This window comes from Molossus molossus, unplaced genomic scaffold (assembly GCF_014108415.1).
Source record: "Molossus molossus isolate mMolMol1 unplaced genomic scaffold, mMolMol1.p scaffold_m16_p_6, whole genome shotgun sequence".
Lineage (NCBI taxonomy): Eukaryota > Metazoa > Chordata > Mammalia > Chiroptera > Molossidae > Molossus > Molossus molossus.
In genome coordinates, this window is record NW_023425399.1 from 18,381,910 (window position 1) to 18,519,171 (window position 137,262).

The window sequence follows — 137,262 nt, forward strand, 5'->3', positions numbered from 1 at the left end:
ATAGATGCATTGCTTTTGGATCAGAAAAAAAACATGTGCCTTGAAAAAAAGAAGAAAAATGGTACAGAGAGTGCATGGAGATGAAGCCAGAGAGCAAGCGAGAGGAGGTGCTCGGCACACTTGCACACACGCTTGCGCGCACACACCGTGGACCCTGGGGCTGCGGGGAGACTAGAGGGGGAGGAGGGCAGGGGAAGCAGGCAGCCTCGGGCACAGAGCCTTAGACCTGTAAACACACCACACTCACACAGGTAGCATGAACTCCTGAAGGAGCCTGAGGTGCTTTTATTGGTCACCTACTGTGTACAGGCTCCTGGCGCTAGGTTGGGGCTCCAGCCTGGTCCCCTGGAGCCGACTGCAATCTCGAGTGACAAGTCTGGGCTGACCCAGAGGCCCCGGCAGCGGTGGGGTGTTCCAGAGGAGAGTCCCAGAGCCCAAGAGCCGTGGGTGGATGGAGAGCTGCCTGGGACAGTCTAGGGACCTTCTTGGCAGTTCACTATGGAGAGCAGGGGTTGGCCAGGCTCACCTGGGCAACCAGGGGAAGGATATAGACCCCCAACTCAGGAACCTGGGGGCCAGGTCTCAGGTGGGGTCTGCCAGGTGTGGGGATGTGAGGATCCTTCAGCACAATACCCAGGAGGGGGTGAGGCCACAGCTGGGGTACCCGTGGGAGAGAAGGCCCCGATAGTGCCCCTGGGAGCCCCAGCAGGTTAGGGGCAGGTGGAGGGAGCGAAAGAGACCCAGATGTGGAGACACACAGAGACACAAAGACACCACAGAGACATGCTGGAGGCCAGGAGAGGGGAGAGAAGACAGCGCGAGAGAGGAGGGGGGAGGGCGGGAATACGTGGCATGGGACACAGAGTCAGACGTGGGCGCATCTGGAAAAATCGAGGAGGAAGGAGAGGGAGGCCAAGAGAAGGAGAAAGAGGAAGAGAGTGGCGGGAGCAGAGAGATGGAGGCAGAATGATGGGGAGAGAAGAGTGGAGACCGAGAGTCAGAGACAGAGACCACAAGAAGGAAGGGGAGCAGGGAGCAGCAGGGTCACCCCACGTCCCCCTCTCTGTCTCTCTCAGAGCCAGGGCAGATTTCAGTTCTGCCTTAGAGACAGGGAACGGGCTAGAGGAAGGGGAGGGGGAGAGAGTGTCTCTCTCACACACACACACACACACACACACACGCACAGCCCAGCACAGGAGAGTCTCCAGGGCGCTGACTGCATAGAGGGACGAATGCTGGTGACTCAGAATGAGCACAAAAGCAAGAACCCACAGCGAGGAGGCTCCTGCTCTCTCATTGTGTGTGTGTGTGTGTGTGTGCGCGCGCACGTGCATGCACACGTGCATCTGTGTGTGTGTGTGCGTGCGTGCACGTGTGCATCTGTGTGTGTGTGTGCATGCAAGCGTGCATCTGTGTGTGTGTATGTGTGACACACTAGGAGAATGGCAATGACCCCCAGGGTTGGAGCAGAGAGAAAGCAAAGATAACAGTGTGTGGGACAGTCAGATGGACAGACAGACACAGACACATACAGGGCAAAGAATTTAATGCTCAAAAGGAGCGTAAAGCCACCTCGTGCTCCAGAGAGCAGGTGTGATGGACAGAGGTGGACAAAAGCCACCCTCACAGAGAGTGAGAGGAAACCAGGGCAGGAGATCCTCAGAGGAGAAGGAGGAGACAGGGAGAGAAGGAGGGGACTGAGGGGCTAGGCCACAGGCCCCTCGCCTACAAGCCCCTCTCCATACCTGCCTGGAGGGAGGCACCATCCTGGAAGGGGGACCAGGCTTGAGAGGTGATGGGGCTGAGGCCTGGAGGGAGCAGGGAGCAAGGGGCGTGACTACAGCAAGAAGGACAGATGTGGTCAGACATGTTTGGAGATTTTGATCTGACCTTCTGGGGAGGAAGCAGGGATGGCCGGCCAGCTAGCCAAGGGGCAGCAGGAGGAGGCTGGCAAAGGGGAAAACATCAGTAAGACTGAAGAGGTGGCCATGGTAGGCAGCTTAGCAGGGAGGGAGAGAGACACAGCTTTGGGCATAAAGGGCATGCAGCCAGCCCAGGGTGGCCTGGATTATCCCAGAAACAGAGGCCCAAGGAAAGTCCAGCCTTCCCAAGATGGGAAAGCGTGGTCCAGCCATACAATGGAATATTACTCAGCCATGAAGAGGAATGAGGTCCTGACGTGTGCTCCACGGGAGCGAACCTCAGAAACGTTATGCTGAGTGAAAGAAGCCAGACTCAACAGGCCACACATGCTAGGACACATCTGTCTGAAATACCTGGAAGAGAGAACTCCACAGAGACAGGAAGCAGGTTGGTGGTTGTCAGGGACAGGAAGTGGGCAGGGGAAACGGGAGTAACTACTTAAGAAGTATGGGGTTTGGGCCTGGCCGGTTTGGCTCAACGGTTAGAGCATCGACCCGTGGACCAAAGAGTCTCGGGTTCGATTCCGGTCAAGGGCACATACCTTGGTTGCGGTTCATCCACAGCCCTGGTCAGGGTCGTGTGGGAGTCAACTAGTCGATGTTTCTCTCTCTCTCTCTCTCTCTCTCTCTCTCTCTCTCTCTCTCTCTCTCCCCCTCTCTCTCTCCCACTCTATCTGAAGATAAATGGAAAAAATATCCTCAGGTGAGCATTAAAAAAAAAAAAAAAGTATGGGATTTTATTTTGGGGTGATAAAAAAAGTTTTAGAACTAAATAGAGGTTGCATAGCATCATGACTGTACTAAATACCACTAAATTATTTACTTTAAAATAGGTAATTTTATGATATAAGACCTTCACCTCAATAAAAACATGTGTTTAATTAAAAATAAAAGTAGGAATTCATCAAGTAGGCAAGTGAAGAAAGGGATTTCCAAGCGGAGGGGCCAGTACATGCAAAGGCGTGGAGGTTTGAAGGCAGGTGGTGAGGGAGGGAGGGGGCGGGGGGCGCTGGGAAGCATCGGAAAGGAGGCCAGAGGAAGGTGGATTTGAACTCTTCCTGGAGGTGGGAGCCTGGGCGCTGGGGGGTGGGGGGTGGGGGAGGGTATGACCAGCGCTGCCCCGCAGAGCCCGCACTGGTGCCGTGGAGAAGGGTCCATAGGGTGAGATCAGAGACAGGGGGACCAGGAGGAGGCAGGTATCTGAGCCACTCAAGTGGGGCTGGTGAGGTGGAAGGAACCAGCTGGCCAAGGGGGCGGGCAGATGGGAAAGGGCAGGAGGAAACTAGGGGCACAAGTGTAGAGAACAGCTTGTTCACTGGGTCAGCGAGCATGGCTGCGGCCTTCCCCCTGCCAGGCAGTTCTAGAAGCTGGAGACAGCAGAGCAGACAGACTCGCCCTGCCCTCCTGGGGCCGACAGCACAGGGGCAGAGAGGGGGCCTGAGAGACTGAAAATACACCAATAAATCAATATATAAGATGATGGCCAAGAGCAAGTACGCCGCAAGTACAACAGTGGAGCTGCCAGGGGGCGCTGTTTTAGAGGTCAGGAAGGCCTCTCTGAGGAGGACACTGGAGCATAGACCTGAGGGAGCTGCGCAAGCGCACAGATCTCTGGAAAGAGCACACCAGGCAGAGGGGGCGGCAAGTGCAAAGGCCCTGAGGTGAGGGCAGCATGTCACATTTAAGGAAAGACTGAGGGCAGGTGGCTGGGCAGAGGAAGGGGCAGGAGGGGCTGGAGATGAGGGTCTTCTGTGGCGGTGCCCCTGGAGGGAGACGGACCCTGTGGGGACAGGGGAATGGAAGGAAAAGAGGAGGCGTGTCAAGCCCCCAGCCCTGCCTTGGCCCCCTTCAGGTTTGTTGATCAAAGACTGAGCAGACCCCGAAGGTTTCTCCAGCAGACCCCCCAGCCGTGAGGAGCTTTGACAGGCACAGGCAGACGCAGGCAGGCCTGACGCAGGAAGGAAGGAGAAGGAAGCTCGAGAAAGCTCAGAGGGAGAGAGGGAGGGGGCCAGGGAGAGCGGGAGCAGCGAGGCGAGACCCCCACTCTGCCGATGACGCACAGCCCATGCAGGGAGAGGGGTCCCAGGCAGGGCGAGGTGTGACGCATGCCACCTGATCACAGAGGCCGCCAGGCACAGGCAGTGACGTGAGGACCAGCAAAGCCCCCAGGAAAGGGGATGCAGAGACGGAAGGGGGGAGAAGAGAGACGTGAGCTGGGTAGCAAGGGGGAAGGTGATCTGTGGCCAGACAGACAGGGAGCCCTTGACACCTCCAGAGCCCCCGGAAAGAGACGGACACTCAGACAAAATAACCCAGACAAATCCCTACACCCAGGGAGACACAGCCAGACATCGTGATCTTCACAACACATGGAGACCCAGCCAGGACACCCCCTGACATCCCTGCACAGTCATCACTGTGCACCGACAGACAAACATCTAGACAGGTGGCTGCCACACAGCAAGACACGCACAGAGACCAGCAGACACTCCCATCACACGGGCAGAACAGTTAGAAACCCAGGTAAGGACATACACATTGTCAGACACAAACACCCTGGACACAAAGAGAGAAAAAGACACACACACAAATACAAACACCGGACGCCTGGCCAAGCGTGCGTGCACACGCACACACACACGTCCACAGACACACAGAGACAGGAAGACCAGAGACTCACACACAGGTGCACAGGGACAGAAAAACAAACCTCACACCACCTGACAGTGACAGGGACACACAGACACTCACCCCGAGGCAAATGGAAACACACGCACTGCCACGTGGAGAGACGAACAGGACAGAAGGGTGAGCGGAAGGGAGAACGTGAAGGTGAGGAAGAGCGTGTGAGGTCATGCGTGACACCCGGCCCACCTGGCTCGGGGTCGCCCCTCCATGCCAGGCCACAGAAACGCTGGTGTCCCTGGAGCCTGCCCCACAGGGGGTGCTTGGTCACCGTTTACTGCCAGCGCGCACAAGCACCTGATGCAGGAGGGTCACTCTGAGAGGCCACATGCAGGCTGGAGTGCTGCAGCAGGTGACAAGTGACAGGGAGGCCAGTGAGGGGTCTGCAGCGTGGCCCAGGAGGGAGACAAGGCCCACAGCAGGCAAGTTGCTGGGACACAGGATGTGGGCCGAGCGGAGGTCCTGCTGGTGCCTGCAGGCAGTGGGTCCAGGAGGTGGGTGGACAGGGAGATCTGCAGAACGGGGTGTCTACCCAGCGGGGAGGGAGGCCCAGAGTGGGTGAAGCCTGCAGGCTTGGTGGGAAGGGAGAAGGGAGAAAAACACGGTGAAGGGCCATGGGGAGGGGAGGGAAGATTCGGGGACAGTGTCAGAGGCTCAGGGGACAGACACATCTCAGAATCAGATCCTGGCTTCTCCAAAAGGTGGGAGGGCCGCGGTCAGAGCCCTTTCCGCGGGAGGGGACCAAATGCAGCCAGACAGGGAGCAAGAGGGAGGTTCGGATGTGAAGACAGCCTGGGAGGAAGAGGACCTGCGGGGCTGGAGTGGGGTGTGTCTCTGCAGTGTGGGAGATGCACCTGGGTGGGCGGCTGGGTCTGGGACTCAGCTCCAAGATCCCAGCTGGCTGTCTATGGAGCAAAGTTCGCTAGATAAGGGGGACAGGAGAGGAGGGGCACGGGGCAAGGGGCACACTTCACACAGCACGGCTGGCCAGCTCACACCACCTCTCCGAGGCGGCCCCCTCTGAGGCTGGAGGAGGGAAGCAGGAGAGGGACAGGAAGGAAGATGTAGAGCCAGGCTAACCTGGAAACATCTAGATGGAGCCCCCAGGAGTGGGAGGGAGGGAGGGAGGGAGAGGTGGGGGACGCAGAGTGGGGGAAGCGGTGGGCGAGCTCACTCCACGGTGACGCACAGATAGAGGCAGAATTCAATAATGACTTGGAGCCGGAGCGGAGGGAGCGGAGGAGCGGCTGGGGGAGGGAGTGGGGCGGGGGGAGACACACATCTCGCCCATCTTAGGAGGTGTTCAGTCATTGTTGATTGAATGAGGGGACGAAGACAAGAAATTCCCAGAAGGGAAGCAACAACTGAGAAAGTTCTGAGACAGACAGACAGTCACATGTATACACAGTGGAGGGGAAAACATGTCAAGTTTGGGGTTTAAAACAATGGAGGGAAGCAGTAATAGTGAGAACACCTGGGGGTGGGGTGGTCGTGCCAGGGAGGAGGTGGGTGGGGGTGGGATGGTCTGTTTCTTGCTCCGGAGGTCGATCCACAGGTGTCGAGTTGTGCTTTCTAAGGAGTGTAAGCGATATCTCCATTTTTTAAGCGAGAGGAAGAGGATAAAGGAGGGAAGAGCCCTGGCCCAGTGGCTCAGTTGGTTGGAGTGTCATCCTATACACCAAAAGGTTGAGGGTTTGATTCTCTGTCAGGGCACATACCTAAGTTGCAAGTTCTGTCCCCTGTTGGGTCCTAGGCTGGAGGCAGCCCATCGATGTTCCTCCCTCTCTCTCTCTCTTAAATCAATTTTGTTTTTTTAAGAGAGAAAGGAGCCCTGGCCAGTTTGGCTCAGCGGTGAGAGCATTGGCCCGCGGACCAGAGAGTCTCAGGTTTAATTCCGATCAAGGGCATGTACCTCAGTTTCGATTTGTCCCCCCACCCTGGTCTGGGTCATGTAGGAGGCAACCACTCGATGTGTCTCTCTCACATTGATGTTTCTCTCTCTCTCTCCCCCCTCCCTCCCACTCTATCTGAAGATAAATGGAAAAATATCCTCGGGTGAGGATTAAAAATAATAAGAATAATAAAAGAGAGGAAAAGAAAAATGTATGTGACAGAGGGAGACAGGAAGGGACACACACACACACACACACACACACACACACACGATGCCCAGGTAAGAACCCTGACAAAGTCTGCCAAAAAAGGAAATAAAAAGGTAATTGGACCCAAGAGAGAAAGACTGAGGCCTAAACCCTCACATGGAAAAGGAGAGAGACCCAGGAACGATCCGAATTAGGAGGGAGTCCACTGGGCAGGAAGGAAATCTCCAGCACCAGCCCCTCGATCTGGAGGTACAGGCTGGTGGGGCCCCGGGCCGGTGTCCCAGCCAGGATGACCTGTTGGAGGGGTGGCGCAGGCACATGGGGGAGGAGCGGGTAGGGAAGGACTGAGTCTGGGTGGGCCCAGAGGGGTGCAGGGCTTGGTGGTGGGCGAGGGGCCCAGGGGCAGCCGGGTGCGGGGCCAGAGATGGAGGCTGGATGTGAGCACCGAGGGGGCGCAGCTGCCTACAGGGGGAGGACACCGTGGGCCCAGGAACAGGGGTGAGGAGAGGGCCCAGAAATGACTCGTACAGACAGATGCCTGCGTGGACGGATGGGTGGACAGGCCGCCATGTGCTCATCAGAGTGAACGCAAATGCTGGACAGAGCCTCAGAGATGGATGTGGAAGGAGAAACGGAGAGACTGGGGGATGTGGGGAGAGAGACTGATAACCAGTGTGTGGAAAAATCAAGATGGAGCAGAGAGCACAGGGTGAGCGGAGTCCTGTCTCTATGTGTCACACACACACACACTCACACTCTCACACCCGGGGTTCAGTCTGGGCTGCCCGGAAGGAAAAGGCCCCTCTCGGGAGCAGTCCGTGCAGTGCAGAGACGACACTCACCGCTGGCCGCACGCGGCTCTCACGCAGCCACCTCTGTGAAGGCCGCGCAGAGCGGGTTTCAGAACTGCGTGGAGACCGGCCACAGGCAGGAAGGAAGAGTCGCACACACTCACACCCCAGCACCCAGGAGAGGCTGAAGGGTGTTGATTGAATGGAGGGACAAATGCAAGTGACTCAGAATAAATATAAGAGCCTCCAACTCCGCAGAGAAGGGGCCGGGCAGGAGGCTACTGTCTCTGTCTGTGTGTCACACACACACACACACACACACACACCACAGCCGGCAGGAGCAGCTGCTCCTTGGATGGCTGTTCTAGGAAAAGCCAAGGGAGTGAAAGGAAACAAAACCTCCAGCCCGTGGCAGTGACCCCGAAGTGGAGCAAGGGGGGTGGAAATCCAACCAGCAGGCCGAGGCTCGGGCCAGGTCAGGAGCCAGACCCTGGCTCAGCCACACGGGCACAGGCACACACACGCCTGACGCCTGGACAAGTGTTGGGGCCAGGGTTGGGGGGAGGACACACACACACACACACACACACAGCACACGTATGACTGTGTGGTCACATCTTGATAGACTAAGTAATGCCGGGTAACATTAAGCTAAAATTGAGAGGCAGAGACAGAGAGAAACAAAGAAAGAACAAAAGAGAAAGAAACAGAGACAAAGAAAATCAGAACAAAGAGGGAGGAGAAAGTGGGGGTGGGGGGCAGAGAGGTGACAGACAGACACAAAGGCAGGAGGCACAGCCGGCTAAGCACAGCCGGCTAAGCAAGAGTGACCTGAGAGAGGGTGAGAGAGAAACCGGGGCAGAGGCTGCACGGAGGAGGAAGGAGCTGTGCACCGGCCGCCCCAGGCTGCCTCGGAAAAGCAGCGCAGTTGGGGTTTCAGACGGAACAAGCAAATGAAAGAAAGATGCCTGAATGGGTGGGAGGGACCCTCAGCGCAGCCCACGCTGGATTCAGGCAACAGCCAGGGAGTTGGCAAGGGACCACATGCCGTACACACAGCACACACAAGTACACACCACTACACAGCACACTCACCACCACACACACCTAACACACACATGTACACACCACACACACCTAACATGCGCATGTACACACCACACATACCACACACACCTAACACACACATGTACACACCACACATACCACTACACAGCAACTCACCACCCCACACACCTAACACACATCACCACACACAGACAACATGCCACACCACACACACCATACACACCACCACACACACCACTCAGCACACACACAACACACACTATACTACATGCACACCACACATACCACAGCCACACCATACACGCCCCGTACACACATACACACATGAACAAATGCAGCAAGGCCAGAAAAAGACAGCCCCAGCAAGGGGGGAGGGGGACGCGGGAGGTAAACAGGCAAAGTGGGAGCCTTCCGCGTGCCTCTCTCGCCCTCTCCCGGTGTCTGTCTGTCTCCCTCTCCCTGCCTCCCTCACACACACACAGTCAGCCCCCAGAAAGGGAGGAAGGAAGAGGCAGAGGAAGAGAGGATGTAATGACTCAGCGGCAGTCCCAGCCCGGCTCTGCCCAGCTCCTTGCGCAGCTGTTCTGCTGTCTGGGGTGCCCTCTTTCCCCCCTTCTTCTCCTTTTACTCCTACTCACTCTCAGGCCTCCCTCAGCTCCTCATTAGGGGAGACCTCCCGACCCAAGTTCAAGCTCGGGACCCCGTCTCTATGCTCCTGGTACCGTGGGTCTTTCTGCATCTGTTCTGTTCATCTATCCTTCTAGACAGTTAAGTGCGTGTCCAGGGCTGCTCTTGAGCAAATTTTCCTCACCCCTGAGCCTGCAGCCCCCAACGAGGGTCAGTGTACAGCAAGAGCTCAATGGAAGCCTAATAAGGAAGGAAAAAACGAGCTGGTGAGTGGGTGTGTGCTTGTACACTGAATGGAAGCAAAGGTGCAGAGCATCGAGGACGAGCGCCGCACGAAAAAGCAGAGGGTGAAAGAGGGGGGCAGAGGGAGGAAGGGAGAGACCCAGGGAGGATGGAAAGATGGGGCAGGCACATCTGGAATAATCACAATGGAGGCCCGGGGTTGGGGGAGAACATATAGATACACACACACACACACACACACACACACACACACAGCCAAGCAGGAGCAGCTGCTCCACAGAGAGTGTTTTATGAAGAGTCTGAAGAGCTGAGGGACTGAAGGAAACACACACACACGCACACACACACACGCACACACCAGCCATGGCAAGGGGAGGGGGCTGCAAGGAGCACAACCTATTCTAGAAATTCAACAAGCCTGCAGAAGGCCTAAGGGACAGATCCCTGTTCCCTGGCAGACACCGACAACAGGTGTTTGTTGGGAGTATGAATGAACGACCCCAGAGAAGAAACAAACCTGCTAGGGTGGGGGAGATGGACAGGGAGACAGAGATGACGGGGGAGGGGGGAGGGTGCTGGCACACACATCACCTGGCTTTGATTCACTCACAGAGTCAGGGGCAAACTGCAGGGGGCAGAATGGAGCAGAAGGAAACACAGGTAGAAGGCACAGAGGACACACAGCCCTCCCGGAAACAGCATTTGCCCAGGCCTGGCACAGAGCGGGAGCTCAGTAAATCAACAGTCCATAACACTTTTAGGGGACCACGAAAATGTTTTGTTTTTTGAATCAAAAGAAAAATGAGCCCTGGCTCAACTGGTTGGGCACTGTCCCGTGCACTGGAGGGTCACTGGTTCAGCTCCCAGTCAGGGCACATGCCCAGGCTGTGGGCTCGATCCCCGGTGGGGGGCTTGCAGGAGGCGGCCAATCGATGGTCCACTCTTGCATCAATGTTTCTCTCCCTCTCCCTCTCCCCACGCCTCTAAAAATCAATTTTTTAAAAATCTTAAAATGAAAAATAAGCTTTTAGCTCAAAGAAAACGTTTTAACATATAATATTAAATATACCAATATTGCCAAAAAATACAATTTTTAAAATTGTTTATGGAGGAAGGGGCCTACAAAGACAAAACTAACTAGGGCCCACAGAAGTCATAATTGGACCCTAGTTGGGTGCCCAGCCTGGGACTGGGAAACTCAAGGCCAAGTTCAGGACAGACCCTAATGCTGGGAGTGCCAGAGCCCAGGGAACCAGGGAAGGGGCAATCAGGGAGCCTTCCCAGAGGAGGGGGATTTCCTAGGCTGAAGGAAAGGCAGGGGAGCAGTGTGGGCAAGGCCTGCAGCCAGGGATTAGGGTGCCCTGGGCGGTTGGATCCCGCCAGAAAGGCCTGGAACGGCCGGTGAGGCTGATGAGCTTCCTCTGCCAGAGGCAAAGGTTGTGAGCAGGGGTGAGGTGGGAAAGGAAATGAACGGCCACCGAAGAGTGTGGGTGCGTGATGGCTGAGCCTTCCGAGGACGGTGGCCCAGCGCTGGAGGCTAAATGGTGGGTGGGAACACAGGAGGTGAGCTGAGCTTGGGGGGCTGAGGGCAAGGTGTCCAGGGAATGGTCATCAGAGAAACCATCCAGGAGGGAGGGCTTGAGGCCAAGGCTGGAGGGAGCATGGGGACCAGCATAGGGGCCAAGAGAGGGAGTGAGCAGAAAAATCACCCCATAGGGCCCTGGGAAGGGAAAAGGTGGTGGAAGAGAGGTTCATGGGTAGACACACACACACACACACACACCAAGAGGCAGGAAAGGTGAGAAGAAGGGGAAGGAGGATATTTAAAAGAGCTTCAGGGAGGTGGACGTGGGACAGACCCACTGGCACTGAGATCCAGCCACAGACAGACACACACACACTCCACCCTGGGGACAGGACAATCAAAGAAAGAGATGGAGACTTCCGGTCGAGACAGTGGCATAGGTAAATGCCGTCCTCACCTCCTCTTACCACATCAAAATTACAACTAGACTACAGAACCACCACCCTTCAGAACCGCTTGAAATCAAGCTGAAAGTCCTACAACTATGAAATTAAAGAAGCCACACAGAGACTGGTAGGAGGGGTGGACGGGCTGGTCCCACACCCACGTGTGGGGATAAAAATCAGGAGGGACACCTCGGCCATTAAGGTCCTCCCTGAGGAGTGAGGGGTCCTCATCCCACACCAGACCCCCCCAACTCAGGGTTCCAGTGCCAGTAAGAGAAGTCCCCTTAACTTCTAGCTGTAAAAAATAGTGAAAATTGAGGCTGAGGAAGGCTGAAGGAGGCTGAGGCTTCTAGAGTCCCAGGCAGTTCCTCTTAAAGAGCCCTCGCATGGACTTACTCAGACTCACACCCTCTGGGCTCCAGTGCAGGGGAGGCAGCTTGAAAGGCACCAGAGACATACGGAGCATTGTTTGGCATCGGGCAAGGGCTAGAGAGTCAGCTTTCTCCCAGACAGATGTGTTGTTCCTTTGGTGAGCCCTTCCCTAGGGCGGCAGACAGTCCCCATATCTGGGACTCCAGTACCTGGCTCACACTGTTTGCCCCGCCCTGGTGATTCCCTGAGGCCCCGCCCCACCCAACTTTCAGGCCCACCCAAGCTTGTTCCAGTGGCTTTACCATATTATTGGCCTGTCTTGGCTCCTGCTTCAGATTTTCCCAAAGTCTCTCAAACAAGCAGCATCTGGTCTCAATGAGCCCCATACCTCTTGCTAAGTGGCCCCAGGCCTGGCACTAGAAGCAATCAGCCTTGGTTTACAACTTGGTTTTGCCTGCGCACCTCCAAGCCCAGCAAAAGAGGCAGTCATCTGCAGACTGCTTTGTAGCTTATTCCTGGTGGCCCCCAGTAGAACACAGGCAGTGGCTGACCTTGCCCCAGAGCCAGCACACCCAGTGGATAGCTTCAGACCACATCAAAGCACCACCACCCAACCACCTCCACAAGTGACACTCTCAAGGAGTGTACTCAGTGGGTACCAGATCCCTTTGGAAGTAAGTCTTGCTCTGTGTGGTGGGCCCTGCACAGCTGATCCTCCAAGGCAGTCAGAGGTCGGTGGTCAGTGAGCACAGCCAGTACTTGCAGCTGATGAGCCTGAGTAAATCCCTCCCATTGACGTGCCAACAGCAATCAAGATTCAATTACAACAAAAGGGTGTACAGTCCACATGAGGGGTACACCTCAAAGGCCTAGCTGGGGTAATCAGGGAGGCTGTGCCACTGGATCCTACAGGACACTTATTATAATAGGCCACCCTATGAAATATAGGAGACATAGCAACTCTACCTAATACATAGAAACAAACACAGGGAGGCAGCCAAAATAAGGAGACAAAGAAACAGGTCCCAAATGAAAGAACAGAACAAAACTCCAGGAAAGAACTAAACTAAATGGAGACAAACAATCTAACAGATGCAGAGTTCAAAACACTTATTATAAGGATGCTCAAGGAACTTAGTGAGGACCCCAAGAGCATAAAAAAGGACCAGGCAGAAATGAAGGATGCACTAACTGAAATAAAGAATAATTGACAGGGAATCAATAGTAGAGTAGGTGAAGCTGAGAAGCAAACCATGGATTTGGAATATAAGGAAGCAAAAAACACCCAATCAGAACAGCAAAGGGGAAAAGAAATCCAAAAATAATGAAGGTAGAGTAAGGAGCCTCTGGGATGACTTCAAGTGTACCAATATTCACATCATGGAGGTGCCAGAAGGAGAAGAGAGAGAGCAAGAGATTGAAAAAATACTTCCCTAACTTCGTGAAGGAAACAGACATACAAGTCCAGGAAGCACAGAGAGTCCCAAACAAGATGAACCCAGAGAGGCCCACACAAGACACATCATAAGCAAAATGCAAAAGGTTAAAGACAGAGAATCTTAAAAGCAACAAGAGAAAAGCAGTTAGTTACCTACAAGGGAGCTTCCATAAGACTGTCAAAGAAACTGCAGGCCAGAAGGGAGTGGCAAGAAATAGTCAAAGTGATGAAAAGCAAGGACCTACAACCAAGATAACTCTATCCTTCAAAGCTATCATTTAGAATCGATGGATATATAAAGAGCTTCCCAGACAAAAAAAAAAAAGCTAAAGGAGTTCATCACCACCAAACCAGTATTATATGAAACATCGAAGGGTCTTCTTGAAGAAGAATATAAGAAATATGAACAACAAAATGGCAATAAATACATATCTATCAACAATTGAATCTACAAATCAAATGAACAAGCAGAACAGAAAGAGACTCATAGATACAGAGAACTTTTTGTTGGTTGCCAGATGGGAGGGCGGTTGGGGGGATGGGTGAAAAAGGTAAAGGGATTAAGAAGTACAAATTGGTTGTTAGACTGAAGAGGGGAGGAGGGGAAGAGATAAAACAAAAAACTTCTAGCCCTGGCTGGTTTGGCTCAGGGGTTAGAGCGTCGACCTGCGGTCCTGAGAGACCGGGGTTCGGTTCCCGCTAAGGGCATGTACCTAGGTTGCAGTTTGTCCCCGGCCCTGGTCGGTCGTGCGGGTGGCAGCCACTTGATGTGTTCCTTTCGCATTGATGTTTCTCTCTCTCTCTCTGTTCCTCTCTCTCCCTCCCACTCTACCTGAACAAAAAAATGGGAAAATGTCCTCGGGTGAGGATAAAAAAAAGAACTTCTATGCATATATGCATAACCAATGGGCACAGACAATAGTATGGGGAAGGCAGAAGGGGGATGGGAGCGGGAAGGAGGGGTCAATGGGGGAAAAAGGGGAGGAGATCTGTAATACATTCAACAATAAAAATAGTTTTAAAAAATAAAGAGATAGAGCCCTTGCCGGTGTGGTTCGTGGTTGGAGCGTCAGCCCATGCACCAAAGGGTCACGGGTTTAATCCCCTATCAAGGGCACGTGCTTGGGTTGCAAGTTAGATCCCAGGCCCCAGCTTCCCAGTTGGAGTGGGTCCAGGAGGCAACCAATCAATGTCTCTCTCTCTCTCTCTCTCTCTCTCTCTCTCCCCCCCTCTCTCCCCCCCTCCTTCCCTCCCTTCCACTCTCTCTAAAATCAATGGAAAAACATATCCTCAGGTGAGGATTAACAAAAATAAAGAAAGAGATGGATGTTTAATAAGACCACAGCAAAGGGGAAACAAGGGGGGGGGGCAGGCAAAGACAGACAGACAGATGGATGCACAGGCAGACCCTGGCAGGGCACACAGCCCCAGGGTCCCACTGGGCACATTCCGAAGGAAGCACAGCTCTGGGCACTGGGTAGGAAGAGCCCACAGAGGGGAAGTCTGGGAAAGCAAGAGCGGGATAGATGACAGACAGACAGATGCACAAAGCTTCATCTTCAGGCCCCGTCCCTGCCCCCACACACCCCCATCTGTGCCCCTTTCCCTGGCTGTTGTCTCTATCTCTGTGTGTTGTGTTTCTGTTTTCGCTCTACAAACCACAGCTTTTTGGAGCCCCCAAGAGAAAAATGGGAAAAGACAGAGATGAAAGAAAATGCAGACCACGAACCATGTGTATGGCTGTGTGTGTGTGTGTGTGTGCACGTGCGAGTGAGCTTGAATGCACCTCCAGCACAAGGTCTGCGGTAGAATTTTATGAGAAAGAGAGGAAGAGGATGAAAGGAACCGAGGATAAAGGAAGAGGTGGAGGGAGCAGGGGGTTAAAGCGTGGAAGGCAGGGGGAAGCAGGGACATGCACATGCCACACATATGACCTAAGGCACACACCATACACACAGCACAGTGCACACCACGCACACTGCACACCACAGACACCACACACATGAAACACACACACACGTGACACACACACACTGGAAGTACAACAGTGGGAGGGAGCGCAAAGAATCCAGGGAGAAAGGGAGGCAATGAGGGGGCTGGCACAGAGGGCCAGGCAGACAGACAGACCTGGCACAGAGGGCCTGATACAGACACACAGGCAAACATGCGCCCTCACACATCCATACGGACCCATGGCAGGACTGGGCCCAGGGGGAATCTTCAACACGAGTTTTACCTTTGAGTGCATGAAAGAATGAACAGGCCGGCAGCCCCGAGTGAGAGCCAATAAACGTGGACCAGAGAGCAGAGAGACAGACACAGAGACACATTCAGAGACAGAGAGACAAGGAGGCACAGAGGCGGATGGGCAGAGAACAGGTGAGGACCAGATGGACACACACCCAGAAACATGCCCCATGTTTCCAGGTGGAGGGATGGGGTAGAGAAAATAAATTATGATTTTGTGTGTGTGTGCTTTTCTGTATTTCCTACTCTTCTGTCAAGATTTATTTTTTCAAGGAGGAAAACATTTACCGCAAAAAGAAAAAAATGGCCCTGGCTGGTTTGGTTCAGCGGTTAGAGCGTCGGCCTGCGGTCCTGAGAGACCCGGTTCGGTTCCCGCTAAGGGCACGTACCTCGGTTGCAGTTCGTCCCCGGCCCTGGTCGGTTGTGTGGGTGGCAGCCACTCGATGTGTCCCTTCACGTCGATGTTTCTCTCTCTCTCTGTTCCTCTCTCTCCCTCCCACTCTACCTGAACAAAAAATGGAAAAATGTCCTCGGGTGAGGATGAAAAAAGAAAGAAAAAAATGCACGCAGAATAAGAGCAAACCACTGAAATCAGGAAGAGAGGCGGGGTGGCCACAGGGTTGGTTCCAGGGGGTCCAGTCCTCTGAAGTGGGCTGGAAACTGGACAGGGCTGCATATGGGGGGGGGGCGCAGAGGGACTGTGAGACGGCGGTCCCAGCAGAGTGGGCATCTCTCGCCTCTCTACCCTCCGTCTCTCTCATTAAGAGTCAAACAAAAGCAAACTGAACAGAGGCCCAGACTGAGAGGGTCAGAACCAGAGGTGGGCCAGATCTGGGGGCATCAGCGAGAATTGCCCCATTCCTTCAAGTTCCTGTTCTAGACAACCCTGCAAGTTCCAGGGGGTCAGGGAAGGCTCCCAGAGGCCGTCCATGGCCTCCGAGATGTGTTTTGAAGGATGAATAGGAGTTTGCCAGGTTGCAGAGAGGAAAGAAAGGGCATTCCCAGTAGCAGAAACAGCCTGGGCAAAGGCATGGAGGTGTGAAGCCTGGGGAAGAGTCAGGGGCATCAAGATATTGATAAGGAAGAAAATCGGAAAGAGAGGGAGAGGGAGAGAGAATGAAGGAAGAGAACACAGGGAGGCAGAGAAAAAAAGAAACAAACAACAGTGAGAAACAGAGAGACACATGTAGAAACAATGGCAGCAAATCAGAAGCACAGAGACACACAAAGAAAGACCAAGAAGTGTGGGGGAAGGGAATAGAAAGAAACACAAAATATGGTCAAGACAGGGAGCTGGAGCCACACTGAAGAGAGGGCAGGAGAAAACTGGAGAGACAGAGAGGCAGGGAGGGAAAGGCATACAGAGAGACACGCAGAAACACACAGCGAGATGGGACAGAAAGGGGGTGCAGGCAGGACCTCTCCCGGGGGCACCTGGGGAACACGCAGGCCGGCTAGGCTGGGACCGCCACCCAGCGCTGAGCAGGCGCATTCTGACCCGCCAGGCAGTGCAGCCTAGGGCTTTGTCCCTGCAGGGGCTGGGGCGCATCCCCAGCCTGCACATGTTCCTGAGTCCCAGGGTACACGTGGGTCCTGCTGGCAGCTTGGTGGTGCGCTCCAGAGCCTACATGGATCCGCGCGGACCCACACTGCCCCATGCTTGTCCACAGAACCCAGTTACACACATTGATGCCCACAGCCCAGGAGCCTGCATGTTCAAGCTGGAAGGACCTGGATTTGTGTCCAAGCAATACACACAAACTCATGTACACACAGCTCTAAAAAACAGACCCACTGGCTTCATACCCCATTATACCTAGGTACACACACACCCCAGGAGCCCACAGGCTAGCACACTACCTGAACACTTGTGTGTAGAGATACACAGAGCCATGGATGAACAGGCCCTCCAGACATACCCACATGAACATAAAGGCACACACACACAAACATACACACACACCGCCATGAACACAGACTATACCACAAACTCACATCCATGCTACTTGGGAGATCCTATTCATGCTCCTAAGTCATGAGCACACCCTTAGGGTCTCAGGTTTATGAAAATAATACTGAAAAGAGTAATATCCCGATTTTGACATTTGTTTTTAATTAAAGTGTTATTACGACCGGAGGTGACTCATGGATAGGTGTGTGATCCGATGTATAATAAATTTCTTCGTATAGACTGTTGCAAATGAACTTCCCAGTTGTGTCTACTGGTGGCGGCAGAGAAGGGAAGAGAGGAAGAGTTTTGGGATGTCTCTCCAGAGAGCTCAGGACTTTGGTTGACCCAGCCCCACCTCACACCCTGCCCAGCACTCCTAGGAAACACACAGATAGCACCCACAAGCCACATCTCCCGGGGAGCACACCCACAACCCGACAACCCCACCAGAGCCGAGTGCCACCCGCCACCATCTACCAAGGGCATCAGCATTCCGAACTGCTGAGACTGGGAGTCCTGGGTTTCATCTGTTGCAGCTTAGACACAACCAGCGAGCCTTCTGCCGAATGTGCTCACTCCCCAAACGCAAGTACAGGTGTGCACACGTGGTCACATGCCACAGTGACTGTTGTCTCCAATCTGATCATGTCACGCCGAGGCCTGAACCCTCCAGGCACCAATGCTGCCCGCACAAAGACCCCTCTGACGGCGGTCTGTCTTCACCTCCCACCCCGTCACCCTCCAGCACACAGTAGATGCTCAATAAATCACTGGTTGAACTCTGAGGTCTGTTTGTGTTTAATCAGACAATATGCAAAGTATTTACAACCAATTCTGGGTTCCCTCTCCCTCCCCCCAAGCCTGGGCCATGGAATGTGGGAACCGTAGGCCCTGCCCAGAGCCAGGGGTCCCCTAGGCCTCTGCATAGTCATCTGGAATCTACAAAACACTGTTTGTTTGTTTGTTTGTTGTTTTCTTGCTTTAAAAAAAGGACAGTATCCGGACACCTTATACAAAGGGCCTTGGGCATTTAGAAGGGGATTTGGGAGCACGCTGTTGTATGCGAGCCCAGATTTGGGACTGGGACAGACAGAAGACTTGGGTAATAAACATGTATGAAAGGAAAAGTTGAAATTTCATAGGCAGGCACCGCTTGGCCTCCTTCCCCGCTGGCTGGCTCAAGAATCCCTGGCAGCAGGAATGTTATTGCTATGAGGGGGGGCTGTGGGTGAAATGTACAATGTGTCTGGGGGACAGAGTAAGGGGCATTTTTACATGTTAAATATGGACACACATGGAGGAACACACACGTGCACACACACACATACACACACACACAGAGGCCCTTGGCAAGCTGCCCACAAACTGTCAGCCACCCCCTTTAAGAGGAGCACACTGAGGCCCAGGAAGATGCCACCCACACCCTCAGCCTGAACAGCAGAGCTAGGGCCAAAACAGTCTCCTGACACCCAGCCTGTGCTCTCTGTGGGATGCCAGGCCACGGCGTCTGGACAGGAGTGGAGCAATGGCAGAGGCCGTGGCCACCGATGGAGGCAGACACTGCAACGCAGAGAAGCAGCACGGTCCACCCCAGGTCCACAGCCAGTCCTGGTGCACGGCAGCGGACACCCTCGTCCTCTCACCCAGCCTAGGCATTCCCGTCCCTACTCATGAGTTTAGAGGTGCCAACTTGGGGAGGAGAGCAGGGACCAGGAGTTGAAATGACACAGGACAAACTGGGCAGACAACCTAGGGTTCCCTCCTAAGGCCAGGGCCAAAGCTTCCCAACCACTTGGAACTTCTATTTCTGCTTGATTGCCTCCAGAGCCTGGGAGCTCACTCCCTTTCATGGTTGGCTAGCCCTGAAGGTCAAGATCTACCCACATTCTGATTCAAGTCTGCCTCTCTAGACCTGCACCTCCACCCCTCATTCCTAGTTCAGCCCCACATCCACCTCTACTCTCTGCCCACAACAGTCCCGCTAAGCGGGAAACAGCAGCAGGACTCTCTGCTGTCTCTAACCCACCCTCAGGCCCCTTGTCCCTTGGGCTGCCACAGTCTGTCCATGATGCCTCTGAGGACAAGCGTGTTGGTTCCTGAGGAAGACAGAGGGAGCACCGGGTTCTGATCCCACCTCAACCCTGACTGCTCTGTGGCCTTGGGTAAGTCAACCTCTCTGGACTGTTTCCCCATTGGTAACAGGGGACAAGGAAGTGACGATCTCTAAGGGTCTCTTGGGTCTAAGAAGGGCAGGGTTTGAGAGGGTGCCCACCCCACCCACCATCATCAAGTCAGTCTAGGCCTCCTGCTTGGGAGCCATGGCAGAGGGGTCTGGACCCAGTGGCCTCCACAAAAAAGTGTTTCTGAAATGGACCGCAAGGGGCAGGTATCAGGCAGGCTGACGGCCGAGGGCCTATCACTTTTCTTTGGAAAGGCTCTTTGGCCAGCTCAGCAGGCAGACCTGGGTGGCACGGAAGTGGGAAGGAGCCAATGTGTAAAGTCGGTTGAGGCCGGGAAAGGGAGCCCTCAGCCCCAGCCCTTCTTCCCAGGTCCTCCTGCCATAACACAGAGCTCCGGAAGGTGCACGAGGAGGCACGTGGCTGGAGCCGGAACCAGAGCCGGGACACAGTCACTGTGCCAGCCTCGGAGCCTGCCCTCGGGGCTGCGCCCAGCCCTAGGCCCTTCCATGCCACAAAAGGAGAGGCCTCATCACTGGCAACTCAGCCTCACAGAGGATCTACAGCGGGCAGGCAGAAGGAGGCAGGACCCACGGGGTCACCCAGCCCCAGATCCAAGCCGAGAAGCCAGTCTGGCCCTGTAGCCTGCTCCCTATAGGTTCTCTCCAGGCTGATACTGGGGCTCCGTGGACGTGAAATAGTCCTCCAGGAAGGCCTGCAGGTACTCGAAGGTGGGCCGTTCCTCCGGCTCCTTCCGCCAGCACTGGCACATGAGGTCGTGCAGGGACTCGGGGCACTCAGGCGGGCAGGGCATCCGGTAGCCTCGCTCCACCTGGTCCAGCACCTCACGGTTTACCATCCCTGTGGGCAGAGGGAGGAGTGAGGAGGCTGGCTTTGGGGAGGGAAGTGGGGTGGAGGGAAGCTGCCGAGAATATCAGAGAGGGCTTCCTGCCAGGACAGGTGGGTGTGACCAAGGGAAAGCCCCTCCCCAAGCTGGAGGCCCGGACCAGAGAGAGCTACGATCGGATGCTCGACTTCTTTCTTATACAGAGGGGGAAACTGAGGCTGGGAGGGGGGCTGGCTTGTCTCAGGTCACCAGGGCAGAGGGGTGGGGGACCGACGATGGGCTGTGGGGAGCTCTCTTACCAGGGTAGGGCACCCGCCCCTTTGTCGTGAGCTCTGTCAGCAGGATCCCAAAGGACCACACGTCTGACTTGATGGTGAACCGGCCGTAGAGGGCGGCTTCCGGAGCTGTCCACTTGATGGGGAACTTGGCACCTACAGGAGCAAGAAAGGTCAGACAGGTACCATTCCCACCCCCATTTGACAGGTGAGGAAACTGAGGCTCAGAGAAGGGGCATGACTTTCCATGGACTATGGTACCCACCCAGACCCTGCCCACCTTGCCGGGCTGTGTACTCGTTGTCTTCGATGAGCCGAGCCAGGCCGAAGTCAGCCACTTTGCACACGAGGTTCTCCCCAACCAGGATGTTGGCAGCACGGAGGTCCCGGTGGACATAGTTCATCCGCTCCACGTACGCCATGCCTGAGGCGATCTGCCGGCAAAGCCCGGGGCTGGCTCAGGGGCCACCCACGCCCTCCCCACCTCGCAGGGCATGCACTCGGGGCTGGGTCGTCCCCAGGATAGAGAGCCAACCGAACGCCCTGCCCTTCCCAGTTCTTCGGCACGTGAAGTTGGGTTACACTAAATGCTGTTCGCACAAAAGCAGGACCAGTGCTCAGCAGAACCACCACTTGCAGCATTATAAGTGGTCCCAGTAACACACAAGGCGAGAGCAGTGAGTGTGAAGGCAATCAAAGCAAGATTCCCGGAGCGGGCACCCAAGAGGCCAGAACTGGCTGAACCAGGTGAGTCTGAGTGCCCGAAGCCAAGGGTGGAAGAGGGGCGGACTCACCTGAGCAGCCATGTCCACCAGCTGAGGCAGCCGCAGGTACTTGCCCGTCTCCCCCTTGAGAAAGTCCAGCAAACTCCCTGGGCAGAGAGATAGCAGCTCTAGCACCCACCCTGTCCTCCCTGAGCCAGGAAGCAGGGGTTCCCAGGTCCTATCCAACGGGGTGGCTGGTCTCACTGCAGCCGGCGCTGCAGATTGTATGTAAACGCACTCGGAATGTAGTCTCACTCAGTGTCTGTTACTCAAAGGCAAGCAGGATGGGAAACAACCCAATGTTCACCTCCAGCTGAACAGAAACGATGGTCCATCCATCGATGGAACACTGCTCAGCAATAAAACCAAGGAACAAACTGCCGATAACACACAACAAGGAAGAACCTCAGATGTAAAAGGTTATATAAATGGTCCGGCTGGTGTGGCTCAGTGGTTGAGCGCTTACTCATGGACCTGGTGGTGCCATCGCTGGTTTGATTCTCAGTCAGAGCATATGCCCAGGTTGTGGGCCCGATCCCCAGTGGGGGGCATGCAGGAGGCGGCCAATTGATGTTCTCTCTCATCTATGCTTCTATCTCTCTCTCCCTCCCTCTCCCTTCCTCTCTCTCTAAAATCAATAAAGAAAAAAAAATTCTTTTTAAAGATTATATAAATGAAGCTCTAGAATAAACAAATCTAGGATGCAAAAAACGTGTCAGTGGCTGCCTGAGTTTGGGGCTGGAGGGTACTGTCTGCACAGAGGGGCAAGGGAACTTTCTGGAGTGATGAAGATCTTCTATATCCTGATTGTGATAAGGAATACACAGAGTATCCACGTGTTAAAACTCATGAAACTGGACACTTAAAATGGGTGTATTTTATAACATATAAATTATGCCTACGAATAGTTGAATTTTTCAAAATAATTCACTAATTTTAAAATTAAGTAAAGGTCAAGCCAGGGGCTTGATGTGGCTCGGCTTGGATGGCTGGGCAGCGGTCTCCTGCCCCAACATGGCAAATGGCTTTAGAAAACCAGCAAACTCGGGTAGACAAGATGCATTGTGGGAAATCATTAAAAACAAAATGAAACGAGAAAGGTGATCTTTGTTTTAACTTTCCATCGACAGGAGAAGTTAGCTCTCTTCCATTCCACCTTTAAAGAGGTACACTCTAAATCTGGGGGGCAGTAAAGCACTCCCCACCTGCTCCTTGGTGAGCACCTGATTCCGAGGTAGCCTCGCCAGAGGCTGCCCGCATCTTGGTGCTGGTCCCCAGGTCTCACCCTTGCTCATGTACTCTGTGACGATGTAGATGGGCTCCTCAGAGACCACGGCATACAGCTGCACCAGCTTCTCATGCCTCAGTTTCTTCATGACCTGGGCCTCCTGCAGGAAGGCTTCTGGAGACATCGTGCCTGGCTTCAGGGTCTTGATGGCCACCCTGGTGGTGCCGTTCCAGGTGCCTGTGTGGGGAGGGGTGCAGGCTACCTCAGTTCCCATCCCACAGAGACCCAGGATCTGCCCGGGTACCAATTTTAGCTCTTGCCTCCCTTGCCATTTTGAGCCTCAGAGTAGCCACCTGTAAAATGGGCACAAGAACAGGATGCTTCCATCCCAGGACTATTACAGGGAATAAATGAGTCTCTGGTACATGCTCAAGAAATAGCAGCTGTTGTTACGACTATGATTTTTAGACAAGTCCCAAAAAGCACCACATTAGCCTGGGATGGGAGACCATGATCCCAACTCAATTGCTCTTTTCTGGGTGATCATGTTCCTTCACAGCAGCACAAAGAAGGTGCCTTGGGTGTTAGCAAATGAATGGGGCCAAGGCTGAGAGGTCTGGGGCTCATTCCTCCCAGTCTGGGCCCCCATCTGAGGGTTGGGGCTCAAGTCCATCTGGGGATATGCACCTGGCGCTTCACAAGTCTACCTGGAGCAACAGGGAAGAAGGAAAACCTCCCCCACTGGTCACTGCACAGCAAGCCAGGTATGAGTGGCTGCCGGGGACCTCTCCAGGGTTTGCTCACATCCTCAATTTGCATATGTGCTTAGGAGCTGGCTTCTCATCCCTCTACCCTCGCCCTAGCTCGAAGCCAACACCTCTCTTTTCCCGACTTGGCCTGAACTCCGGCCTCCAGGCCTGTGCGCCCACAGTGCCCTCCGCCCAGGAACCCTCTGCTCCTCCGTCGTCTCTTCCTCTAAGGGAGGAAAGGGAGACGCCGATGCCAAGTGAATACAGTGGCTCAGAAGAACACCTTTGGAGACAGGACATTGGGACGCCTCCGCTGAAGCCACAGGCTCAGCCTACCTCACCCCAACCTCCAAGATTCCTGTGTCAGCAGCAACCAGTCAGCGGAAGGGGCCTGGGTTTTGTCAGGGCTGCAGGGTGTTTGTTTGCAAGGACGGTTTGCAATCTCTCCAGGGTCAGAGAGGAGATTGTTAACAGGCCCAGAGCACTCCCTCCATGAGCTGCGGCTTCTCTTCCCAGGGCTCTCGTGTGGATGCATGCCGGGCCGGAGTTCTCACACTACCCCACTGCGGGGCCTACTCTACCAGCCCCATTTTACAGCCTGGAAGATCAAGGCTCAGAGTGAAGCCACCTGGCCCAGACCGCCTGGCAGATCATCGGAGAGACGCAACGCCCAATCCCTCTGCAGGGGCCTGAGAGGCCAGAGTCCGCCTGGGTGCCAGCCACCACTGGGGGAGCCTCATACTTAAAATAGGGCCTACTGCTCAAAAGAGCGAATGAGACTCTGGGAAGTAAAGGGAAGGGGGATGAAGGGGACCTTGAGCTGCCAGACAGGATGGACATCTGCTTGGTTCTCAGGTGGGGACACCAAAGCCCCCCCACCCCCCCCGGGAGCCTGTGTTCTCCTCTGAACAGGTAGGAGCAAGGACTTACCCATCCACACCTCTCCAAAGCAGCCCTGGCCCAGCTTGACCTCCAGCCGCAGCGACTCCCGGGGGATCTCCCAGGCGTCCTTGGCCAGGCCCTGAGTCTGTGGCTTGGATGTGGGGCACACAGTGGTGAGTCGGTGGCACAAGCCATCGGCATATTCTGAAGATGGAGACACGGAAGTGGAGTCCAGGCCTGGCACCTGCCCTGGGGCCTCCCGGTCCCACAGTGTATGTGTACAGACCTACACGTCGTATGCACACAGGCTTCGGGGACACCCAGGACGCCTGTGAGGCCAAGCATCCACACCTGTGTGTATACGCCCTCACCTCACACTGGCTCACACTGCCCCATGCATCTGCTCACTGAGTCATTCATCCATCAGACTGTAAGGGGTGGCCAGCTAGGTGGGTACCAGGGACCCACTAGGGACAAGTCCAGTGGGACCCTAGCCTCTGGGAGCTCACAGTCCAGGGAGAGCCCAACGTCCCTTACTCGACTACCAGGACCACATGTGCGACAGAGGACAGCGGTGCGTGCAACAGCAGGTGGGCGGAGGGAGTCCTGCAAGGCTTCCCGGAGGAAGTGGTGCTTGGGCCCGCATGGGCCGGAGGGTGACTGGTTAACTGGGGACAGCACTCCAGCAGAGGACACAGTGCCTCCTGCCTGTGTAAGGCCCTTCGGGAAGAACGGCTGCTGGTTGGAGCAGCTTCAAGGAGGCCTGGGGGCGGCAGGGAGGTGAACCGGGGAGGGCAGCCCAGGGTTAGACTGCCCAAGGCCTCAGAGACCACATCAGGGTCCTTATTCTAAGCCTCCAAGGTAGCCCTGGAGGGTTTGATCAGGGGGAATAGGGTGCAGAATATGTGGCAAAGATGGCCGAGGGGACCGAGAAGTCACAGCTGCTGGAGGGAGTCAGGAGGCCCGGGTAACAGAGGGGATTGTGGGGTGGGGGTAGCAGGCACTCCCAGGACAGGCCACACCTGCACAAGGAGGCCAGAGCTACACGCCACGACCTCTCGGCCCCCAGATGGGTTCACACAGGCCCGTGACTCTTCAACTCCAGCCACCTGGGCAGCCCGACACCCAAAGGGAACAGCCACTCATGACACACATGGGCTGTGCACGTGGGCATCCTCCCTCTGCTTCCCTCTCCGCCCTCTGCCTCCCTCTGCCTCCGTCTCCTCCCTCAGCCTCCCTCAGCCTCCGTCTCCTCCCTCAGCCTCCGTCTCCTCCCTCAGTCTCCCTCAGCCTCCCTCAGCCTCCGTCTCCTCCCTCAGCCTCCGTCTCCTCCCTCAGCCTCCGTCTCCTCCCTCAGCCTCCATCTTCTCCCTCAGCCTCCCTCTGCCTCCGTTTCCTCCCTCAGCCTCCATCTTCTCCCTCAGCCTCCCTCTGCCTCCGTCTCCTCCCTCAGCCTCCGTCTTCTCCCTCAGCCTCCCTCTGCCTCCGTCTCCTCCCTCAGCCTCCGTCTCCTCCCTCTGCTTCCCTCTCCGCCCTCTGCCTCCCTCTGCCTCCGTCTCCTCCCTCAGCCTCCCTCAGCCTCCGTCTCCTCCCTCAGCCTCCGTCTCCTCCCTCAGTCTCCCTCAGCCTCCCTCAGCCTCCGTCTCCTCCCTCAGCCTCCGTCTCCTCCCTCAGCCTCCATCTTCTCCCTCAGCCTCCCTCTGCCTCCGTCTCCTCCCTCAGCCTCCATCTCCTCCCTCAGTCTCCCTCTGCCTCTGTCTCCTCCCTCTGCCTCCGTCTCCTCCCTCAGCCTCCATCTTCTCCCTCAGCCTCCCTCTGCCTCCGTCTCCTCCCTCAGCCTCCATCTTCTCCCTCAGCCTCCCTCTGCCTCCGTCTCCTCCCTCTGCCTCCGTCTTCTCCCTCAGCCTCCCTCTGCCTCCGTCTTCTCCCTCAGCCTCCCTCTGCCTCCGTCTCCTCCCTCTGCCTCCATCTCCTCCCTCAGCCTCCGTCTCCTCCCTCAGCCTCCCTCAGCCTCCATCTCCTCCCTCAGTCTCCCTCTGCCTCCGTCTCCTCCCTCAGTCTCCCTCTGCCTCCGTCTCCTCCCTCAGCCTCCGTCTCCTCCCTCTGCCTCCGTCTCCTCCCTCAGCCTCCCTCAGCCTCCATCTCCTCCCTCAGTCTCCCTCTGCCTCCGTCTCCTCCCTCAGCCTCCGTCTCCTCCCTCTGCCTCCGTCTCCTCCCTCAGCCTCCATCTCCTCCCTCAGTCTCCCTCTGCCTCCGTCTCCTCCCTCAGCCTCCCTCTGCCTCCGTCTTCTCCCTCAGCCTCCCTCTGCCTCCGTCTCCTCCCTCTGCCTCCATCTCCTCCCTCAGCCTCCGTCTCCTCCCTCAGCCTCCCTCTGCCTCCGTCTCCTCCCTCAGCCTCCCTCTGCCTCCGTCTTCTCCCTCAGCCTCCCTCTGCCTCCGTCTCCTCCCTCTGCCTCCATCTCCTCCCTCAGTCTCCCTCTGCCTCCGTCTCCCTCCCTCAGCCTCCGTCTCCTCCCTCAGTCTACTCTGCTCCGTCGCCTCCCGCTGCCTCCGTCTCCTCCCTCAGCCTCCTCTGCCTCCGTCTCCTGCCCTCTGCCTCCGTCTCCTCCCTCAGCCTCCTCTGCTCCCTCCTCCCAGTCTCCCTCTGCCTCCGTCTCCTCCCTCAGCCTCCGTCTCCTCCCTCAGCCTCCGTCTCCTCCCTCAGTCTCCCTCTGCCTCCGTCTCCTCCCTCAGCCTCCGTCTCCTCCCTCTGCCTCCGTCTCCTCCCTCAGTCTCCCTCTGCCTCCGTCTCCTCCCTCTGCCTCCGTCTCCTCCCTCAGTCTCCCTCTGCCTCCGTCTCCTCCCTCAGCCTCCATCTCCTCCCTCAGTCTCCCTCAGCCTCCATCTCCTCCCTCAGTCTCCCTCTGCCTCCGTCTCCTCCCTCAGCCTCCGTCTCCTCCCTCAGTCTCCCTCTGCCTCCGTCTCCTCCCTCTGCCTCCGTCTCCTCCCTCAGCCTCCATCTTCTCCCTCAGCCTCCCTCTGCCTCCGTCTCCTCCCTCTGCCTCCGTCTTCTCCCTCAGCCTCCCTCTGCCTCCGTCTCTCCCTCAGCCTCACCTCTGCCTCCGTCTCCTCCCTCTGCCTCCATCTCCTCCCTCAGCCTCCGTCTCCTCCCTCAGCCTCCCTCAGCCTCCATCTCCTCCCTCAGTCTCCCTCTGCCTCCGGTCTCCTCCCTCAGCATCCGTCTCCTCCTCTGCCTCCGTCTCCTCCCTCAGCCTCCATCTCCTCCCTCAGTCTCCCTCTGCCTCCGTCTCCTCCCTCAGCCTCCGTCTCCTCCCTCAGCCTCCGTCTCCTCCCTCTGCCTCCGTCTCCTCCCTCAGCCTCCCTCAGCCTCCATCTCCTCCCTCAGTCTCCCTCTGCCTCCGTCTCCTCCCTCAGCCTCCGTCTCCTCCCTCGGCCTCCCTCAGCCTCCATCTCCTCCCTCAGTCTCCCTCTGCCTCCGTCTCCTCCCTCAGCCTCCATCTTCTCCCTCAGCCTCCCTCTGCCTCCGTCTCCTCCCTCTGCCTCCATCTCCTCCCTCAGCCTCCGTCTCCTCCCTCAGCCTCCCTCTGCCTCCGTCTCCTCCCTCAGCCTCCCTCTGCCTCCGTCTTCTCCCTCAGCCTCCCTCTGCCTCCGTCTCCTCCCTCTGCCTCCATCTCCTCCCTCAGTCTCCCTCTGCCTCCGTCTCCTCCCTCAGCCTCCGTCTCCTCCCTCTGCCTCCGTCTCCTCCCTCAGTCTCCCTCTGCCTCCGTCTCCTCCCTCTGCCTCCCTCTCCTCCCTCAGTCTCCCTCAGCCTCCGTCTCCTCCCTCAGCCTCCGTCTCCTCCCTCAGCCTCCGTCTCCTCCTCTGCCCTCCCTCTCCTCCCTATCCTCCCTCAGCCTCCGTCTCCTCCCTCGCCTCCATCTCCTCCTCATCGCTCCAGTCTCCCCCTCAGCCTCCCTCAGCCTCCATCTCCTCCCTCAGTCTCCCTCTGCCTCCGTCTCCTCCCTCAGCCTCCGTCTCCTCCCTCTGCCTCCGTCTCCTCCCTCAGCCTCCGTCTCCTCCCTCTGCCTCCATCTCCTCCCTCAGCCTCCGTCTCCTCCCTCAGCCTCCCTCAGCCTCCATCTCCTCCCTCAGTCTCCCTCTGCCTCCGTCTCCTCCCTCAGCCTCCGTCTCCTCCCTCTGCCTCCATCTCCTCCCTCTGCCTCCGTCTTCTCCCTCAGCCTCCCTCTGCCTCCGTCTCCTCCCTCTGCCTCCATCTCCTCCCTCAGCCTCCGTCTCCTCCCTCAGCCTCCCTCAGCCTCCATCTCCTCCCTCAGTCTCCCTCTGCCTCCGTCTCCTCCCTCAGCCTCCGTCTCCTCCCTCTGCCTCCGTCTCCTCCCTCAGTCTCCCTCTGCCTCTGTCTCCTCCCTCTGCCTCCGTCTCCTCCCTCAGCCTCTGTCTCCTCCCTCTGCCTCCATCTCCTCCCTTAGCCTCCCTCTGCCTCCCTCCCTCTCCCCCTCTCTCGCTCTCTGCTGCAATGTGGCAGCCCCCTCCCCGGGTCTGCAGCTGAGGCTGAGATGCACGCCCCAGTGCCCGCAGAGGCCTAGCTCCAGGCCAGGCGCCTGGCTCTCCCCTGCCCAGCTGCCCGCACCCCGGGGGGGCACTCACTGGAGTAGTAGGCTACCAGCTGCTGCAGGCTATTGAACTGGGTGCGAGAGGTGATGTAGAAGCCGCCGCTGTCCAGCTTGCGGATCTTGTAGTGCTTCACATTGAGGCCCTTGGCGTTGTCGAAGTCGGACACTGAGAGGCAGTAGGCGCCTGCAGGAAAGGGCCGGAGAGCGGCTGTGACCCCCGCCTGTCACGCCCACAGGGCACTAAGCACAGTTCTGTGCCCGTCTGACACAGGAGGGGAGAGGGAAGCCAGGTCGGCAGCTCCAGGGCACAGCCAGGTCTGCTTCAACCCACCTCTGAGGCGGCCACCGAGACGGGCCAAGGCAGCAAAGGGGCACCTGGCCAGAAAGCTGTGCCACGCACCCTTGGCCTTGGCAAGACTTCTGAGGCCTGCGTAAGCATCCCAACTTGTGACCTGAACAAGTCGCTTGCCCTCTCTGGGCCTCAGTTTCCTCCTCTGCATAACGGGCCTACTCACAGGGCTGCTGGGAAGATTCAATAAGACTACATATAAGAGGGCCTAGCACATAGTAGGTGCTCAATTAAATGTCTTCTGGGAGTGTAGAAAGGGCCCCAAGTGGCTGTGTGTCCCCAGACTAACTGCTTCCCCTCTCCAGGTCTGCCCTCAGGAGCACTGTCTGTGTCCCACCACTTCCTGAAGGCTCCAGGCTCAGGTAGGAGCCGGTGGTGGGCTGAGGCTGCGGCGGGCGAGGGCAGGAGCCCATGTGATGAGCATGGCCTGATGCTCAGCTGAGTCAGCCATACTGGCCTACTCCTTGCTTTCCTTGAGCCTGGAAAAGCTTTGGGCTGGACAAACTTCCTCCCGCCCAGCAGGCCTTGCTAGGAACCTCTGTTAACCTGAGCCCAAGAGGCGGAGGCATCAGGGACCAAGGCTGAGCCCCAGAGGCGGGGGCGGCGGGAGCAGAAGCGCCAGAGGCCAGAGAAAGCCCTCCTTGGAGGCAGTGTACAGGTATCGTGCTAGAAGCCCAGCCCCCATGGCCACAGACTCTCTGGACAGTCCTCCGGTAGGGGTTAAAATCTGTGTAAAGAAGGGAAAATGGGGTCCAGAGAGGAAAAGCAGCTGGGCATTAGGTCACACAGCAAGTCAGGTGCCGAGCTGGGACTTGAATGAGGTCCCTTCAGCCTGCATGGGACAACAGTGACTTCCTGCTGATGGCCCAGGCCCTGTGCACATGAAAGCCACAGGCCTGAGCCTGAAGCCAGGCCCTGACCACATGTGCACACACACAGGCAAGCCTGTGCCCAGTGGCTGCCTGCTCACGAAGGTACACACTCCCCAGGCCCACAGGCCTGAAGACAAACCCACAGCAATTCCTCCCACGCAGCAACACGCACAATTCCACTCCCACGTGCACACACATGGCATGCACAGCTACACGATCGCTCCTGAATGCACATGTGTGTCATGGATGATCTGCTTTCCCATCTCCTGCTGAGCCCCAGGCCCATAGGAAGTGGCTCAGCTTCGTTGCCATAGTGATGGGGTGCCTGCAACCCACGTGCAGAGGGGCTGGAGAGAAAGCAGTGATATGGGTGATACATACCTGCATTCTCTTGCTGGGGGAAGGGACAAAAGAACAGGGGCCAGGACTGCAGAGGGAAGGGAAAAGCCAGGTCCCAGGACCCAGTCCAGCCCCAGAGGCCCCCCAAGAAGGGGAAGAAGAGGGGCCCATTGTATTAGCACCCACGCTGGGAACAAGCCTTTAGCTGTGTGACCTCCAGTTCTCCTGACAATCTGCCCATTCCTCATCTGAGGAAACTGAGGCCAGAGAGGCTAAATGTCCTCTTTTACTGCACCTCTGGCCACCCAAGATAACTTAGTGTTCCTCAAATGTACCTCTCTGCCTTCGATCCTGAGATTTCCTCCACCTGGAGGGTTCTTACCACTTCACTCCATACACCAAACTCCTATTCATTCTGCAACACCCAGCTCAAACGACCACAAAGACTCAGTTCCCACTGGCCAGCAGGAATACACATACCTTTCGTGGTCTCACTTTCTCGCACTAGGAAGGTCCCTCTCGGGTTCTCCGTATTGAGCAGTAACCGTTCTGACTCCCGTCTGGTGATCTTGCCGAAGTACCACCTGGCACGGTAGGGAGGAGGGATGGTATTGGTGGTCCGAGCTTCTGCCCACCCACAGGGCCTCCGCCTGGGAGGTGGCTGCAGCCCTAGCAGCCAGGCCTCCCACCCCAGCCCAGGACCGGCAGCAACGGTGAGCAGGCAGGAACCAGAGTCCATACTCACTCCTCAGCCTGGATGGAGTCGGAGGGTGCCACGTAGTTGCTGGGGATGTAGCCCGTCTGCCCCGTGCTGAGCGAGTGGGCCAGCCACCAGTCTCCCTCTCTGAGCGGGGGAGGGAGAGAACAAAGGAGAAGGGAGTCGTCAGCAGTGGCCGGTGCCTGCTATGGTCAGGGGCACTGTGCTGGAGCCCTTGAGGCCAAGGACAGCACAGGGAGCAGTGGGCCAGGCCCCGCAACCTGCCAGGCAAAGCTGGCCTGGAGCCCTTCCTCTCTCTGGCCCAGATGCCTCTTGGCCAGAGCTCACTCAGGCGGGCTTTGTCCAGGGCCACGGTAAGGCTGCCCTTGGTCAGCCGGAAGCCTGAATTCCCAGAGGCAGAGTCCTGGATTGGGAAGTGATCCCGCTGCCCTCGGATAGACCAAGCCATCTCAAGCTGCCAAGAGCTGCCTTGGAAGTGAGGTAGGGAGCTCCTGGTCTCTGGGAAGCAAGCAAGTTATAGCAGGAGAGAAGATTCCTGTCCGAGATGGTGTCAAATCAGACCATGAAAGCCTCCCCAAGCCCTGAGATTTGGAAGTCCAATCCTGGGAGCTGGTGAGACCTGGGTGGAGGCAAGGGGTGGCCCTTTTGGGGCTTGATGACAATCCAGGTGCCAACCCTGCCAACTAGAGCAACGCTTGCCTTTGTCACAAATCACAGGTCACACCTAAAGGGCTCCTTGGCTAAAAACTACAGGCAGGCGTCCTCTTGCAACCTGCCCACCCACAGGGGAAACTGAGGCCAGAGAGGGCTGGGACTTGCCCGAAATCACACAGCGAGTCATGTCAGAGGGGGCTGGTGGCGGAGCCCCAACGCCCAGGGCACTCCTACACTAACTGCCCCACGAGGAGGAAGAGGTGCTGGGGACCGGGGCAGGAGGAGCTCCCCACATGGTCGGGTCCCCTGGGCCTGGGAGGGCGTAGGGAGGGGCGAAGTACCTTTGCAGCCATCTGAATGTGAACCAGGTCTGGCTGGAGCGGGGGTCCAGAGACACAGAGGAGAGAGGAGAAAGCGAGAGCCCAACAGGAAAGAAGAGGCAGAGATGGGGGTGGTGAGAGAGAGAGGCAGGAGCGAGGGAGAGAGCAGGACAGCCAGGCGGGGCTGGGGATGGGAGACGAGGGGGCAGCCACAGAGGCCTCGCATCCAAAGCAAACCAAGGGGCTGGGGAGAGGGTCCATGAGGAATGTAGGGGCGATGGACAGGATGCCTGGGAAATAGGGTCCGGCTCCCCCCTGCCCCCACTGTGCAGATGGGAAGATTGACGCCAGAGAAGCAGAGGCCTGTGCTCAAAGCCACAGCAGGCCCAGGCTCCTGACTGCCGGATAAGAAGGCCTCTGCCCTACGAGGCCTGAGAGCTGCTGGACTCCGGCCCGGAAGGACGCCTCTGGGCCTCGCCACGACCCGAGGAGACACACAGCGAGCCGAGGGTGCTCCCTCCCCATCGCAGGGCCCAGAGAGAGGAAGGCCCTTGCCAACAGTCACACAGGCTGCATCTGAACCCACATCCCTGGTTCACCTGAGTTTCTTCAACCCATTTTGAAGACAGAGAAGTTGAGGCCAGGAGAGTACGGGGCTGGGGGACCTCTCCAAGGACCTGGGGGAGTATGATCACCCAGACGGGGGCTCAGCCGTGGGGGAGGGGATGCGGCTGAACCGGAGGGGGCAGGGTCCCTTCTGGGTGGACTGAGGTGAAGGCAACATGACGAGGGCTGTGCAGGCCGACCGCTGTGCCATGGCTGACGCACACTCAGGCGTGAACACCGTCCACGTGGGAGCTTCCGCAGGAGAGGGGGGCCCCGGAGTAAGGGGGCAAGGCCCACCTCAAGGAAAGGAGTCACTGGACGCCCAGGACCTCCGTCCACCACCTGTTGTGCACCCGCCCAGGGGTGCCCACTCTTGTCTGCCCCACTTGACCCTCAAGGCCACCCTGAGAGGGAGGAAGGCTGGGATCAGCCTCCAGACCAGGAAACCAGCCCCAGGGACACCCAGCACCCAGGCTGGGGTAACCTAGCACTGTCTTTGTAGAGTTGGGGAAACCGAGGCACAGAGAGGCACCGAGACTTGCCCAAAGCTCCAATGCAAGGATTCAAGTCACAGGGAACAGCTAAGATGTTCCAGTCCAAAGCCTTCATTTCACCAGTGGGGAAAATAAGGCACAGAGAAAGGTGGTGATTTTCCCAAAGCCATAGAGCAACTTAGTGGCAGAGCCAGCGTGAGAACCAGGCCCCCGAGTGCCCGCAGCCAGACCCAGCAGGCCTCCAGGACACCTGCAGCCTCCCTCCTCAGGCCCCCCAAGGCTCAGAGCCCCTCAGGGAAGCCAGGGGAAAGTGGAGGAGGAGGCAGCGGGGCTGGGGGCAGGGCACTGGGCCAAGGTCTAGGTCACAGGCTACATGAGGCAGATTGACAGAACCAGAGCCTGAAAGCTGACCAGCCTCTGGGGAGCCCCCAGCCACCAACTCAGAATGGAAGGCCGGCAGAGCATGTACCCAGAGGCCAAGCAAGTAGAAACCCCAGAAGCAACGGGGGTCCAGTTCTGCTGACATTAACCAGACTTCAGCACACAGAGCCTTTAGCTCCCCGACATCAGCCCACAGGTGAGTCTGGGCTCCCAGCCCAGTGTGAGTTTTAGTTCACAAGGGCAGGAAGGGTGGCGCAGAGGAATCTCACTAAAGGGCCTGGCCCCAGCTCGACAGGTGTCAGAGCCTGAGCACCAGAGTCAACCAACCTGGGTACCATCCCAGCTCACCACTTGCAGGCTGCGTGACCTTGTCCCTGCCTCAGTTTCCTCATCTGTAGGATGGGGATACTCATGCATCCCTCCGAAGATGTAAAATACCAGCACAAAGCCTGGCACACAGTAGATGCTCATTGTGCATAAACTGTTAATATCTTGATTTGGCTAAAAAAAAAAACAAAAAAAGAATCTGTATCTCAATGGTGCCCCTTTCCCCACGCTCCAAAACAGTTTTTTAAAACCAAAGAAGCTCAGTCCATTTCCAATAAGGATTTGCTGTGTGACCTTGGGCAAGTACCCTGCCCTCTCTGGGTCTCAGTTTCCTCATCTTTAAAAAGGAAATAAGACTTTTTATTTCCTTTTCCACAGAATCTCCCTTGCAGCAAAGTGTGTCAATCAGTCAGTATCAAGCCAGCTTCAGCTTCAATAAGACAATTACTGTGATTATCATCTGAGCTTCAGTTTACCTACCTGGGAAATGGAGCCATCAAGCCCCATCCTCCCAAATCTATGGTCTGGGAGACTCAAACCTGCCGCAGGTGGCTGCCAAGGGCCTGCGGCTGCTCCTACAGGAGATGCCCCACAGATTCCCAGACCACTCCAGTCCTGCAGGGACACCAACCCAGGCCCCACCTCGGAAGTAACAGCTGGTTAATCTATCAGGATGAGCAGATTCATGCAATCTGGCACCTTCCCTGGGACCTAGTCCCAGGAAAGAAGGAAGGGAATAAGACATTCCCTGCCAGACCCCTCACCTTGCCACCTGTGGCCAGAAGAGAAGGACCAGAAGACCCTGGGATATGATTCCAACTGCTGCTCACCAGCTGTGTGACCTCAGGCTACTGTCCTCACCTGTCTGAGCCCCAGGACCCTCTTTTTGGATCCTAATCTTTGCCCTGGCCGGGCTGGTATGTGAATCAGGCTGGTGGCAGCTTCGGAACCTAAGAAGTTATGCCCATTCGGGAGCTTCTATACTGGCCAGAGAAGCACTCGGGGGCCTGCAGGCAAGTTTGGCACCTGGGCATGGCCCAAGCAGGCAAGTTTCCTGAGGCCTGGGCACATGGCACATGGGAGAGGGCAGGGTGAGGCGAGGGCAGATATAGGAGGAGGGCTGGAAGGTGTACCTTGCCTCATGGTGGGGAGTGCCCAGGGCAGGCTGGCAGAGGTTAGTGCCTGCTGGAGAGCTCCCCCAAAGAAGCTGCTAGAATCTGGGTGGGAGGAAGGGGCAGTTCAGGGAGCAGCCCAGAGTCAGACCCAGAGGGGCCCTGACTCCTGAGACTCAGACACCAGGGCTGGGAAGTCAGACCTCAGACCCCAGCGGGCGTCCTCAGACCCAGGGCCACAGAGCACCCAGGGTCTAGGACTCGGGGCCATATGGCATGAAGATCTGGGAGCAGGAGCTCCAGGCCACCCCAACCAGCCAGCCCTGGCCAAACCTCAGCGGCAAATGGGCTCATCCTTACGCTCTCCATCTCCCCTGACACCCAGCCCAGGGTAGACTGGAAAAGTCCCTCACTTATATGGGGAGGTGGGGGGTAGTGCAGGGGGCAGGGAGATTAAACAATAATGGACCCTAAGCAATAACGATGGAAGGACGTGGAGGGTGAGAGATGAGACCTGAACACCTCAAACTTGGGTGGCCCACCTTCCAATAAGCACCCCCAATCCCTTTATCCCTCCTCTTTCTCCAATGCAGGGGTGGGGAACCTTTTCTCTGCCAAGGGCCATTTGGGTATTTTTAACATCATTCACGGGCCATACAAAATTATCAAGTTAAACAAAATTATCAACTTAAAAATTAGCCTGCTAGCCCTGGCCAGTTTGGCTCAGCGGTTAGAGCGTCGGCCTGCGGTCCTGAGAGACCCGGGTTCGGTTCCCGCTAAGGGCACGTACCTCGGTTGCAGTTTGTCCCCGGCCCTGGTCGGTCGTGCGGGTGGCAGCCACTCAATGTGTCCCTTTCACGTCGATGTTTCTCTCTCTCTCTCTCTGTTCCTCTCTCTCCCTCCCGCTCTACCTGAACAAAAAATGGAAAAATGTCCTCAGGTGAGGATAAAAAAAAAAAAAGTAGCCTGCTATATTTGGTCAGGCTCCTTCGATGAGGTGTGTGATGTGAACTGGCATTGATTTTGTAGGTCTTAGACGGCCGGAGGTTCCCCACCGGGAACCTGCCCAGCTCTGCCTCCTCCAGGCTGGTCAGGGGAGGGGGCGGCTGAGCACTGTGTGTGAGGGAGGACTGTGGACTCACCCCCACCCCAGTCAGGGCTTCCCATGGCCAGGGCTCCATCACTGCTGTCCTGAGAGCACCAGGCTGGGCGAACCCACTCAGCCCGCCCCAGAGGCGGGGCAGGGCAGGGAAGGAGTGGACAGAGCAGCGGCGAGGGCTGCGCTGGGCCTCTGGGTGAAGATGCAGAATCAAACTTTCCAAAGCCTTTCCTCCCGCGGCAGCTCTGCTCAAGCCTGGCCCAAGATGCCCTCCCCATTGAGATTTCCCCAGTTCTTCAAAGCCTCCAACCAGATGCACCCTCCCCTGCACGGCCTTTCCCTCCCCTGGCTCCTCTGCACCTCCACAGAACCCCACCAAGGGCCACGGGTCACACCTGCCCCTCGCAGCTCTGCCACCGCTAACCGTGTGACCTCTCTGGGCCTCAGTTTCCTCATCTGTAAAATGGAGCAAATATGCATTTCCACTTCCCAGGGCAGTGGTGATGTATAAATAAAACAATGCACTCACAGCGCTCAGCATGAAACCTGGCTCACACACAAAGCACAACAGACGGTGCTAGTCCATTCCTGTTCATTCATCTGGTCCACCTGCACCAGGGGACACCCCCAGCGTGCCGAGCCACGATGACAGGAAGACCCAGAAACGTGGCGGACCGGAGAGCAGCCCTCCAGGTGCTCCCAGTTTGGGGGCAGGCAGATGCAAACAGCGGGAACCATGAGAGACCTGCAGTGACCCTAGGACTTGGACGAACAAGGGGGCAGAAGGTGGGAAAACTCCCTCCCTCAGGGAGAGCAGCTTGAGTCAGGGAGAGAGCCGCTGCCCAGGTTCCAATCCTGGCTTTGCTATTTGGAAGCTGTGTGACCTTGGACAAGGGCCTCCACATCTCTGAGCCTCAGTTTCCTCCTTTGCAAAATAGACACATCCCCTCCCCCCATCACTACAGCCCTGGCAGGATTATAGCTGAGTGAATTTAGGGACACAGGTTAAAAATGCCCGGAACGGCACCTGGCACCTCTTTTCCCTTTTGCCTCACAGAGAGGGCAGTCCTCATCTGGACCCTGAGGGGTGAATAGGAGTTTGCCAGGCAGAGATGGGACAGGGGCATTTCAGGCAGAGGGAACAGCATGCACAAGGGCAGGGAGGCATGAACAAGCAAGACTCGCTGGGAGAGGGTGGAGATATCCAACCTCCTTAGCCAGGCCTTCGAGGACACTCATGGATCAACTCTACTCTGTCTTCTAGAACCTTCTTACCCTTCCACAGCCCCAAAGCTATCAGCCCCTCTAGCGCTGCCCCTCCCACCAGCTGCCCCTCTGCCAGGGCTGCCTTCCACTGCCTCCACCTGCCACGTGACTCTGTTCCTCCTCCAAGGACCTGCTTGGAACTCCCAGTCCCTGTGGTCACCTCCAGGCGGGGCACACAGCAGAGGCCCAAACGCCTGGGCTGACCCTGGGCCCACCCTCTGCCTGCTGCTTGGCCTGGACTGGGCTGGCTCCTGGCCACACTCTGGCCCCAGGAAGGCGTGGACGAGGCCTCTCCACCCAGGCCCCAGCGGGCCCCGCTGGCCATGCGTGCAGCGGGCACTCAGTGTGGGCTGATGGGTCAGAATGAGGAGCGGGTGAGTTAGGAGGGTGGATGGGAGCAACAGGGGAGATGGGAGGACCCTCCCCATTCTCAGCCTGGGGTTCAAGTAGGGACCTGGTCAAACTGGCTGGGGGTGAGGACATAAGCCGGGGAGCTGGTGGCAGGCAGCCCAGGGAGCCAGGACCACAGGCAGGGACGCAGCCACATGCAGACAGCAGCCCCACCCCCACCAGCAAAGTGCCCCCACCCAGCCCGCCCACAACGTATGTACACACCTGACATCCACCTTCCTCCTAAGGCCAGCGAGAGAAAAGCAGAGAGAGGGAGAAGCTGAGAGAGGGTTGGAGGAAGCAAGCGCGGGCCAGGAATGGGGGGCCCCAGGCTGCAGGGGTTGGGGGGCACAGCCAGCGCTGCCAAGGGCAGCAACGCAGCGGGGACAGGCTCTGCCCTGCCCTGCCAGCACTCCTGTGAGAGCAAACCCCACCCCACCCCACCCCGTAGCCTTCCACCACCCCCGCCCCTGGGCACATGGCCCAGAGGCGGCACCGCGCCCCAGGACAGGCGCTGCACCCCCTCCCACAGCACCCTAGGCAGGGAAAGAAGAGGGGGGACAGGAGGAGGACCCCCACCCACCCCTGCTCCCCTGTCCACAGAGGCCCCAGAGTCTGGCATGGGCCATAGGCCAGCTTGGCTCTAGGATGCCCTACCCCAAGGCGGAGTCCCTGGAGGTGAACCAGACGCCTGCCAGGGAGTCCTGCCCTCCATACCCTATCCCGCCATTGTGTCCACATGCCCAAACTTGACTTTCTCATACTGGGTGCCCAATATGGGTTCCCCAACCCTCCCAATGTGGGCTCCTCCCCCTACACTGGACATCCTGGCTTAACCGGCTACCCCAGGCCCTCCAGCCCCAGGTCACTAATGAGGGCACCTCTGTGGGCATAGCCTCCAGCTCAGGCCCTGTTTCTTTGTAGCCCTGGGTTCTGGCCCTGTTCTGCCCTGACCACATGCCCCTCTGCAGAGTCTGGGATCTGGGGTGCTATGCCCTGTTGACCAGTTACTGAACCCAGATCCCTGTCCCAGGGGCCCTCCCGGAGCCCCAGCCGCCACCACTTGCCTCCTTATCACTCGTGTAGGCCCCAGGACAGTTTCCTGGCCCTCAGCCAGCCTTGGCGCTCGGCTCTGCCTGTTACCCGTCACGCTGCCCCCTGGGTCCAGGATGCTCAGAAGTGGTTCTGGCCCAAGACTGGGCCCAAGGAATGGGGTCTCCAGAGACAATGGGGAAGGGGGGCACTCACGTGTTGTTGACAATCTGGAGCCGTTCCCCTTTCTTGAAGGATAGGTCAGTCTCTGTCCGTGACTCATAGTCATAGAGGGCCACAAAGGTGGTCACTCCACCTGAAGAGAGGGGTGGGGCGTATCAGAATGGCAGAGGCCATGCCCAGAGAGAGGGGTGGACAAAAAGGCCCTGGACCCTGACCAGCCAGTGTGGCTCAGTGGATTGAGCATCGTCCCATGGACTGAGAGATCCTAGTTCAATTCCTGGTCAGGGCACATGCCAGGTTATGGGCTCAGTCCCCAGTGGGGAGCGTGCAGGAAGCAGCTGATCGGTGTGTCTCTCTCACATATATGTTTCTCTCTCTCTCTCCCTTCCTTTGTCTCTAAAAAAAATCAATAAAAATTAAAAATAAATAAATAAATAAAGGGCCCTGTACCCTGAAGGGAGTGGGGTTGGTCTCCCAAATGCCATCAGAGCCCAGCCCAGAGGCATGGTCACACTCAGAGGGGGTGGGCCTCTATGCATGTCTGACTGTCCGTGTGTCTGGCACCCCTGTGAGGACATGCAGAAGGCATGTGCATCTCTTCATGTCTGAGTGTCCCACTGGGCTCTGGGTGATGCTGGGTGTTGGCTGTTTGGTGTCTGTCTTCTCCGTAGAACCACTAACAGGCATCTTTGTTTCATTCCCAGAGCCCTACATAGTAGGTGCTCAAGAAATAACTGCGGAATGAATGAGCCAGTGAATAAAGGAAATTGCACCAGGGGACGTTGCTCTATTTCTCTGTCTGGGTGCTTCTGTGTGTCTGGAGAGAGCTTGGCAACACGGAACTGTCCCCTCAAAGAGGCCCTCTCTGTCCCCCATTGGTTTTATTAATTGATGTATTTATTTTTGTTACAGATGTGTCTCCTTTTTCCCCCATTGACATCCTCCTCCCCGCTCCCGCCTCCCTTTCACAGTATTGTTGTCTATGTCCATTGGTTATGCACACATGCATATAAGTTCTTCGGTTTATCTCTTCCCGCCCTCCCCTCCCCCTTCCTCTGAGGATTGTCAGTCTGATCTCTACTTCCATGTCTCTATTTTGTTCATCATATTCCACAAATAAATGAGATCATGTGGTAGTTGTCTTTCTCTGACTGGTTTATTTTGCTTAGCATAACACTCTCCAGGTCCCTCCATTTCATCTCAAAGGATAAGAGACATTTCTTCCTTACAGCTGCATAGTATTCCATTGTCTCTGTCCCCCATTTGAATTATAACCTCCTCCCCCCATCCATCTCTGCTCCTTCTCACCAGTTACCACCTTCTGACACGCAGCACAGTTTACCTGCCTTGCTTTGCTTCTCTCCCCCATGAGGGCTTCTGTCTGCTTTACACACTGCTGTGTCTCCAGGCCAGAAGAATCCTGGCACTCAGTAGAGGTGCCACAAATATTTCTCGATCTAATGAATGAGTGTGTTTGTGGGTCTGTCTCACTTGGATCTGTGTCCGTGTCTGAGGGGTCCATGAGCATCCGTGTGTCTCTGTGTATTTGTGTCCTCACTGCATGTATGTGCATTTGTGCCTCTGTGAGTCTGTGGGTATCCATGAATCCATTTCATAAGCATGTCCGTGTCCTGTGTGTGTCTTTGAAGGGCTTTTGACTACACGTGTGTGTCTTCATCTGGGAGCATGAAGCTATTTGTGTGTGTGCATCTGCACTGGATGTGTGTCTGTGACTAGGGAATGCACACCCACGTGTCCCTGAGCGTGTCTCTATGTGTGAGGTGTGTGCGTGTCTATGATGGAGTCTCCAGCTCAGCACATGTACATGTCTTGCATGGGTGTCTCTGAATGAGTTGCTGACTCTGTGTGTGTAACCATGAGTGTGTGGCTCCATGTGAGTGTACAAGTGCTTATGTGTCATGTCTGTGTGTCTCCAGGACCACATCTGCCTCTTTCTGAGCATCCCTGTCTGGGCTGCTATTCCCCACAATGCCAGCAGAGGGCGAAGGGGCGCATCTCAGCATCAGGTGGGCCTCTGAAGAGGAGCTTCCATTCTTCCTCCCAACCGGCCTAGTGCCTTTTGCCACGCACCAGCCACCTGTTCCGCCCATCTCTGGACTGACCAGAGCAAAGAGCAAAGCCTCAGACCTACTCCCTATGCTGCCCTGCGCAGCACCCTGGCTCTCTGGGCCTCAGTTCCCCCTACAGTCCTATATCTCTAGACGCCTTTACACTCTGCATCTGACGGGCTATGCACCACACGTCCCCTTCCCCACCCACAGCCTCTAGGAAACTCCCCAGAGTCCCCAAGGCCAAGTACCCCATAGACTCTTCCCCTTTAGTGAGCAAAAGAAACATCAGCCCAGAGGGGCGCCGCTCCCCCGGGTCACAGCTCTCCTAGCAGAGCAAGTCGACTGACCGGCCAGCGGCCCCGCCCTCTGCGGGGAAGTGACTGTGTCCGAGGAGTTGAAGCCGCCAAACAGCTTGGGCTCCGCAGCAGCGGGGGAGAAGGCCGTGTTGGGGCCCCGGTGGCCATCAGTGGAGGCTGGCTTGCTGGGCGTCTGTGAGGTGGGGAAGGCACCCCCACCGCCACCACCATGGGCGTTCTCAGCAGGCTCCAGGCTGCGGCGCCGCTGGCTGGCATCCTTGGGCTTGCTCTTGTTGCTGCCCATGGTCCTGGCTGGAGGAGAGAGGACGCTGGAGTGAGGAGGGGCTCTGGAAGCAAGCAGGGCTGCCTGGGCCCCTTAGACAGCCTCTACCCTAACCCTTTCTCCAGATGGGGAATCTGAGGCCCAAGAAGGGTACTAGTCTCTTTGGGTAAGTTAAGCTTTCAGAGACTCAGTTTCTTCATCTGTAAAATGGGAAAAATGATGTCACCCATAAAGGGCTTCCTTGGTACAGGATCAAGCACCAAAGAAACCTCATAATCAGAAGCCCTAAGCTCTCCCACATTCCCCTGAGTCACACCGTTTCTGTCCCTCGTGGGCAGGGACAGTATCTGAGTCATGTCTATGTCCCACGCACTCAACACATAGGAGAGGGCTCACTGAGGGTTTGTTGAGTGAATAAATGACAGACTGAAATTGTCTAATACCAAGGGGAAAGGTGCTAAAAATTGCAACCAAATCAGGGATACAGCAGGCCGCTAAAAAAGGAGAAGTGGCTGGGAATTCCCTCCAGCCACAGGGCCTTTGTATGTACTGTTCCCTCTGCCTGAATGCTCTTCTCTGACCCCCTTCACCAGGATAACTCATGCATCCCTCAGTTCTCAGTTCATAAGTCACTTCCTTGGGAAGTGTTCCCCAAATTCTCTCACTGGTTTAAATTCCTGTGACTTTTGTGCCTCTCCTAGGTAACATGTAGCCCAGTATTCATTAAACTTTTATTCATGTGATTATATTATTCATGTCATGGGCTACAGCCTGTCTAATTCACTGCTATGCTCCCAGTACCTAGCACAGAGTATGGTACAAAGTAGGTGCTCAATAAACAGCTAAATAAAAAAAATTTTCTGAGCCAGAAATTTGGCAGGTCTAGAAATCGGAAACACAGAGAACCAAGCTGAAAACCCCCCAGTGATATCCATTGCCCTGCCACACCCTTTTGCCTCATACTTCTCCATTCTCGGGTCCTGGCTAGCCCTGGCTCCCACCAAGCCCAGCCTGGGTCTCCCCACCCATCATGGCCACCCTTCCCTGCTCCCTCATCTTGGCAGCCCTGACGGGTCCTCACCTCACCTGGTGGAAGGCAGGGGCTGCCCCAGAGGACCTGGGAAGCAGCCTGGGGTCTCAGCAAACACCAGGTGTGGAGTTGGGGGTCGTGGACCAAAGGCCCTGCTCCACCTCTTCCTACTCTGTGATCCTAGGCAAGTCACTTCCCCTCTCTGGGCCTCAGCATCCTCATCTGCAACACAGAGATAAAGCAAACTCTCAGGGTTGTTGTAAGAATGTAGTAAGAAAGAGAAATCACCATGACTGTGACTTGTGGGTCGTGATTTATCAGGCTCTGGCTCTGGTAGACCCGAAGCTAAGAGTTTTGCAGACCTGAAATTTCTTCTACCCCCCAGAAGCATTTTATGAACGAGAGCAAGGCTGAGTGGGGCACAGCGGTTAAGGGTGGGCTCTGAAGCCAGACTCCCCCGCTCAGATCCTGGCTCTGCCACTGATCAGCTGCGTGACCTCAGGCAAGTGACTTAACTTCTCTCTGTGCCCTGTTCCTTCACCTGGAAACGACTGGGTTATTGTGATCACTGAATGAGGCAAGGTAGAGTGCTGGGAACACAGCAGGTCACCCTGCCATGTCAGCTTTCATTGATCTGTGTGGCTCTGGACACACTAGCTGGGTGGGTTCCATTGTTCTCCAGGGGATGCTGCAGGCCCTGGAATTAGTCCAGAATTTCCTCTGGATGGAGAAAAGTCCCCTTGACGGTTGGGACCTAAGCTCCAAGTGCAGTTGTGACCCCGCTCCTTATGTGAACCTCAGCTGGTCTCTACCCTCTGGGCCTCAGCCTGCTTGGCTGCACAGTGGGGGTGTGGCCTGCATGCTCCCTGGGGTCCATCCAGCTCAGAAAATGTGAGGCTGGGGAGGCCCTGGGGAGACCTGCTCAATAGCCCAAAGGATCACCAGGGCCTCCTGAGGGACCAATGGGCCTGGGGATAGGAATGGCCAATTTCTATGGCAACCCAATCCATTGAGGTCACAGTGCCCATCAGCACCCGTGGGACCTACTGACCTGGTTACCCGCATTCCCAGGCTTGATGAAGGCTGAGCCCCAACCACCATACCCCCAAACCACTTGCTCCCTGGTACAGCGTTCACAGCACCAACTGTGCAGCAGGCCTTCTGTTAATCACTACAGGGGGACAAAAAGATGAATTGGCCAGGTCCTGCCTCAGAGGGTGCATGCCCTAACAGGGGACTTTGTTTGTGGGACTTTGAGAGAAAATGAAAATTATAAAAATACATTTTTTAAAAAATGTTTAAATGAAGAACTTTCTAAGATCCCAAACTTTCTTTACAACTAACTAAATGATTAAGAGTGAGCCCCCTGTCACTGGAGGTAACCAAGAACAAGAGATAGGGTACTTGGCTAATGTACTGTGGAGTGAGGAGAGCCAGAGCTGGACATTAGAGGTTCTTCTAGCACCAAGAGGATATATGTGCCCTCTGGGGAGGGGGTGAAGAAAAAAAGACAGCTCCAAGCCCCTAAACTCTTACACTAACCAAGAAGACCACTCCCCACTGGGACACTCAGAAAAAGCATAAGAGAGCCTTCAAGACCAGACCAAGGTGGCTCAGGACCTCTGACTGCAATATTTCCAATTTATAGGGTTTGCTCTTTTATGGGGGGTGGGGGGTCCTTGTGGTTGATTCTAATTATACAAGTAACACGTTTGTGGAGAGGAGGCAGGTTGAGGTTAAGAGCTACCTATGTTTGAATCCCAGCCCTGCCACCCTGGCATGGGACCCTGCGCCTCAGCTTCCTCCCGTCTCCTGGGGATGACAACAGTACCACACCACAGGGCTGCTGGGAGAACGTGAGAAAAGTGCATGGAACACGCATTTCCTTCTGGCATCCTATGAATGCAGGATGTAAACTGGGAGCCATGAAGTGCCCTGGGCCATAAGCTCCCTGCGGGCAGGACCAGGGTGGATCCACCTCCACATCCCCAGCGACCGGGACAGGCCTGGCACCTAAAAGGTGTTCTGGAAATATTTACAGAATAGACAAGAGACTAAAAAGCACTGATGTATGATTTGCATCCTGCTCTGTTCCTGCAGTTTCATGTAGAGATCAAGTATCATTCTGCGCTGGTCAAACCCTCCCAGAGCCCGGACCTTGTACTGGGCCCTGCTCTAAGCACCTGGCAAGTATGGACTCATCGAATCGCCATGACAAGCTAGGAGGGAGATACTAATAGTGTCCCTATTTTACTGATGAGGAAACAGGCACAGAGAGGTTGAGGAACTTGCCAGAGATCACACAGTTAGGGTGAGACAGCAAAGAAGTGGGAGCAGGAAAACACTGGGAAGGCAGGAACTGGGGTGCTCACAGGGTCCAGTGGAGGACCTCAGGGGACCCGCCTCCTGCTCTCGGGACCTCTCTCTTGGAACAGCCAGACGCCCTTGGCAGAAAGCTGGAAGCTTCAGGCTTCTGACAAAGCACAGTGCACTGGAGGGAGGACAGGCACATCTAGGGCGGGGTCTCGGCCCTGCGGGGCTGCACCTGCTGTGTCACCTAGAGAGAGACTGCCCTCTTGGCCTCGGTCTCCTTTCCTGAGGCAGGACCCAAGTGCAAGTCACCATGAGTTGCCCGTTTGAGAATGGCCAACCCCCCACATCTCTTAACCACTTGCACACTCCAAGGCAGAAATAGATCCTGGGGACCCCAGGGGAAGTGGTAGGGGCTCTGTACTGGGGTGTCTGAGGTTCCCAGAGGAAGATGGCCCCTTTCCTCTGGGGAGCTGCTCCCGACCACAGGCTCCAGACAGAGGGCCTGAGCTATGACGCCCGGATGTGGCCCTACGGCACTGCCCACTCAGTGCCCCCAACACCATGCTCAGCCGGTCCCAACCTGACCTGACCTGACATCTCCGCCCTGCCCCATGTCGTTATCAGGGCTGGTTTCCCATCGCCCCTCATCCCGCCCACCCCTCTCCCCCGTCTGTCTTTCTCAAATACATCCGGTCCCCACCCCATCTCTGTTCCCGCAGACCGGGCCGTCATCCTGGCCTGGGCAGGAGGGGTAGGCCCTCCAGTGCACCCTCCTCCCAGCATAGGCATCTCGGTTAACCACAGACAACTTCACAAAGCTGGTGTTGTCACCCTCTCCCTCAGCGCCCCTAGAGGGCACCACTCTAGCTCTCACCTCCTGGCCTTTGCATACGCTGGCCCCCCACCCCCCAGGTACAAAGATGCTCACAACGTCCAGAAGAGTCCAGAAAAGTCTGCTATTCAGTCATGACATAGCCACCCCTTCCCTCTCGACTCTGAAGAACATCACCTCCACCTCTTCTAAGGGTGGAGGGAAGACCAGAAGCTTAGGAGTTGAGAATAAGGACCCCAGTCAGGCCTGAGTTCAAATCCTCGCTCCACTACTTACTAGCTAAATATTCTTGGGCAAGTCACTTCACCTCTTAGCTTCCTTACCTTTAAAATGGAGGTAATAAGAAACCTAACATCTAAGAATCAAGTGAGAGAGTCCATGTGCAGGGCACAAAATAAGTGCTCGATTAACAGCGCACCGTGTTGTTTTTATCATCAGTGCTCGATTAACAGCGCACCGTGTTGTTTTTATCATCAGTGCTCGATTAACAGCGCACCGTGTTGTTTTCATCATCACAGGCAATAAGAGGAGCCACGCAAGAGGAAGCAGGCGTTAGGTGGCAGGGCCTTGAATGCCGAGGACAGAGCTGAGAGCTTTACCAGCAGCTGATACTCAATTGTCCTGCCACTACAATGAAGTAGGGACTATCACTGTACCCACTTTATAGATGGGACTAAGGTTCAGAGAAGCCAGAACTTTGGCAGAAGCCACACAGCAAGTGAGTAGAGCAGAGCTGGGATGTTCAAGAGAGTGGTGTCAGAACGCACCTCTGGTGGCCCTGCCACTGTGCTGAGAGCCCCCACTGCCCCAGGCACCTCCACCACCCGCCAGCCTCTGACAAGATACATCCACATCTCTGGACGCTCCAAGGAGGATGAAGCATCATAGAGGACTCAAAAATATAGGCCTGGGGCCAGAATTCCAGGTTCGGATGCCAGCTTGCCAGTTCCTAGCCATGCAGCCTCAAGGGGGCCTCAGTTTACCCCTTATGAAAAATGGGGATCAGCCCAGCCGGTATGGCTCAGTGGATTGAGCATTGCCCCATGAACTGAGCGGTTCCAGTTTGATTCACAGTCAGGGCACATGCCCAGGTTGTGGGCTCGATCCCCAGTACCGGTGTGCAGGAGACAACTGATCAATGTATCTCACACCGATGTTCCTATCTCTCTCCCTTCCTCTTTCTGTAAAAAAAATCAATAAAAACAAAAATAAATAAAATGAGACTCAAGCCCTGGCTGGTTTGGCTCAGCGGCTGGAGCGCTGGCCTGCGGGCCAGAGAGACCCAGGTTTGGTTCCTACTAAGGGCACATATTTCGGTTACGGTTTGTCCCCGGCCCTGGTTGGGTTGTGCGGGTGGCGGCCACTTGATGTGTCCCTTTCACATCGATGTTTCTCTCTCTCCCTCTTCCTCTCTCTCCCTCTTCCTCTCTCTCCCTCCCACTCCATGTGAACAAAAAATGAAAAAATGTCCTTGGGTGAGGATAAAAAAAAAGAGAGAATCAGTGTAATTGTTCCTGGGTAACTGGGCTTGTTGTGGGGAAAACATGAGATAATACTTCTAAAGTGCCTTGTACATAAAAAGTGCTCAGCCCTGGCCGGTTTGGTTCAGCGGTTAGAGCGTTGGCCTGCGGTCCAGAGAGACCCGGGTTCAGTTCCCGCTAAGGGCACGTATCTTGGTTGCAGTCTGTCCCCGGCCCTAGTTGGGTCGTGTGGGTGGCAACCACTTGATGTGTCCCTTTCACATCGATGTTTCTCTCTCTCCCTCTTCCTCTCTCTCCCTCTTCCTCTCTCTCCCTCCCACTCCATGTGAACAAAAAATGAAAAAATGTCCTTGGGTGAGGATAAAAAAAAAAGAGAGAATCAGTGTAATTGTTCCTGGGTAACTGGGCTTGTTGTGGGGAAAACATGAGATAATACTTCTAAAGTGCCTTGTACATAAAAAGTGCTCAGCCCTGGCCGGTTTGGTTCAGCGGTTAGAGCGTTGGCCTGCGGTCCAGAGAGACCCGGGTTCAGTTCCCGCTAAGGGCACGTATCTTGGTTGCAGTCTGTCCCCGGCCCTAGTTGGGTCGTGTGGGTGGCAGCCACTCGATGTGTACCTTTCAAGTCGATGTTTCTCTCTCTCTCTCTTCCTCTCTCTCCCTCCCACTCCATGTGAACAAAAAATGAAAAAATGTCCTTGGGTGAGGATTAAAAAAAAAAAGAAAAGTGCTCATTAATATTAGCTATTATCATCATTACTGTGGGAAACTTGCTCTCTTTTCTGATCACTCTTACAATTAGAAAAAGGCTTCCAAAATTCCTACCGGAATTTTGTGTCTGGCCCTAGAAGGCTTATCTGCTGGCATTGATTAGGAGCCCATGCCTACAAAAGCTAACTCACAGGGGAAGAGTCCGGAAAAGAGAAGCATATCCATTAGTTAACCTTACTCTAAGACACTTGCCAATGTAATGAGCTAAGAAAAAGGAATGTAAGAAATGAAAGGGAATTAGAAAAGACAAGATGAGCATCATCATTTGCATGTTATCAATGTAGAGCTGGGAAATCCAAGAGAATCTTCTGCAAAACTATCAAACAAAAAGCAAATTAAGTAAACTGGTAGAAAATTAAAAGGTAATAGCAAAAATCAACAATGTATCTACATACCAACAGCAATCAGAAAATAAAACCAAAAAAAAAAAAAAAAGCCTAGCATTATAAAAAGATCTTCCTAAATTAATCTAAAAATGTAATGTGATACCAATAAAAACCCCAATTTTAAAGTTTATAAGTAAATGCATGTGAGTAGCTAGAAAAATCCTAAAACGAAGAGTAATGAGAGGGGAAATAGCCCAACCAGATAATAAAAGTTACTATAAAATCATGGTACTTAAAACTGTGTAACACCAGAACAAAAACAGACAAAACACTGGAACTGAAGAGAGTCCAAAAATTGTCCCCAACATACAGGAATTTAATATGTAATGAAAGTGACATTTCATACCAGTGAGAAAAAATCTATATTGAACATAGAATTGGGACCAAAGACTTCCCATCAGGAAACAAAGTTGGATCAGTCTCACTCCATATGCTTATAAATTCCAGATCAATCAGCTATGAATCCCATACAAACAAAACCATAAAACTCCAAAAAGAGGAGGGGAGAATACATTTTCTAATCTCCAAATTGGAAAAGTGTTTCTAAACATGACACAAAACCTAAGAATCGTTCTTAAAATGAAAAATCAACCCACATAAAAGTCTAAAATGTCTGTATAGCCCCATGGACCGAGAGGTCCCGGTTCAATTCCCGGTCAGGGCACACGGGTCGCGGGCTTGATGGGCGTGCAGGAGGCAGCCGATCGATGTATCCCTCTCACATAGATGTTTCTATCTCGCTCTCCCTTCCTCTCTCTCTAAAAAATCAATAAAAACACATTTTAAAATGTCAGTATAGCCTTGGCTGGTGTGGCTCAGTTAGATGAACATTGTCCATGCACCGAAAGGTTGCCAGTTCGATTCCTGGTCAGGGCACATGCCCGGGTTTTGGGCTCCAACCCCAGTAGGAAGCAGCCAATCGATGTTTCTCTCTCATTGATGTTTCTGTCTCTCTCTCCCTCTCCCTTCCTCTCTCTGAAATCAATAAAAACATATTTTCTTTTTAAAAATCTTTTAAAAACCTGGCGAGTGTTGCTCAGTGGATTGAGCATCATCCCATGGACTGAGAGGTCCCGGTTCGATTCCTGGTCAGGGCACATGCCCGGGTTGCAGACTCGATTCCCAGCAGGGGGCATGCAGGAGGCAGCAGATAGATCACATTGATGTTTCTATCTCTCTCTCTAAAAAATCAATAAAAGCATATAAAAATAAAAATAATAAAAATATTTTTTAAAATGAGACTTTGTGAGATGTCTCTTAAAGTAAAATAGAATGTCGGCATAACTCAATAAATATCACAAAGAAATTCAAAAGACAAACGACAAACTAGGAAAAGTATTTGTAACTTATATGATAGACAAGGGTTTTTTTCCCTTAATATATAATAAGTTCCCACAAAATAAGAAAAGTAACCACAGACAGCAAACCAAATGGCTCTTAAACATCTGGCAAGGTATTCAACCAATCTTATAAGACTAATGCAAATTCAAACTACACAGCTGTGCCCTGGACAGTTTAGCTCAGCGGTTAGAGCATCAGCCTGTGGACCAATGAGTCGCGGGCTCAGTTCCAGCCAAGGACACATACCTCGGTTGTGATTCATCCCCAGCTGGGGTTGGGGTCGTGCAGGAGGCAGCCACTTGACATGTCCCTTTCTTCACATCAATGTTCTCTCTCTCTCTCTCTCTCTCTCTCTCTCTCTCTCTCTCTCTCTTCCTCTCTCTCCCTCCCACTCTATCTGAACAAAAATGGAAAAATGTCCTCGGAGAAGGATTTAAAAAAAAATAAACTACACAAGCTACCCAACCACTGCAGACTATACACTCTTCTCAAGTGTACATGGAACATTCTTCAAGATAGACCATATGTCAAGCCATAAAACAAATCTTAATAAATTCAGGAGTGAAATAATACAAAGTATGTTTCTGACCACAATGAAAGGAATTATGAAATCAATACAGAAGAAATTTGGGAAGTTACAAATGTGTAAAAATTAATATATTCCTCAATAACTCATGAGTCAAATGAGAAACCACCAAAAAAAGTAGAAAACACTTTGAGGCGAATGAGAATAAAGACAAAACATACCAAAATGTATGGGCTGCAGTAAAGGAGAACTTGAAGGGAAACTTACAGCTGTGAAAGCTTATATTAAAAAGGGAGAAAGATCTCAAATCAGTAACCTAACCTTCCACCGTAAGACACAGGCAGAAGAGCAAATGAATCTTAAAGCAAGTAAAAGGAAGGAAATAAAGATTACAGCAGAAATTAATGAAATAGAAAATTAAAAAACAATAGAGAAAATCAACAAAACCAGAAGTTGGTTCTTTGAAAAGATAAACAAAATTAACAAACCTTTATCTAGACTGATCAAGAGAAAAAGAGAGAAGACTCAAAGGACTAAAATCAGGAGTGAAGGAGCAGACAATACTACCAACCTTACAGAAATAAAAACTATAGGAGAATGCTATGCCAACAAATCAGGTAACTTGAATAAAATGGACAAATTCCTAGAAAAACACGAACTGCCGGAAACTAAGACGAAATAGGAAATCTGAATAAAACCAAAGATTGAAGTAGTCATTTTAGAACTTCTCACAAACAAAAATTCAGGCCCAGATGGATTCACTGGTGAATTCTACCAAACATTTAAAAATATGATATCCAAAAATAAATAAATAAATAAATTTTTAAAAAGCCCTGGCCAGTTTGGCTCGGCGGTTAGAGCGTTGGTCCGAGGACCAGAGAGTCCCGGGTTTGGTTCCTGCTAAGGGCATGTAACTCGGTTGCAGTTTGTCCCCAGCCCTCGTTGGGGTCCTGTGGATGGCAACCAGTCGAAGTGTCTCTCTCACATCCATGTTTCTTTCTCTCTCTTCCCCGCTCTCTCCCTCTCCTCTATCTGAAGATAAATGCAAAAATGTCCTCAAGTGAGGAGAAAGAAAAGAAGAGAAGAGGGGAGGGGAAGGCAGGGGAGGGGAGGGCTGGGGAGGGGAGAGGAGGGCTGGGAAGGGGAGGGGAGGGCAGGGGAGGGGAGGGGAGGGTTGGGGAGGGGAGTGGAGGGGAGGGCTGGGAAGGGGAGGGCAGGAGAGAAAAAGAAAACAAAGAATACCAATTCTTCACTAGGGAATGCTTCCCAATCAGTCCTATGAAGCCAGTCATACCCTAGTACCCAAACAGACAAAGACACCGGAAGAAAAGAAAACTAGAGGCCACTACCTCTCAGGATATAAGCTGTAAAAATCTTCAACAAAATACTAGCAAACTGGATCCAGCAATGTATAAAAAGAATTATACATCATAACCAACTGAAATTGACCCCAAGAATGAAAGGTTTAACTTCTGAAAATCAATTAATATAATATACCATACCAACAGAATAAAGGACAAAAAACACATAATAATCTCAATATATGCAGAAACGTATCTGACAAAATCCAACAGCTTTTCATGAAAAAAACCACTCAACAAAATAGAAATAAAAATGGAATTTCTTCAACCTGATAATAGGCATCTATGAAAAACCCATATCTAACATCATACTCAAGAGCGAAAGATTGAATGCATACCCCTAAGATCAGGAACAAGATGAGGATGTCCACTTTCACCACTTTTATTCAACACTGTACTGGAGTCCCATCCAGGGAAGAAGATGAAGTAAAAGGTGTCTTAACTGGAAAGAAAGAAGTAAAACTATCTCTATTTGCGGACGACATGATCTTGTATACAGAAATTTCTAGGGATTCCACTAAAAAAAAATTATTAGAACTAATAAACAAGTTTAGCAAGGTTGCAAATTACAAGATCACTGTATAAAAATAAACTGCATTTCTATATACCAGCAATGAATAATCCAAAATTAAGAAAATAACTTACACTATTAAAAGAATACTTGGGAATAAGATTAACCAAAAAAAAAAAAGTAAAAAAAAGTAAACTCTGCAAACTATAAAACTTGTTGAAAGAAATTAAAAATCTAAATAAATAAAAAGATATCCCATGTTCATGAATTGGAAGACTAAACACTGCTAAAATGGTAAGAATCCCCAAACTGATCCACAGATTCCACAAAATCCCAGCTAGGTACTTTGCAAAAATGAAAAAACAGATCCTAAAATCTGTATGGAAAGCCAAAGGGCTTGGAATAGCCTAAACAATCTTGAATAAGAAATACAAAGTTTGAGGGTTTACGCTTCTCAATCACAAAACTTGTTGCAAAGCTCTAGTAATCAAGACTATGTGTTACTGGTATGACTTATAAATCGATGGACAGAATTTAGAGTCCAGAAATAAACCATCACATTTACACTTCATTGATTTTTGGCAAGGGCACCTATACAATTCAGTGGAGAAAGAATAGTCTTTTCAACAAATGGTGTAGGAACAACAGAATATTCACATGCAAAACAAAGAAGCTGGACTCCTTCTTCAAACCCTACACGAATATGAACTCAAAATGGATCACAAAGCTAAATATACAGGATAAAACTTTAAAAATTCGTATAAGAACATATAGGCATCAATTTTACAACTTTGAATCACAATGGTTTCTTAGAGCACAAGTAACAAAAGAAAAGTTAAACTGGACTTTATCAACAATAAAAACGTTTGTGTGCCACAGGAAGCCATCAAGAAAATAACAAGAGTCCTGGCCAGTTTGGCTCAGCCATTAGAGCATTGGCCTGTGGTCCAGAGAGACCCAGGTTCGGTTCCCGCTAAGGGCACGTACCTCGGTTGCAATTTGTCCCCAGCCCCGGTAGGGGTCGTGCAGGAGACAGCCACTCAATGTGTCCCTTTCACATCGATGTTTTTCTCTCTCTCTTCCTCCCACTCTATCTGAACAAAAATGGAAAAATGTCTTCGGGTGAGGATAAAAAATAAAAAATTTAAAAAAAAAAAAGAAAATAACAAGAATCCATAGAATGGGAGAAAATATTGGCAGGCCATATATCTGATAAGGAACTTGTATCCAGAATATATAAAGAACTCTTACAACTCAACAACAGAAGACAAATGACCAAATTTAAAAAAATGGGCAACAAATTTGAATTAGACATGTCTTCAGAAAAGATATACCAACAGTTAACAACTGCATGAAAAGATGTTCAACATCATTTGTCATTAGGGAAATGCCGATCAAAATCACCATGAGCCCTGGCCAGTTTGGCTCAGCGGTTAGAGCGTCGGCCTGTGGTCCAGAGAGACCCGGGTTCAGTTCCCACTAAGGGCATGTACCTCGGTTGCAGTTCATCCCCCCCCCCCTGGTTGGGGCATGCAGGAGGCAACCACTCGATGTGTCCCTTTCACGTGGATGTTTCTCTCTCTCTCTCTTCCTCTCTCCCTCCCACACTATCTGAACAAAAAACAAAGAAATGTCAAGTGAGGATAAAGGGAAAAAAAAAAAAAAAAAAAAACCACATGAGATACTGTTGCACACCCACTAGGATGGCTACAATTAAGACAGGTAACAAGCTGTTGGCAATGTTGCTGGTGGGAATGTAAAATGATGTAGCCATTTTGGAAAACAGTCTGGCATTTCCTCAAAAGGTTAAACACAGAGTTACCACATGCACCCAAGAGAAAGGGAAAACATATCCACATAAAAACATGTACATGAATGTTCATAGCAGCATTATTCATTATAACCAAGAAGTAGAAACAACCCATATATCCACCAATTGAGGAATGGATAAGTAAAATGTGGTATATCCATACAATAGAATATTATTTGGCAAGAAAAAGGAATGAAGCACTGATATATGCCACAGCATAAATTAACCTTGAAAATACGATGCTAAGTGAAAAAAGCCAGACACAAAACACCGCATCTTGTATGATTCCATAGAAATGTCCAGAATAGGCAAATCTATAGAAACAGAAACTAGATTAGATGTTGCCTGGTGCTGAGGAAGAAGGTTTGAGGGAAACTGGAGAGTGACTAATGGGTATGCAGTTTCTTTTTTGGGTAATGTTCTAAAATTGATTGTGGTGATGGTTGCAAAATTCTGTGAATATACTGAAAACCATCAACTTGTACACTTCATTTTATTTTTTAATATGTTTTTATTGATTTTCAGAGAGAGAGAGAGAAATATCAATGTGAGAGAGAAACATCGATCGGCTGCCTCCTGCACGCCCCCCACTGGGGATCGAGCCCGCAACCTGGGCATGTGCCCTGACTGGGAATTGAACCAGCACCTCTCAGTCCATGGAATGACGCTCAACCCACTGAGCCACACCAGCAGGGCTAAATTATACACTTTAAATGGGTGAGTTGGATGGTATGTGAATTATTTCTTAGTAAAGATGTAATATTGAAAAAAAGCCCTGGCCGGTTTGGCTCAGCCGTTAGAGCGTCGGCCTGTGGTCCTGAGAGACCCGGGTTCGGTTCCCGCTAAGGGCACGTACCTCGGTTGCAGTTTGTCCCCGGCCCTGGTCGGTCGTGCGGGTGGCAGCCACTCAATGTGTCCCTTCACGTCGATGTTTCCCTCTCTCTCTTCCTCTCTCTCCCTCCCACTCTGTCTGTACAAAAAAATGGAAAAATGTCCTCGGATGAGGAAAAAAAAACCAAAAAAAAAACCTGGGTGGTGAGTGCCCAATGCAGTAGGTAAATGATGTGTTATAAAATTGTATACTTAAAACCTGTATGGTATTTTGTTGTTGTTAATCCTCACTCGAGGGTATTTTTTTCATTGATTTTTTTTTTTAGGGAGAGTGGAAGGGAGGGAGAAGAGGAGGGGGAGAGAGAGAAAAACATCAAAGTGAGAGAGACACATCGATTGGTTGCCTCCAGCTCCGGCACACACCCCGACAGGGGCTGGGGATCAAACCTGCAACCCAGGTATGAGCCTTTGACGGGGAATCGGAGCTGGGACCCTTTGGTCTGAGGGCCAACATTCTAACCAGTGAGCCACTCCGGCCAGGGCAAAACCTGTATGGTTTTATTAATCAATGTCACCCCAATAAATTCAATTAAAAAATTTTAAATAAATAAAGTTCACGGAAAAACTACACCAGAGGCCACTGTTCATCTATTAGACTGGCAAAGATCCCAAATGTTATAGCGACCTATGTCAGTGAGTGAGGAGAACCGGGCAGTATGGTGTGAGGGTTTATCAACGCAGCCTCCCTGAAGGATAATCTGGCAACATGCATCAAAACTACAACTGCAGCCCTGGCCGGTTCGGCTCAGCGGTTAGAGCGTCGGCCCACGGACCGGAGAGTCCCGGGTTCGGTCCTGCTAAGGGCACATACACGGTTGCAGTTTGTCCCCGGCCCCGGTGGGGTCATGTGGGTGGCAACCAGTCAATGTGTCTCTCTTACATCGATGTTTCTTTCTCTCTCTGATCTTCCCTCTCTTCCTCCCACTCTACCTGAAGATAGATGCAAAAATGTCCTCGAGTGAGGATAAAAAAAAAAAAAAACCCTATAACTGCACACACCCTGTGACCCTGCCGCTTGGGATTAATCCTAAAGACACTGTCATACAGGAATGCTAAGCATATGATTGGGGATATTCGGCACAGAATTGTCTATAATAAACAAAGACTGGAAACAACCAAAGTATTCCTCGCTAACTGAATATAGCACGGTCTCCATCCACACGATGAATTCTACGCAACCATGGAAGAGGGAGGAGCAGCACTAAGTGATCTCCAAGGTGCACCGTCGAGAGAACATAGGTGTAGAACAGGGTATACCACGTGCTGCCTTTTTTTTTTTTTTTTTTCGTTTTTCTGACAGATACACTCATATACGCCGGGATCTCCCTAGAAAGACACACCAGAAACTCCTCTCAGTAGATGCCTCTGGCAAGGAGACCTGGGTGCATGAGAGATTGTTCCTTGTTTAAATTATTTTTTACTGTGTGTATTAATGTTTCTTCTTTCCTTTTTAAGAAAGTGTGTAGGTTTACCTGGTTTCAAATCCTGGCTTGCTCTCTCACAGCTGAGCAATTACTTCCCTTCTCTGAGCCTCAGTTCTGCAAAGGGAAGGATCTCTACCCCTGCAGGGTTGTTGTGGAGGATCGAATAAGACACCACAGACACAGAGCTCCCCACCATGTGTGGCCTAGTAAGTGCGCGGTTCTGACTGATTATTCACATGGTGCTATGTACACCAAGGTGGACTGTAGCAGGTGCCTCCAGGGATCCTCAGACCAAGTGCTCAGAGCACCAGCCATTCCCTCCGACTGGGAGAAACCAGGAAAGGCTTCCAAGAAGAGGCAGCATTTGAGAAGGGCTTCAAGGACAAGGACTTCCTCCAGTAGAGATGACAGATGGTGCTCCTGGCAAAGGGCCTGGACGTAAGAAAAGCCTGGGTATTCACTCGATCATTGTGCATTGATTGGCTTCTTCAACAAAGCTTAGCTGAGCACCTACTATGTGCCAGGCACAATAGTGGGAAAAACAAACAAAAGACAAAGTGGCTGGATCAGACAAGGGAGGAATAACAGACAGTGCAGTGATGGGGACAATGAGGGCCTAAGGCCTTACTCAGGTCCAAACGTTCACAGAGCAGACCAGAAAAAAAAGGCTCAGAGAGGAAGAGGTGTTGCCTAAGGTCACACAGGAGGTTCTAAAAACAGCCTCTCTCAGCTCTGCCCTCTCCTTGTCCCATAGGCCTGGAGAAGAGAAAGCCCACAGGGACCCTCCTGACGTGCCCTCAGCGGAAGGTGGATACAGACGCCATCTAAACTGGGGGCCCACAGGGAGAAACGACAATTGGTTCTCAGATGATAGCTACGGTTAGTTGATGGGTAGAGATTCCTATGTGCCAAGCACCATGCTAAGAAGTGCACAACGTGCCAGCCCAGGTGACCCACTGCAGCCCTGTGTGGACAGCTCCACTGCACAGATGAGGAAACTGAGGCCCAGAGAGGTCCAGTAGCTCGCCTCAGGTGACACAGTTCATCAGGGACAGCATCAGCAGGCAGGCTCAGGCTGTCTGGGCTTCGCAGCCTCGTGCCCAGGGCCCACCCCCAAGGGAGCCACCGCCAAGGCCGACAGTGATCGCACCCCCTCTCAGAGGGGCCAAGGTGGAAGCTGTTCGCAGGCAGGCCAGGAATGTCTCCTGATAACAATGGCCCGACAAGGCTGGGAAGAGTGGGTGGTGGAGGTTGTGGCAGGAATGTGTGGGTGTAGGGGAGGGAGGAGGCGGTGGGGATGGACACAGCCCATTGGCAGCCATCATCCGGCCTCTGGAGACAGGGGAGCAGAAAGGCCACATCAGGCACCTGCCTAAGCCCGGTGAGGTATAGCATCGTGGCTGGAAGGCCCCTGCTGTGACCTATGGGAGGACTCTGGGAAAATCTACCAAAACCTCCCTCAGTCCTGACCGGTGTGGCTCAGATGGTTGGAGCATTGTCCGTACACTAAGGGTTGGTGGGTTTGATTCCCAGTCAGGGTGCAGACCCAGGTTATAGGTTTTGTGGGTTTGACATACGGGAGGCAGCTGATCAGTGCTTCTCTCTCTCCCTTCTTCTCGCTTAAAAAACAAAGAAGAAAAAGAAACTCCTTCGCCCAGCCGGTGTGGCTCAGTGGTTGAGCGTCAACCCATGCACCAAGAGATCGCTGGTTCAATCCCCAGTCAGGACACATGCCCAGATTGTGGGCCTTTTCCCCAGTGGGGGGGCATGCAGGAGGCGGCCAATCGATGTTTTCTCTCATAGATGTTTCTCTCTCCCTCTCCCTTCCTCTCTAAAATCAATAAAGAAAAAATATTAAAAAATAAATAAAATTTATAAAACTCCTTCAGTACCATGGAGATGCCCGGTCATCCCTAGACAGCTGCAAAGGCCAACAGACTCACCCATGCCAACCCTGGGCATCCAGGCCACGCTTGATAAATGGGCCCTTACCATTCCTGCTAACATTATTTCCATTGTCACCGTTCAGCTTTCCAGTTCGCACCAGGACCTGCTACACAGGGACAATCAGCACCATCTTTCAGGGGAGGGGACAGAAAGAGGCTCAGGAAAGCCAAGTCAGGTGTCCAGGCCACCATCCAAGACCACAGAGGGCCAGCGGGGAATCCTGGGCCCCCTGGCCCCAGACCACTGTCAGCCCCTCTCCCCAAGGCCACTCACTGGTCCCAGCAGGCTTTCGCGGGGTGTCCTCATACCAGGGACTACACAGGGCCCCAATCCATTTTCCATACAGGGATATGGAGGCCAGAGCAAGGGGAGTGACTGGGCCAAAGCCACAGTCCAAGAAGGACCAGTACAGAGTGAACACGTGACCCCCAGTGATGCCCATCCGTCCTCACCACAGCCTGTGGAGCAGGGACACCAGCACCGGCCGTGCCCACAGAGGAAGCTGTGGCCGGAGCAGCATGGGAGAGGGTGCCCCAACGTGCCATTTCACAGATCGGGGCTGCATCCCGACACCTCCCATACTAGAAGGGAAGCTTTTCCCTGGGCAGGGATCTTTACCTGAGTCCCATTTTTCCCTCAGACTCTCAAAAGAATGACCTACTCAACTGGGGTGTTTTTTCTACAGGTGGCTTTTTAATATAGAAAGGACTCCTGCCTCAAATTGAGGGTCATGAATAATGAGAGTAGTAATGGTATTTGTTTAGCACCTACTATGTGCTCTATATGAAGATACATGCAAAAATGCTCTCGGGTGAGGATTAAAAAAAAAAAATCCCACCTCTTAGCAGCTGAGAGACAAGCCCCTCCCACTCTGAGCTTCTCTCTAAAAAGGCTGCTACCCAGGGCCCAAGAAAGAAGTCAGCAACTGGGTTCTTCTGGGTAGGGTCCAGGGCCAACTCAGGCCCCTCCCCAGAATTCAGTGCTGTCTGCTGCTCCAGTGCAGGCTGGTGGTGTGGAATGGGGCATGCTGATGAGGTGCTGAGACCCACACTTTCCCCCTCACACCCTCCTTCCTTGGGTTCATGCCACTCCCTCAGTGTTCCCAGCAACCTGGAACAAACTGTGGCCTCGCTCATTTTACACAGGAGGACGTGGGGGCTCCAGGAAGCTGCCCCAGTCAGGAAGTAGAGAGATAGGAAGCCGACCCGGATCTCAGTGATGCCAAAGCCCATCCTCTCTCCACCGCAGCCCAGGAGGTAGGCACAGCACGTGCAAAGGCCCTGAGGTGGGAAAGTCAGATGTGCAGGGAATTATCAACTGAAAGATCTGGATTGAGTGGGTCGCAGCCTAAGTGAATCATTGCTGGCCTTTGGACAGGTGTGAGGACGTCTGAGAGGGGTGTGCCCAGCCCCAGGTCACACAGCAAGGTGGAGGCCAGCCCTCGAATAAGGGTGTGGGCACTGGGACTAAAGATAAGATTCTTGAAGCACCAGGCCCAGGAGTGCTGGGCTGAGATGGAGCTAGAAAAGGAGACGCTGGCCCCAAACCCACCAGGCAGGTCTCAGGGACACAGCCAGGTCCAGGTGGCCTGCCTGATGAGGGCTGCCGCCGCACGGCTGAGTGGAAGGCCTCCATCAGAGTCACTGTGTGACCTTGGGCAGGTCATGCTTCCTCTCAGGTCTCAGCATCTGCACCTGGACAGAGCCCTGTCATGCCAAGGACTCCTTAGCAGACCCCAGTATCAAGGGGTGACCATAGGGAACTCTGAGGTGACAAGTTTTGTTCTCTCCCAACCTCTCCAAGGTCATCGTTCCCAGGGCCTCCCAGCTGCCGCATCCCCCCTGGCTGATGGGCCTTGTGGGGACAGTCACCAGCCAGTCCCTGCCCACGGTGCCCGCTATTTCCTGCCAGCAGCTCTGGCTGCTTCTCTGCTCTGAGAACACACAGTGCCCCCTCCTCCCCACCCACACGCATACAGTAACTCTTTCAGGGACACTGGTGGGCAGGAGCACCTGGTGGCCAGGCCTCTCCACACAGTCAGCCAGGGTTCAGCTCCCTTCCCCCATACTTAAAGCCCACAGGTGGCCGATCCTGGATGTGTGCCCTTGAGAAGTCCCATCCCTCCCCATCTTGTCAGCAAGATGGTCAAAACCCGTCAAGCTCCTGCCTGCTGCTCACAAGGTCAAGGCCCAGGATGGAGAGGGGCCTGCTGCATGCTCTCTCCTCTCTACCCCTTGACCTTCCCTTCAATGCATGATTACCTTCTAGCCTCCAGATCTTTGCACATGCTAATCCCTCCCCTGAAGCCTCGCCACCTGCCTCCCCTGCCCCTGTGCCCACCCCATGAACTCCAGTGTACCTACTGTCTGACCGCAGGCAGTACCTGACCTTGCCGGCCCCCCAACTGAGAAAGGCACCCCTCTTTCTCTCGGTTCACACAGCCCTCATCACATGGGGATTAAGAGCCAACTGCCTAGGTTCAAAAGCCGGGGCTGGCCCATTCTAGCTGTGTGACCTTGGAAAAGTTACTCCACCTCTCTGTGCCTCCATTTCCTCATCTAGAGAATAGGAATAAAAATAATAAACTACCTCCAAGGATTGTTGCAAGGATTAAATGAATTCATATTCGTGAAATACTTATAACAGAGCCCAGACCCTAGCAAATATTCCACAAGTGTGTGCCGCTGACCCACAATAGTGGCAGCTGTTAATTGTTGGGTACCTACTGTATGCCAGACCCTGTGCCCGGCAGCCTCCCTGGATTCTCTCACAACAGCCTGGGAGGAGGGGGCCGCTGTGAACCTGGCTTTACGGTAAGGCGAGGAACGCCCAGATGCATCAGCCTCACTGCAAACTATATCTGGGGGAGAAAGGGGTATCTGGCGACATTAAGGAATTTCTGCTCATTTCTTTTAGACGGATTATGGCTTTGTGACCACTTTCTTAACGTGAGCCCTTATCTTTTAGAGATTCTACTGAAAGATTTATACATGAAATATGACATGAGGGATTTGCTTTAAAATGACACCGGATGGGACAGATGGGTGTGGAGGGGGCAGGGCAGGCTGTCGGTTGGTGGTGTTTGGGGCTCAGGGATGGGTTCATTATACTAATGTGCCCCCATAATAAGGAGCTTTATAAAGGAGATTACGTGAAATAATGCAAAAACAATGTTTGGCCCCTGCCCCCTCTCACCAACACCCCTGGGCCGACCACGACCACCTCCTCCCCTGGCTGAACTAACGCAGTGGCCCACCTGCCCCGCCCTCACCCCATCTGTTCTCCACACCGCAGCCAGATGCACTCAGAACCCTCCCAGGGCCCCTCGCACTCGGAATTAAAAGCCAACATTAGAAGTGTCCAGAGGTCCTCCCTAATTGGCTCCTCAATCTTTTGCCCCTTTCTCCTCCATCTCCCCCTCACTCATTTGGTTCCCCGGTCTCCTTGCTGTTCCGCCCACACCCCTACACGCCAGTACCCTCCACCTTAGGGTCTTGGCACCGGTGGTTCCCTCTCTCCGCATTCCCTTCCCCCAGGGAACAAGACGAGGTCTCCCCTCCTCGGATGTGAGCTTCTGAGCTTCTCCATTCTTTCTTCCCAGGGCGCCCCATCTAATTTCATGCATTCTCCACACCCCAGCCAGCACGCCAACCCTTCCTGCTTTGCACTGCTCCACGGCACTCCTCACCCTCTTACAGACCTGCGCGTAGTTTCCGTATTTGTTGTATCTGTGTCTCCTCACCTAGCGCGTCAGCTCTGCAAGAGCGGGGATTTTGTCTGGGAGGTTCTCTGCGGTATCTCCAGCCTCTAGAGCAGTCTGGCACACAGTAGGGCTCAGTGAACATTTGTGGAAATGAGGGATGGATGCATGGGTCCCGCCCCAGGCCTCAGCTCTGGCCTGTCCAGCCCCACCACAAATGTCCTGACCACTGTGCTTTCTTGCCACTGCCTGGCATGTCCAGGTGAGCCTCTGACCACGCTGACATACCCAGAGCTGTGTGCAAGTCTGAGACAACTCCAGGCCCTGAGTCCCACCTGGCAGGAGCTTGGACACGGACCAGGACCAGGGGATGTTTGCTGAATGAGCAAGGAGTGAGTGACGAGTCAGCCAGGGGCCGTCTGTGGGCCAGGGCAGCCAGACGTGTCTGGTCCCATGTTCATGATGCAAACACACCAGGGGCTGACAGGCCTCAAACCGGCTCTGCCAGTGTGGCTGGGGCGGGGTGGGACGCTGCAGGCTCGAGCTGGCAGGGGCAGAGAGATGGAGGGATGCTGCCAGGGACGAGACCCACAGCCCGGGGAGGGCAAAGGCTAAGCAAGTGGAGCGCGGAGCTCCCACCAATCCGGTTCTGCAAAGACCGGACTGTTCCAGCCCTGAAAGCTCTCGGGTTTCTTCCTGGGCAGGAAGGGGCCCCTTTCCAGCCCCCGGGCACCGACCTGCCCTGCAGAGGGCAGGATCCTTTCCCGCCAGGACCCACAGTCTGGAAGCCTTAGAGGGAAGAGCCAGGCCTGGCAGTGGGGGCACTGGAGCAGGACACTGGCCGGAGACGGGGTGCAAAACCCTGCTCTGCCCCAAGTCACTGCGTAGTCTCGAGCCAATCCTCGGCCCTTCTGGACTCAGTTTCCCCATGCGGAAAGTGGTGTTGGGCACGGATTCCAGGTGCCTTCAATCACAAGAATTATCTAGAATAGGCCACTCAGCAACTCCAGCCCTACCCCAAGCCCAACTCTGGGGGTGGATATGGCCAGAGCCCAGACTTGCACACCAGTCCTTACTCCCCTGCTCATTACTGAATAAAAATACCTGCTGATGACTGAATGCTTACTGTATGCCTGGCCTCAGGCTCGGCATTCACATGCACTGTTTCATCTGGTCCTCCCTGCAGCACTGTGAGGTAGGGACCGTTACTCAGTGTTTTCATCCGTGAAATGGGTAGGATCCCGCCAATTCCATTGAGGGCACAGCATTGTTTAAAGCCACAGGAACTGGAGGACTCGGCCGAGCCCTCAGGGCCAAGTGGAGAGAAGCTGCTGGGCCCTGTGCCTCCAGAGAGATTAGGGAGAGGGGGAGCGAGCCTGAACAGGAACTCCACAGCGGTCTGTGGCAGGGCCTCAGCTCCTCACCGCCCGCAGCCCAGGATAGGAAGGATGGTCCCGCCCATGCCCCACGTAACCCAGTCCCAAGTCCTGTCACATCCCGAATCCTCTCTTCCCTCCCACCACAGCCCCCTCTAGTCTAGGCCCAGCCTCTTCCACCAGGCTGGTCAGTAGGGGCAGAGAGCCTTTCTGAAATGTCTGTCTGAACAGGTCACTCCTGCTAATGTACCTCACAGCCCCTGAACTCTAAGACCAGGACAAAGTCCTCTCAGATGCCTCCAAGGCCTTACAGTGGGCTCTACCAGCCCCACCCCTTCACTCATTCTGCTTCCATTGGCTGCTTCCCCTTTTCCTGAGAATCCAGTATACCCTGGCCTCAGGGCCTTTGTACTTCCTCCATCCACTTCCCCCGGATATCTACACCTAATTCCCTCACTTCTCTCAGGTGCTTTACTAAAATGTCCCCTACTCAGAGAGGCCTTTCCTGACCACCTGTTCATTTATTTATTTACTTATTTATTTATTTTAATTTTCTTTTTCCTTTATTGATTTTAGAGAGAGAGGGAGAGAAAGAGAGAAATATCGATGAGAGAGAACATCAATTGGCCACCTCCTGCATGCCCCCGACTGGTGATCTGACCCACAACCTGGGCATGTGCCCTGATTAGGAATCGAACCGGCGACCTCTTGGTGCATGGATCGATGTTCAACCACTGAGCCACACCGGCAGGGCCTGACCACCCGTTTAAATGGCAACACACCGCCCTGGCCAATGTAGCTTTAGAGTAGTGGCCCGCAGACCAAAAGTGGGTATGATTCCCAGTCAAGGGTATATACCTGGGTTGCGGGTTCGATCCCCAGCCCTGGTCAGGGCGTGGACAGGAGGCAACCAATCGATGGGTCTCTCACATATTGTTGTTTCTCTCTCTCTCCCCCTCCATTCCTCCTTCCCACTCTCTCTAAAAATCAATGGGAAAAAAATTTCGAGTAAGGATTAAAAATAAAAATTAGCCTGGCTAGTGTGGCTCAGTGGTTGAGCGTTGACCCATGCACCAAGATGTCCTAGTTTGATATCCAGTCAGGGCACATGCCCGGGTTGCTGGCTCAATCCCCAGTGGAAGGCATGCAGGAGGCAGCCAATCAACATTTCTCTCTCACCGATGTTTCTATCTCTCTCTCCTTCTCCCTTCCTCTCACTATAAAAGTCAATAAAAATATATTTAGCCCTGACTGGTTTGGCTCATCAGTTGGAGCGTTGGCCCACGGAACAAAGAGTTGCAGGTTCGACTTGGGTCAAGGGCACATACCTTGATTGCAGTTCAGTCCCCCTGGCCCTGATCAGGGTCATGCAGAAGGCAACCAATCGATGTGTCTCTCTCACATAGATGTTCCTCTCTCTCTCTCTCTCCAAATCTGTCTGAAGATAAATGGAAAAATATCCTCAGGGGAAGATTTTTTTAAATTTTTTTTTAATTTGAAAATGTTTCAAAATGACTTTAAATATTTTTTAATTAGAAAAATAATAATAAAATAAATGGCAACAAACCCAGACAACTCTGCTCTCTGAGTCTCGTTTCAAAAGCTACCTCCTCACAGAAGTCTTCTTGGACCTCCCCCAGCCCAAGTGAGAACCTGCAACTTCTCCTTCCTAGCACAGACCACAGCTCTGATACATAACTCACTGTATGAGTACATGTCTGATGAGGACAGGGGCCACTTCTGTCGCACTCACAGCTGAATATTTTGTAGTGGGTGTAATATTCAAATAGTTAACAGCTGGGACGCTTGGGTACCATCTGGTCAGAATAGCATGGAGTGCGTACTTGGTAACTAATGAATGAATGAACAAATGAACTAATGGATGGGTGGATGGGTGGATGGGTGGACAGATGGATGGACAGGGCGCACACAGTGGGCCTGAGACTTGCCAGACATGCCCGGTGCCCTGAGAAGGTGGCCCAGAGAAGGGAATGGCCTCCCCAAGTTCCCAGCCAGGCTCCGGCCTGAGCAGCTGCAGCCCGCCTAGCCGCTCCTCCTGCACAACTCAACTTTCATTTCCCATCCTCTGTCTGAGGAAGCTCCTTCCCCGTGGGAACTGGGTGAGGAGGAGGGGCAGGTGGCCCTCTAGACCCCAAAGAGTGGGGGGCTCCCAGGCTCCATCTGTCCCACCACAAAGGGGCTTTGTCCTCCATGCTGAGAGCCTGGGGCAGACCGGAAGCCGCCCTCTGCTGCCCAGCAAGTCCCAGAACCCCGCTAAGCTGGACCTACGGCTCCAGAGCCCAATCACAGGAGCTGGCGTGGTGCTAGGCACAGCCCTCTAAAATCCCATCAGTCCTCCCTAGGAGGCCTAGGAGGGAGGCTGTGGGGTGACCCCATTTCTGCAGATGGGGAAACCGAGGCTCAGAAGGGCAAAGTTACTTGGCCAAGATCTCCCAGCCAGCAAAGAACAAAGCTGGGATTCAAATTCAGGTGCATCTGGAGCCAGTCTTCAGCTACAACTCTCAACCCACCCTGTCTGGAATACGAACCCGCTGAGTTCAGGAGGGTGCAGGGGCCTTTCTGGAGGCACGAGTGGGCAACCATACCTAGCCCTTCACTATAACAAGAAGACCTTTGAAATGGAGACGTTACCTAACAAGGAAGGGCGGCTGGGCCCTGAACCCAGAGCCCTTGCCCCATGCCCAGCCCTTATCCCAGGCACTTTTGGAATCTGCCGGCCAGGTCCCAACAAGTCCCCATCACTTCCTGCCAGACAGGGCATCTGCAGGGAAAGGATATACGGGCAGGCAGACAAGGGGGAAGAGGCCCCCCACCCCTCACCCCGCTGTTCCCCTTATAATCCCAGACCTGCCATATGCCCGGCTGGCCAGCACCCACCTTCTTTCCAGGTCCATCTGCTCTCAGTGCAGCCACCAGGACCACATCACCAAAGCCACAATGCCAATGGGGCAGCTACGCCGAGCTGGGCACTACCCACGGAAGAGGATAACTCAGTCCTACCCGGCAGTCGCTCCTCACTGCCCCAGGCAGCATGTAGACTCCCTGAGCAGGTACTCGGGCCCTCCACTGCCTGGCACCAGTCACCTCTCAGGTCAAATCTCTACCACTCCTCTGAGCTCCAGCAAAAGGAACTGCTCCTGCCGTGCATCAGGCCCTTGCTCAGGCTCCACCTCCCCCAGAGAATCATCCTATCCTTCCAGGTATGTCACATGTACCACTTCCTCCAGGAAGTCTTCCCTGACCACTCCCCCAGACCAGCCTCAACTTTCTGCCCCAAGTCGGGGCTCTTGATCCCCATCTGGAGCCCCAGCCTCTGAGGACTGCCTTCACTTGACAATAGTAATTGAGCACCTGAGCCCAGTCTGATCCTTTTCTTTGCCCTCTCTTCACACCTTCAGCAGGAGGCCCTGGCAAGGGCTTGAGGTCTTACCTGGTCAAACTAGTCATTTTCTAACAACCAGCTACCTGGTACATGACCTGCTGCGCCCCACCTCCCCAGGCTATGCCTGCACACACCAGACTATTTCCCGCCTCCGGACCGTTGCCCCTGCTGCCCCTTCTCCCCAGCAAGCCCTGGGCCTTCTCTTTTCCCACTAGCTCCTGCTCACCCTGTATGCCTCAGGCCAGATATCGCCTCCTCTGGGAAGCTCTTCTGGCATTGTAAGGGACTGCCACAGCTCATGGGGCACCTACCCCACGGCAGGATAACGCTCAGGGTCTGGGTCTGGCTCCCCCACGGTGCAGGCTGCTCCCAAAGTGTACATTTGGGGTCCCCAGCATCCAGCACAAGGACCAGACATCACCAGCAGGTAATCAAGAGTCCAGCTGCCAACTCCCTGCCCAGAGAACCTAGGGGCAGAGGCCAGGGCCAACTGCCCATGGCAATACTGAGTCCCGCTTTGCCCACGCTGCCCACAGACCTAAGGTATGGGTGGAGCTGCGGGGGGGCCTCTCCACAAATGGCCAAATGGTAACCAAACCCACGTCGTTTCTAAAACTAGGGCACAGGAGAGAAACGAGAACAGCAGAATTGTCCCCAAATAGAACTGTGGCTCATCTGGTTCCAGGGCCTCCGGGAACACCTGGCAGGGGTGGGGGTGGGGAGGGCAGGGGGCCGCTCTGAGGATGGAGAGGCGATCTGAAGTTTGGAGAGCAGGGGTTAGGAGAGCAGGGGGGTCAACATCACCACGATCAGCGCCGATCCCTGACCACTGCCCTCAGGGTCAGTCCATCGAAGGTGGAGGGTCCTCTCCCACATACCCCCACCCAGCTACAGTGCTCCCTAAACGGTCCCACCTCAGAGCTTTTGCTCACCTGGGTCCTGCACCTGGAATGCAGTTCCCCTTCTGCCAGTCAAAATCCTGCCATCCTGCCCTGGCCAGTCTGGCTCAGCGGTTAGAGCGTTGGCCCGCCATCCAGAGAGACCCGGGTTCGGTTCCTGCTCAGGGCACGTACCTCAGTTGCAGTTTGTCCCCGTCCCCAGTTAGGGCCGTGTGGGTGGCAGCCCCTCCATGCGTCTCTTTCACATCGATGTTTCTCTCTCCCTCTCTTCCTTCTGCTCTATCTGAAGATAAATGCAAACATGTCCTCGGGTGAGGATAAAAAAAAAAAAGCCTGCCATCCTTATACCCCTGACCACTGACTGGGCACTTTCTATAAGCCTGGCATGGGCAGGTATGAAACAGAATAAGCTTATCAAGTCTTCCTAACACCCCTGTGAGAAAAAGACTCCTGCACCTGTCTCATAGATGAGGAAACTGAGGCTCAAAAAGAGAAGCCATTTGCCCAAGGCACACAGCTGAGGAGGCAGGTGGGCCAGATGATATGGTGGATCCTGGGTGCCAGCAGCCACAGGGCACCCAGAAGGCCTGGTGGGGCCTGGTTCAGCCTCATAACTCAGGGACAAACTACACAGGGCACAACCCCCCCACCCAGGCAGAACAGGAGCCCCTGACTCCCTCGACTCCCACCCTAGGGTGGCTGCTGAGTGGGGAGCCACGCCGGTGCAACGTGACGGAACTGTCCTCCACAGTACGCACAGACCTCGTGCACAGATGAGGCCTGGAAGGGGCCCGTTTCCCCCTCTGGAAAGTGGGCTGGGCCCCAGGAACCTCTGCTGTGCCATCCTAAGGTGGCCTGGTGGACCTTATTTCCTTTCCCCGAGTCTCAGTTTCCCTAGAGAACGGGGTTGTCATTCCATTCCTCTTTAGGTTGATACAAATTATAATAAAATAACAACTAACATGTATTGAGAGCTTACTATGTGCTGGTATTGCACAATACCTCATCTGATTCTTAAAACAAGCCCAGGATGTGGAGATGCCACTAGGCCCGTCTTTCAGATGGGGAAACTGAGGCACAGAAACCACACAGCTAGTGGGGACGGCAGTGAGACAGAGGAGAGCCTCCAGGCCTTCGCCCCGCCCTGAGGGAGGGACTGGGAGGGGCTGGAAGAGTGTCAGGGGCAGGCGGCACAGAAGGACTCAGCCCAGATGAGAGGGGGCACTGGGTGACCTTGGGTAGGTCGCTTTGCTTCTCTGAGCCTCAGCTTCCTCTGGTGAAATGGAGCCAGAAGTGCTGCCTCGCAGGGATGCTGTAAGGATCAGGCCCCGGCGCTCACTGGGCCCTGAGCGAGGGCTCGACCAGGTGCTGAAGGAATGAAGGACCATGAAGGACTCCAGGGCTGGTCCAGCAGCTCACTGTTCCTTCAGGACCGCGGCTGTATCCGATTCTGCATTCGGAAGCGGTGGGAATGTGGACACCACCTGCCTTTTTAATTTCTACAAGGACCCCTCCCCGCTCTGCCAGCCTTCTGGGCTGTGACTGCAGGCAAGTCGCTCACGTCTCTGAACCTCCAGATCCTCCGATGGACAATAAGTGGAGGCTTCATGGACGATGAGAGAGGGGTTCCCGCCTGGGAGGCTGGGGCTCATGGGGGTAGGGGTGGAAGGTTCAGTTCCATCTGCCCAAGCACAGAGAACACCTGGCATGACCCGGAACTGGGGCCTCAGGTTCCTCATCTGCCAAATGAAGATTATTATGAAGGTTCCGTCTCCCTCCCTCCCCTCGGGATACTGGACTGCTTCGGGGTACTCAGAGGCGACTGTGGACACTGCTTTGGTAACTGTCAAGTGTGGCCCCTCCGGAACAATGAGCGTCACCGCACTCCCACAGGAGCTCACAGCGTCCCCTGGCTTGCCCAGCACAGGGGCTCAGTTGGCCGAGTGGCGTCCTGTGCACCAAAGAGTTGCCAGCTTGATGCCCGGTCAGAGCACGTACTGCAACTCTCTCCCTCCCTCCCAGCCTCTACGCATGTCCTCGGGTGAGGATTACAAAAAGAAAAAAGGATCTATGGCTTGCCATCTAAGGCAGAACATGTCAGAGCCATGAGGGAGGCAGAGCGGGAACAACGGGGTGCAGAGGAGGGAAGTACAGACTCCTGTTGGGGCAGAGGGTGGTCACTAAAAGCTTTCTGGCAGCAGAGGCGGTTTAGCCACTAGAAGGGTATTGAGAGGAAGGGCACAGAGGCTGGGGGACCCCCAGAGGCAAAGGTATGGAGGCTAGACATCCCAGGGCAAGCAGGAAGACAGCCAGTGGTTCCGAAAGGCTAAAGGGTCACCTGAGTAAAAAGGAAACGTGGGAGATGATGGAGGGACACGGCAGAGGGCAGAGCTCTGGCCCAGACCAACGGCACCTCCAGGAGCCCTTGCTATGGAGCCTGGGCCCTTCCTGGCCTATCCCTGAGCCTCAGCTGCCTCCCAGGCCAAGAGGGTAAAGACACAAAGTACCCAATGCTCGCTCAGCCAGTGGTTGAGGGTCAACCCATGCACCAAGAGGTCGCCAGTTCGATTCCCAGTCAGGCACATGCCCAGGTTGTGGGCCCGATCCCCAGTGAGGAGCATAAAGGAGGCAGCTAATCGATGTCCTCTCTCATCGATGTTTCTATTTCTTTCTCCCTCTCCCTTCCTTTCTCTCTAAAAAGCAATAAAGGAAAAAAAAATTCCAAGTACCCTATGCTCAATCAGCATTCAGTCCTCGGGACCGACTGGCCTGCAGAAGCCCAGCACTCCGACCTCGCCAGGGACGCCCCTTCATCGCCACAGGCACTCGGAAACACCAAGCACTTACTCGCACAGGCCCTGCACCAGAGCAGACACACATTAGCTCCCTGATCTCACACCACCTCGTCAAAGCTGGTACTGCTGCCCCCCCATTTCACAAATGGGAAACTAAGGCTCAGAGCAATCATTTCCCCACAATCACACACAGCGAACAAGTGGCAAGGATTCTAACCCAGACCCAGCCAGCTCCAAAGGCCTTGCTACTGCCAGTCCCTTTCTGCCAGGCCACCCACCGAGCACCCTGAAGTGCCAATCCTGAGACCTGAGGGTTCCCCCCAAGATCGGAGTACTGCGGATCCACGTGGAGATCCGTTAGCCAGAGCTGGAAGCCCAGTCAGGATGCTGCTCCCAGCAACACACCCACCCTTACCTGGGGCAAGATTTCAGCCAAGCTGGTGTGCACTCGGCGGGACTTAGGTGCCACCAATCACCCAGAAGCCAGAAGTCTGTGCCGGGTGACACTGGCCCCAGCCCTTGGCCTCTCTGAGCCTCAGTTTCCTCTTCTATGTAATAGGAACAAAAGTTCTACCAACCCCATGTTGGGGTGAGAGATAAATGGGTCACCTTGCAATGGCCTGGCTGGGGAGAGCACAATGCAAACACACTGACATCAAACAGAGTAAGTCAAGGCCACAAACTTGGACAAAGCAGCCCAGAAGATAATCGACCTTTTGTTGTTGTTGTTGTTGTTATTGTTGTTGTTATTCCTCACCCAAGGACATTTTCCATTGATTTTTAGATAGAATTAAGGGAGAGGGAGAGAGAAACATCAATGTGAGAGAGACATTGATTGGTTGCCTCCTGCATGACCCCCAACAGGGTCAGGGATCAAACCTGCAACCCACGCATGTGCCCTTGACCAGGAATCAAACCCATGACTCTTCAGTCTACAGGCCGACGCTCTAACTGCTGAGTCAAACCGGCCAGGGCAAGATAACCAACCTTTAAGGAGGAAGCCAAGCTTCCCAACACCACCCAGCCCCAACTTTCATCCCCCAGCACTGGGAGTTTGAGGGTTCAAAGGACCCAGTCCCACAGTTTCTCAACAGCCCCACAATAGGCATCAAAGAAGAGGACTCAGCTGGGCCCACCCCTGGAGAACCCCTGGCTAGGACCCCACCAGAGCCTCAGTGAGGGACAAGCCCTCACCATATAGGTGAGGAAACTGAGGACCACAAAGCAGGAAGGGACTTGGCCAAGATCATCAGCTCTCTTTTCCTCTGGCTTCTCATTTCATTCTAGAATTTCTCTGGGTAGTTCCAGGGGGAGGGGAGGGGCTGGGGCCCAGGTTGGAGGGAAGGCACTTGCTCCCCACAGCAAGGAGGGGGGAAAGGCAGTCTGGCTTCCAGTCTAGGATCCTCCCCAATCACTGACCCCTTGACTCAGCTCCACCCAGGCTGTCCTGGGGGAAGACGCAGGCTGGCTGGGTGGAGAGAGCCCTGGATCAAAAGACAAGAGATATGCATTTCACTCCCAGCTTGGATAATGTGTCCTGGGTCTTTCTGGCCTCATTTCCCCATCTGTGCAGAGAAGGTCAGAGTAAATCAGGAATAACAAACTCACGGCACACAGAGGATGCTCTTGAATCCTCTGCCCATGGCAGACATTACTAATCTATCACAGCACTCTTTCCCTTAAAGCCAAGACTGGGCCTAAGAATGCTTCTCAACATAGCAATACAGCTCTGGAGAATTTGAGCTCCAGGCTATCCCAAGACTGGATAATATCTGAGTCCCCATGAGGGAGGGGAAGGGAAAAGAAAGACATAACATTTCCTGAGTATCCAGTGGAATCAAGCTGCTGGGAGGCATACGCTGATTTAATCTTCATAAGGGAGAAGTGCAGAGGCTGAGACTCAGTGAGGCTACTTGACTTACCTGTGGGCACAGAGCTGGGACAGGGCCCTGGACACAGGGGAGGCATCTCCTGGACCACCTGCCCCCAGAACAGTGATACAGAGCCAGCCATCAGCCACCAGGAAAGCCACTAAGGTACCGCCTCACTCCAGTCTCCTCTTGGCTCTACTAGGTGCAAGCCTCATGCCCATTCTACAGATTCAGAAACTGAGTCACAGGAAGGGAGTGTCAGCGACCAGAGGAAGAAGGACTTAAGTCCATGTCTGGCTCTTCCCCACCCCTACTTATCAAGTTAATGCACTAAATGTTTTGTGTCAGTCCTCTTGGGACATTGTGGGAGCCATGACTCATATTATCCCACTTCAGAGATGAGGAAACTGAGGCACCCCAGAGGAAGTGCCTCCCCCAAGGGCTCAAGTGGAAACCAGAATGGTTTACCATGGAGATAAGGGGGTGGGGACCATGGTAGGGAAACAATGGGGTATGGAAACTCAAAGGGAGATAAAGGTGTAGGGACCACAAGACAGAGGCAGGAAATGAGGCTCTAGTCAAGGCCCAGAGCAGGGGGTGGGGCCCTTGAAAGTGGCTCCAAAGCCTGTTCCAGGGACCTGGGAGGCTCCTGGCAGCTCCCAGCACTGGACTCGGAGTCCAGAGCCCTACAGCCTGGGACCAGCCCTGTCACTTGGAAACTGGGAGATCCTAGTCAAGTGGCTTCTCCTCTCTGGGTCTTACTACTTACATCTGGAAAATGGACCAACCTCACCTAAGGCAGGTTTTCAAGAAGCTGGGATGAGCTAGACCCACTTCCCCAGGGCAGCCTCCTCACACAGAAAGGGCAGAGCAGAACTGAAGTCACCCAGCACAGAGGTGGCCTCGGCTGCCCACATCCCTTCCCAGGCCAGTCCTGCGCAGACCAGTACCTTCAGACTCAATGAGATCACCCACTCAAACCTTTACCACACAACCAACCTGCCCAATGTAATGCCACACAAAGCAGGTCCCATTTCTTTTTTCTTTTTTTTTGCTTTAATCCCAGGTCCCATTTCTTAAGCACCTACTGGTGCCAGGCACTGGGCATACAGCCCTCCTTTAACCCTTACCTAATAGGGAGATATTTATTGTCCCCATTTTCAAGACAAGAAAACTAAGTCTCAGACAGACACAACGAATGGCCAAAGACATACAACATGTGAAGACAGTCAGAACTTGAACCCAGATCTGACTCCTGAGTCCGTACCATACCTTTGGTCTCCAGCTGACCCCTCCCTACTCTCCACTTCACTCCCAGCCTCCAGCCACCCTGCATCACACTCCCCCTACCCCTGGCTCTCACCCTCTCCTGCCTTCCTGCTAGTGAACTCCTACTCCACTTTCAAAGCCCAGCCTCAAAGGGCTCCTCCTCTTGAGACCTGATCAAGGCCCCCACGGAATACTCAAAGTCCAGCCCACAGACCTAGTTCTACCAGATGCCTTCGCCAGCTCTGTACCCCTGGCCTCCAGCATGGACGTGTTCACACAGAGGAAACCAATCAGCCCCCTCTGTGAAATGAAGGCCAAACTCTTCCTCAAGGCCCATGTGGCCCCACAGGGTCCAGCCCTGCTGCTAACCCCTCTCACTCAATCCCCCTAATTTTCTGTGCTCCAGACTCACAAGCATTCCCGTTGTTTCTCCACAACAGCACATACTCCTCCACCTCAGGGCCTTAGCACATGCAGTTCCCTCTGCCTGATAAACCCTTCCCCTAGCTCCATGCCTGGCCAACTCCTCCGTGCTTCCTTCAAGATTCCTCCACATCCCACGCCTCTTTCTCTGAGCCCTTATCACATCTGTGATTATATATTCATTTATTTGGCAACTTGTTTACTATTTGGCTCACCCTCTAGACCCAAATTTATGGGAGGCCAGCAAGGACCCACCCAGGCTAACTCCTCCCCACAACCCCAGGGGCCCTGGGAAGTATCTGAGCAGAGGGAAGAAAGAGCACCCTGTCCCCTACCTTGTCCCCCACCTCCTGCAGCCTCCCTACAGCTCCCACTGCTAACCCCATCACCACGCTGCTCAGCCTGCAAAGCTTCTAGCACATAGTAGGTGTTCAGTGGTCATGGATGCGTGTATCTAGGTGGGGTGGGGAAAACAGGGTTCAGTGAGGACCAGGTCACTGAGCCATCTCCTCCCTGGTTCCCAGGGCACAATCAGGGAAGAAGCAAAAGCAGGAACTGGCTTGAGCTAGGGATAATTCCCACTCCAGGAAGAGGCTAGGGGAGAGGAGCAGAAAGCCTGGGGGGGAGGGGCTTCCTGAGAGAGGTGGGCCTTAAACTAAGCCTTAAAGGGCAGGAGCAGATGAGCAACATAGAGAGGGCACCCCCGGCAGGGACACCTTCAGGAGCAAAGGCCCAGAGGCCACACAGGAGGCAGTCAACTGACAGAGGTGACACACTATAAATCATTACCCTGGTGGAAAGATCACATCACATCACCAAAAAGGCCTCGTGTCTTCCATGCACTCGCCCATCTGTGCAGTCTTTTCCGACTCTCCCCCACGCCTGGTCGCGTGCTGAGAAACCCCTGCTCCCCCAACACTGGAGGGGTGCCAGGGCAGCCAGACTGGGGTCCCTGAGGTCTAGGTTCTAATTCCAGCTTCAAATTGTGTGGCCTTGGTCAAGTCACTTCTCCTCTCTGCACCTCAGTGTCTCCATCAGCAAAATGAGGATAAACAACAGTCCCTGCCTCACAGGAGGTGCTCAGTAGCTGGGAGCAGCTATCCTCTGGTGCATTAAAACTGAGGCCAGAGGGCACAGTGAGTTGCCTCAGGTCACACAGCTGCTGGGTGACAGGGCTGTGCTGGAGCCGTTTCTTTCTCATGGGTTGTGAGGTGGCTTTTCCAGCATCAATCCATCCTCTTCTGGAGATGAGTCCCAGTAGGGCCAGGAACCTCACTTCCCACCCAGTGTAGGTAATTCATCCAGTGAAGCGCTCATTTATTAAGCACCTACTACATGCCAAGCCCCTACATGCAGAAACGCAGAGATTCTTCCCCTGAGGACTCCCATTCCACATATAGGAACTCAGAGGACAGTCCCTTGGCCCAGGTCACCCAGGTGTCTTGTCTCCCCAGCCAGGATACTGAGAAAGGGGTCAGCAACAGGACCACCCTGTCCCATTCTTGAAAACAAGTCTGAACTCCACTTACTGTGGCTGGGCCTGGACCCACCGCCAGCCACCCAGGGACCACTGCTCCGTTGTACAGAGTCCCTGAAGCTCAGAAAGCCTCACCCAGGGCCACACACGCTCTGCCCACACTCAAGTTGGCCTGAAAGCCCCAGAGGCTGAACTGATACCCCACAAGTGAGCTCCTTTTGTTCACCCCCATCCTTCCACCAGCCCAGTAATCCCAGCCAGGCCCACCTGGCACTGATGAAGACCCCCAGCTCCAAAAGAGAAGGTAGTTGTCTGCAGACACACAGCAGGGACACCCACCCCCAACCCCAGCCTAAGCAGGCAGGTGGACCCAGCCTGGTGGTGAAAACCCAGAACTTTTGTCAACTTCTGAGCAGGTAGGTATCCGGGCCTACCCAGGGGTAAGTCTGGGGGATGTGGGCAGGAGGGGCCAAGTAGTCTGGCCCAGTTCTTCCAGGCCAGTGGCACCAGGCCCTACCCAAAGCCCCGTGAGGACAGAGGTTCTGGTGCCCAGCTGGTCGTCCCCAGCCCGGTGCCCCTAGGCCTGGGTCCTGCGGGACTCCTCTTCACCTCCCCTCCCGGGCGGGGGGCACCAGGCCGGGCTGCCTCAGCCAGAGGTGGCGCCGACTGGCTCAGATTTCAGATTTGGCCTAGACCTGGCCTGAGGGCTTGGGCTGGGCTGGCTACTCTCAGGGGGCTCTCAGGGGCAGGGTGAGGCGGAGGAGGTCCCCGCGCGGACAGGACCCCGGAGCCCCCCCCCCAGCCCCCTCCCCCCGCAGCATCACAACAAAAGGCCGAGCTGGGCAAAACCCCGTGCGCCCGCCGGCGCTCAGGGATCGCGGCTCGGCCCGGGGTTGGGGGCTGGAGGGGTGGGCGGGGGACCCCACGGCCCGGCGATCCGACGCCAGGGTAGTCCCCGGGCGGGGGCTCCCCAAAGCCGGCCGGGTCGGGGCCCACGGAGGGGCGGGGGGCGCTCACCTGGGCCGGCGGGCAGGAGGGCGCACCAGCAGGCACACTCACGGGAGGGCGGACCGCCGGGCGGCCAGGGGTCGGGCAGACGGCGGCCAGGCCGCTCCGGCTCCCAGGCCGGAATGGATTCCGGGCCGGGAGAGACAGATCGAGAGAGAAAGGGAGGAGGAGGCGGCGGCGGCGGCCCGGGGAGGGAGGGTGCAGGAGGGAGGGAGGGAGCGCGCGAGCGGGGAGGAGGGGCCGGCAGGCAGCCGGGAGGAGGAGGAGGAAGGAGGAAGCGCGCGGGGACGGATTCCCCGCCGGTGACTCGGGAGGGACCCATGCGCGGCCCCAGACGCTCGAGCCAGGGGTCCGGGCGAGGCGGGGGGTTGGGGGACAGAGGCACCGGGCGCAGGAGACCCGCCCCCCCACCCCGCCCGGTAGGAACGCCCCACCCCGGGCGACCCCGTTCCTCCTGTGGAAATGCCCTCCCTCACTCTCCCCAGCCCACTCACCCTATTTACCCCAAATCTAGCTCTCCTGCAGTTATGAGACCAGCACTAGTGGAGCGCTCACTTCTTTCCAGGGGCCATGCTAAATGGCTCTGGTAGACCGTAGGGTCTGTTCCTCACAACCAGCTGGACTGGGGGATGATTATCTCCATTTTACAGATGAGCAAACTGAGGCACGAAAAAGCGTGTCACCGACAAGAACCTTGGCCTTGGACCCTGGCCTTGACCTTAGTCTTCTAAAGTGGGGACTGGGGCCTGAGGGACAGTGTGGGGAAAAGAAACCTCTATCTTATAGATACATGTTTATTTTAATGTGCTTTTTTTAAAAAAAGTAACTAAAGCAGCCCATCAGAGTCATCAAGTTCTGGATATTATTGATGAGAAGTGGGCTGAAGCAGGTATTTAGTGGCAATTACCCTTTTAAACTATCTTATTTTTCTTTTATCTTTATTGATGACAGAGAGAGAACACATCGATGAGAGAGAACATCGGCTCGCCACCTCCTGCATGCCCCCCAATTGGGTATTGGGTCCACAACCTGGGCTGGCCACCTCCTGCATGCCCCCCAATTGGGTATTGGGTCCACAACCTGGGCATGTGCCCTGACTGGGAATCGAACCCACGACCTCTTGGTCCATGGGTGGACGCTCAACCACTGAGCCACACCGGCCAGGCCCTTTTAAATAAGTAAAGAGAAGTACCTTTGGATGCAGGGGACAGGCAATAAAGCAGAGAAAGTGGATGCTGAGGAATCTACTTTAGCCACAAAGCCTCCCACCTCCACTATTTGACCCCACCCTACCCCCACCACCTCCTGGCCCAGGCTGCCCCACTGGGGGTCAGCACCCCACCCTTAGTTCTTCACCTGTCCTGGAATCATGGCCCTGGGGAAGGCTGGCCTGAATCCAGCTTTAAATCCACCAGCTGCCTGCGCTTACCTTCTCTGAAAGTTTTCCCATCTCACTGGGAAACTAAGGCCCAGCCAGGTCAATGGCACCCGGCCTGGACGCCTCCTGAGAAGAGCTGGGAGGAGAACCCTAGCATATGGGAGGCAAAGCCCTCAGGGTATAAAAACAGCACCCAGGAGACCAGGAATGAGTGAGTCCTTGAGCCAGACCAGTCTGGGTTCAAGTGCAGGCCAGTTGCCCTTCTGCTGTACCTAGCACAAGTCACAGGAGTGAACATGGTCACAGAGGACTCCTGAGAAGGTTAAAACTGACAAGTATGAGGGTGTTTGAGGTTGTGCCCAACAAATGGTAGCTTTTATGCTTGGTAAACTGAGACTTGAGGGGGAGGGGCTGCTGGAAGTCACATAGCTTGTCTGCAGCAGAGCCAGGACCAGAGGCCATCCTCGGCTGGTGACACGGCTTCACTTGTTTGCAAGGCTGGCTTAAAGATTAACCTCAGCTTCCCAGGATTCTGAGTGGGCCCCTGGGTGGAGGAGCAGGTTTCTCAACCCTCATTCATTCTTCAGACATGTCTAAAGGTCTTTACTGGCCACGCTGGGCTAGGGATGGGATATTCATCCAGTGGTGTGCTGGAAGAGCAAATTGTGTCCATCTTTTCCCAACTTCAACTTCAATGATTGGTAGCTTGATATCAGCCACCGTGGGAGTATTTACACCTTGGAAATTGGCAAACACGACAAATCAAGGCTATTTTTTTCCTTTCTGAGAGCTTGTTGTTAAAGATTTACCAGCACATCACTAGATTTATCCCCAAAAGTTCAACTAAAAGTCCTGGGCTCCTGGAGCAAATGACAGAGGGCTTAAAAGCAGAGACTTTGGGCCCACAGACCTAAGTTCAAGTCCCAACTCTGCCACTTCTTGGATATGTGACCTCAAGTCTACCATTTCTCTGAGCCTCGGTATGCCAGCCTGCAAAATGGGCTACACACGGTGCTTCCCTCAGAAGACTCACATTAGGATGAAATGAGGTGCTGTAAGCTCAGTATGTGTGAGCCCTTGTCACTCACACCCCTCCCCCTCTTGGAGCAGCGGGGGTCGTCTACAAGTCTCGGCTGTGCAAGCACAGATGCAGCCTTCTCTCTGGAACCACTACTGGCTCCGAGGGCTTGTCTCAGCTGCTGAGGCTCTCAGGAGGCACTTCAAGAGGATGGAGCCAGCACAATGGTTTTATTATTGAGCTTTGGAAATATTCATTATTTTCAACCATCCCTCTGGGCCTTTGCCCTTCCAGGAATGCTCACCCCATATCGTTAGCTTCCCAACCCTCCCTATCCATCAAGATCCTAACTAAATGCTGCATCCTCCAGGAAATGCTTCCTGAAAACTCCCTGATGGAGGCACACCTTATCCATCAGGGTATCCCCATCCATTCAGGGTGTGTCTGTCCTTACCCTGAAGGCGGGGACTGTGGCCTGGCCCATGCCCAGCACGGAGCAGATGCCAGCCAGTTGGCTGGGGAGAACATACTGACTAGGGATCCACACAGAGAGTTCAAGTTCCAACTCTTTCATTCATTGACTGTGTAACACTGCCCTCTCTGGGCCTCTCTGAGCCTCAGTTTACTCATCAATGAAGTGGGGCAACAACTCCACGAACTCCCAGGATTATGCAGAGGCAAGAGTTGGTGGTCTGGCTTGATGGATAAGTGACTTTCTGCATTATTTTGCTTAAAACATTGTTATTAAAATAGCAATTCATTGCTTAGTACCTGCAAATCACTCATCATCATTAATGGACAGTAAACATTTATTGACTGCCAATGTTATACACAGCCCTGGGCCAGGTCTGGAACACCAAGAAGGACAATTTTCCAACCCAAAGCACCCAACAGATGACAGATATTAATGTCAGCATTGTTGAGTTGGTGAACACCTGTCGTACAGTTGTCTGTCTCTAAAAACTTCTTCCCTCCTTCCTCCCACCTGGGTCAAAGTCACACCTGAGGGCAGGATGGAGACTGTGGAATGAGGCCGGGCTCCACACAACCGGCAGCAGACCCTTTGGCAAGAGCTTTCTCATGACACTGGATCGAGGGCGCTGTCCGCATCTCACCCAGGGCCCTGGTGGCTCTGGCTTAATGGTGGTCTATTTGCTGTGCCCACCCTAAGCCCTTGGAGCAGTGACCAGGAGGTTGGACCCATGACAGGCAGGGTGTGGCAGATTCCAGCCCAACCCTGTCATTCCCCAGGTGATTTGCTCTGAGTAGTCTATCCAAAGCCACCTGGCTCAGAGCTATAGGTCAGGGTGGAAAAATGTGCAGGCTCTAGACTGAGCCTGTGGAATGATCTTGCCCCCTCCATAGGCCTGCACTGCACAGTCTACACACAGATGTCTGGTCCGTCAGTGCATCTGCCCAGCGGGCCCTTGCCAGCCGCTCAGGCCTCCCCTGCAGGCCCTAGTCCCCTTCCCAGCTCTGCCAAGCCTGCCATCCCTCCGTCAGAGCAGCTCCTCCCTCCCTGAGTCCTCTACACTTGCTGGTCCCTCTGCCTGAAACTCTCCCCACCCCCTGGCCTCTGACTAAGCCTCGCTCTTCCTTCTTCTGGTCTATGGGTATCTACTGAGCACCTACTATGTGCTGGTGTCTGTGCCGGGTGCTATGGATACAGTGGTGAACAAACCAGATCTGGTTCCAGGGAATGAGGACAAACTCGCTCAAAGGCCTAAAACACGGGACACTAGAGAAGCATCCCTCGCCCCGTGAGTCAGAAGGAGCCAAGAGCAGATAAGCATATTCTCCCTCAGAGTCGGCCACTGGGGGGGTGCCAGCTGCCAGCAGGTTGCTCCAGCATCCACCCACCCTCCAGGGAAGGGATGGAGACAGTGAGCACCTGAGCAGGAGAAGCCCAAGTGAAGACACACAAATAACAGTGTTAGCCCTACCAGCGTGGCTCAGTGGTTGAGCGTCGACCCATGCACCAAGAGGTCACCAGTTCAATTCCTGGTCAGGGCACGTGCCCAGGTTGTGGGCTAAACAGTGGGGGTCATGCAGGAGGCAGCCAATCGATGTTCTCTCATCGATGTTTCTATCTCTCTCTCTCCCTCTCCCTTCCTCTCGCTCTAAAAAAGTCAGTAAAGAAAAAGACATTAAAGAAATTTTACAAATAACAGTGTTACCCACTGAGCACAGCCACACATAGAAATCCTCACAGCCTCACCTGGGGCTGTATGGCCAATTTGCAGATGGGAAGCTTGAGGCTCAAACCCTTCTCTACTCACCCCAGATTCTGGAGACAAAGCAGGGATGGCATACACACAGAAGACCGGCCCATGTGATAATGGGTGAGATGCCTGGCCTCTCCAATGTTCTGTCAAGGTCAAGTGCAGGGCAAGCCAGCCAGCCATCACATCACTCCCCTCAGGCGACAGTGGAGGCCCAAAGAGGGGCAGACACTCTCCCAAGGTCACAGAGTCGCTGGCAGGCAGAGCCAGGCCCCCTCCAGCCCGAGCCTCCTTCCGCCATAGCTCAGAAGGTCTGTGAGAGAAGATAACAGCCGGGCCTGGCAGGAGGGCAGAGGGCAGGGCGGAAATCTGTAGCCAGGGCTGTGACCCCGCAGATCAGAGGGGTTAGAAACCTGCTGAGCAGAGAGGAGACAGCCTGCAACAGGAGAACTTCAAAGAATAATTGTAACAATAAGCATCATAGCAACAGCTCACAGGCCCGAAGTGCGGAGTTTCCTGGGCAGTGCCCTGCTCCAGGGGCTCTGTGTGGAACGTCACACGTGTTCTTCACAGCACTGCATGTCAGAGCTGTTGTTATCCCCATTGCACAGATAGGGAAACAGAGGCGAGGCAAGGTGACACGCCACGGGGAGGGAGGGCGGGCGGGCGGGACCTCAGATCCAAACCCAGGAAGAATTCAAGCCCTCCTGGGTCTGAAACTCGGGCTCCATAGTTCTGTCCTGCCCAACCTCCCATGAGCCTGGCTCCTCATAGCGGACACCCAGGAGGGACAGGCGGGCCCCAGAGCCCCACCCAGTCCCAGACCTCCCACTCCAGCCTTGCCTTCCACCTCGCGGAATGTCTCCATCTCCCACCTGGCCCAGGCCGGTTGGGGAGACGGAATGTAGCAATGTTCTGTAGGAGTACTTCAAAAAGCAGATATGAGAGAAGAAAAAAATGCTAATCCTGTACTCTGCCCTCAGGAAGGAGAGCTTAACTCCCTACTGGTTAGGTAGGGACTGTGCTCACAGCGACTTCCTTCCAGAGAGGACAGCATGGAAAAGGGGCGGAGGGAGTAGCTTCACAGAGTGGAGAAACCTGGTGATCACGGTCAGCAGCAACAGGGGAAGGACACCGTGAATATCTGTCCCGTCGATGTGATGTGAGGAAATTAGCCCTTCACCTCTGTGGTCTTCCTCCCCAGGACCCATTATCCCACTGTAGTCATGAGAAAAGCCAACAAATGGCAATAGAGAGACATTGTAGAAAGGCACCCACGTTCTCAGAATGGCCAAGGTCATCAGAAACAAGGCAAGTCTGAGAAACGGCCACCGCCAAGAGGAGCCGAAGGAGACACGGTGAGTACGTGCGATGTGGCATCCTGAGTGGGGTCCCGGAACAGAAAAAGGATATTAGGGGAAAACGGAGGAACTCCCAGTGTGCTTTAGTTCATGATGATGTATCAGTGTTGGTTCATCAGCTGTAATAAAAGATGCTAGAAACAGTGGAAACTGCCCTCGCTGGTTAGGCTCAGCGGCAGAGCGGCAGCTCTCAGACCAATGAGTCTCGGGTTCGATTCCAGTCAGGGGCACGTACCTTGGTTGTGGATCGTCCCCGGCCCTGGTTGGGGTGGTGCAGGAGGCAACGAGTCTATGTGTCCCTCTCCCGTCTATGTTTCTCTCTCTCTCCCACTCTGAAGAAAAATATCTTCAGGTGAAGATTTAAAAAGAAAAATAGCAGAAACTGGTTGTGGGGTATATGCCACGTTATGTTCTAGAGCAAAAGACAGAATTTTAGGGCAGGCAAGAAGCCAAGAGAGCTGTCTCGAAACATTTCCTTCTAAAGTTGGGGGAACTGAAGACCAGAGGAATGGAAATGACTTGCCCAAGGTCATACTGAAAGTTTATGGCAGCCTGGACTAGGATAAAGGTTCCTCTATGTCACAAGAATTCATTTACTGCATCAGTAGATGAGTGGATAAAAAAGCTGTGGTACCAACCCAACAAAAGGAAGACAAAGAACCCAATTAAAAAATGGGCAGAGGAGCTGAATAGACACCTCTCCAAACAGGACATACAAATGGCCAAGAGACATATGAAGAAATGCTCAACATCACTAATCATCAGAGAGATGCAAATTAAAACAACTATGAGGTATCACCTCACACCTGGCAGAATGGCCGCCATCAACAAATCATCAAACAACAAGTGTTGGCGAGGGTGTGGAGGAAATGGGACTCTAGTTCACTGCTGGTGGGAATGCAGACTGGTGCAGCCACTGTGGAAAACAGTATGGTGTTACCTCAAAACATTAAAAATTGAACTTCCATTTGACCCAGTGATCCCGCTTCTAGGAATGTACCCTAAGAAACCTGAAACACCAATCAGGAAGAATATATGTACCCCCATGTTCATAGCAGCACTATTTACAATAGCTAAGATCTGGAAACAGCCCAAGTGTCCATCAGTAGACGAATGGATAAAAAAGCAGTGGTACATATATACAATGGAGTACTATGCAGCTGTAAGAAAGAAAGATCTCTTATCCTTTGAGACAACATCGAGGGACCTGGAAAGTATTATCCTAAGTGAAACAAGCCAAGCAGAAAAAGACAAATACCACATGATCTCACTTATATACAGAATATAATGAACATAACAGTCTGAGGAATACGGTAGAAGAAACATGGAAGTAGGGTACAGACTGACATCCCTCAGAAGAGGGGGTGGTGGGGGTGGGAAGAGATAAACCACAGAACTTATATGCATGTACACATAACCAGTGGACATGGACATCAAAGCCGGGGATGGGGAGGAGGGTGCCAAGGGGTAAAAAAGGAGAAATATCTGTAACTAAAATAAAAAAATAAAAAAAAGCTGTGGTACATGTACACAATGGAACACTATGCAGCTGTAAGAAAGAAAGATCTCTTATCCTTTGAGACAACATGGAGGGACCTGGAGAGTATTATCCTAAGTGAAACAAGCCAAGCAGAGAAAGACAAATATCACATGATCTCATTTATTTGTGGAATATAATGAACTAAACAAACTGATGATCAAAACAGACCCAGACACTGGAAGAAGGGTACAGACTGACAAAACTCAGTAGAGGGGGTGGTAGGGGGAGGATAAACCACAGAACTTATATGCATGTATGCATAACCAATGGAGATGGACAACAAAGCTGGGGATGGGGTGGGGAGAAGGGGGTCAATGGGGGAAAAAGGAGAAACATCTGTAACAAAAATAAATTAATAAAAATAATTTTTTTTAAAAAAAGAGTTTATTTACTGTATACAAGGCACCAAGCCTGGGTCATTGTCATGATGAAGGCAGATGGAGAGGTTCAAAGATTTATCCGGGGACCAGTTGTCCAGGGACACAGACCCTGCCCACTGGAGGCTTTCAAGCCAGAAGCAGAAGCAGATGCTGAAACACCCTGAGCAGGGGGGACAGAGAGTTACAAGCTTCAGTATCTGGAAGACACAGTCCCACCATCTGCCACCCATGAGAACGTGCTCTGCCTCACGATGCTGCTGAAATGGAGCTGGGGTCAGAACCGACCAGATGACACCAAGAGGATCCAGTAAGGGGTCGCGGCTGCGGGCCGCCTAGCACAGCGCCTGGTTCACTGCACGTGCAGTCTGAGTGCCGGAGGAGCTCAGCGAGGGAGCGGTTCGTGAGTTTGCTCTGGTAGGGACTTCTTGGGGAGTTTCCTAGACCAGGGACATTGAGCTTGGGTCTTAATGGCTGGGAAGGAGTCTGCCAGGCAGGAAGGGCGTGGAAGCTGCAGCCCCAGCCTCCAGAGTTCACAAGCTGGTCTGGCAGAAGAGACATGTCAGGCCTCTCTCCCTGGATGTCCCCACTTCCTGGCCTTGATGCCTGCTTCCTGGTCTTTGGGTTTACCGTCCCCTGAGCCAAGGGCCAAGGCAGCAGGGCATGGGCAGGAGTGGGGGTGGGTGGCCGAACCCAACAACTCCATGGCTCTTCTGGAAATGAAACCAAGCCCTGCTGCCCACTCACCGGCTGGCTGAGTGTCACTTAAACAACTTCCTCCTTCTGTTCCTGTTCAGGAATTACCCAGGCAGGGCTCTGTGGTGGTTAGGGGACTGCCCCAAAGGCTGGCACCGGAGCCTCCATGGACCTACTCTGGCTGCTCAAAGCCTCCCAGACCCTTTGTCTGGTCAATGTTCTCATGGAGCCAATCCCGCCCCCGACCTACCCTTTCTCCTTCCTGCTTCCTCACGTCTGCCGTGCGGTCTGCCCACCGGCTCCTCTCTCTGCTTCCCCAAACCCACTCGCCCTCAGCCCATCTGGGCTCTGTTCAGAAGCCTTACACAGGGACCCTCTGCCCTCTGCCAGGCCTCCTTATCCTCTGTATCCCTTCCTGCCTCCTGCACGCAGGCCCGGGCCTGGACTGGAGACAGGCACAGCAGTGAGCACACTGGCACAGCCCCGTCCTTGGGAGCTGGGCCTCTAACCCGACGTCCTGTGCATCTGCGTGCCTTGTCCACGGCCCGGGTAGGGACTCAGAAGCCAGGACTCCTGTCCGGCGCAGCCCCCGTGCAGTGGGGCCCTGGCAAGTCCCTTCCCCTCTCGGGCCAGCGTTTCCATGGACAGAAGGCACGGTGAGGACTGCCCCATCCCATCCCGCCAACCCCAGGAGAACGTTTCCTTCTACAAGGAGCTGGTAAAATGCCTCCACAGAATCATCAGAATTTCTGGGTGGAAACACATATAGGGTCCCAGGAAGAGACCCCACCAGGCGGCCCAACATCATGGTTACGAGCGGCCGTGGAGACCTGGCTTCGAATCCTGCCTCGATAGTTCTGTGGCCTCGGGCAAGTCACTTGACCCCTGTCACTCGCTTCTCTCATCCGTGAACTGGGATGACTGTATGTACCTCACATGACTGGTGATTAGCATGACACACACATGCTAGATGTTCAGTAAGTGGATGTTATTATTATTTTTTCTGGTGTCGCCAACCTAAGATTCCATTAATAAAGTGGACAACTATGGCAGCCTTAAAATTGACAATGTAGATCTATACGTTTTGCAATGAAAAGAATTTATTATTAAGCAATTAAAATGCTCTAGGACTACCCAAATAATCCCATTTCTGTTTTTTGTTTTTTAAGTGGGCAAAGTGAAAAGATAACACTGCCATGTTTCTAGCAGCTGTCCTGGGGACAGAGGGGTCACAAATGACCTTAATACTTTTTCCTTTTGTGCTTGTCTTTATTCATTAAGTTCTCTACAGTGAGCTCATATTACTGGGGCAATAGAAAGCCATATAGATTATTTGTGACTTGGGTCACAGTGGGTCTTTGTTCCCCAACTGCTCTGGACGCCCAGTACAAGGCCTGGTCACACAGCCCCGCCGCTCAGGGCTCCTGGAGGCCAGAGTGCTCAAGGATGAGCTGGCCATGCACTTGACCTCTCCCTTGAGGCGCATCTGCCTGGGATCCTGTTGTTCATGTTGCTTCTGGCTCCACCTGATGAGGAAGAGAGACTCGCAGGGAAAGTGCCCAGTTCCCTCCCACGAAGTCCTGGGACCCTGCCTGTCCCCTTCCCCTCAGCCTTGGTTCTCCCTGTTTACATCCACAAACCCCCCAGGCGGGCAGGGGCAGGCATGGGGAGGGGGCCCTCGGCCCTGGGCCGGGTTTGTTTGGGGCTGAGACACAGCCAGTGCCCGCCCGGGAGGAGCCCACAGTCTCGCGGCTTCCTCTAGACTCTCTAAGTCAGGTCCTCCGAAGCAGAGCCTGAGACAGTCTCACGTGGGAGTGACCCCTTGCCTCAGTGAGGGAACTAGGAGGAACAGGGAAGGAGAGAAGCCAATAGGAGTGTCGTCTGGGTCACTGCTACAGGCAACCTGAGCTCTGTTCCCCTGAGACCTCAAGTAAGTCCCAGCTCGCCTCCCAGAGCAGGGAGGCTGGAGCCCTGTCCCCCACACCTGTCCTCCTTGGGCGCCAGGATGCCCCCAGGGCCATTTACTCCCTCACCCTTCTAACCAAGCCTGCTCCCTGACTCCAGAAAGCCAGAGGGCAAAGACCTGAGAAAGGACCACCCATCCAGATTCACCGCCACCCCAGCCCTGGCCTCTCTCCAGAGCTCTGGGCCCGTCTATCTCTCATCTTCCAGACCAAACCCCCAGCCTCCACCCCGACACCCAGGATATCCCGCTTCTCCTGAGCCGAACACAACCTCTGCCTCCTGAAACTGGACCCCCTCCTAGGTCCCCAGCTTGGAAAGAGTTACTCCCTTCTCTTAGTTATGTCAGCCAGAAAGCGGGCATCCCCAGCCTCCCCCACATTCCCACACCCAAGACCCACTACCTCTACCAGCCCCACCACCCCTTGCTGCTGTCCCCTCCTCCACACGCAAGTGAGGCCTGGCTCAGCTAGACACCACCCAGCCTCCTCATGACCTCCTGGCCTCTGGTTTTCCGTCCCTGATTCATCCTATAACGGCCCTCTTGTTCCTCTTTCCAAAACACATCGCTGGTCCTTCAGTGGCTCCCCTGCGGCCTCAGACTGAAGCCCACGCTCAGGAGGCGGCCACACAAGGCTCTCAGTCCCTCCGTTCCCACGTGCGTCCCCCCAGAGCGTGACTGCTGCTCACTCCCCACCTCCAGGCCTTTGCTCCTGCCTCTCCTCCCCTTGGCTTGTCCTTCTCCCTGGTTAATCCTGTTCATTCTCTGGCCCCTGCCTTGACCCTCAGCCTGGGTCAAGGCTCCAAGGACCCAATCTGCCTTTCTCAGAAGGGCTGCTCATGGTAACCCATCCATTCCCGCCACAGGCTTCAGCGGGTAGCTTGTCCCCGGGTCATTCCTGTGCCCCAGCGCTGCCCAGACCGGGCTTGACGCTGACGGGCCCCATGCTTGTTGGGGCAGGAATCTCAGGCCTGAATTCCCCAGGTTCCCTGGAACAGGGCCAAGCCTCTCCCAGACCCTGCCGGAGGCTAGTACATGAGCTCAGGTGTCCAGACCAAGGACTGGGCGAGTCATCCTGCCCCAGGTCACACCCTGAGTCTGGCCTCACCTCCCCGCCCCACCCCCCGCTCCCCACCCCCGAACCTCCTTGCCCCCGACAGCTCAGGTAGGTGCTTGCTCAGGGTGTGGGGATCCCCAGAAGAGCCAGGAAGGAGCCCAGCCTCAGCCACCTGTGCCACAGTCCCTGGCTGAGGCCTCTCCCAGCCAGATGGCAGGGTCTGGGAGAGGCCCCGGCTGGCAGGGACGCTCCTCCCCACAGCCTGCATGTGAGCCAGGCCTCTCGCCGCTCAGGGTCTGTGCTTGACTTCCCACCACAGCTACCTCCCAACCATTAAACATATTTAATCATCCACTTGTTAAATTCGCTCCCTGGGTCTTGAACTGGCTCCCCTGCGCCTTCTCATTCCTGGAGGTGCTGGCATCTGTGTTTCCAGGGCGCGGGGCAGGGCAGCCTGACCCCCTCTAACTCGTCAAACACTTGAGGATCACTACCTGTGTCAACAAGAGAAAACATGCCCTGAGAAGTCCGCTGCGGAGGAAAGGCCAGTCTGGCCAGCCTCCCCTCCCCGCCGCGCCCTGGGCCAGGGCGAGGAGGAGCCCATCACCAGCCAGACCCTCTGCCTGCCGGGCACTGGAAACTCAGGGCCCGAGAAGGCGAGAAACTTCCCCCAGGTATAGAGCCCGGGGCTGGCGGTCTGGTTGAGGCCTGGGAGTTGAAACACTCACTGTCTGGTGGGTGCACACTGGTTGAGAAAACACACGCAGCTCCTGCCTTGAAGTTCACAGGCTGGTGTGAGAGGTGGTCGATAAACCAGAGAACAAAGCTGCTGATGCAGAAATACAGATGGTGCTACAGGCTAGGCTGGGGGCGGATGAGGGAAGGGGAAGAACCAAGGACAGGAGGTGAGGGAGAACTTCTCAGGGGAGATGAACCTTCTTCGCTAAAGCTTGGAGGATGAAAGAGTGGGGGGTGGGGAGCATTCAGGCAAAGGCCCTGAGGCGAGAACTGGCTTGCACTGGTCTGGGTGGCACAGTGGGTAGGAGGAGGCAGTGGGAGACGAAACTAGAGCCCGTAAGAGGGCCTGGAGCCTCCTGGGCAGCAGCGAGGGATGTGATCTGTATGGAAGTGCACCGGAGGCTTCTGTGGGCATTAAGCAAGGAGGGTGACACGATCCAATGTAGGGTTTTGGAAGCTCCCATGGCAGTTGAATGGATTAAGGGGAGCAGGGGAGGCAAGGAGGCTGCGAAGTCCTCCAGGTGAGAGAGGCTCAGCCCCGGCAGGGGAGGTGGTGAGATGTGCATGGTTCAAGTGCATTTGGAGGAAGCGCCCACAGTCTCTGCTTGGATCAGGAGTCTGGGTGTGCGTAGAGGGTGAAATCAAGATGGACTCCCAGGCTTTTGGTTTGTGTGGAAGGAGTTGTCATTTACTGAGATGGGGAAGCCTGGGTAGGAGCCCACTGTGGGGAAAGAGTCAAGAGTTCAGTTTGGGCCAAATTCTGTTGGAGAAACCTATTATGTATCCATGGAGATGTTGGGAAAACTGGTAACACTCAGCCAACACTCTGCATCAGGCACCAATACCTTATGTATATTAACTCATTTAATCCCCTCATCAACCCCTTGGAAAAGAAACTATTATTATGCCCATTTCACTGAGGAGAAAACTGGGGCTCACGGTAGGATGTTGTGTATAGGATGAGAAGAAAGCCATGGAGAGCCCCAAGGGGCTCCCAGATCTATAAAGCTACAGGACGAGGACCCCAAAGAGGTTCTCCAGACTGCAGGCCGATGCTCTAACCGCTGAGCCAAACCGGCCAGGGCCCAAACAGGTTCTGAGCTTCCCAGAAGGGCATTCTCCTAGGTCAGCCTGATGTTGCCAGGAGGCAAGGGGACAGAAGTCAGGGATAAGAAAGTGACCCCAGGCAGTGTGGTTAGGACCCTCTGTGCATTCCCAAAGCCCCTCAGGCATGGTATCACCAGGCTTGCCATGGTTTCTTATAATTGTCTGTGTGTCCATCTGGCCCTACAGATTGAAGGAAGGGTCCACTTCTGATCCACCTTGGTGTCCCCAGTGCCCAGCTCAGGCTCTGGACAGAGCGGGGACTTGGGTGGGTCTGTTGAACCAGCCTCAACGGAACCAAATGGCACGGTGCCTGGTGAAGGGCCATAGGCCTTGATGCTTCTCTGGCTTGGGAGGCAAAGTACCCCATTTCAGACTCAGTATTTCTACCAGGCAGCCATATGGATGCACAGAGCCCCTAAATGATTGAAAACCAACAGGTACATCATTTCCTGCCCTCACTTTCCAGAGGAAGCTGAAGCTCGGCGCAGCGAAGGCACAGCCCACCAGCCCACGATCGGTGTGGATGAATCGCACTCACGTACACCGCCTTAACCTGTCCCACAGCTCCCCTTCCATAAAGGTTGAAGTCTAGGTCTCCTCATCTGCAAAACCGGGTTGGACCCAGCGGTCTCAGAAGGCTCAGCCGCGGTCCCTTTCTATGAACTCATAGGCCACAGGCCTCACGGTGGCGGGAGAGAGATCACTCAAGAAGCTGTTTATCATCTTGTTGCCCCCCTACCCCCACCCCTTGAGCTCTTGGAGCAAAACATTCCCAGAAGTGGGGTGATTCATTCACAGCACTACTTGCCAGTTCCAGAGAAAAGGCAGGCTATGAAATACACTCTGCAACTTCTAAAGAGGAGACAAAGAAATTTCAAGATGAAGTTTCCCTTGAGTGGACAGAGGCTGAAGGAGCTGGGACAGAGTTTTCCTTCCAGAGAGCCAAGATTTCGGGGGAGGAAAAGATCATGGTTTGAGCCAACGTCTCCCAAAACACAACGTGGTACCCTCTAAGGACAGCAAAGACAACAGTGCTTTTTAAAACGTGATGGCCTGAACCTGACCACCGCAGTTCATGTTGTTGACTGATTGGATGTGAGTTCAAACCAAACTAAACGGGCTGTTTGTGTTATTTTTGATGCAAATCCATGTTAAAATTCCAACTGTCAAGGGGAGGATGAGAACCGCATGCTAGCTCCTCTTAAATCAGGCAGAGAGAAACTGCTGGGTGTCAGAGGGTTTGGACATCTGACAGTCCAAGAAGGCATGGAGAGAGGTTAGCAGGTGGGTCTGGCAGAGTCTTGCAGGTAGCATGCTTTAATGACAGGGAGAGCGAACAGTAAAGGTCCATGATTCACAGAAAGCCAACCTGGAAAGACTCCAGCAGCACAGAGATGGAAAGCTGTCTCTCATTTTGAAGTCTCGGGATATCTGTGCCCCGAGTTTGGTCTCCCGCAACATAAATATTGTATTCAACTCTTTAAAAATTGTACTTTTAGCTCCCACTCCCCAACTGGGCAGAAAGTAGGAGCGAGCTTGACCTCTTTGCCCAAGAGAGAACGTGTGATATAAGAAAGCTCAAGATATCTCGGTTCTAGTTCGATTCTGATTCCAAAGAGCTAAGTGGCCTTGAGCATGTCTCCAGCCCTCTCTGGGACTCTATTTTCCCAACTCTAAAATCTTGGAAGAGAATATGTTGAGGAAGAATAAGGGACCTTTGAAGCATAGGCTTTGGAGTCTTACCACCTGGGTTCTAATCTGAATTCTCTAGCTGTGTGACCTGAGGCAAGTTGATTAACCTTTCTGAGTTTTCTCATCTCTAAAACTGAGACCATAATATCTACCTCATGGGACTTGCTGACAAGTTAAATAACATAATGTGTACAAAGAACATAGCTTAGTACCTGGCCCACAGGAATATTTTTGTTAAGGTGTAATTTACACATAATGAAATGCTCAGGTCTTAAACATTCTATTTTGACGACTACATATCAAGATAGGGAACATCGTAATTACCCCAGAAAGTTTTCTCATGCCGCTTCCTAGTCAAGCCTCCCAGAAACAACACCCGATCTGATCTCTATCACCCAGGTTAGTTTTATCTGCTTTAGAATCCCCTATGAATAGAACCAGACAGTAATGCATTATATTTGTGTTTATGGGTATTTTTTTTTCCCCCAAAAAGAATAGTTCAGAGAGTCGTCGGTGTTATTGGTGTATGAGTAGATCATTGCTTTATGGTTGTCGCATTTAACTGTATCAATGCACTGTGGTGTATCCGTTTCATTGATCAGCATCTGGGCTGTTTCCAGTTTTTGCCTATTATGATGAAAGCTGCTATGAACATTCTATCTAAAATTCAGCACAAGACTTTCATGGATAAGTATTTCCATTTCACTTGGGTAAGTACCTAGGAGTGGAATGTTGGACCTAGGGTAGGTGTCTGTTGAGCTTTGTAGAGAAACTCCCAAAGGGTCTTCTGAAGTGGTTGTTTCATCCTACACTTCCCCCAGCGTTTTGAGAGATCAGTCACTCCATACACTCCCCAGCATTTACTGTGGTCAGTCTCCGATTTTCGTCATTCTGGTATCGCATTGTGGTTTTAATTTGCATTTCCCTGATGACTAATGAACTCCTCTCCTGAGTTTACTTAGTTTCTTTTTTCCACTGATTTTCTTTCTTTTTTTTTTTTTTATATCCTCATTCGAGGACATTTTTCCATTTTTTGTACAGACAGAGTGGGAGGGAGAGAGAGGAAGAGAGAGAGAGGGAAACATCGATGTGAAAGGGACACAACGAGTGGCTGCCATCCACACGACCAACCAGGGCCGGGGACAAACTGCAACCGAGGTATATGCCCTTAGCGGGAACCGAACCCGGGTCTCTCTGGACCGCAGGCGGACGCTCTAACCGCTGAGCCAAACCGGCCAGGGCCCACTGATTTTCTTTTATAGAGAGAGTGGGAGGGAGGAAGGGGGAGAGAGAAACATCCACGTGAGAGAGACCCATTGATTTGTTGCCTCCTGCATGCAACCTAACCAAGGCCAGGGATCAAACCTGCAACCCAGATATGTGCCCTTGACTGGAAATCAACCCTGCGACTCTTCAGTGCATAGGCCAATGCTCTAACCACTTAGCCACACCGGCCAGGGCTATTTAGATTTTCTTTTTTTTTTAAAGGTAGTTCCTCTCCCCTTTGTTGCCATGTAGCTCTCAGCCTCCATGATTTGAAAGGCTGTTGAATAAATGAGGAAGGGAAAACTGAAGGCAAAATCCACTAGAAATCTAAAGTACTCTTTGACTACAAAAGCAAGCATGAGCTCAGCCCTGGAAACCTTCCCTTGACTTTGGCCTCCCAGGACTCTGGGGCTAAGGTTGTGCTCATCTTCCGAGGAAGCCAAGGTCATGTTTTAATGATAATAATTTTGTCCTGGATTGAATAATTGTTTTCATTGCTCCCATTTATAAACTACTACTATGCTGTAGGCCTCATACACACACACAGTGTGTCTAATTTTTACAATAGCCCTGCAAGGCTTTTGGATGAGCTCCATTTGGTGGACTCTGGAAATCAGAGATGTGATTCCTTTGCCTAACACCACACAGCTACATCGCTGTGAATCAGATTCAAAATGTGACTGTCTGGCTCCAAAACCACTCACGGAGCTGCCTTCAAAGTGTACACACAGTCTTCTTTTCTGGCTGGAACCATGGAGGGGACGGAAGAGAAGAAAGTTTCTGCTGTTTCCCTTAACAAAAAGCGAGGGAATTTCACAGAGCTGAAGATCAAGCACCCGAGAAAGAAGTTTGCCCAAAAGATGCTTGGAAAGGCAAGGAGGGAGCTCCTCTCTGAAAAAGCTAGGTGTTATCACAAGGAATATAGGCAGATGTACAGAACTGAGATTCAAATGGCCAGGATGGCAAGAAAAGCTGGCAACTTCCATGTACCTGTGGAACCCAAATTGGCACTTGTCATCGGGATCAGAGGTATCAGTGGTGTGAGCCCAAAGGTCCGAAGTGCTGCAGCTTCTTCGCCTTCGCCAGGGCTTCAATAGCACCTTTGTGAAGCGCAACGATGAACATGCTGAGGACTGTGGAGCCATCTATTGTGTGGGGTACCCAAACCTGAAGTCAGTAAGTGAATTGCTCTACAAGAGTAGTTATGGCAAAATCAACAAAAAATGAACTGCCCTGAGAGAGAACATGTTGATCGCTCGACCTCGTGGTATATGTGGCATCATCTGCACGGAGGATCTGATACATGAGATCTATACTGTTGGAAAACACTTCAAAGAAGCAAATAAGTTCCTGTGGCCCTTCGAATGGTCTTCTCCACGAGGTGGAATGAAGGAAAAGACCACCCGTTTTGTAGAAGGTGGAGATGCTGGTAACAGGGAAGACCAGATCAACAGGCTTATTAGGAGAATGAACTAAGGTTTCTACCATGGTTGTTTTTGTAATAATACAAAAATTAACTGGTCAGTTAGTCAACAGCGAGTGATTTAAAATTGAAAAAGGTGCTTGTGCATGCACACACACACACACACACACACGGGAATATTATTCAGCCACAAAAAGGAACGAAGTGCTGATATGATACATGCTACAACATGGATGAACCTCAGAAACATCACGCTAAGTGAAAGCAGACAAACATAAAAAGCCACATATTGTATGTGAGACCATTTATTCAAAATACCCAGAATGGGTAAATCTACACCTATGACAGACAGTAAATTGATGGGTGCCAGGGGTTCTGGAGACAGGGGAATGGGAAGGAACTGCTTAATGGGGTTTTCCTTAGGGGTGACAAAATTAATTTGGAATGAGATGGGGTGGTAGTCACATAACTTGGTGACTGTACTAAATGCCACTAAACTGTACACTTTAAATAATTCATTTTATGTTTATCCACTTCAATGAGATTTTTTAAAAAAAACTCTAGAGCATAATTTTACATTAGTGATTCAGTCCTTTGGACAGTGATGCTGCCAGAATCTGGGCCCAATCTTTTCCCCCAGTGAGAGCCCTCCTTGAGAAGTCCAGGGCAAAAAGGGAGGAAACAGCAGGACGACTCCAAGTGGGCCCTGGAGTCAGGCTGCCTGAGTTCGGTGCCAGGTACCTCCATGTCCTCATCTGTAAAATGGGGATGATAATGTTACCAACCTCCTGGGGTGGCTGTGAGGATGGAATCATGCAGGCAGAGTCTCTGGGCATGCGTAATGTTTATTCACTAAGCTGTTCTGTTAGGGCAGGCCACCTTCTCCTCATACCATCCATGCTACAAATACTTATTGAGCATCTAGTAGGTGCCAGGCACCCTTACAGGCCTTGAGGAGTTATCCATAAGCAAGAACAATAAAATTCCGTTCTTAGAGCTCACATTCCAACTGAGGTATAAGACAACAAAGTAAGTAAAACACACAGCATGTTAGAGGATGGTATACGCTCAGAAGAAAAACTAAATAAGGAGAGGAAATGTTGGGGCAAGGTTACAATTTTAAATTGGGTTTGAGATGGCTTCCCTGAATAATGATCTGAGGGAAGTAAGGTATATTCATTCATTTGCTATTGCTGCTGCAACAAGTTACACAAATGTAGTAGCTTGAGACAACACAAATGTAATCTTTTCCAGTCTGAGGTCAGGAGTCCAAAGGGGGTCTTGCTGGGCTGAAAGCAAGGCGTTGGCAGAGCTGTTTCCTTCTGGGGGCTCTAGGGAACATCCGTCCCTGGTCTTTTCCAGCTTTTGGAAGCCGCCCACATTCCTTGGCTCATGGCCCCATTTTACTCCAGCTTATGCTCCCATCATCCCACCTCCTTCTCCTTGGCTTTCCGGCCTCCCTATTTTTCTTATAAGGACCCTCATGACTGTATTGGACTCACCTGGCTAATCCAGAATCTCCCCAACTCAAGATCCTTAATTTAATCATACCTGCAAAGTCCTTTTCACCACATAAGATGACACAGTCACCAGTCCTGAGGTCGAGGGTACGGACTTCTTTGGGAGCCATTAATCTGTCTGCCACTTGAGGCTCAGTATCTAGCGAAAGTGGGCAAGTGGGCAAGGGGGGAGTGAGGTCTCTCAAAGGTCAGGAAGTTGGAGGAGGTGGAGTAGCTCTTGCAGGCCCTTATGGGTCCTTCGGCCTTCGCCTGAGTGAGCTGGAGGAGGTGAGGAATGTGACCTTATGGGTTTTAACAGGATCCCTCTGGCTGCTTTGTCGAGGACAGTCTATCCGTGAGGAGGCTACTGCAATATCTGGGCAAGATGATGGTGGCTGGACCACGATTGTACAGGGAAGTGGCGACACGGGTCTCATTCTGAATTTTGCAGGTCAAGTCGCAAGGAATCTCTTAAGGGTCAGAAGTGGTGTGTCATAGAACGAGAGGAAGCAAGGATGACTCCAAGGCTTTTGGCCTGAGCTTCTGGGGAAATTAAGAGGCTCCTTAAGGTGAGGAAGGCCACAGAAAGATCAGACTTGGGACAATTGGTGAGAGAGCAGGGATTTGTTTTGAGATGCGTGTAGAGTACCCACATGGAGATGCTGAGGAGGAAGTCCGGTATGAGTCTGGCATTTAGGATCAGTCTGGAGGGATTTGTTTGGGAGACATCAGCATTTCGGTGGTATATAAAGCCATGAGCCTGGACAAGATCTTCAAGGGAGTACATGCAGAGATAAGAGGACCAAGGTCTGAAACCTGAACCCCACTGATAAGAACCCAGTGACGCTGAAGGAAAACTAGGGAAGGGTGTGGTCCTAGAAGCCGAGAGCCAAATGCTAGAATCTGTCCAGAGTACTGAATGGGGGTGGGTGGGGCAGAGGATGACCACCCTTGCTTTTCTTTTTTTTTTTTTATCTTCACCCGAGGACATTTTTCCATTTTTTGTTCAGACAGAGCGGGAGGGAGAGAGAGGAAGAGAGAGAGAGAGAAACATCGATGTGAAGGGACACATCGAGTGGCTGCCACCCGCACGACCAACCAGGACCGGGGACAAACTGCAACCGAGGTACATGCCCTTAGCGGGAACCGAACCCGGGTCTCTCTGTACCGCAGGCCGACGCTCTAACCGCTGAGCCAAACCAGCCAGGGCCACCCTTGCTTTTCTAGGCCTGTTCTCCAGCAAGCAGTCTCTCTGGGAGAGTTTGAGGGGCCCTCCAGCACTGAGCCTACTGACACGCACTGAATGTTTGTTAAACACCGAGGAAAGGCCCATGAACTTGGGTCCAAGTCCGAGTCTCAGTCTCCCCTCTCTCAAATGGAGATGATACACACTCACCCCTTAACTTCCTCATCAGTCACAACAACTGGGAGTGTTTGGCTAACTGTAAACCAGCTGGGCAAATCGGAGTTCAGCTGACTCAGGGCACGTGGCTGGACCTGTGTGCCCCACCCCATGCCACATGAGGGCTTCAACGTGGCTTTTCTCAAGCCACTCTGAGGACAAGCAGCTTCTTCGTCAGGCAACAGGAACTGGGGAATGAGTGGGGCCTGGTCCCAGCGGAAACTCCAGCACATGCGTGGACATTCACAGTGTTTCCAGTGACTAAGGGCCACACAAAGCACTGGCTGGGCCCTTCCTGGAAAGCTGCCCCAGAACAGCTGCAGATGGCCCCAGCTCTGGCCATCCTCAGCCACAGGGTCCCACTTCTCCGGGGTGAGCCCTTCCTTCACCCCCAGGGCAGTGACCAGGCTCCCCATTTCCCTCAGCAGCAGACAACACACAGGAGGTTCAGCATGCAGGGCAGTTTATTGACATTTATTTCCCCACCGGTCAGGGGATGGAAGAATTGAGGGGGTGGGGATGAGATGAGGGATATTCGTGGGATACTGTAGAGGTGGAAGTCAAAGGCTCACCTTGAATGTGCTATGACGGGTTGAAAAGAAGTTGGCCTGAGAGTGACAGCTCCGCCCCCCCCCCCCCCATTTCAGAGGCTCAGAAAATTGGGCCCAAGAAACACACACACTCATTCAACCAAATCCCCTTCAGAAGACCTGGGCATTACCCTGGCCCAGGTCTCCTGCTGGCTCACACCAGGCACCCTTCAGACCTCACAGCTGCGTTAGTGGCTATGGCGTCTTGACCTACACAAAATAGGTGACGCCAGGCTCCACCTGCCAAGCGGAGAAGACAAAGGTGACTGATTAGCAGATCCCCTTGCACACGTAATGGGTAACGGGAGGGCGGGGCTTGTCAGCATTAGATAACAGCTCTGAAACGTAGTGTAAATCCACAAGGTGGGTGACTGAAGGCTGGATTCCATGATTAAGTAAGAAAACATAACTCTGTAATCTGACCCAAATTTTGAGCAAACAGATTTCTAAGACAGTCTCTGCTCACAGGGTGTTTCAATCCCCTTCACCCTGAACCGTTAAGGAAGCAGAAGGAAGAAGTGGTGATCTGCTCAGCTGGGACCTGGGACTGTCATGATTGTCCAGATCGCTGAGCCTGGGACAGAGAGAGAGAACAGGACGCCGCGTCCCAGGAGGACCGCCCCCAAGGCCCTTGCCCCTCCCGCCCGGCTCCGCGGGCCTGTCTTCTAACGCTTCTTCTTGGCCTCCTTCTTCGGCCTCTTGTTCACAGAAGGAGCAGCAGCCTTGGGCTTCCTCGTCACCTCCCCACTTCTGGGCTCAGATGGTTCTGCCTCCTGCATGGTGATAAATGAAGAGTCCCGCTTAGATGAATCAAACGTGACACCAGCAAAATGAGATCATGTCTGAAGGGACTTTGCAAACTGAAGCATGCCACAGAAACACAAGGGATGGCAACCGTCAGGCTGGGACCCTGGATGGACGTGTATACAGGACAGCCCCCGGGAGCAGGACAGTTCTCAGTGAAGAGAGGGGAGAGGGCCCGAGGGCAGGGCACAGCCTTTGGAGTCTCACAGGCCCAGGTAGAATCTAGCCTCCTCCATGTTCCAGCCATGTTGACCTTGTGGGCCATCTGCTTCCCTTTTCTGTGTCTTTGTTTACCCACCTGAGAAATGGAAACAGCAATGCACGCCTTGGAGGCCTAGTGCGAGGAGGCAAAACTGCATGAAGAGCACCTAGTAAATGCAGTTGTACCCAGTGGCTGGCTGGTCACCCTGAGCAGAGTCTGGGCAGAATTTGGTGAGGAGCCGGCTGTGGGGAGCCCCACTGTGGCCTGCTCTCCTGGCCCTGTGGTTCTCCTCCCACTCAGGGCCACCGGGGTGGAGAGCACCAGCCGGCAGGGAGGCGGCCACTGCACTGTTCTGTGGAACCTGCCAGAGGGCAGCCTCAGGACAGAACTCCAGACTCTCCCGAGGCCTGGAGGAGCTCTGTTTTTTATCTGTCGTGTACATTGTGATTTCTTTCCTATAAGATTTGGTTTAAACAAAGGTTCTGCTGCTTAAGAAAGGTTCAAAACTACAGATCCAACTCTGGCCTTCAATGTGCTGATATAAAAAGTGGACTCTGGAGAAGGGCCTTGGCCTGCTCCAGCCACCCAGGCTCATGTCAGAAGAATCTGGAGCGGACTCAGCCCTGTGGAGTGTCCCCTCCTCCCCGGGCAATAAAGCACAGCGCCACCGCCAGGCAAGACGTAGCAAGGTCCATCTAGCTCAGAGAGCACTGACCACAGCCCCGCCTCCGGTGGCCCACAGGCAGGCTTCACTTGGCCTACAGAGTTTATGTTTAAGAATTTAAGCCAATCAGGAGATTTTCCATTCAATCTGGATTCATAGCTTTGTTGAGAACTTTAAACATCCGGTGACACTAGCCCCGAATCCCCTCATGGAAGAAATGGGCTGAGCAGCAGCTTCCCCTTTATTCTCGTGGCCACAGCCCCCACGACCCTGGTACCCCCAACACCGTAGAAAGAAAATGTTTCTAGTACCTGTGTTCTTTCATTAAGTAACAGGAAAACAAAAAGAAGGCTAAGAATATTAGGAGGGAACACACTTTTTCTGGAAGAGAAAAATATTTTCCCTGTTTAATTGGCCAACTCCCAGCTTCCAGCTTGCTTTAAGCTCTATCCTTCCCAGTTCACTCATCCATCCTGGTCCAAGCCTCCACCCTGCAGAAGAGACAGGACCGGGCTGCGGAGGGGTAGTCCCTGCCTGCAGGCCTAGTCCAGAGGTCTGTCAGCTCCCTCTTATCAGCCAGCATCATCTTCTCTCCACCCTGCCAGCTGAGATACCAGATATAAAGGCCCAGCCTAGTCTCAGGAACCAACAAGTGATCGTCCCAAGATAATAAGGAGGCCAGTCTCTCTTCTGGCCAAGTCTGATGGCAGCTCTGGATTCCCCCAGCCTGTCCCTCTGTGCTGACACTATTTATGTAACTTGGCCAAAAAAAAAAAAATCCCATTAGAAAAGCAAACAAACAAAACAAACCCCAGAGGAGCCAGTGTGTCAAGTGCACAGGCTGCAGGCTGCAGAGCTCAGCGGGAAGGCTACTGTCAAAGCAACCCCTCCGGGAACAATGCCTTTGGAGACCTTGGGAGCAGTATCTGTCAGTTCCTGGAAACCAGTGGGACCCAGAGTGCCCTGGGCAAACAGGCCCTGATTAGACCAATGGTTTTGGGCACTTGTCAAGGCCTGCCAGGATCTCCAAGTGGAGCCCCACTCTGAACGCAAAGCTGAGTACCACCTCCGGTTTCAGAGTGACCTGGTTTGGAATCCACAAAGATGGTGACACCCAGCTGCCATCCCCTTAGGTTCCCTCACTCCACAGACCCTTCCTCAGACCTGTCCCCTGATCCAGCTGTCTGTTAGACAACAGAGACTGGACTCTCTCAGACACCTCCAACCCCGCTGTCCCAGACCAAGCACAGTCCCTTCTCCAGCAGGCCAGGGCCTCCTCCCGCCCTCCTCACCTGTAGGCAGGGCAGCCAGAGTTCCAGTGACCCCCCCTTTCCCTCCTCCCCACCACCCAGTCAGTCACCAAGTCCTGTTGATTCAACCTCCTCTGCCTCTTGACTCAGCCCCTCTCTTTAGCACCCACGTCCCTACTTCAGTTCCCCTCTGATGGCCAAGCTCCCTGCTCTCTATGCCATTCCTCATGTACCAGCCAAAGGAATTTTTCCCAAGTGCAGATGCTCTATCTTAAACCTTCCAGTGGCTTTCCATCACCCACAGCCTTGTGTCCCACACCTGGGATGGCATCTAAGGAGGCCACCTCTCCAACCTGATCTGTGCTCTTCACCCCCACACTGGGTCAGGCCCAGAGCTCCCGCTGACCTCCCTTAACAAGAGGAGCACCCTTCTCTCCTTGGCCTCCCAGTAAAGCCCTCCCTACGATCTGGCCCAGCCCAAGAACACATCCCTACTCATTGCCCAGCTTTCCTTCTCTGCTCCTCTACTTGCAGCCAAGTACTCCTTCCTCCACCTCTACCCCAAGGTCCCCAGGAACCTTTGAATGCCACTATTATCTTATCATAGCTACATGTTCTCATGTCGGTCTCCCCTACTAGCCTGTGAGCTCCTTGAGACAGCTTCAATTGTTGCTGAATGAATGAATGAATGAATGAATGAATGAAAGAAAGAAAGAACAGGCAAGATCTCTCATAACCATGGGAACTTCACTCTTGTTTATCATCATGGAAATATAACTTAAGGCTAGGTCTCACCCAGCCCGTGTGGCTCAGTGGTTGAGCATCGACCCATGCACCAAGAGGTTGCTGGTTCGATTCCCGGTCAGGGCACATTCCCAGGTTGTGGACCAAATCCCCAGTGGGGGGCATGCAGGAGGCAGCCAATAGATGTTCTCTCTCATTGATGTTTCTATCTCTCTCTCCCTCTCCTTTCCTCTCTCGCTAAATCAATAAAAGAAAAGGAAAAAAAAAAAATACTAGGTCTCACTTTTTCCATGGGCAAAGAGGATATAAGCAAATTTTAAACCCAATATACATATGCTGAAGCATATATGCCTAGACAGAGCAACCAATAATAATAACAACAACAACAGCTGCTCATATTATTTACAATATGTCAGGCGCTGTGTTCCATGGTCTGGATATATCTTATTTTAGCCCAGCAAAGTACCCTAATGAGCCCCACTTTTTAGATGAAAGAAGAGACACTCAGAGAGGTTATATGACTTGGCTAAGGTGTCAGCTGGTGAGCGGCAGAGCCGGGATCTAACCGAAGCTCTTAATGGTTATATACAGGATAGTCTCTCCCAGGTTCCCAAGGAAACTTGGGGTTGTGGAGATGGAGAATCTAGTCAACTGTGAAATCTACTTTTTGCTCTGTGTAGTAGCCCCTGGAACCACAGGTGACCATGGAATGACGAGGCCAGCTTGTTCTAGATTCTATCTGTTTATGGGTCATCCAGAACCCCGTTATGCCTGAAGTTCCTACCGAGTCAGGAAAGTGGGTTAGTGCTCCTTGAGTCATGCTTTACTTTCCACAGAGGAAAGCAGCTCTCTGTGGGTGTGTGTACCTATTACAGTCATCAAGTCACCCTGAGTGTCTTAGCTGTCTCTTCACCCAGACCCCCTCCTCCCTTCCCCATCTCAGTGTTTGACGTTGTCAGCCACCCAGTTACCCAAGGTAGACAGCTTGAGTCATTTCTGAGTTCTTGCCATTCCCTGGTGCCCCTCAACGCACCTGTCCCCCAGTCCTGTCCACTCTGCTTTCCAGTGGGCTCTCAATTCCACCCTGCTCCCTCTGGACACAAACTACTGTGCCAAATCAGACCCCGCGGTCTCCTGCCTGCCTCACTGTATCAGCCTCACCATTGCCACATTGCTTTCAGAATCTAAAACTATTGCTTCAGGAGACTATGTCTGTTTTCTGCTTTAAAAGTGTCACTGGTGCCCGGCTGGTGTGGCTCAGCGGTTAGAGCTTCAGCCCGAGGACCAAAGAGTCGTAGGTTCAGTTCCTGGTCAAGGGCACATAGCTGGGGTGCAGGTTAGATCCCTAGTCCCAGCAACCAATTGATGTGTCTCTCTCACACTGATGTTTCTGTTTCTCTTTCTCTCTCCCTCCCTTCCACTCTCTCTTAAAAAAAAAAAAAAAAAAAAAAAAAAAACAATGGAAAAATATCCGTGAGGATTAACAATAACAAAAAGTGTCGCCAGTTCCCTCTCAGTATAAGACAAATTCCTAGAGCCCACGAATTTCTAGGGCCATTTCACTCCAGCCTCAAGCCTGTCTCAGGACACACCCCTCGTGCAGCCCACTCTGGGCTACTGATGTAGCCGGCATCTCCCGGGTACTCTGTTCCCTTTCATGCTCTGCACAGGCACCCAGCATTCACCCCCATCTATCTAGGCCCACTGTGAGCAGGTTCTGTGCCGGGCACCAGAGGGCAAGAAGAAGAGAAGACACACTAAGCGATGTGCACCGTGTGGGTGCTTCGCAAACATCAGCTCAGGAGCCTCCCATCATCCTGACCAGCCAGGTACTGTAATCAGCCCAATGGGGCAGAGCTGCCTTCCCCCAAGCTGTAGGGAAGCAAAGGCAGCCTTTATACACATGATTCGGCTGCTGAGGTCCTAGCCACACAGAGCTGGAGCTCCAAGTTCTTGGCTGGCAAGAATGACTCTGAACAAATGGCTGACTTGTGATTTCTCACCAGCTGCACAGGCCAGGCAGAAAGCAGACCAAAAGCTACAGCCCCACCTTTAAATCAGGAACACTTCTCCTCCTCTGAAGCAAGTTTAAGTTTCCTTGACAATCACAGTCGGGAGTCAAAAAAAAAACCTCTCCTGCCAGGAGGTTCCTGGGTCTGGGTCTGCAGAGATGTCCTCTACGGACAGCGGCCTCGTCGATAATGAAGCAGCTCCACAACTGCTTAGGAGACCAGAAAATTGCTGCTATTCATCAGCTTCAAATAATCGAATCTGTGCCACAATGCATCAAATCCCTTCCAACAGGGAAGGGCGCACAGAATTTTATGGTTTCCACTACACAGTTCAGTGTGGATCTGGTCCTATAAATCAAGGCAAAATGTCATTCTGCACAGACTAAAGCCGTGCTTGCCTCTAAAATGGTCTTGGGAAAGATAACAGCTGTGCTTGGCTCAGGTGGCCCCATGCACCTTATCTCACCTGGTCCTCAGGACTCTGTGGGCCAGGCGGGAGTGCCCTCATTCTACAGCTCGGCGCACAGGCCCAGGGGCAGGAGGGCAGGGGAAGCAGGTGTGACTCGTGCGGAAGCGCCTGCTGCCCCACTGCGCATTCTTGCCCGGGGCCCTGGGCAGGGTAGGCACTGAGAAGACCCTGCAGAGATGCATCCAGCACTGGCCTAGAGAGGAGAATAGGACCAGCTGAAACAGGGGCAGGGGAGGCCGTCATGTGGGCTCAACAGGCGAACAGAGACTCAGCGTCCAGGATGTCTTGGCAGACAAGGAGAACTGTGATTAGTGGGAATGGCCTTAGGAGTTCATTCCAGACACAATTCAGCACAATGCAGGCCCTTCCCACCAGCTGGTCTGTGGCTCCGTGTGTCCATCCATTTCTCCCACAAGCTGGGACACATCTCGAGACCATGTTTACACCTTCACCCTGCCCACCACCCAGCAATCTCTCAAGACATCATACTAAGTAAAAAATTTCCTGCCCCCCAATTCAACTGCAAACTCCTCCTACGCTTAAAAAAAGGCAGGAGAATACAGTTGGTTCTGCAAGCCTGCCTCCTGAGGTGTTGAGAATAGGTATACACTTGTCCAGGTTAATTATTTACTGGGACAGCCTTCACTGGCAACCAGGGTTCCTAGCATAAAATCAAGACCCTCATGAAGAATTTTCCAGCAGGGTCCTGAACGGCTAGGCCACTGCCCCACTGTCACCAGGAGCGTGCTGTCCAAACGCTGGTTCCAGGGGTCCAAACACTGCGGGGCTTCCTGACTGACAGTGAAGACTGCATGGGCATCACACAGAGAGCCATCACTCTTGCCATCAGTTCTGGTGAGTTCCTCCCACTGGATCACAATGCTGGGCATCAATTAGTCTTGTCTGCCCAACACTGACCTTCCATTAGGGCCCTGCCTTTTCTCTGTCCCATGTGGTTCTGGGGGGCCTCGCAGTCACTGTGGCCATAAGACCGGCCAGTTAAATGTGGCCTGGGAGAAATGGTGCCCATTGTCCCTTCCCACTGGAGGGACAAGGTGAGAGCATGTGAAGCAGAGGCCTTCCCTGAGTCTGGCAAGTGGGCACAGACAGAGTAATGGCCTCTCTTGTTTGTAAATCATGAGCAACAGGATGCAGACGGGCTGCTGCAGCCATCCTCCTGATACCTGGCAAGGGCCGAAGATGAAGTCCACACCTGCAGGAACGCCTGCAGGAATGGAGAGACACACAGAACCCTGAAGACCTCCTGAGCCTCTGAACCCAGCCATGCCTTGGCATTCCCAGTTCTCAGAGCCAATAGTTTTCCGGGGAGAACGCTGGAGCTGCGTTTCTGAGCTTTCAACAGAAAGGGTCCCCATTAACACAAGAAGAGACTGTGGCAATCCACAAAGACAGCAGAGTGGAAGTGAAGGTGCCTGGTGGCTGGGGAGAGGCGACCCAAGCATCTGAAGAGATCGGAACGACCTGCATCTAAAGTACTAGGAGGGTTAGGGCTAGTTGCCAGATGACAGTAATGTCTGCTGCATGAGTCGCTGAGCTAGGTCGACACCCGCTTGCTGAGTGCTGAGCAGATCCACATTCGGTGTGGAAACTGGTCCTAAAGGAGGCTCGGGAGTTAGCTCAGGCAGGCTTTCGAGAAGGAAGGGGGTACACACTCCCTACCTTCACTGACTTGTTTTTTGTTTTTTTTATCTTCACCCGAGGACATTTTTCCACTTTTTATTCAGACAGAGAGGGAGAGGGAGAGGGAGAGGGAGAGGGAGAGGGAGAGGGAGAGGGAGAGGGAGAGGGAGAGGGAGAGGGAGAAACATCAACGTGAAAGAGACACATCGAGTGGTTGCCACCTGCACGACCCAACCAGGGCCAGGGACAAACTGCAACCGAGGTACGTGCCCTTAGCGGGAACCGAACCCAGGTCAACGCTCTAACCGCTGAGCCAAACCAGCCAGGGAAACCTTCACTGTCTTATTACCCACTGCTGAAACTCCGGGAATTGGGCTCCCATCTCATTAAACGATGGCACTCCACTTTGAGAAAAGCTAGACTACCTTCCCCAAAAATGTGCCTGAATAGGAAAACGTCACATTTTTGTACATGATTCTAGGGAGCTCACGGACTTCTAAAGTGTATCTAGGGACCCCCTAAGGCCTCAGAAACTCCCTATTAAGAACTTTGTTCTACTGAAACCAGACTTTGAAGGACAGCAGCCTGAACACAGCATCATGGTCAAACTGAGCGGCTTCTCCTCAATCACACAATTGTTCTCATTGCCCGGTCTCTGCAAAGTCTGGGTTTCCCATGTGCTTTCCTGGAACTACTGGGTGGTTTGGGGGAGACCACAGTCTCCTGGTCCTCTGCCCACTGCTCTGCTGTCTCCCAAGAAAGCAGGAGGAATGGAGACCCCAGCACTGCACAGCACCACTGCTCCTTTGACAACTGACCTTCCCCTCCGCCCCTTCAGGTCACGCCACAGGACCCTCGCCTCCCTGAACACTGGCCACAGCTGTCCCAAGTTAGGTCGGCTACACTTCCTTCTCTGGGGATTTTGAACCTGGGACCAAGCAGGAAGGCAGCCTCCAGATGCTGCAGCGGATGGACGTGGACTCTGGGAGCTGTTGGTGGCCATGTTTCTTCTTAATCACAGCGACAGCACACAGAGGAAGCGGGGCCCAGGTAAGAGAAGTGAAAAGCAGGAGACAGACAGAGAGGGCAGGCAGAAAGGATGCAGATAGTGAGTGATGGGGTCCCAGGCTCCCACCCCTGCACGAGTCCCAGCTGCATCCCTGTTCAGGCACAGTACCTCCATCTTTTCAGAATATCTACATTGCACAGAAGCTACTCAAGTAGTTCAAGCAATGCCTTAAGTTTGGGCCTCTCTTGAATTTTAAGTTCCCTTGAAAAGTTCAGCAATTCACCCTAGGGTTTCAAGAAATAGTGCTATGCTGATAAAATAATTCCCAGGTCTCTATTCCCAACTCCTCACCAGCTCTCTCTTTACTACTTGGATCTTGCATTATTTCACCCTTAACACTTGTAGAACTGAACACCTCCTGTCCTCCTGAAATTGGTTTGTGCTTCAGAAAATGGCTAAGGACTAGAGCAGTGGCTGCATAAGCTGGGCGCTTTAAGAAAATACTGATCCGCCCTGGCCGGTTTGGCTCAGCGGTTAGAGCGTCGGCCTGCGGTCCAGAGAGACCCGGGTTCGGTTCCCACTAAGGGCATGTACCTTGGTTGCAGTATGTCCCCAGCCTGTCCCCAGCCCTGGTTGGTTGTGCGGGTGGCAGCCACTCAATGTGTCCCTTTCACGTCGATGTTTCTCTCTCTCTCTCTCTCTCTCTCTCTCTCTCTCTCTCTCCTTCCCACTCTATCTGAACAAAAAAATGGAAAAATGTCCTTGGGTGAGGATAAAAAGAAAAAAGAAAATACTGATCCAAGGCTTCAGAGAACAACTGAATCAGAATCTCTACGGGTACAGTCCAGGCTCAAACAAATGTTTGTTTTCTCGGGTCTTAGTTTAATGAGGTGTCAATGAGGGAGGGGAAGCTCTTATTTGGCTTAGGATTCTAGGGACTTTGGTTTTAGTTTTACCAATTGGTTCTTGCTCCTACTATGAAAAGGAAGGGGGTGGGGTGGGAAGCATTTGCATGTATTCCTTTTTTCTTCCCTGATTACCCCCAAAAGAGCTTTCAAATAATCTCCTAAGTATTGAAATACTGAAGTCATAAACTAGTTGCAAAAAATCAGCTTACTGGAACAACAGGAAAGACATTCTTTTGCTTTTCAAAGGCTTTCCCATCATCGAGAGCCAAAAATATTATCTTCTGACCCAAAAAGCCACTAATAGACCTTGTTTCTTTCTATAGGCCAAGCAAGAGAGATGATTTTGCCCTAAGCTACAAGGCAAAAAGAACAAGACTGTTCTCTGGATACTCCCACCCCCACTTCTGCCCTCTCCCACCTCCGTTAGGCCACCCTCCACTTTCAGGTACCTCCCTCCTGCCCCTGTGCTGCCCGGAGTCCCACAAGCTATCCCCATTCCCACAGGCTTCCTTCCTTCTTAAGAGCTCCCTAGCCCCACGTTAAATGCCCCTATTTTTCCCCTCCCCCTCCAAATTCCAAATCCCACCTAGCTGCTAGGTACAGATGCTAGGTACAGCCGCTCAGCAGTCTTAGCACTCTCCCGCTCTTTGTAAGATTGTCCACGCACAGAATACTCAGTTCCTCTCCATTTCTTCAGGAGCTTGAGGAGTAAGAGAAGCCTGCATTATGGGGGCACACAAAGGAAAGTTGGCAGTAGCATCCCTGCATAACTGGGGACCATTTGCTAGTGATGCACCAATAAGAAGTTAAATTAATGGTACTGTATTTTTTGCTACTGATCCATTGGAAAACTGAAAAAAAAAAAAAGCTAAAACAGTAAGCTTCAGTTATGAAGACAATTCACTTGTGTGAACCTACTCCCCTAAACTGCAAGATAAATTAAAATAAAAACCTATCTACTATATTTATATTGTAAAAGATGACGTTGGTGTTCCAAATTAATCTCTAAATGGCAGAGTAGGGAGGGGGAGGGGGGGGAGGCAGACTGTGGACCCTTTGTCAACTCCCTGCTTCAGAAGACCTCAAATGACTGCGTCACTAAAAACTCAGAGACCAATAAAGGGCACCCCTCTTTCTGAAAGTTGCTCAACTGACCCAAGCCTCGAAGGGTTAAGACACAGCAGGAGGTGAGCAGCAGCTCTCCAAAAGGCCACACACCTCTAACTCTACAGCTCTGCCTACAAAACAAGAACATTCATCACCTCCCTCCCTCGGGACTCTTAGCAGGTTTCATCAGTGGCCGGTGACAATAAAAATGTTTGTTATTTATAATGCCCAATAGCATGCCGTGCCTGAGGACAGAGCCCCAGAGCACAGGGATTAAGCTTTTAGAATGTGATACAATTGTGGGTGGAAAAACTCCAATCATGACCTCCTCAAAATACCAGAATAAGAAACAAAGATGGACAGAATAACCCAGAGGCCAGGAGCCTGTCCACATTCACCACGGTCTCCCACCCAACCCACTGCGCTGCTCCTCCTGCCTGCTCCCTAAGTACTGGGGCTCCTCAAGGCTCCGACCTAGGCCTTCTGCTCTCACTCCACATTCTCTCCTTCGGAGACCTCATCCTCTCCCATGGCTTCAGTTAAAGTCATCAGCTCCCAAATGTTGATCAATACTCAGCCTAGGTGCTTCCCCTGCTAAAGACCTATTTCTCTTAAAGGTACCTACTTAAAATTGAACTCAGCGTGCTCCTTCCAATCCCCACCCAAGCCTGCTCCTTCACCAGGTTCCCCACTGCATCCAGTAAATTCCCATTATTCTCCCAGCTACATAAGCAGGCTCACTGAGACACAGTCATCTCCAAGGCATGTGGACCTCCAGAACTCACTGTATGTTGTTGTGAAAAAAGAAAGATGTGAAACCATGTTTAATAGTATGCTGACTTGTGTGTACCAAAGGGGATACATATACACATACACACACACACACACACACACACACACACACATCTCACATATTCATTTGCATATGTTTTCAGAAAGAAACAAAGGGAGGACACATCAAAATAATAAAAACGGTTACCTATACGGAGGGAGGAAGGAAAACTGGTGGAGGACACTGAGATTAAAGGAAACTTCTGTGACTGTATCTTGTTATACAGTTTTGACTTTGGGAAATGTTGTATATAAATGTTTCATATAATTTTTAATTAAATAAAAAAGAAACAAAATCCCTAAAAATTAAAAACAAATTAAAGCAGATTAACCTAACTGTATGTCACAGTGGGAATATACCTGTACGAAGAAAAGAATTACTAAACACAGTACTCTGACCAGACATCCCTACAGGGAAATGCTTGTGGGCCAAAAAAGAACCACAAAGAAATCTTACATTTCATTCTGAGTCTACTGCTAGTAGTAAAAGCCAATATAGTTATTTTAAAACTACAACAAGTATATTGTAGGTGTGCAGAACAGAATACATTTTAAAAAAGCTGCTATCCTTAGAAAAGTGAGCTTGTAAGGTTGGCCCTTGGCTGGCATCTGGGAAACTGGATTTGGAGTGGTTCCCACCATTCCCAGAACTGATAAGAGTGGCTCACTGTGTGCAAACAATAAGGCTTATGCTGAACACCTGCTTTCCTTCTAGAAGTCTGGAAGTTTAGTCTGTGCTAGGCAGAGGTGCTTATGTGACCTGTCCCCAATAAACCCCTAGGCAGCAAGTCTCTAACGGCCCTCCCTGGTGGACAGTATTTCACACAACCTGATGGAGCGCTCACTGAGACCATCTGAGCATTTAAAACAAAACTAACATTAATTAAAATATACCAAATATATAAACATATATGTTTAAAATATATGAAACCCAAAGCTCCACTGGTCAACAATGGAGTGTGCTAGAGCCCAAACTCACTACTATGAAAATTAATAAATCAAGAGAAAGATCCAAGCACTAATCCTGCCTTTTAGTATGAACAGAATTTCAGAGTAACCATACAGATGATGAGGAAAAGGCCTTCATTAAAGAATTCCAGCAAATAAATGGAGAACGAAATCATGAACCTAAGCAATGACCCTCAGTGGGTGCTAAAACCATTTAGGTGAAATACCGACAGGGATTTTATAACAGAGGGATCAGCTAACTCCACCTGACCCCACGGATCCATCCTAGAAGCTCTAAATGTGTGACAATCAGACCCCACCTGCCCTTTGATGACATACGACAGGAAGTATACAACATCAACTATGAGATGCTCTCACCAAATAACTGGATCTGAATTGAATCAAGCCTCTACATCAAATTTCCTATTGACAGGAAATATGGGGAACAGAGAAACATGGCAAATGACAGCACAGAGAAGCCATCAGCCAAATCCTGGATGTGGATATCCTAGATGACAATGACCTGCTTCCACCAACCATCAATGTCTTCAGAAAAGTGAGGGTGGTGGTGGTGGCAGGAGGGTATATAACTATAGAACAAGAGTCAAAGCAATAAAAAAGGCAAGGTGATCATGTCACTCTCTTAATTAGAACTTCTGGACCTGCCAACTCTTGTAGGTGCACCTCTCATCATGTCCCTTCTGTGCTCCAGCCACCGTCCCTTCCATTCAGTTCTGTGAACTAACCTGCTCTAGTCCTCAGGCACTACCACATGCAGTTCCCACTCCTTCGGGGAGGGGGAAAAGCCCAGTCCCTTGGCCTGCCCCTTGTCAACACTCACAGCACCCTGCACTTCTCAGGAAACGTGTATTTGTTTCACATCTGCCCTTCCCCCAGGGACTAGAAGCTCCTTGAGGGCCGGCACCACATCTTTCAGCACAGTGTGACAGGTGGTAGGCACCCAATAAAAATCTGCTTAACACATGTGTGAATAAAGTATCAATCACATGGCTCAATGACACCAGGCAGGAATTTGGGGACACGCTGTATCAATAAAGCCCAGCATAGGTCCTACTGATCTTCACTGCTGTGATATCTATTTTTAGTACCCAGAACCCAGGCCTGAGGAGCTGAGGGTCACAGAGAAGAACTCACCGCTTCGTGGGACTTGGGAACAGGTATGATGATGGCCAGCACACAGATGAGCTGGAAGATGGCCCCCAGAAAGAGTCCATACCGCAGCAGGTTCTCCAGGAAAGTGGGCTCAGGCACCTCGGGAGGTGAGAAGTCCAGGTCGGAGGCCATGGCCTCAGCTGCCTGCTGTCTGAGGTCTCCTCTGCTCACCACACTCCAGAGCCAACCTCTAAACGCAAAGGGTACATGTCAGATTTCTACAACTGACTTTTATTTATTTATTTTTAATATTATATTTATTGATTTTAGAGAGAGAGAGACAGAAACATCGATGAGAGAGAACATTGACTGGCTGCCTCCCGCACGCCCCCGAATGGGAATTTGACCCACAACCCGTGCATGTGTCCTGACCAGGAATTGAACCGGCGACCTCTTGGTGCATGGGTTGATGCTCAACCACTGAGCTACACTGGCCGGGCTACAACTGACTTTTAAATGGTTCCACTACACAAACTCACACATGTACATGCAAGAATATATAAAGCAGTTGTGGTGAAATCTTAACAATTCTTGAATCTAGGTGGAGGATATATGGATAGTCATTGAACCATTCTTTCAAGTTTGTGGTATGTTTGAGATTTTTCCAATTGTTAAGTTAGGAAAAATAAGTAAATGCAAACACTTCAACAAAAATCTCAAATCAACATACATTTACTGAAGGCCGGCTATGTTTCAGATTTGCTTATGTGTTCATTAATTCATCCAGTCACTCATCATCCCATGGACTGAGAGGTCCCGGTTTGACTCCCAGTCAGGGCACATGCCTGTGTTGCAGGCTCAGTCCTCAGAAGGGGGCATGCAGAAGGCAGCCGACTGATGTCTCTCTCTCACATCTCTCTCTCCCTTCCTCTCCCTCTCAAAAAACCAATAAAAACATATTTAAAAAAAAAAGAGAGAGAGAGTGAAAAGACAAATTGGGAAAGTTTGGTGGTGTCTCAAAAAGTTAAATAAAAATTACCGTATGATCTAGCAATTCCACTCCTAGGCATATACCCAAAAGAATTGAAAGCAGGAACTCCACCAGATATTGTATATCAGTGTTCACAACTCTATTATTTGTAATATCCAAGAGATGGAAATAGTCAAGAGTCTAGCAACAGATGAATGTATAAACAAAATGTATCTATATACAAAAGAATAAAATTCTGATACACGGATGAACTCTGAAAACACTATGCTAAGTAAAATAAGTCAGACACAAAAGGATAAATGTTGTATCATTCCACTTATATGAGGTACTGAGAGCAGGCAAATTCATAGAGACAGAAACCAGAATACAAATTACCAAGGGCTAAAGGAGGGAAGTGTGAAATTATTGTTTAATGGGTACAGAGTTTCAATTTGGCGTGATGAAAAAGTTCTGGAAACAGACAGTGGTGATGATTACACAATATTGTGATTGCCATTGAACTGTACACCTAAAAAATAGTCAAAGTAGTAAATTTTATGTTATGTGTATTTTACCACAATAAAAAAAAAATTTATCTGTTTCTCTTTACTTTTTAAATGTAGCTCCTAGGAAACTTAGTTACACCCAAGACCTGCATTATACTCCTCAGCATAGCTCTGGCTAGAGACTGTCCTGAGACCGTCCTCCACTTTGGTTCTGCAGCTTCACTGCTTTTTCCAACATGAAGCAGTAGTGACTAGAGGATAACAAAAATGACCTTCTAGCTAAACAGATTGGGACTTATGTAAAGGTACATTATCTCTTTTTCAACCTGGTCACTGAGGAAGGTCCTGTGCCTATGCCAGCAAGGTGGCTGCCTTTTCGCACCACTTGTCTTTGGGAATCGCCTTCAAAGCCTGAGGCTCCCCCTCCCCCCGCCTTTTTTCCCCCAAAGTCCACAGAACTGGCAGCTCTTCATCCTTCCAGGAAGGATTTAACTTCTGGAAAGAACTCAACCTCATCTGGATCCAAGTGTGGTGAATCCGGTGGAGCCGCAAGCTCAGGAATACCATTTTTGGTCACATACAAGGTATGACACTAAGAAACCAGGCAAATTTTTGGGGGTGGCTCATAAACTGGCCCTGAAGCAAATTCCAAGGCAGCTGAGAACAGCTTCACTGGAGAAAACATACAGCCCCAATGGGGCTCTATATCCTATGCCATGTGTATAACAAGGTGTAAGAAAGGTCTCTCATTTCGCCATGTGAATAACAAGGTGTAAGAAAGGTCTCTCATTTCTTCAGTTGCACCTTATAAATACACACTTTTAAAAATGCCTTCAGTAGCTCGCTCTCTCTCTCCCTCGCCCTCTCTCCTTTCCCCACTCCCTTCCCCAGGCACATTTTACTCCCCCCCCCCCCCCCCCCCCCCCCCCCGTAAGCTCCAAGGGTCCTTCTTTTGCCTCTGTAACTTGTTTCCTGAGCCCATTTCTTCTACAACTCACTTCTTCTACCTCTGTGACTTTCTAAATAAACTTTTTTTGGGGGGGAAAAGCTTTCGGCCCCAAGCTTTACCCTTTAGGCTGTAACAAGCTTACTTGGCTTATCAATAGTTAGATTTATTAGTGTTACCAACAACACTGTTATGTACATTTGTAGTACAGTAAAAACATGGGTCCCACCCTGGCCATTTTGGTTCAGCAGTCAGAGCATAAGCCTATGGACCAAAGAATCACAGGTAGGCACCTCGGTTGCAATTTGATCCCTGGCCCTGGTCAGGGTCATGTGGGAGACAACCAATCAATGCATGTTTCTCTCACATCGATGTTTCTCTCTCTCTCTCTCCCTCCCTCCCTCCCACTCTATCTGAAAAATAAATGGAAAAATATCCTTGGGTGAGGACTAAAAAAATTAAAAAACGGCCCTGGCTGCTTTGGCTCAGCGGTTAGAGCGTTGGCCTGAGGTCCAGAAGAGACCTGGGTTCGGTTCTCACTGAGGGCACGTACCTTGGTTGCAGTTTGTCCCCAGCCCTGGCCCAACCAGGGCCGTGCGGGAGGCAGCCACCCCATGTGTCCCTTTCACGTCGATGTTTCTCTCTCTCTCTTCCTCTCTCTCCCTCCCACTCTATCTAAACAAAAAAATGGAAAAATATCCTCCGGTGAGCATAAAAAAATTAAAAAACAAAACACCAGGTCCAGGAGTCAGGAATCATGGGCACCAACCCAGACTCCATCAGCAATTAGCTATACTTAGGGCCGATCTCTTGACCTCCTGGAGACTGGATATTCTCGTGAACCAAACAACAATAATATCTACTGAAAGCTATGATGCATTTAGGCTTTTTTTTAAACATGGCAATTAGGTAAAATATAACAAGAGCCATAAAAGTGATTATATCCTTTGATTGAATAACACTTCCTAGAATTTACAGTAAGGAAACAATTCAAAAGAAGAAAAAGGCTTCAGGTATAAAAAAAAGTTCATGGCAGTGCTACTCATAATACCGAAAACAGGAAGCAACTGAAGTGTCCAACCAATCGATGTGTCTCTCTCACATGAATGTCTCCCCCCCACACACATACAATCTAAAAATCAATGGAAAAATATCCTCTGGAGAGGATTAAAAATAATAATTATTATTATAATAATAAAATAAAAGGAGCCCTGTCCAGTTTGGCTCAGCAGTTAGAGCGGCAGCTCATGGACTGAAGGGTCTCCAGTCCAATTCCTAGTCAAGGGCACGTATCTAAGTTGCAGGTTCAATCCCCCGCCCCAGTAGGGGTTGTGCAGAAGTCAATGTGTCTCTTTCACATCTGTTTTTCTTTCTCTCCCTCCCCCCTCCTATCAACATAAGAAACATTCAACCTGTAAAGAATTTCAGTGAGCCCTGGCCGGTTTGGCTCAGCGGTTAGAGCGTCCACCTGCGGTCCAGAGAGACCTGGGTTCGGTTCCCGCTAAGGGCATGTACCTCGGTTGCAGTTTGTCCCCGGCCCTGGTTGGTCGTGTGGGTGGCAGCTGCTCGATGTGTCCCTTTCACATCGATGTTTCCCTCTCTCTCTCTTCCTCTCTCTCCCTCCCACTCTGTCTGTACAAAAAAATGGAAAAAATGCCCTCGGATGAGGATTAAAAAAAAAAAAAAGAATTTCAGTGAGTTTATTTGAGCCAAAACTGATGACCGTTGCCATGAAGCAAAATCTCAATGGACTGAAATAATGCTCCAGAGAATGGTAATTTTTTTTAATCCTCATCCAAGGATATTTATCCATTTATCTCATGTAAGAGTGGGAGGGAGGGAGGGAGGGAGGGAAGGAGGGAGGGAGAGAAACATCATTGTGAGAGCGACACATGAACTGATCGCCTCCCGCAAGACCCCACTAGGGCCAGGGACAAACTGCAATCAAGGTACGTGCCCTTGACCGGAATTGAACCTGAGACTCTTTGGTCCGCAAGCCAAAACTCTAACCATTGAGTCAAATCGGCCATGGCCAGAGAATGATAATTTGCACCTTATCTTATACATTACAACCAAAGAGGAGCCACAAATGAGTTAAGTGAAATTCATTAGTGATAGATTAGGGAGGTGAGAGAAAGCAAAGCGGGGAAACCTCTGGGATCAGATAAAAAGTAAAATGATAGCCCTGGCCGGTTTGGCTCAGTGGTTAGAGCGTCGGCCTGCGGTTCAGAGAGACCCAGGTTCGGTTCCCACTGAGGGCACATGCCTTGGTTGCGGTTTGTCCCCGGCCCTGGTTGGATTGTGCCGGTGGCAACCACTCGATGTTTCCCTTTCGCATCGATGTCTGTCTCTCTCTCTCTCTTTCTTCCCCTCCCCCCCCACTCTATCTGAACAAAAAATGGGAAAGTGTCCCCAGGTGAGGATAAAAAAAAAAAAAGTAAAATGATAGACATATACATCTTTTACATAGGTGGGTACAGGATAGTTAACAGTCAACAATTAACTCAGTAACAATGAGGGGATTTGTGGTCTCCGCAGAGCGGTGCCTGTGCTTTGATGGGCCCGGAAAAAGGAAAATTACTTTTAACATTCCAAAGATATGTTATTGTAAATGCAAAAAGACAATAGACAGGCTCAGTTATGGTAAAGGTTGCCCTCTGTCAGGGAAGGTGCCAGCCTAGGACATGACTACCTGCCATAAACTGCTTTTAGTTAAAAAGTTTTCATTTCAGGCCATCCTTTGTGTTACTTTAACAGGCCTTACCTGAGCTTGCCAGGTTAGTATGTGGCCCCTTTTCATCTACACTCCCTTCCACTCTGTCTAAAAAAAAATCAATAGAAAAATATCCTCAGGAGAGGATTAAAGAATAAATAAAAGGAAAAATCCATGCCCTGTGTACCTCCTTTGCAAGACTTGTATAGGGTTCAATGAAGCGCTGTCCAACAGAACTTTCTGCAAGGATGGAAATGTTCTATATATGTGTTTTCTAATATGGTAGCCACCAGCAATGTGTGGCTTTTGAGCACATACATTTAGCTACTGAGAAACTGAATTTTATTTAACTTGAATTAATTTAAAAATCAATAGTCATATGTGGCTAGAGGACCCCCATTTGGGGCAGTGTAGGTATAAAATAAGGGTGGTTGTAAAAATGTTCTGGAAAACAAAATGCTTTACACACATTGTGTATGCTTTAGAATTTGTGTCTGATTTTCTCTGCACCCCTGTGCTTTATTTCCCACCCTGCCTGCCAGTATTTCTGGGTTTTCCTTTCCTGATTACAGAAGTCACAAGAGTCCTACTCATGCTTCAGCACTCAAGTCGGAGGTGTTACCCTGGGGCTCCCTGTGATAGGCTTTGTTCACCAGCACCACCCCCATTGTCACAGCAGTAGCAGTGAACAAATCATTTGCCAGAAGTGCACACACACTCAACTCCTTCACTTCACAACCACTCTGGGAGGCAGGTATTACTAATGAGGATGAGAAAACCCGGGCTTGTAGAGGTCACATGGGCCAGCCAGGGATTGGTTGGCTGAGAAGTGGTAAAGTCAGGACTTAAACTGGCTGACTCCTCCAGATCCGGAGCTCTTACCCACCAGGTCAACAGTTTTCAAACTGCAGGCTGTTGCCCACTAGTGAGCCATAGAAACCATTTCCAAAGCTATAGCCAGCACTTTAAATAAATGACAAAGAGAAAATATCACATTAGTAAGGGTGAGTATTGTGTTCTGAAGCTTTTTTTCAGTCATATCAATCTATTTCCAAGTATGGATGTTCTGGGTCAAAATTCCAAATGTATTTCTTATTGTCTAAGAAGGGAAGAGACTCCCTGAGGTGGTATTTCAGCAGAAGCAAGAAGAAAGCAAAGAACAAATCATTAAAATATGTTACGGTACCCAAGGATGAAGGAACAGCAAGGGATAATAAACTCCTGAGGCAGGAATGAACTTTATGATCAAGAACAGTAGAGCAGCCCGGCCGGTGTGGTTTAGTGGATTGAGCATCATCCCATGCACCAAGAGGTCACCAGTTCGATTTCCAGTCAGGGCACATGACCTGGTTTCGGGCTTGATCCCCAGAAGGGGCTGTGCTTTTTTTCAATCATATCAATTTACATCCAAGTATGGAGGTTCTGAGTCAAAATTCCAAATGTATTTATTGTTTGAGAAATACTACACCAAGTCTGTTTTTCACTTGCTCCACTATAGGCTCCTGAACAACAGGAGCTACCTGGGTCTACCTTGAGTTTATTCCAGGGCCTGACCCAAATTTATCTCCCTCTCCCTTCCTCTCTCTTTAAAAAAACCAATAAAAATATTTTTAAAAGAACAGTAGAGTAAGCAAACTGTATAAGGACAACAGGCCATTATAAGTACTTTGGCTTTTCATTTGAGTGAAAGGGGAGCCACTGGAAGGTTCTTAGTGATGATGATGATGATGGCATGGTCTGACTCATCTTAAAATGATCCTCTGGCTGTTGTGTTAAGCATAGACTATAGGGTACAGGGAGACCGGTTAGGAGGTTACTATCATAGTAAAACAGTCACACTCGAACCAGGGTGGTAGCAGTGGAGGTGGTAAATTCTCAAGTTATATATATATTTTGAAGAGAAAACCAACAGGATTGCTGAGGTGAAATCTGACAGAAGTTAAAAATAATCCCTGAAGATGAAAACTATTTTGTATGATGCTGTAATGGTGAGCACAGAACATTACACATTAGTCAAAACCCACAGAACTTTGCAGCACAAAGAGTAAACTTTAATGAGTGCAATTATTATTTTTTAATCCTCACCCAAGGATATTTTTCCATCTATTTCCAGGCAGAGTGGGAGAAAGAGAGAGAGGGAGAGAGAGAAAGAATTATCAACGTGAGAGAGACACATGGACATGATGCCTCCAATATGACCCCGACCAGGGCCAGGGACGAACAGCAACCGAGGTACATGCCCTTGACCAGAATCGAACTTGCGACTCTTTGGTCCTTGGGCCCACGCTCTAACCGCTGAGCCAAACTGGCCAGGGCAAGTGTGCATGCAATTATGTTTTAAAAAGCATTTAGGAGGTGAGGGTATCTCAGGATGGAACGCAGAATGTGACATTCTGAATCTAAAAATATACAAATGTATTAAACTTTGCTGAAAAGGTACAGAGGAGCAGGTACTGATCTCAGCAACTCTGGAAATGAGTACAGTCTGTAAGACTAAAGGCAAAATGTGCACTGTACTCTAGTTGATTAAATTCCCACAGGGAATATAGGTTAACAATTCTGAAGCCACTATTCTTACAGGTTAGATACATATATCTCTTGCTCTGCCTGCTAAGGGGGCCTAGAAGCATGAGCATCTCAGTAGCAATGAGAACACCTGAGCACCCAGATCTTGGTGTCTAATACTACTCTCCAATAAAAGGAATCAAAATTCCTTGGAGAAATGATTAATTTTAGGACTGAGGCAGAAAATATACAAGATAAGCCTGGAGCAGAAAGTAAAGTGTTGACAGAACAAAACATTGATTGGGGTATGTCAAAGAGATATAGAAGACAACAGAAAGGTATTAACCACAACAGAAAAACTTGACTACTCAAGCTCGTGATCCAGATTAGCATCAGCAGTGAGAACAGCATGTGTTCTTCATGTGATGTGGTAAGAAGGGCACTTCATCTCTGTGGTCTTCCTACCCATAACTCAGAACTCCAATCTAATCATGAGAAAACACCAGAAAAATCCCAATTGAGGGTCATTTTATAAAATATCTGACTAGTAATCAAAACTGTCAAGTTTATCTAAAATTAGTCAAGTCTGAGAAACTATCACAGCCAAGAGGAGCCTAATAAGACATGACCACTAAATGTAATGTGGCATCCTGGTTGGGATCTTGTAACAGAAAAAGGACATTAGGGGCAAACAGCAAATCTGAATAAAGCATAGACTTCAGTTAATAATAACTTACCAATACTGGTTCACTAACTGAAAAATGTACTACACTAATGTAAGACGTTAATAGGGGACTCTGGTGTGAGGCATATGGGAACTCGCCGTAGTTATGTATCTCCATAATAATCACATAAATCTAAAATTATTCTAAAATAAGTTTAATGAGAAAGTCAACATTAAAATAAATAACCCCTGAAACATTTCTAGCTCTCCAGACTTAGCAAATAGAAATAAAATCTTCTCTAAGACTGAAATACCCAGATTCCAAGTGTGTTGGTAGAGGATTCTTGGCTTCTAATGAAGTGCTTTTAAAATTCCGTTCTGAGAATTCAACTGAAGCAGATTAGGGGACCAAAAATCAGCCTCATGAGTTAGTCCCTGTCCCGTAGAAATGGGCTGTGTATACCCAGACCCATTCCATCACAACAAATTCCCAAGAACTGCTCAAAACCGTCTTAAAATCGTGCCCTATAGAAACCTAAGGCATCTCCCAGAGCAGTCAGAACTGGCCGCCAGTGGGGTTGAAACTGGTGTACAGATGCCCTGCAAGATGTAATTAATAAATCCGGATGTGTTACCACCACTTAGAAAGTGTGAGGTTTCCACATACTCATTTCCCACTTGTTGTTAAACTAATTCACCCAACACGCACTGTGTGCACCGTTACCAACTGCTTCGCATTCACCATCCCACTGATCCTCAGGACAAGCCCACGTGCCCGTCCTGGAGGAGGAAACTGAGAACCCGACGGGAAACCAGAGCTGCCCAGGGCCACACAGCACTGCGGGGCGCGCTCAACGGCGAAGCCCGGAGCCGCGGCTCCTCCCAGTGCTCCGCTCACGGCCGGGAGGACAGCTGGGTCCTGGCCGGGCCCTGAGCTAAGCGCTGGACCGCACCAGGCGAGGCCTCCCGCCTCCCAGGAGCTCAGATTCCCCTCCGCAACTAACTTCCTAACGAGCCCCGGCGAAGTTATTCCGGCCCGCGCCGAGAGGCGGAGGCCAGCAAAGCAGAGCCGCCGGGGACAGCAGAGCCACGGCGGCCCAGCCCAAACCGCGCTCCGTTCCCGCCGCCTCTGCGACTCCGCCCCGCCCGAAGCCCCGGCCGGGCCGCCGGCGCCGCCGCACTCACCGTCAGCGCCGCCGCGCACCGCCCCCGGAAGTGGTTCTCCGCGACCGCAGATCCCGGAAGTGACGCGCTGAGCAACCCAGGGGCTCAGTTCCGCCTGCGTTGCCAAGGCTGACGGTTTGTTAGACTGGACCTTACGGGTTTGAGCCAGAGGGAGAGGCCTGGGAAAGCAAGATCGAGACCCCCTCGCTTCTCCAAGTGTATCACTCGGCCCATTTCAACAAATGTTTATAGATGTTATAGAAGAAGCCTTGATTCTATGCCAGGCCTTGAGCTAGGGGCCTACAATGCAGAGGAGAGACAAGCACATTCTTATAATTCTAACAAAAGCAAATTATTATAATGCGCTCAAAACATTCACCGAGCAGGTTCCTACTCTATGCCTTGTGCATAGACTACATACTGGGACTACATAGACTACTGGGACTACAGTGCTGAACCGGACAGGTGCAGTCTGTGCCCTCATGGAGCTGATATTCTGGTGGAGGGAGATAGACTAAAATAATTAAATGAACATGGAATCATATAATGTGATAAGTATTTGAAAGGCGAAGAACAGGATTCCATAACTGAGTATGGGTGGGCAAGTGGAGGGAAAATAGATCTAGTTTAGAGTGTGGACACCAGCCTCCACCATGGAACTCCATGATTCATAACTCCTGGTATCCATTCCCTGTGTAGTCCCCTCCCACACTGAATAGGGCAGACCAGTATGCCCAATAGGATATTGTGGAAATCATGAGTGTCAAGATTAAAACATAAAAGACGTTGCTTTTCCTCTTTGTTCTCTCTTGGTCAGTCATGGGGAATCCATGTTATGAAGACAATGAAGCAGCCCTAGAGAGAGGTTCTCATGGGTAATAAGTGAGGCCTCCTGCAAACAACCAACTCCAAATTGCCAGTCATGTGCAATGGGAGTGGATCCTCCAGCCCCAGTCAAGCCTTCAGACAAGTGAAGCCTTAGCCAAAAGCACAAGTATAATCTCACATTCACAATAATAAAGATATGTCTAAAAAGAAAATAACAGAAATATAATCTCATGAGAGACTTTGAGCAGAAACACTCAGTGAAATCACTCTTGAATTCCTGACTCCCAGAAATCGTGAAATAATAAATGCTACTATTTTAAGCTCCTAATTTGTTGTGCAGCATAGATAAGGAATGTGTAGAAGATCAAGGAGGAGGGGTTGGATACTGGAGATTCAAAAAAGAATGAGACCTAACCTTACCCTCAAAGAACTCACTCTCTCTTGGAGGATACAGACAGAAATAATTATAACTCACTCAACACCATGAGAATAAATAACATGGGAGATACAATCAGAGGATGATCAAGAAAGGCCTCTGTGGAGGTAACATGTAAGCTAAGAAATAAAGAATGAGTAGGAATTTGCCAGGCAACGAGAAGAAAGAGCATGGTGGGAGGTGGAAAAGCTGTGGGAAAGGCTTGGAGCATAAGAAGCAGGGAGAAGCTAAGGCCTGAAAGGTACATATATTTGGGACAAGACTAACTACTTTCCCTGAAGGGGCTCACTGTGGGGTATAGATGAGGAGGGTTATCGGCGATAGAGATGTTTTATGGGGTGAACTGTGTCTCCCAAAAAGGATAAATTGGAGTCCCAACCCCAGTACCTCAGAATATGGTCATATGGAGATAGGGTCTTTACAGAGGCAATCAAGTAAAAAGGAGGTCATTAGGGTGGGTCCTAATCCAGTATGATTGGTGTCCTTATCAAAGAAGGAAATTTGGTCACAGATGCACACATAGAATGCCATATGAAGATGAACACAGAGATCAGGGTGATGCTTCTACAAACCAAGGAATGCCAAAGATTGCCAGCAAACCACCACAAGCTGGGGGAAAGCCATGGAACAGAGTCTTCCTCACAGCCCTCATACTGACACACACCTTGATTTCAGACTCCTGGCCTCCAGCACTGTGAGAAAATAAAGATCTGTTGTGTAAGTCTCCTGGTTTTCGTTACCGCAGCCTTAGCAAACTAATACAGGTGGTTTGAAAACTGTTATTCTTTGTATCCAAACATAAAAGATCCTCAGTGTGGCTGCTGCAGGCTCGTCTACTTTCTCGTTCTTTGGAAGCTTCCGAAGGGTCCCAGCTGAGTCTTGCTCATCTGAGCCCTGCAAGGCTCCATTAGCACCACAGCATGATGGGGAGCTCTGTGGCATGCTGGTTCCTATCTGTAATATCTACGCGAGGCCTACTGCTTGCACTATGGAAGAGAAAAGGTTGAAAAAGGCATGGTCTCTGCTCTGAAAAAAAATCTAAATTAGATTAACACATGATGGGATGAACCGATTTGTAATTAATAATTATAGCTGCCATTTATTGAATATTCACTAGGTGCCAAGCACTTTGCACATGTAATTTTCCCACAGCCATCCTATGTGGTAGGTATTATTCTTCGCATTTGGAGGTGAAGGAACCCAGGGCTGGAGAAGGTAAGCAACTTCCCCAAGGCCTCACAGAGACTGCGTATGTAACCACTGCACTACCCAGCCAAGCAGTGCAAGCCGGATGAGCACTCCAGGCATGAGTGCTCTAGGAAGAGGGAAAGATCACCAAGGACTGAGGTATCTGGGAAGGCTTCATGAGAGAGGTGGCTTGATGTGGTTCCCGGATGATGGATTGGATTTGGATATGGAAAAGGAAAGAAAAGTAGAAAGATTTGTTTTTCTACCTCCAAGACTTTGCCTTCCTCCATCTATCTCTTTACCTGGAATGCTCTTCTCTCCTAGATTTTCACAAGAAAGGTTGTTCTCATCCCTCAGGCCTCAGCCCAAATAACATCTTTTCAAAAAGGGCTTCCCTGATCACACTTTCTAGCTGATTGTTTTTTCTAAAGATGGCTCCATCCCACACGCTCTTCTACCCCATGCCTGCTTTGACCAATAGCACACCATGGAAGTCAGCCACCATGGAAGAAGTGCGACTAGCCTGAGATCACTGAGCTGTGAGAAGCCCAAGCCATATGGGAGGAAGAGAATTCAAGAAGCAGCAGTCACCAGACCTGGGAGTGAAAAAGCTTGGACAGGTGGAGCGATACACAGATGTGTGATAAAGACGACACACTGTTAAGTGCAGAATCTGGGTGGTAGGTAAAGTGTTCGCTATACAACTCTATCCACTATTTGTGTGTAATTGAAAATTTTTACTACAAAATTTGGGGCAAACAATAAACCATCTTGGAAGTGGATTCTCCAGCCCCAGGCACCTCAGCTAACACCACATGGAGCAGAGATGAACCTCCCAGCCCAGATTTTCCCATATCCCCAACTCACAAAATAACAAGCTAAATAAAAGTGTTGTAAGCCACTACGTTTTAGAGAAACTCTATAAGTAAACTTCACTGTCTTTCACAGCTTCGTACCCATTTCTTTTATAGCATTGCCACATCTATAAGTATCTTGTTTGCTTACTTATTTATCATTAGTCTCTTTCCCCAGTAGAATGTAATCTCCATTGTCTTTGTTCACTCCTGCCTCCAAGCACCTAGCACATCACCTGGTGGTACATGTAGGCAAAATGACTGTTTGTTGAGTGACTGGCTGGGATCAGGAGATGAAGCCCTTCTGAAGAGTGACAGAAGACAATATGGACTTCATAGGGTGGGGGGAAAGCTGGTTTTGGTCACTTGGGCTGCTCACCATCTGAGCCCCCATTTGTGGGAATCCCAAGAAGCAAGAAGAGGCAGCCCTCTCTCCCACTATGGCAGATGGATGCGGTAGCACATCCTCTCCTCAATCTCTGCTAGAGGATGGATGCTGGACCTAATCAGAAGCCCCCACTCCAGGCTCTGAATCTGGAGGCAGAAATGCCAGCTGCAAGGATCAGTGAGCCCAGAGTCTGGGGCTCTGTTCAGAGCAGGTAGTTTGAGGGGCAGAATCTTGGCCACACCATCAACTCCTTCTCTGTCTCAGGTTCAGCTCTGGTGTGAAACTGAGAATTGCGGGCCAAAACAAAGGGCTGCTTTCCTCCTGGCAATAGGGGCATCTTCTGTGTGTTGGAAAGGCCAGGGGCACATTCCTCCTGGAGCCAATAGGGCCTAACCAGCAGTGAGGGCTCATCATATCCAGGAACCTCTCAGAGCAGATAAACAACTTTGATTGTTCAAGGTCTGTTCTTCTCTTGTTTTCTACAAGGTGTGGACTCAGGATTAGATTCTACTCTCAGTCTATGAATATTCAGTACTCACTCCGCTAAGGAGGAGGAAAGGTTCACATTCCAACACTGGGCTCATTAGAAAGGTCATCAGACAGAATTTCTATTGGAAAATAGATTATACATCACCCTGGCCAGTTTGGCTCAGCGGTTAGAGCGTCAGCCCGCAGACCAGAGAGTCCCAGGTTCGGTTCCCGCTAAGGGCATGTACCTCAGTTACAGTTTGTCCCCGGCTCCAGTTGGGGTCGTGTGGGTGGCAGCCAGTTGATGTGTCTCTCTCACATTGATGTTTCTCTTTCTCTCTCCCTCCTGCTTTATCTGAAGATGAATACAAAAATGTCCTTAGGTGAGGATAAAAAAAAAGATTGCACATCAACACCCAGAGAGTTTGTTCTTCCCCGAAAATCCAAACACCCCAACTTGTTCTTAAGACCCCAAATCACCCAGATTTCTGAAACCTGAAAGCTTTATTCAGCAGACATTCATTGAATGCCATCTGTATGTCATGTAAACAGTGGGGACAAGATCGTGGACCTTAGTGGGAGAGGCACATAGAAACGAACTAATACAATAGGATATTTTGAGTTCTACATAAGTTGGTGCAGACTGACAGAAGGATCCAGGAGAAGCATCAGACTTTGCCTTTGCAATCAGGGAAGTCTTTCCAGAAGAGGTGACATTCAGTCTCCAGGAGGAAATTACAGCAGAAGCAAAGGCCCAGGCCAGGGCTCACACTTTCAGTTCCCCGAGGAGAAAGTCCAGAACGTTATCTCTCTGAAATGCTTCAGTCGTGGAAACAGCACAGACTTTATACTCATCCAGCATCTGGATAGTATTAATTACCTCCACGTTTATTAAATGCTCCATTAAACTTGACTCTAACCAACAGCCCAGTTGGCTCCCTGGGTTAAATCCACACTAAATGTTCAATTACACACAGCGCAAGCAGAATCATATTTAGCAGGGATTGAGTTCGCTTGTCCTGTGAAGGCACTTTTCTAGCTGAATAATAATGGTGTATTTTAACTGGGTGGCATCTTCCTCTGGAGGGAGTTTAAGCAGACCCATCTCCCCAGAGGGCGACAGAAACTGGGTGTCGTCATCTCCATTTTGCAGTTGGATGAGCTCAGTAAGGAGATCTGGCCCTAGTCATATAAACTGGAATTTTACTCCTGCTTCAGGGCCCAGCTCAAATTACCTCCTCTTTGAAGGTTTTTCAGCTCCCCCATCAGAATTCCTGGCAGGACAAGACAGTTAAGGAAGCTAAGGAGAAATGGCTGATCCCTCACTGTGTTCAGGCCCTGTGATAGATACCTGACCTGCATTCTTTCACTCGATCCTCCCAGCAACCCTGAAGGAGTGTTTCCACTTCTCAGCTAAGGAAACTGAGGCATAGAGAAGTTGAGTGGTGGGTCCTGGATTACACAACTAATAAGTGTTAGAATCAAGATTCAAACCCAGCCCTGGCCAGTTTGGCTCAGCGGTTGGAGCGTTGGCCTGCAGACCAGAGAGTTCCGGGTTCAGTTCCCACTAGGGGCACGTACCAAAAAAAAACATTCAAACCCAGGCCTCCAAGCCCATTGTCTTAACCACACACAATTCGGGCCCATTCATTCAATGAACAAGTATTTATTGAGCAACTATTGTATACTCAGTACTTGCTAAGAATATAATACTTACTAGGGATGCAGTAGTGAGGAAAACATGGTCCCTGCCCTAACATAGTTTACCATCTAGCAGGGAAGACAGATTTTAAATATTTCCACAAAAAATTATTTAACCACCTATCAGGCAATGTTAGCAGAATTTAACTGGACTAAATAAGACACTAGTAGGGAAATGAAATCAGGTCTCCAAATGGCCCTTTCTTTTTTGTAATTCAGAGGTCAGTCGACTCTTCTTTTTTAGATTTGGTAGCTGAGCAATATTGATAGATGCCAACATTGCTTTGGGAATTGCCATATACCACTGCCCTCTCTGAATCACAGCTTTCCCAGCTGTAAAATGGGAATGAAAATAGCAGAAGACTGGAAGCAATCCAAATATCCACCAACAAGAAGTGCTTAAATAAATAATGATAAATCTACACCATAGAATGTGCAGCTATGAAAAAGCACAAGGCAACTCTAAATGTGGAAGAAGGGTTGCTAAGACATATTGAGCGAAAGAATAAGGTACAGAGTGTTGGGTATGGAATGCTGCCAATTGTGTAAATAAAAAAGGAGAAAGGAGATAAAGGAACGTGCTTATATATGCACCAACTATCTCAGCAAAGACACACAAGAAACAGGTAATGGGAGGGATACCTCCCCTCCTGGAGGGTCCTAAACACTGAGAGTCATAGGGAGACTTACTCTTAATGTGTGCCATGTTGTACCCTGTGCATGTACCTTCTTGAAAGCTAAGCCAATCAATTCAAGAAAAATTTAATGCAACATTTGATAAGGATAAAAATGCAGCCAAACAAACCTGTTCACATCCACCCACCTCATGGTGTTATTGTTAGCTTCAAAGGAGAGGTCAGATTTGGCAGCCCTTGGAAAATCTAAAGCAATTAGAACACATGTAGCTCCTAATGAGACAAGGGAGGAATAAGGGCCAAAGAAGGAAAGAGGAGAAAAGAAGGGGAAAAGAGAAGAGAGACAAAGAGGCCATGCATAGATAGAATGGCCGGCAGAGAGAAAATCTGCAATTACTCTAGTTCCACTGAGCCCCCACGGCAGTGTGCTACCTGCTTCTTTCTAGCCAGCTGCCAGGTTGCCATGGTAATGCAATCGCCTGTGATAAGCTTATTTATAATCCTGAAAATATTAAAAAACAAAACAAAAACACCAGCAAGTCCTAGTCGGTTTGCTCAGTGGTTAGAGGGTCAGCCTGTGGACTAAAGGGTCCAGAGTTTGATTCCTAGTCAAGGGCACGTACCTGTGTTGCAGGTTAGATTCCTGACCCTGGTGGGGGTCGTGTGGGAGGCAACAATCGATGTGTCTCTCTCATATCAATGTTTCTCTCTCTCTCTCCCTCCCTCCCTTTCACTCTATCTAAAATAATAATAATAATAATAATAATCCTCAGGTGAGGATTAACAACAACAACCCCCCCAAAAAAAAAAACCCACCAGCAAGCTGCTGATAAGCAGCAAAGAGCAAAGAAGGTGCTAGCGAGTGCGAGGGGGGCCATCAGGGTGAACTTCCTGCAGCTTGAGGTGCCCCCTTAAAAACTGGAGGGATCAGACTTGAGCAGAGTGTTGCAAATATGAGGACTAATCACCTGGAGGGCTAGTTAAAATGCAGATGGCTGTGCCCATCCCCAGAGATTCTGATTCGATAGGTCTGAGGTGGGCATTTCTTAAAAGTTCCCAGGAGTTGTGGATACCGCATCAGGGGACTATATTTGGAGAACCACCCATGTGAATGATTTCTAAAGCCCTCTCCAACTCGATCCTGTGAGCTGTGGCCTTGAGCACATCCGTTCCCTCCATCAGCTCCTCTGAATTTAAGCAGCTACAGTGTCCTGACGGAGGGCCAGACAGGAGATGTAAGGTAGCCCAAAGCACCTGGTGGGCCAAGGGCTTAGAGGGCAGTTTTCAAGGCAAAGGCCAGCGCCTCAGATAAGCAGTTGCAGGGAAAGATTGGCAGCATTCCAGCTGCCTTTGCCAGAACTCTCCTGTGGGGCCAATTAACTGGGTATGATGACCAACAAGGTGCTACTGGGCCAGAAAAAGGCAGCTGCCAGTCAAGACTGGCAGAGCTGGCTGGGAAGGATTCGAAAATGACAGAAGCCAAATCTTCAGGCTCTATAATTTACTGCAGTGGGATCCCGATTCCCCACAGAAATGGAGACAGGCGGGCACATCCAAACAGCCAACCCCATCCAGTACACACAGCATGCTGAGTGAGAAAGCTCAGAGCCGGGGTAGAGTGCAACGTTAATGACAAGTCCCTCCGAATTCGAGATTCCTTGTACGTTCAAGGTAGTCGTAGAGCACCAAGGATGTGCCAGACATTATGCTAGCTGGTGCACACACGGGGCGGTGAGCAACAGTGGCCCCTGCCCTCATGGAGCCTGTGTTTAAGTAAAGAGACAGACATGACTCAAAGGATCATACAATTTAATTGTGCTGTGATTATGTAAATGAACGGTCTTGTTCTTAGGAAATAATACTTAAGTATTCAGGGGTAAAGAGGCTACCTATTCTCAAGTAGTTCAGAAAAAATAACAATCCTATATAATATATTGTATTATAGCACCTATATGTGTATGCTTACATCACCTGTATTATACATACATCTATATACAGAGAGAAAATATGACAAAATGTTAACAATTGTTGAATCTGGGCAAGAGTATGTGGGAGTTCTTTGTATTATTCTTGCAACTTTTCTGAAAACTTAAAATTATTTCAAATTACAAATTAAAAAAGAATCATATAAATACATACAAAATTATGCCAGTGAGGAGTGCTATTTAAAATATACATATAGCCCTGGCCGGTTTGGCTCAGCGGTTAGAGCATCGGCCTGCGGTCTGGAGAGACCCGGGTTCGGTTCCCGCTAAGGGCACGTACCTCCGTTGCAGTTTGTCCCTGGCCCTGGTTGGTCATGCGGGTGGCAGCCACTCGATGTGTCCCTTTCACATCGATGTTTCTCTGTCTCTTCCTCTCTCCCCCTCCCACTCTACCTGAACAAAAAATAGAAAAATGTCCTCAGGTGAGGATAAAAAATAATAATAATAAAATAAAATAAAATATACATATATATACACACAATGCTATAAGGACCTAAAAATGGAATGGTATGTCTTAGGGAGGCCAAGGGGGGCTTCCTGGGGTGGCGGGTTTGACCTAAGGTCTGAGCAGAATTGACCAGAAGAAGAGTGTTGCCTTCCAGGCAGACACAGCTCCAGCAGAAGCACTGTCATGGGAAAGAGCAGAGCACATAGAGGAACTGAAATAAGAAATCTGGGCATCTGAAACCAAAAGCCATCACGTCCTCTCCTTCCCAGCATGACTGCGGCGAGGAGCTGGGTCGCGGGCAGGGTTTGTGGGAAGGGCTGCTCTTCTCTTCTGGCCCAGGATGGGCTATGTTTTGTTTCTTCCCTACCCTTTCTGCTTCATGTTCTTGTGTGTCTCCCCCTGGCTCCCCTCCAACCTCAGTGCTTAAAATTCTACTCGAATGCAGCTCCCCAGGCCAAGGCCCAGATCCCAGCAACATATGGACACATGATCTGACAGCTTCTCGCAGCTCCCTTCCCTTTAGCTCCATTTCAGCCCCAAATCCCTGGTTGCCATCCATCAACTCCTGTACCTGCCATTACACACACACACACACACACACACACACACACACACACACACTGGGCTGTCATTTAAACTTATTTCTACAATTTGCTTCCTGGGCCTCAGGCAACTGGCTCCATCTGTGGATGGCTTTGTGCAGTTTCGATCTGCTCTCCATCCACTGCTGGTTTCCTGTGAGTTCACATGGAGCCGCCTTTGGATTTCCTTCTGGGGTTCAGCCAAGTACAACCCTGGGTGATTCTGAAGCACGAACCTGCGTAATAGACGTGAGGCATCTCCATGGCATCCTTCATCGAGGTTATCCAAGCATTCCGCAGACATAGGGTAACATCAAATGGAATCCTGCCGACACCATAGAAACTCTAGAGGGTGAGCACTATTTCATTAGGTGTTCATTGAACCAGAGGATTCAGAATTTAAGGGAACTTGGAGATCTTGTGGCCCAACACCTTCATGTTGCAGATCAGCTCAAAGAGGTGAAATAACATGTCCAAGGTCCCAGAACAAGTTCTTTGAGGAACTGGATCTAGAAACCAGGTTTCCTGATGCTCAGGAGAAGGACAGAGTCTAGTAAATAAACCAGTTAATAATCAATATACAGGACCTCTCCCCAGGAAACTGACATTCTGAACAACAGTCGCCGAATAATCCTTATTTATGAAATAAGCGGTCTGGAGAGCCTTGGTGGGAGACGAGCCCCATGAATCTGTCTTGTTGCATTTAGCAGCTACTCACTGCGTTATTTTTATCCGTCCTTGGTTTCGTTTTAGGCCTGGTTCCTATTTCACAGTTATGACTAAAGGCCCTTGGGTGAGGAGAAGGGAAGTCAGGAAGATTCTTTTCTTTTGGACTCTGCCAACGTTTCTAGACTTCTTTTTTTCTTTATAACGTTTCCTTTCCAGAGCCCTGACGAGCTTCTCAAAACTCCTGCATTTGCAATCCCATTTGACTTCACTGTAATTATCTTGGGAAAATGTAAATTCCTTATCATGGCTTTGTAACAGTACCGGGCTCAAGATAAGCAGGCCGGGTTCCATTCTGAGGTCTTGTCAAATTGCCTCCAATAGGTTGACTTGGTAGGAATTGTTGCCAGGTGTTTTTTTAAATGTGATAATGGTATTGTGGCTATGTTAAAGAAAGAGCCTACATCTTTTTGAACTGCACACTGAAGTGTTTATGGATGAAATGATATGAAGTCTGGAATTTGCTCTGAAATATTCTAGTAGGGAGAGGTAAAGAAAAAATTGTTCCCTACCGTACGTTCCCTACTGCCTTTCTCTTGCAAGGAGGAACTGCATCTTCCTAGCTCCACCTTCCCACCCCAATCTAAGAATCTGTTGATTTTGTATCTGGGGATGGGATCTGCCTCCCGGAGTCTCAGCAGAGACAAGAGTAGGGGGGCTGGTTCCAGTCAAGATGGCGGCGTAGGTAAACGCGGTATCACGTCCTCCCACAACCACATCAAAGTTACAACTAAACTACAGAACAATCATCCTTTAGAACCGCCTGAAATCAAGCTGCATGGAAGTCCTACAACTACGGAATTAAAGCAGCAGCCACATCCAGACTGGTAGGAGGGGCGGAGGTGGACGGGCTGGGCCCACGCCCACGTGTGGTGGATAAAAATCAGGAGGACACCTCGGCTGGGAAGGTCCTCCCTGAGGAGTGAGGGGTCCCCGTCCCACACCAGGTGCCCCGCTCAGGGTTCCAGTGCCAGGAAGAGAATCCCCATAACTTCTGGCTGGAAAAACCAGCGGGAACTGAGGCTCAGGGAGGCTGAGGCGGCTGGAGCCCCAGGCAGCTCCTTAAAGGGCCCGCGCACGGACTCACTCCCCTAAGCTTGGAGGGGAGGCAGCTCAAGGGGCACCAGAGACATGCAGGGAAGAACTGAGCTGTTTGGCATTGGAGCGAGGGCTGGAAAGGGGGCTTTCTCCAGGACAAACGTGCTGTCAGAGGCCTTTGTTCCTTTGGTGAGCCCTCCCCTGGGGCGGCAGACAGCAGCCATATCTGGGACTCCAGCAACCTGGCTCACACTGGTAGCCCCGCCCTGGTGATTCCCTGAGGCCCCGCCCCACCCAACTTTCAGGCCCACCCAAGCTGTCGCCACTTGCTTAACCATAGAATTGGCCTATCTTGGATCCTGCTTCAAGTTTTCCTAAATTCTTTCAAACAAGCAGCATCTGGTCTCAGCTAGCCCCATACCTTCGTTAAGTAATACATAGAAACAAACACAGGGAGGCAGCCAAAATGAAACAGGTACCAAATGAAAGAACAGAACAAAACCACAAGAAAAGAACTAAGTGAAATGGAGATAAGCAACCTAACAGATGCTGAGTTCAAAATACTGCTTATAAGGATGCTCAATGAACTTAGTGAGAACCTCAGTGAACTTAGTGAGGGCCTCAAGAGCATAAAAAAGGACCAGTCAGAAATGATGGATGCACAGTCAGAAATGAAGGAGGCATTAACTGAAATAAAGAATAATTTACACAGATTCAATAGTAGAGTACGTAAATCCAAGAAGCAAACCATCGATTTGGAATATAAGGAAGCAAAAAACGCCCAATCAGAACAGCAAAAAGAAAAAAGAATCCAAAAAAAATGAGGATAGTGTAAGGGTCCTCTGGGACAACTTCAAGCGTGCCAACATTTGCATCTTGGGGGTGCCAGAAGGAGAAGAGAGAGAACATGAAATTGAAAACCTGTTTGAAACAATAATGGCAGAAAACTTCCCTAACTTGGTGAAGGAAACAGACATACAAGTCCAGGAAGCACAGAGAGTCCCAAACAAGATGAACCCCAAGAGGCCCACACCAAGACACATCATCATCAAAATGCAAAAGGTTCAAGACAAACAGAGAATCTTAAAAGCAGCACGAGAAAGGCAGTTAGTTACCTACAAGGGAGTTCCCATAAGGCTGTCAGCTGATTTCTCAAAAGAAACTTTGCATGCCAGAAGGGAGTGGCAAGAAATATTCAGAGTGATGAAAAACAAGAACCTACAACCAAGATTACTCTATCCTGCAAAGCTGTCATTTAGAATCGATGGCCATATAAAGAGTTTCCCAGACAAGGAAAAGCTAAAGGAGTTCATCACCACCAAACTGTTATTATATGAAACGTTGAAGGGTCTTTTTGAAGAAAAAGATGAAATATATGAACAAACAAAATGGCAATGAATACATATCTATTGACAATGGAATCTACAAACAAAATGAACAGGTAGAACAGAAACATTCTCATAGATACAGAGAAATTTTGTTGGTTGCCAGATGGGAGGGGTTTGGGGGAATGGGTGAAAAAGGTAAAGGGATTAAGAAGTACAAATTCATTGCTTGACTGACAAACCTCAAAGGGAAAGGGGTTCGGGGGTGGGAAGAGATAAACCAAAGAACTTATATGCATAACCAATGGACACAGACAATAGTGTGGGAAAAGGCGGGAGGGGGGCAGGAGTGGGGAGGAGGGTGTCAATGGGGGAAAAAATGAGGAACATCTGTAATACATCAACAGTAGAGATTTAAAAATATTTTTTAAAAAAGAAAAATAATAAAAGAGTAGGGGGGCTGGAGCCAAAGAGGCTTGGGTTCAAAATTCCAGTCCGCCTTGATAAGCAGTGACCGAGAACAAACCACTGACGGGTCTTGGCCCTAGTTTTCCCATCTGCAAAGTGGAGATGGGGAATGGACGGCAGACAGCCTGCTTTTCCAATTTGTTCTTCTTGTCCACTTTTTTCCCATTCTGCCTCCACCTGCCCTGCAAATGAGTACACTCTCCAAAGTCCCACCCATCCCCTTTGCTCTTCCAAGACTCCTCCCACAGCTTCTCCCCCTTTCCCTATGCCTTGGCCCAGATGGATCCAACTATTGGTTACCCACCTCCTCCTGGAAGTCCTAAAATCCACCACATGTAAATCAGAACTCATTGTCCCTCCTCCCAACCTGTCTCCAACCAAAGTATCTGATCACTCCTTAAGGCTCCCATCTGGAAACGTCAGCTTGATCTCAGTGTCTCCCCCTCCTCCATTGCCCTCATCCCACCTACCCCAGATCCAGGGTCCCATCTTCCAGAACCCTCTCAAATCTACCCCCAGGTGTGCCTGCTACTTCCTTGGTTGACCTTGGCTCGGGCCCTCAAGACCATAGGCCTGGACAGCTGTCAAAGCCTTGTAACAGGCCACTCCACTTTCTAATACCCTCTCCAGCCCTATAACGGGCCATTTCACCTTCCAGTGCCCCTCTCCTTCCAAAACTGTCACTCTTGGCTTGAAAGCCTCCTATAGGCCCTCTCCATCGAGAAGAGAAAAGCCCAGATTCCTTAGCACAACATTTGACACGCTGAGCAGCTTGACCTTCATGTATTGTTCCAGAATCATCTACATTCCCTGCCAATGAAGCTCTAAGACCTGGGTTTCCCAGACTGTGGACTCTCACCTGTTCAGAATGACCTGGGGTCTTGGTTATAAATGAATAACCCTGGACTATATTGAACTAATAAGTTTTTGTGCAACGAAGGAAACCATCAACAAAATTAAAAGACAACCTACTGCCCTGGCCGGTTTGGCTCAGCGGTTAGAGCATCGGCCCATGGACCAGAGACTCCGGGGTTCGGTTCCTGCTAAGGGCACGTACCTCGGTTGCAATTTGTCTCTGGCCCCAGATGGGGTCGTGTGGGTGGCAACCACTCGATGTGTCTCTCTCATGTCGATGTCTCTCTCTCTCTCTTCCTTTCTCTCTCCTTCCCGCTCAATCTGAAAATAAACACAAAAATGTCCTTGGGTGAGAATTTAAAAAAAAAGACAACCTACTGAATGGAAGATATGCACCAAAGATACATTCCATAAGGGGTTAATACCCAAAATTTATAAAGAACTCATACAACTCAACACCAATAAAACAAACAATTAAATTTAAAGATGGGCAGAGGACACCTATCCAAAGACATACAGATGGGCAATAGATATGAAAAGATGCTCAATGTCACTACCATCAGAGAAATGCAAATCAAAACCATAATGAGATACCACCTCACACCTGTCAGAATGGCTATCATCAATAAATCAACCAACAAGTGTTGGCAAGGATGTGAAAAAAGGAAACCCTTGTGCACCGTTGGTGGGAATGCAGATTGGTGCAGCCACTGTGGAAAACATTATGGAGACCAGGCCGCTGTGGCTCAGTGGACTGAGCATTGACCAGTGGACTGAGAGGTCCCAGTTTGATTCCCGGTCAGGGCACATGCCCAGGTTGTGGGCTCGATCCCTGGTAGGAGGCATGCAGGAGGCAGCTGAACAATGTATCTCATGCCAATGTTTCTTTCTCTCTTTCTCTTCTTTTCTCTCTAGAAAAGTCAATAAAATATATTTTTAAAAAAAGAAAACAGTACGGAGGATTCTCAAAAAATTAAAAATGGAACTGCCTATGACCCAGTGATATCATTCCTGGATAAATATCCAAAGAAATCCAAAACACTAATTCAAAAAAATATACGCACCCTTATGTACATTGCAGCGTTATTTATAATAGCCAAGCCCGGCTGGTGTGGCTCAGTGGTCGAGCATCAACCCACGCACCAAGAGGTTGTCAGTTCAACTCCCAGTCAAGCCACATGCCCAGGTTGTGGGCCAAATCCCCAGTGTAGGGCATGCAGGACGCAACCAATCGATGTTCTCTCTCATTGATGTTTCTATCTCTCTCTCCCTTTCTCTCTCTCTAAAATCAATAAAGAAAAAAAAATTTTTTAAGTGTTATAATAGCCAAGATATGGAAGCAACTCAAGTGCCCATCAGTAGATGAGTGGTTAAAAAGCTGTGGTAGCCCTGGCCGGTTTGGCTCAGCAGTTAGAGCATTGGCCTGTGGACCAGAGAGACCCAGGTTCGTTTCTCGCTAAGGGCTCGAACCTTGGTTGTAGTTTGTCCCTGGCCCCAGTTGGGGTCCTGTGGGTGGCAGTCAGTTGATGTGTCTCTCTCTCTCACATCGATGTTTCTCTCTCTCTCTTCCTTCCTCTCTCCCTCCCGCTCTATCTGAAGATAAATGTAAAAATGTCCTTGGGTGAGGATTATAAAAAAATAAAAATAAATTAAAAAGCTGTGGTACATATATACAATGGAATATTATTCAGCCATAAAAAAGAATGAAATCTTGCCATTTGTGACAACGTGGATGGACCTAGAAGGTATTATGCTAAGTCAAATGAGTCAGACAGAGAAAAACAAATAGCATATGATTTCACTTACACTTGGAATCTAAAGAACAGAATAAACAAGCAAACAAAACAGAAAAAGACTCATAGATGTAGAGAACATACTGATGGTTGCCAGAGGGAAGGGGGATAGGGAGATGGGTGAAAAAGGTGAAGGGATTAAGAAGTACCATTGGTAGTTACAAAATAGTCATAGGGATGTAAAGTTCAGCATAGGGAATATAGTCAATAATGTTGTAATAACTGTGTATCGTGCCAGGCAGGTAAGTTATAAGTTATATAATTATCTAACCACTATCTTGTATTCCTGAAACTAACCTAAAATAATACTGAAAGTCAACTGTAATTAAAAAATAATTTTTTAAAAAGAATTGCTACGTTGAATTTTAAAAATGCAGAACCCTGGGCCTTACCCCAGACAACTAAATCTAGGGGCCCAGGCCTGATGTACACGCAGGTCTGAGGCCTTCAGTCTGGCCACAC

At 51.6% G+C, this 137,262-nt stretch overlaps 2 protein-coding genes and 1 pseudogene across 4 annotated transcripts; 1 reads left to right on the forward strand and 2 right to left on the reverse strand.

Annotated features, from left to right (window-relative positions):
- Nucleotides 1-18,208: 18,208 nt before the first annotated feature.
- Nucleotides 18,209-81,391, reverse strand: SRC (SRC proto-oncogene, non-receptor tyrosine kinase). Of its 2 annotated transcripts, XM_036245148.1 has the most exons (14): nucleotides 81,260-81,391; nucleotides 42,829-42,994; nucleotides 41,511-41,771; nucleotides 39,125-39,224; nucleotides 38,102-38,119; nucleotides 31,255-31,353; nucleotides 30,990-31,093; nucleotides 28,984-29,133; nucleotides 24,388-24,543; nucleotides 22,766-22,945; nucleotides 21,511-21,587; nucleotides 20,997-21,150; nucleotides 20,741-20,872; nucleotides 18,209-20,455 (listed from the first exon to the last, which is right to left on the reverse strand). In XM_036245148.1, exons 3-14 carry the CDS (start codon nucleotides 41,761-41,763, stop codon nucleotides 20,247-20,249), a joined length of 1,632 nt encoding a protein of 543 aa, XP_036101041.1. In that variant the 5' UTR covers nucleotides 41,764-41,771; nucleotides 42,829-42,994; nucleotides 81,260-81,391; the 3' UTR covers nucleotides 18,209-20,246. The 2 variants fall into 2 exon arrangements, with proteins under 2 accessions (XP_036101041.1, XP_036101042.1); XM_036245149.1 differs by lacking the exons at nucleotides 38,102-38,119; nucleotides 81,260-81,391 and adding an exon at nucleotides 76,594-76,710.
- Nucleotides 81,392-93,742: 12,351 nt separating this feature from the next.
- Nucleotides 93,743-94,475, forward strand: LOC118619030 (annotated as a pseudogene).
- A 3,486-nt stretch (nucleotides 94,476-97,961) lies between these two features.
- On the reverse strand, nucleotides 97,962-121,145 carry MANBAL (mannosidase beta like). Of its 2 annotated transcripts, none has more exons than XM_036245261.1 (3): nucleotides 121,105-121,145; nucleotides 111,658-111,865; nucleotides 97,962-98,686 (listed from the first exon to the last, which is right to left on the reverse strand). In XM_036245261.1, the coding sequence occupies exons 2-3, from the start codon at nucleotides 111,805-111,807 to the stop codon at nucleotides 98,579-98,581; spliced, it is 258 nt and encodes an 85-aa protein (XP_036101154.1). In that variant the 5' UTR covers nucleotides 111,808-111,865; nucleotides 121,105-121,145; the 3' UTR covers nucleotides 97,962-98,578. The 2 variants fall into 2 exon arrangements, with proteins under 2 accessions (XP_036101154.1, XP_036101155.1); XM_036245262.1 differs by lacking the exon at nucleotides 121,105-121,145 and adding an exon at nucleotides 120,924-121,016.
- Between the last annotated feature and the right edge of the window lie 16,117 nt (nucleotides 121,146-137,262).

Bases quoted from the DNA above. Each gene is read 5' to 3' on its own strand.
- MANBAL (XM_036245261.1), bottom strand. From the start codon at position 111,807: ATGGCCTCCGACCTGGACTTCTCACCTCCCGAGGTGCCTGAGCCCACT. The intron at 98,687-111,657 runs GTGAGTTCTTCT...ATCACCATGCAG, and splicing joins TTCCCAAGTCCCACGAAGCG to GAGGCAGAACCATCTGAGCC.
- SRC (XM_036245148.1), bottom strand. From the start codon at position 41,763: ATGGGCAGCAACAAGAGCAAGCCCAAGGATGCCAGCCAGCGGCGCCGC. The intron at 21,151-21,510 runs GTGAGTCCGCCC...CTTTGCCGGCAG, and splicing joins TGGTGGACATGGCTGCTCAG to ATCGCCTCAGGCATGGCGTA. The intron at 20,456-20,740 runs GTAAGAGAGCTC...CTCTGCCCACAG, and splicing joins GGGGCGGGTGCCCTACCCTG to GGATGGTAAACCGTGAGGTG.